The sequence below is a fragment of the Martes martes genome, assembly GCF_963455335.1.
Source record: "Martes martes genome assembly, chromosome: 3".
Lineage (NCBI taxonomy): Eukaryota > Metazoa > Chordata > Mammalia > Carnivora > Mustelidae > Martes > Martes martes.
In genome coordinates, this window is record NC_137890.1 from 147,173,816 (window position 1) to 147,317,994 (window position 144,179).

Consider the following 144,179-nt stretch of genomic DNA (forward strand, 5'->3'; position numbering starts at 1 on the left):
GTGGCGAGTCGGCCGCCTTCATATTCGCACACTGCCTTGGCTTCTGCGTAGGTGAGCTTGTATTTGCCAGCTCGCGCTTCTCTGTGGTACACACCTGCTGCTTGTTCTGTGAATTCACACAATGTGGTAAGTACGCTGTGATCCATTCTTGTGGAACAAGGGAAATTCTGTGGCCTCATCTAGAAGATTGCATCAGCTATTGTTCCTGCCAAAGAGTTTCCCGGGTCAGTGACCCAGGGTGGCTAAGTTTTCATTGTTAGAAAGCTTTGAAAAAAAATACGAATGAGGGGAATTTTAGGGGAATTTTAGGGGACACAGGAGAAACTTGAGGCTAAATTATGTTTCCTGAACTGATGGCCTGAAAGAAACCTGTAAGGCAACTTTGTATTTCCACACTATCAAAAGGTGACAAAGTTTTGACTTTTTTTGGCTTTCTTTTAAAGCAAATAAAAACTTGGAAAGGTAAACAATGGGGAGAGGGAATGGAAGTGAAGGCAAAAGAAACCAATGAAAATTGATCCATTATGTAGGCTCACAATGATGGAGAAAAATAATCCAAAATATCCATTTGAGGGAAATGACTAATGCAATGTGATTGAGAATTTAGTAAACAAATCAAAAACTGAGGAAAGGTTTAAAGAATCCAAAGAAAATAAAGACTGCATTAAGGGGGAAAAAAAAGATTCAAACACAGCAGAGAAAAAATTGGGTACACTGAACTACCAGCATGTTGTTCCCAGCATATTTTAGGGAATAAGTCATAAGCGAATTGTCTTCCAGTAGATCACTGTTTAAATTGTTTTGAGTTTGGAGTGCATTTTGCCATAGAAACAATGCGATAATTTTTCCAGGACAATAATCATAACATTAGCTCTCATCGTTCTGTGTAGACCTTCAGATTATGGTCAAGTCTTTGTACCCTAACCTGTACAATCAGCTACCATTAAGATCATTTCCAACGAGACCACATATGTCTTGGCATTCAGCAAGACGTGAATCCAGTAGTAGTGCTCGCTCTCCTCCCCAGGCTAACGCTGACACCCCCACAGTTCAATAGGAGATGCTGCTTGCCACCTGCTCTGTTTCTCTGGACTGCAAGGGATCCTGTTCTTACACGTTGTATGGTAACATCCCATCACTTATGCGCTGAAGACCTTAGTCAATCTGATGCTCATAGGTCAGGGAACACAAGGAACATCAACGTTATCTTCCTGTTTGAAAGTTGCCTACTGCCCAAATGTCCTTCATATTGGTAAAACCTCATTAACTAAACTTCCGCTGGTTTCCAATTTGGTTATTTTGAGAACATACCATGAGGTCTGCTAAGCGCTGTGGGTCAAGTCCACTTCTCAGGGCAACTTGGACACTAGTGGGCAATCGAAGTACTTTTATTTTGCAGTATAAGAGTACTAAGCCTTTTAGTAGAGAAGGGAGACATGTTGAACTTACTTATGGATCATATTAGAGATTACCAAAATTGTTTAAAATTGTACCTATTCCCTGACAACATAGACTATAAGATCTTTATTAGTAGGAATTATTTTAATGTGTGCAAATGTTTCTCAAGCTAAGATTTCCTTGTCTTTTACTCCCTAATCAAAATATGACATTCATAGGGAAAAAATTAATTAACAGAGCAGTTTTTGAACAATAATTTTAAGTTTTCCTCCCAGTAATTTTTCTTAAATTTTTGGTAACTAGAACTCATCTAGTAATGAGATGGTTGGTAATTTAAATGGTAAAAAAGTATATGTTATCATTTTAAATTCATTAAATAATGTTAATATTCTACATTTTTCCCAAAAGAGCGACAAACTTCTTATTATTTTGCCTTATGAGTGGTTGAGAACTCCGGTACCTATTTGACAATTTTAAGAACACATTTATTTGAAAACATTGCTCAATTCAGAATTTTAAACTACGAAGATGGTCCTTTGTACCTAATTTTAAAAGTTTTATTCAGAAGGAATAATAATTTATTCATTTTTAGAGTCCCTAGTCACTCATTAAAACTGAGTATTTAACCACCACTTTTTTTTCTGTTAGCATGGGACAACAGTAGCATGTTGGCTCCAATCTCTCCTCCTGGTTCTTCACTGGATGAGTTGTGTAACCTTGTACAAATTACTGCCCACACCTCAGTGTCTTCTTCTATCAGATGGGAATAATGTTGGCTATTCTGGGAATAAATACATCACTAAAACCCACAAGCGTAACTTCTGGATCCTAGTAGGAGCTCATGATAGTGTTACTTGTCCTTCTTTTTTAGATTCTTTTTTTTTTTTTAAAGATTTTATTTATTTATTTGACAGACAGAGATCATAAGTAGACAGAGAGGCAGGCAGAGGGGGAGGAAGGGAAGCAGGCTCCCCACTGAGCAGAGAGCCCGATGCGGGGCTCGATCCCAGGACCCTGGGATCATGACCTGAGCCGAAGGCAGAGGCTTTAACCCACTGAGCCACCCAGGTGCCCCCTTTTTTAGATTCTTTACAGTGGTTGAAAACAATCGCTTATCTGTGCAGTTTTGATTTTCATCATCTATGTAAATTAGTTGATGCGTCTTATCTTTATATTACAAAAATTACTATTTGAGGAATAGTAATTACTATTGGGGTCTGGAACTGAACTGGAAGATACCAGAGTTAAAAATGAAATTTAGAGGTCTCATACTTTGACCTTCTCATTTTACTACTAGTGGAACTGAGACCAAGTTTGAAGCGCCTTGTTCGTGATAGCTGCTAATAGATTCCTGCCTTCCTATCCGGCTCTCTTCCTTCTCTAAATAGCTTTTAATACCATATTGACCTAACCAACTGTAAACAATTTGTGTTAGGCTGACTGGTCAATAATTTGTCCCAGATTGAAGCAATGTGCAATTACCCCGAGCCTCAGATTTGCAGCATACTATTAACATTTGGGTGTGCTTCTCTCTACCTCTAGGACAGAACTTCTATTGTCCATGTTCACATTTTTGTAATATACAGCATCACTTAAAAAACAACAAAAACAACAACAGTGACAAATGGCTTGATCATTAGAGAGTTTGATAGCGTTTCAAGGTTTATGTATATGGATTTAACTCTTCCTAGCTTTACGGCAGTTTTTTCCATTTCTAACAAAAGTGTGTATATTTTCTAAGGTTGCTGATGTGCTAGGAAAATTAACAAAGAGCCTTGTTCACTCCTCAAGAAAGTCCCAGACCCCGTTTTGGCCAAATGGATTGCCCTGTTCGGCTTGAAACTAGTTCACTGGCTCAAGCTGAAAAAAGAGGGGGCAAGGCTGTGCATTGCAAATCAAGCTTTTTAATGAAATCCGCATGGCTGCAGTTATTACCAGAGAGAAACACGCTGAAAGGAAAAATATTCCACAACCATGTGCTGCTTACCAAGCATTAGAAAAAGATCTAGGTTAATTTTGCTTTCTCTGTATTTCTTTATTTTATACAAGAATTTGTCAGTTTTCTTCTTGAGTAAACATTTTTTCACTATCAAACACAGTCATGAGCATAAAGCAATATTAATTTTTGTCACGAGAAAACATTGTTTAGAGTACTATACAGGGTATTTTGGGTTTTCCCTATATAGTCTTTCCTGGTTTATTGTTTATATTCACGTTAAGCGCATGTCATTCTTTACATTTAACAAAAGAAAACAGCAAAAGAAACTTTCCTGTTCTAACAAAAGGGGTAGAAAAGTATTTATATGGATAGCTCTCAAACAAAAGGAGTCAAAGTGGTGAGACTCCACTCAGAAATACAAGGTTTTATCATTTGTTTTGTATTACAAGCTGGCTTTGCATCAAACTAGTCAAAAGATGTTTGGAAAAAGCAAGATATACATTACAGGTCAGAGTACACAGTCAAATGATTATAAAATCATTGTATATTCCAACTTACCTTTTACATTTCTGTTATAATTACCTGCTACAAAATCTGAATGCAAACGCATTGAAATAGAAACAAAATACGGTGTTTTTATTTTGCTAAACCTTCCCTACCAAATACCATCACATCTGCTTTGAAAATATATTTTCTCATACGGAATATAAACATTAACTTCCATTTTCTACTGAATAGTTTGCTTTATTTAAAAAAAACCTATTTTTTTTTAATTTTAGAAGGCAAGAACAGTTTTTTTTTTAAAAGCACATGCATTCCAATAGCTGTTTTTCCTCAACATTCTTTGAAAACATCAGCCTTAAAACAGAACAAAAAACTTTCCTGCTTCAATTTACCATCAATTCAAAGAAGTAACGTCCCCAAGAAGCAGCTCATGAATGAAGTTTCTTACCAAGCCATATGGAGTTATGAAAAATTCCGTTCTTGAATCCCCATCCGTGAACCTCTTCCCAGAGCAGGACAAATAAGTAAGTTAAGATGATCATATCTCAGCTGTAGAGACGTAATAGCCTGTTAGGACTGCTCAGGGTAAGTTCTCAGAGCAGAGGCTGAAATGTGACTGAAACATCTGGTTTCCACATCTTTTAAATGGTTTTTTTGGACTGTGAGGTCAGCAAGTATTCTCCAATGGCATTTTTCACTGTAGAGTTACACAATTAACTCAGTGTCTGAAGCAAATCCCCTGACTCATTTGCATTGGCAACCCAAACTAAGGATATAGAACCATCATCTACATTTTAAAATTCATCTACTCGGAAAGTGGTTTATTAATTCTGTCTGTCACAGACATTTCTCTATTAGGAAGTTTGTGTAACTTGGTGTAGATTCAGCAATGATTAAAACAAAAATAAAAAACTTCAGTAGGGGTTTTAAGGGAAATCCTGAGTGTCTTATTTGCAGGAAGTCAATTATGGAGTGTGGGGTTTAGGCTTAAACATTAATCTTGAACTTGATGCTGGTAATATTACTGTAATTTTCCCCAAACATTGCCAAGCTTGTATAGAAAATTTTAAACAAAGGCATGCGTAGTTTGGCAAACTCTAAACTGTATCCGGTGATGTAGGATATCTTTGCCTTCTGTCTCTGTTTGGCCTGGGGTTGGATCTGTTGTAGTCCTTGGTTTATTGTGGTCAGCAGGTAAATACATCAGCTTCCAGAAAAGGAGCTCCATTTCAGAGCTTTAGGACATTCCAGCAGCTTTGGGGTACCACAAATTCTTGAAGTTGGAGGAGAAAGATGGATGGGTAGCTAGTCAGAGTTGATAAGAATATGGCCCTAGGTTTCTCCAAACCACTCTAACTTTGAAGATGATCAAAACAAAAGGTAATCATTAGTAGTAGTGAAGTCACCATGCCTTAAAATAGCCCAGGCTTTCCACTCCTTTTGTGTAGGGTCCCTGGGTCTCAGTGATAGCCCCCCTGCTCTGAGGCCAGTGGCATTTCCTGTTGATTGACAGCCATCTTGGGCAACGTTTGCCTCTCTTTCTTAGACGCCATTCTTTGCTCTTTAGTTTTGCTACTCTTGCTGCCAAATTGCTTTCCATTTGCTCTCATATTCATTTCTCTCATGCTTTCTCAGTCCCTCCAGTGATATTGGAATCCTTTGAAAATGCCAACTTTCTGGACTCACCCCGTCTGAAGTTAGCCTAGAATCCCCAAGGCATCTTGACACTGGACACTGAAGGCTTGTTCTCATCTCTCCTGGAAAGAACAATTGTGGGGATGTAGTCTGAGGGTACAAAATTCCCTGGATGCTCATTGAGATATGCATGAAATTATTAGGGTTCAAAATCTCTATTTTGGCCCCACAGCAACAGAGAAATAAGGGAATTGTATCCCAGCTCACTGACAGGGTTAGAGAGCATTAGTTTGGTGCAAAAGAGGATATAGTCTAGACCACGTGGGTGTGACTGTGTAGAACACAGACGTGGTCAGAGAGAAACAGGGTGAATAGATAGTTGGAAGGAGCAAACCATGATATTGCTCTGGAAAGTAGAATTATATGAGTATTTTAAGTTTGTGGTTTAGGAAGTAAATATAACCAAACTTGAGCAAGGCTGCTGCAAAACCATCACGGCTTCCCCATTCTTTGCCTGGTCACGTTTCTCTGGCTGTGCCTTCTGCATTTCTTTGAAGTACCTAATTTCCTCTGACTCTCATTTATCAAAAATTACTCTCAGGAAAGGGTTGGAAATTAATCTTTACTTAGGTCAGTTAACTAATAACAGATAACCATCTTTGTTTATTTGCATTTTGATGAAGCTCCAAGTATAGGAAGGTATGAATATTCACTTTGTTTTAACATGAGCATTTAATGATTGCTTTGATGGATCAACCCACTCCAGGTGGAGAACTTCTTTTCCTCTCTCCCAACTTCCAAATGTGCAAATACTTCCCCTTATCTCTATACAGTGTTTGGAAACCCTGTTCTCCCTTTCATCAAGCAAATAGAAAACAGTGCCTAATAGATGTGGTCTCTTGTTTTGAGGGGGGGTGTTCGTTTCTATTGTGGAAGAAAAGAGGAGGATGAGTCTTTTATATGGAAAAGATGCAAGGCATATGGGTGGGAATCAAGAGGAAGATAAGAGGGAGAAGAGTAGCAAAGGGAATGGTCTATGAACTTACCTTGGAAGTTGACTGAGATAAGTAGGTACCCCCTGCCCAACTCTCAGTGCACACTATCCAGGATGTGTCTGGGGAGCAGAGAGAAGATACACTTCAGAAGTTCCTTTCAAGGGCTCGGGGGACTACCAGTCACAGGCTCTACCTTCTGAGATGAATGCCGTGCCAGACCTGCCCCCAATCTCTTGATCTGCCCATCCCAAGGTGTGCCGTGGTTCCTTTTGCACCTGTCAGTTACTGGCAGAAAACTCAGCAGCACTTTTTTTTTTTTTTTTTTTTGCAGAAATGTCTCCCCTTTTACAGTGTTCCAGTACCTATACATCTAAGCAGCTACTAGATACCTAAAAACATGATGGAGAGAACTCCAGATCTGATTTGAGCCAAGACTGTGCTGAACAAGCTTGAGATCTTCTAAGCCCACACAGTGGTTTAGTGATGTCACTATTACACAAACTTAAAAAAATAAGACTTTAAAGTAGAATTTCAGATATCTGTCAGAGGATGAGAGGAGCATATTAAATTTTTTTGGATAATCGTAGTCTCAGCTGATAGGAAGAAGGTATGGAGAAATGTCAGGTGGATGTGGACTGGGGGAGAAAAGGAAGAGAGAGAAGAGAAATTCGAAGAGATCACATACATATCTGATTATACTTTAAAAAGACTGGATTTGATTAGCAAGACATTGTAGGAAAATGTGATTCTTTGGCCATAGTATGAAAACTAAAACATAAATTATATAATTTTAGGGGTGCCCGAGTGGCTCAGTTGGTTATACATCTGTCTTCGGCTCAGGTCATGATCTCAGGGTCCTGGCATCGAGCCCCACGTTGGGTTCTATGCTCAGTGGGGAGCCTGCTTTTCCCTTGCCCTCTCCCTTGGTGCCCTCCCTCTCTCTCTCAGATACATAAATGAAATCTTTTAAAAAATTATATCATTTAATTGATTATGTTTTGTAATCTTGGAAAGAGAAAGAAAAAGCAGAGGGAGAGAAAAGGGTGGAGCTCAGTGAATTACCAAATATGTTAGTAGAGGACATCTTTAAGAACACTTCCAGGAAGGCTGTGAAATTACCTTACGGGAATGCCTTACCCACCCTAAGATCTCCATACGGTCTAGCATGGGAATAAGGGCAATAATGGAGACTAAGGTCGTTCCCCTTAGCCTCATTTAAAAGAATTGGAGAGAAATTCTGATGCAAGGCATAGAACAAGGTTAACAAAATAAAACATGGGGGTGTCTGGATGTCTCATTTGGCTAAGCAACTGACTCTTGATTTTGGCTCAAGGTTATGAGATCAAGCCCCGTGTCAGGCGTGGGTGTGGAGCCTGCTTAAGATTCTCTCTCTTCGTCTCCCTCTGCCCTTCCCTCTCCGACTCACACACATACTCTCTCTCTCTCTCAAAAAAAAAAAAAAAGAAATAAAATAAAATATGTGGCATTCCAGTCATTCATACAGTAAATATTTAAGAATCCTCAAGTGAAAGGCTACCAACTTTTACAGAGCCAGTGAGCAGGACAGGGCTTATGTAGAACAAAGAGAAATATATGAAAAAGTGAAAGATTTCATTATTTTGTATCAAAAAGCTTTTAGAAAATAAGTATGACACTGAAAGAGACCTGACATTAGATTTCCTTTAGGTGCATGGTGTGATAGTCATTAGTAATGCCCACTAAGTATTTCTGGCTCTCCACCTTCTGGCAGTGTGTACTGTATGGCTTTCTGGGGTTTGGTGAGGTCATGTGATTATTTCTGGGCCAAAACGATGTGAACAGAAATGATATATGTTATCTCAGAGCCAAACATTTGATTGCTGCTCCAGAACTCTTTCCCTCCGCATATGAGATGGTGGCTGCTTCGTCACCTGGATCACTGATCGGTTCCTGATATTAAGTAGCATGAACAAAACATAAACCTTTATTATTTTAAGTCATTGAGATTTTAGGGTTGTTCATTGCTGTTAGCATAACTTGATCTTTCCTGATTTATAGGAAGAAGTGAGCATATATGGGTATTAAAGCTAAGGATGATTTAAGAAGGCTGTAAGTCTAAGGACATTTGGATGCAAAGATTAAGACAAGGAGGAGAAAGAGGAAGAGGAGGAGAGAAGAACAAGAAGATGGAAGTAGGGGCACCTGGGTGACTCAGTGGGTTAAAGCCTCTGCCTTTGGCTCAGGTCATGATCCCAGGGTCCTGGGATCGAGCCCTGCATGGGGCTCTCTTCTCAGCAGGAGCCTGCTTCCTCCTCTCTCTGCCTGCCTCTCTGCCTACTTGTGATCTCTGTCTGTCAAATAAATAAATAAAATCTTTAAAAAAAAAAGAGGGAAGTAATAGTTAATATATTTAATATCCTTCTCCACCATCCCAGCTCCTTACAAAACACAGTTCCCCAAATCTGCCTATGATCTGCCTTCCAAGGTTATTTACCAGGACTCCCTCTATGCATTTATTCCTATCAAACTGTTCCCTATACCTCTCATAAGTCTTGGAAATGCTGCCTCCTTCTCCCTACCTCATTGTCTCCTTTGGCTCTTAGTAAGACAGTCACAGAATTCAGTGTTGTAAACTTAGAGATTACCTGGTTTGAATTTTACCTATGTTGTGAATCCTTGCTATGCTGCCCTTCTTGTGTTGACCGAAATCTTTGTTGACCTGAAAGTTGAACTTTGACTCATTTTTGTTATTGAGGTGCAAAGAATAAGTCTTAGCTACATCTGCTTTCAGGAAGAATGACCATCATCTATAAAGCTGGAACAAAGAAAGAAGCGCACGTATTTGGAAACAAGTTTAAAATTTGCTCACCTAAAAATGTGCTTTTTAGATATATATTTTTTTTAAATTTTTAAAAAAATTTTATTTACTTATTTGACAGATAGAGAGAGATCACAAGTAGGCAGAGAGGCAGGCAGAGAGAGAGGGGGAAGCAGGCTCCCCGCTGAGCAGAGAGCCCGATGTGGAGCTCAATCCCAGGACCCTGGGATCATGACCTGAGCCGAAGTCAGAGGCTTAACCCACTGAGCCACCCAGGCACCCCAGATATATATTTTTAAATAGGTTCAGAAATAATAAGTTCAGGGATGCCTGGGTGGCTCAGTGGGTTAAGCCTCTGACTTTGGCTCAGGTCACCATCTCAGGATCCTGAGATGGAGCCCTGAGTCAGGCTCTGCGCTCAGTGGGAGTCTATTTGTCCCTCTCGCTCTCCTTTTGCTCCTCCCCACCATTCATGCTCTCTCTTTCTCTCAAATAAATAAATAAAATCTTAAAAAAAAAAAATTAAGTTCATAGTGATCCTATCTTGATACAGGAGGGTTATGTTATAAATGTATATGAACGGAAAGTCCAGAAGGATATACACGCAAATGCCAAGTATCTGTGCATGATTGGGTTATGGGTACTTTCTAATTTCTTCTTTTTGTTTTGTATTTTATACATTTTTGTTCAATATAAATGTATTATTTTTGGGATGAATAAAAAAATTATGATTCATGTACATATATCTAAAGGCATTAATTTGATTGACATGACAATGAGACAACTAAAGAATAAAAAAAAAAATCATGACCAGAACAGAACATGAAAATTTTATAAGTACCCAAGAAAAGTGAGTATTGTGCATCTTACCAGGTAAATGGGGCATAGGATTAATAGTCTTCCCAAGAAAAATGAGATTAGTAATAATGGGATCAAAGTTAAAGCCAAACAATACTTCATAGGTTCATGCTGAGGTTACCTGGCGTATGTGGTTGCTTTTGGGTAACTCTCCAGGGCACTTGCTATGTATACAATCAATCTTGACTTTAACCTCCACATAAATATTTAATTTTTCACAGATGTTTGTGGAGGTCGTTATTGATTTATGTTAAGCACTATGCTGTATACTAGGTGGAGATATAAAGATTAATAAAACATGATCTCAAAGAGTTAATAATTTCCTGTTTGGAAAGTTATCAAATGGGCTTGATTCTTCACCTGGAAGTTTTTGAAAGGGGTTGAGTTAAAGGTTCACCACCCCCGTTGTCTTTCCACATCCTCTGACACACTGTTGGGAAGATCCCCCAGGAAGATGAGTGGTCTTAGCATCTTTGGTACTGGTCACACTGGCAAGAGTAGCTGCTGCCTGCTGTCACCAAGACTGGTGGCTCTGCTCATTAAGTATTGGGTATAACTAGTCAGGTGAGTGTATCCTTCTTCAAAAAGGGACTCTATATCATCAGGGACAAATTCATTTTTTTAAAAAAAGATTTTATTTTTATTTATTTGACAGAGAAAGACATAGCAAGAGAGGGAACACAAGCTGGGAGAGTGGGAGAGTGAGAAGTAGGCTCCCCGCTGAGCAAGGAGTCCGTTGTGGGGCTCAATCCCAGGACCCTGGGATCATGACCTGAGCCGAATGCAGACGCTTAACCACTGAGCCACCCAGGCACCCCCGGCAAATTCACTTCTGAAGGAGGAAATAATTTCCTCCTTTTCTGCCCTTATGGTCTGCTCACTTGCTATGGGCAAGCTCTCTGTGTCTCCTTCCACTCATCATCCCTTATTTTAATACAACAGGTGGGGCTAAAGGAGGGAGAGGAATCAAGCAGATGTCCCCAATGTTCTTTTGCCACAGTTAGTAAACACCACTGGTGAGAGAGAGAAGTCCAAGTCTTCCTCCTTGATTCCTCTCTTTCTCTCACCAATCCAGTCCACTTCCATGTGGCAGAGACTGTTGGATGATTACCAAACCAGGTTCCCTGTCTTCCTGGGCACAATCATAGACTACATTTCTCTGCCCCCTGACAGGTGATTGCAGGATGGACTAAGTTCTAGTTAACAGAGTGTGGGTTAATTTTATGTATTCCGGTTTCAGACCAAACCCATAGAAATCTCCAGCAAGTAGTCACTCGTTGGCATCTAATGACTAAATGAGGACTTTGGTGGCCGTAGGTGGCAGTATAGTTGGAAGGTAAAAGGAACCTCATTCTCTATGTGACAAGATAGAATTACTCCAGTCAGGAATACCAAACAAAATTCTACTGTGGTAAGCCACAGAGATTGGGATTTACTTGTTATCCTAACTAATATAATATCATGATATTGTATTAGATGTGCCTCCTTCTATCTGTAATGCTTCCACCCTATCCCATGACCTCATAGTCTCTTGCATGGACTATTACAAAAACTCCTTCCACTCTTGCTCCCTTACCCGTCATTCTCTGCTTTGTAGCCTGAGTGATCATTAAAAAGCATACATCAGAACTTGTAATTCCCCTGCTTACAAGCCCGTTTCCTGTGGCACTGAAAATAACATCAGTCTCCTGTTTTTGGTTTCTAACCCCACCCTGCTCTGGTTCTCATCCACATCTGCAACCTCCCCCACCCTGCTGGGACTTGAACATGCCAAGCTCATTCCCACCGTGGGGATTTTGCAGTTACTCTTTCCTTTTTCTGGAATGACCTTTCCCTTCATCTTCTTTCTTGTACTAAATCTCGATTTAATTACTACCCTCTTAGTGAGGCTTTTGTTGTTCAATCCTGCCAGTTCTTTTGGGTAGGATCCTATTTTTTAAAGGTCAAGTTTTTTGAGATATAATTCACACATGGCGAGTCACCCTTTATCACATATGGCGAGTCACCCTTTATAATGAATTCATTCTATGAATTCTGACAAATGCATACAACCATGTAACTACCACAATCAAGAAATAGAGCATTTTCATAACCCGAAAAAGTGCCCTCCAACTCTCCTATTTTAAGTCTCTGCATCAGATTTATTGCAATCTAACATTCCTTCTTGTTTATGTATTAATTTATAATTTTACTCATTTGTTTTGTTATTTGTCATATTCTACTAGAATATAGGCCCACACAAGCAGGGACCTTACCTCCTGGTTTACCTCCAGATCCACAGTGCCAGGAGTAGCACCTGGTATGTCATAGACTGAACGAATATTTGTGGAAGGAAAGAAGGAAGGAAAGACCTCTTTGAGTCATTATATTTTCACACGTCCCATGAGATGTGGTAATACCATCCCCTTAAAAGGACTCATGAGGACAAACCATAAGAGACTCTTTTTTTTTTCCTTGTATATACTTCTTTTTTTTTTTAAATTTTTTTATTCCATAAGAGACTCTTAATCTCACAAAACAAACTGAGGGTTGCCGGGGGAGGGGGTAAGGGAGAGGGTGGTTAGGTTATGGACACTGGGAAGGTATGTGCTATGGTGAGTGCTGTGAAGTGTGTAAACCTGGTGATTCACAGACCTGTACCCCTGGGGTTAATAATACATTATATGTTAATAAAAAAATAAAAAAATTTTTAAAAAGTACACATGAGGACCCCAGGAGATGTGGACTACAGTAACCCCTAGCATCATGCTGGCATTTAGTAGTGCTCAGTACATAGATTTCCTGCTGCATTTAAAGTCAGTTCATCAGTCTTCCTTGGCCTACTTGACATTTTCAATAGGACTGGTCTTCTTCTTTTTCCTTTTGCTATTTTCTTCTGTGGTGCCATCCTCCCCTGGTCCAGGGCTTCTCTCTCACTTGTGTCAACTCTTCCGGTCAGAGGGGTCCCTGACTTCCCTCAGCAGCTTCCATACTAACAGGGGGGAGAAGCTTCCAGGTTTTCTTTTTGTTCTGGTCCCTGATTGGTATTTCTTTCACAAGACCTGTCTTATATACAGAGCAAAATAAGGGATTGTCTGTTGTCCCCTGTTTTTCCAGTGACTCAACAAACCAAGTGGCTCCGCTTGCTATGAGGTTCTGGGGTTCTTGAAAGGATTTATTCCCCTCTCTAAGACCCCTTCAGTGCTTCACATTGGCCCAGACCTCAAGGGAGTCAGCCCCCGACGTGTCCTGGCATCCTTTTCTGAAGGACCACTGGCCACAATGATGTTCATTTAGCTTTAGGTTGTAGTTGTCAGATTTCTTATGACATTCAAGTGAAAACACTTTGACACTATTGTCTAGATCACTTCTCAAGTGGACTTTTATCTGCATACACTGGAGACCTTTGTTTTAACTCTTCTTAGCCAATTAATGTTGGGGACAGAGTCCAGAGCACAGACCTTTGCTGTAAGTAAAGCAGAGAGATCTTAGAAAATGTACAGAATCTTACCATGATGCTCACTCTAGCATTGCATATAAGAAGACAAATTGGAAGTAACCATGATGTCAATAGAGAAAGGAATGATTAAACAACCAGTAGTTTGGCCATATCATGGAATACTGGGAAGCACTGTAAAGGATGAGAAGGAAGAATTCCAAGATTCATGAGGGACATTTTTTTTTTAATCAGTGCTATTCAAGTATTTACATGACAATGTAGTTATTGAGTAATTAAAACTAAACCAATCTAGAAATAAAAAAAAACCCAAATTTATTGAATTTGTTATCTAATGTGAAACCTAGCAGAGAGCCCAGGGAGCCTCTTTCTAACACCCTTATATAGAGGGTATATTCTCAATGTAAAAACATAGGCCCAGGGATATTAAACTGTTTTGACTCGTCAAGGTCATATTTATCAGAATCTGGACTAAGACCCAAGTCTGTTGATTCTTGCTCACACATCATTAATATAGTCAATGTATTATCTTCTGGGGAGGGGAAATTTTTTTTTTCTGAAAGCTTTTATACCTATCTAATACCCTGTCACTGCACAGCCACTGCTTTGAGATATTGATGGCCATAGGAGCTAGGGGAGGCTGGCACATATATCATGCTTGAAAAGGAAGATAATATTGCATATAATAAGATGAGACATGGTAGCTAATCACAATAAATGCACTACTAATCTGATTCTTTAAAGAAAGAATTATCTTTAGACAGTATTTGGATGAGAGAATGTTGTTAGGGTCGAAACGTTCCAAGCAAAGAGAAGCATACACATGGAAGTTCAGAAACTGAAACAACTGATTCCTTTGGAGAACAGCAAGTTCTTTAGTATAGCTGGGGAAGGAAGTCTAGGAGGATGGAGAAGTGGTCAAGAAGAGGTTTGGAATGTTATTCTGGAAGCTAGAGGACAATTTTAAGGGCCAAGAAACCATCTACATCATTTCTTAATTACCTCAATCTCCAAGACTCTTCAGTATTCCCCTTGTTTGTAAACTTCTGTGACTCCTTAGATCAGTTAAGTGCATTTATTTGAGAGGTTTAAGAACTACAGTCTGTTTTAAAGAGAGAGACTTTTTAATTCAATGGCAAACTGTGTGTGTGTGTGTGTGTGTGTGTGTGTATTATCATATATTAGGTATATCTGCCATCAGGTGTTATTGGGAGAATAAACAAATTAAAATAAATACACACAAGCACACAAACATATACATAGTTTTGAAATAATTGTTTACCCATGCCTCAATAGCACGTGGGTATCCAACGCATATCATTAGATTTAAAAGTCTCCCCGGTAGAAACAGATTATAGCCCTTAAATTTCTTCTATGTAGAAATTCCACAGCTGCAAAAAGAAAAAATCCAGGAAGAATATATTCATAGAAGGACTAAAACCAGGAAAAATGCCATCATCAAACAGAAATTTTGAAAAATTCCAAGGAGAAACAGATGTGGTTAGCTGAGTAGAGAAAAATGCATAAGCAGGAAAGTATTTCAATTAAAGGTGGGATTAGTTCCAGGATTGCTCTGAATGCATAGCAATGGCTGTAACAAATAGAAAGGATCCCTCCAGCAATCATTAGTGTGATTGGGGAAGCATCCAGAATTCTCAACCAAGTCAGCCCTGTCCTGGCAAGAAGAAGACAGCAGAACTGTTCCCACCAAGCTAGAGCAGTGAGAGTGGGCACTTGGCCAGAGGAAGGGCAATCCCCTGGGTGATTTTTACTCTCAGAAGGGGAACCGGTATTTACAGAAGATAAGCTACTGTGATATCTCAGTATGCATCAGTTTCTGTCCCTTCCCAGTAACAGCTGGTGCAGACTTGTTGAACAGAAGCAGAATTCTCAGATAGACAAAAATGAGATCTCAGAGACACAGGTGAGCTGAAAACCAAAGATCATCAACCATTAAGGTAAAAATCACAACCATGAAATAGAAGCACCAAACTCAACTAACAAAACCAACATCTGAGAAAACCAAATTTATAGAGATAAAGTGGATTATAATCTTCAAACAAGAACAGAATCTTTTTTTTTAAAAGATTTTATTTATTTATTTGATAGAGAGAGAGATCACAAGTAGGCAGAGGGAGAGGGGGGAAGCAGGCTCTCTGCCGAGCAGAAAGACCAATGTGGGGCTCGATCCCAGGACCCTGGGATCATGACCTGAGCTGAAGGCAGAGCCTTAACCCACTGAGCCACCCAGGCGCCCACAAGAACAGAATCTTACAGAAGAGAACCAGTGAAGGATGATGGTAATGATCACTGAAATAAAACTCGGTCGATGAGCTGAGTAGCAGAATGGACACAAGTGAAGACTATTCAGACTCATTCATCGGCTGGAAGGTTGAAAAGAGAAATTATCTCAGTGTCCAATGTAAAAGCACAGAAATATGAAAAGTATGAGAAATGTTGAAGCATGATTTATAGCCCTAATGTTTTCACATCTCCTTAGATAGATCCTAAAACAATGAGGTTGAATATATTCTCATGTGTCTATTAATCATGTGTATTTCTAGTTCTGGAACTTCTTTGTTTTTGCAAGGCTGAACCACTAGAGCTGGTCAAGTTTTAACCATTGACAAGAAGAGACTAAGACTTGGCTGAGGTTACCTTCGCACAAGGTCAAGGACACAACATTTCAGGCATGCTTCTTTCCAGTGCTCCTCATGGTTATGGAAGCATGTGGAAGGTTTATTCATCTGGGCTACCTCTAAGAATGTGGCATTCCTCAGATCAGGATATCCCAGTTTGTAGGCTTTTTATCCCTTTTTTGTTTTGGGAGGAGGAAATAAAGATCAGAAATGTCAGCACTCATGAATTCATCTAAGATCATAAAAGGGATTTCAAATATCACAATGATATAGGTTTCATTTTTGCTGTGTCATTGGACCCACTAAGAGTTTCAGTGCTAGAGAACTGCACATCGCTTTTCATATAACCTTTGTCGTTTTTCATTTGGTGTTAATATTTGCCATTTCTTTTTTTTTTTTTTAAAGATTTTATTTATTTATCTGAGAGAGAGAGAGTGAGAAAGCATGAGAGGGGAGAAGGTCAGAGGGAGAAGCAGACTCCCCATGGAGCTGGGAGCCTGATGCAGGACTCAATCCCCGGACTCAAAGATCATGACCTGAGCCAAAGGCAGTTGCTCAACCAACTGAGCCACCCAGGCACCCCAATGTTTGCCATTTCTAAACATACCACATATGTCTATACTTCCCTTCCCTCCACCAGAAAAAACCTATTTATTATTCAAAATTTTGATTCCTCTCTCATCATGAAACTTCCCTTTATCCTGCCCAGGTAGAATTAATTTCTCCCAGACTTACTTACTTTCTTTCTTTCTTTTTTAATAAGACTTTATTTATTTGTCAGAGAGAGAGAGAGAGAGCACAGCAGGGGGAGCAGAGGCAGAGGGAAAAGCAGGTTCCCTGCTGAGCAAGGAGCCCAATGTGGAACTTGATCCCAGGATCCTGGAACCATGACCTGAGCCGAAGGCAGACAGTTAACCGACTGAGCCACCCAGGCATCCCTCTTTTTTTTTTTTTTCCCTAAGTTCATTTATTTTTTTAGTAATCCTTACCCCTAGCATGGGGCTCGAACTCACAACCCCAAGACCAAGGGTCACATGCTCTTCTGACGGAGCCAGCCAGGCACCCCTCTCAGACTTTCTTTTACAAGAGTTCATTCTTATGGTAACATTTTCTGAATCAAAAATAATCCAGGGCATATCATAGACACATTAAGGTTTGATGAGTGAATGAGCACACATATTCTTTGAAAACAACCCTGTTTTGGAAAACTTCTGCCACAAACATAACAGTTATTCCACTGAATTCATAGGTGTGGCTTGAAAAATAGCACCTTCAACCTGAGAAAAATACCAATCATAATAATAATGACAATTTGTAAGAGAGAGATAGTATGGTACTGGGATGAAAATAGATTTGAAGTCAGATAAGTTAGCTTTGTGACCCTGAGCATGTTGCTTTATCTCACTGAACTTCAATTCACTTGTCTGTGGAATGTGGGTAAATATGCTCTTTGCAGGATTCTTGTGAGATTTAAGTACGCTAACATATGAGAATGGCTTCCAGTGCCAGGTACGCAACCCACACCCAGTGATGCCAATTCCCTTAGTGCTTTATAGCACATTTCTCAAAGAAGTTCTCAAGTGTTACATTGGACTATCATAATCCAGGTAGCATTCTTAATTTGGAAAATTAGTTATAGTCCAGCATAACCAGTCTCTGAATATTTTATTTACAAAGTAGAATAAAACATGAACCCATATTTTATTTTATTATTATTTTTTAAAGGTTTTATTTATTTAGGGTGACTGGGTGGCTCAGTCAGTTAAGCATCTGCCTTTGGCTCAGGTCATCATCCCAGGGTCCTGAGACTGAGTCCTGCATCAGGCTCCCCACTCAGTGGGGAGTCTGCTTCTCCCTCCCCCTCTGCCCTTCCCCCCTGCTCATGCTCTCTCTTGCTTGCTCGCTTGCTCTCTTTCTCTTATTTTATTTATTTGAGAGAGAGAGTGCGTGGGAGGGGTGGGGGCAGGGAGGCGGCACACGGAGAGGGAGGGGAGAAATAGACTCATAGCGCAGAGCACCACTGGCTTTGATCTTACACCCACAGAGACCATGACCTAAGTTGAAATCAAGGCAGATGCCCAATGGACTGAGCCACCCAGGGGCCCCTGAATCCGTATTTTGAAAGAGGTCTTCCATTTAAATTGTCATTATGCTTACCTCTCTCCCCCGCACCAAGAGAGTGGGGTTTTGTGGCAGCAGGATTGCAAACCAAATGGCAACTGAATAACTTCAAATTCTTTTTCCCTCCCTCTCTCCCACGGTCCCACCGTCCCTGCTTCCTTCCTTTTCTTCTTCCTCAGCCTCCCCTTCTTCTCTTCTCCTTGTTCTCTTCTCTTTCTCTCTCTATCTCGGTCTCTCCCTGGCTGTCTCTCTCTCTCTCTCTCTCTCTCTCTCTCTCTCTCTCTCACACACACACACACACACACTGCTTGAGGAAATAGAGAAAGAAACCATTCCAAGAGACAGTAATGCATTTAGGGACTCTCCACGTGGACTTTCCTCTCTTTCTCTCCCTTCCCGGTTTTTTGTCCTTCCCAGTAAGACAGAGAAATGTGCATGGCAGGATGTGAGGAGTGGGAGTGTCTCGTAGGGCACTCTACTCTAACCACTAGCAGGCCCCCTTCTCCATCAGAGATTCCCCAAATGAGAAGAGATGGGGGGATGGAAAAAGAGGCTTTTGGAGAGGGAAAATCACAGCAACCAGGGAGGGAGGAAAGGAGGCTCAGAATGCCAGTAGACATCTGCTGCTCCTCTTCCTTACTTAATACCGCTTTCTGCCAACTGCTACCTGCTGCATTCACACCTTGCTGGGATTTTGTTTGTTTGTTTGTTTTGTTTTTTATCCCAAATTCTCATTTCCGTCACTCTTCTGGTGTGCTTGTGGATGAATGGTTACAGAACTGCATTTGTAAAAGTGGCAAACGTTACTCCTCTCTTAAAATTGATTTTTTCTCAAAATAGTCAACATACTTATTTTAAAGGAAATATAATTATTTTATTCTTCAATACTTACTATTAGCGGTGGTATGACATCCTAGGCTACTTGCCACTGTCAGCTCATACCCATTCTCCCACTCCTTGCTAACTTGGCTGTCTTTTTCATGGAATGAATTCCACTTTGTTTTCTTAAATATTTGTTTCTATGTCAGCATTGTTGTTTTTTCTTCTTTTTCTCCTTTTTTTTTTTTTTTTTCTTGGCCAGTCTGGGATTTTTTTGGTGGCTGAGGGGAGGAAGGGCTGTAGGTGGGCAATAGCTTAACTTCTCTCTACATTATGGTTTTCAAAGCAATATTCATCTACCTACCTAACAAGCAGATAATTTTCTCTTCTTATTGTCCATCGGTTTTCGAATGATAAGACTTTGTCTTCCAGACACTATTTCCCACTTCTCTAGCTACATTGGAAGTTTCATTATTAATGAAAGTGCTTTGCCTTAACATGTCCCTGTTTTTGTGTAACGATTCAGAAGAAGTGTGACTATTACTGGAATTGTTCGTGCTGCCATGTGAAGTTTTATTACTTCAAGATCTTATCCAAGTGCTGTCTCTTTTGTGAAGTGATTTTTGCTTCTCTTGAACAATTAATTGCTTGAATTATTTCTGCTTTTGTGTTGCCATAGCACACGTGGGACGTATCTCTGCTATACACAGCATGATATCCTTATACTTATACTTATCTGTGTCTTCCATGTAGACTCTGATAGGTATGAATGTTTTAAGAACTTTTAATCCATACTGCCAGAAAAGGTTTGCACTAATGTACACACCATCTTCCTTATGAGTTCCATTTCCCCTCTATTCCAACAAATACTGGATAGCATAATTTTTTAAATCTTTGTTAATTGAGTAGACCAAAATTGGCATCTCATTATTATTTAAACTTACATCACGTTGATTACGTTAGAGATGAAACATTGAACAATATATTTTGTATGTTAGTGGCTATTTGTGTTTTGAACTAAATTATATTTTACAGTTGATCCAATTCTTTTATTTTATTATGATGTGCCTCACCCACCCCAACCTCTTACCCCATCCTATTCAGCACTGAATAGGGGATTATGGTGCTCACTTTGCAGAACATTGAGCTATGGCAATCTGATTAAATTACGTCGTGGGAAGATACTATCAATGCCATGTTTTCCTGGAAAATGGTAGCGCTGAATCAGTTCTTCATAGTTATTTCTGCCCAATCATAGCACTTCTGAATTACACATCACTACAAGTAAGTCCAATAAAAATTTATTCCAGATGACTTGTCACTAATAAATCTGGAGAGAATTTGGAAATCAGTGGAAAATTATTTTTTCTGCTAGTAAAATTTTACAATATGCTTTGTATATTTATGTTGAAGAGTCTTATCAAGGAAGGAGGAAAGGGATTTAGAAAATGGTTAGGCTGGGAGTGTCTGGGTGGCTGAGTCAGTTGGACATCTGCCTTCACCTCGGGTCATGATCCCAGAATCCTGGGATCGAGCCCCACATCGGGCTTCCTGCTCAGCGGAGAGCCTGCTTCTCCTTCTCCCTCTCGTTGCTCATGCTTTCTCTCTCTCTCTCTCAAATAAATAAATGAATAAATTAGATCTTAAAAAAAAAGAAAGAAAGAAGAAGAAATGGTTGTGCTGTTTGTCAATGTTTGATTTTATGTGAATTTTAATAGTTTCCTGTTAATGACAATGATGATGATGAAACTAACAACAATATAGCTAAGTTACATTGAGTGTTTAAAAGGTGATGGGCATTGTTCTAAAGGCTTTATACATTTTCACAAATTCAGTCTTTATGAGTGCTCCACCCTCTCTACCCTACCCAGTGTTCTGGGAGCCTGAGGCTTATAGACAGCATTGTTGTAGTCACTTGCCATCTGGCCTTTAGGGTGTCTGGCCAGTGGGAAACATGAGCAGGAGACGAGGGAGGCAGGAGGAAAGAGCTTGGGGTATGTATGTCCTGGTCTCTTTTCTGCCAGTTGGCGGCAAATGCCTATATCCTGTGCGAAAAGATACACTGTTGTCCTGTGGCCTTCTGTATGCAGTTACTCTCTGGGTGCTGGTAACTGGTTCCTCCCTTTGTGCCCCTGTGATAAAGGTGTTCTGCCTAAACCTTTACAGCCAGTCCCTTTATTAAACCTCCACCATTACCCTCCGGGGTTCACCATCTCTTTCCTTCCAGGATCCTGATTGATATACTTGATTGATAATTTATAGAATTCTCAGTTCGAAAGAATTCTCCTTGGAATTTTAATGACATCTCTTTATTACTTCCAGCTTCCAGTGTTGCTGTTGAGAAGTTGGATAATATTTCAATTCCTGAATTTCTATCTTCCCAACTCCAGAATTTTGTTAAATCTTCTCTTTGTTCCTAGTGTTGAGAAAACGCACAAGGTTATCTTTCCTTTTTTAAAGAAATTTTTTATTGAAGATTTTTTATTTTTTTATTTTATGTAATTTATTTTACTTATTATTTTAAGCAGGCTCCACACCCAGTGTGGGGCTTGAACCGATGACCCTGAAATCAAGAGCTGTACGTTCTACCGGCTGAACTGGCCAGGCGCCACTGGTCTTTAAAGAGAGACTTTTCCACCACTATGTTGGACAATGGGTTCTTAGAATCCGCAAGTTTATGATATTGTGTACTGGGAATTTTTCTTGATTATTTCACTGCTGATTTTCTCCCCTCTGTTTCCCAAGTTCTCTCTTTCTAGTGTTCATATTACCGTAGGTTACATGTGGAACTTCTTGTTTTACCCTTTAGTTTTCCTGATCTTTTCTCCTGTCTTTTACATTCCTTTGTCTTTTTTGTTTACTTTCTGAGAGATCTACCTCACTTTATCTTTCAACACTTCCACTGAGTTTTTCATTTCTATTAACTTTTTTAAATTTTCATTTTTTTTCTTCTCTTGGAATAAACCATTTTAAAAGTAGGAGTTTGTATTTCATGGATTTGGTAATAACTCCTTTGAACTGTATGAGGATATTGGTTATGTTGCATTTTGAAGTTTTCTTTTCCTTGCTTGGCCTCTGTTTCTTCCAAGTTCCTTTTTGTTCATTTGTTTTCATCATTGTTTTTCATATCAAATGCTTCCCACTTTCTGGTAACCCTTGAGTGTTTGCTCATATTTAAGGATTGGAAGTAAAAAACATGAATGGCAGCCCTGAGTACGTGTGTGAGTCTTGGAGGTCATGATCTTCATTGTAGGTGGATCTGGCTGAGCTGTGTTGGGAAACCTCTTCAGTGTCAGTGTCTTCGGGTCTGAGCTCTTAGACTAGTCCTGTTTTCCAGATAAAGCTTTTCCAGAGACTTTTCTGGAAGGTATAGCCTGGCTGCCATATCTGAGAACTAAGGAAAGAAGACTGAGAGGTGGGGGTGGGGTGAGAAGACCAAGGCCTCATCATTCATTATGAAAATCTTCACTTAATCCCCCTCTCTTTAAGTACAGTGCCTCCACTCTCCATTATAACTGAATTTGTCCCATCCGGAGATCCTCTATTCTGCCCCCTTCAAAGAAAACAAACAAAAAAACCCATGTTCCAGTCCTCTGAAGGGGGAACAGAGGAGCAGTGGCCAAGTTGATCAGGGTAAGGCCATGGATCCGGAAGTTATGATGATTCCTCAGCACACTTATAATCAATCCTGACATTTTTACCGCATTTACAAGTATATGGTGCTATCAATTCCTGAGCTCTTTCCCCTTTTTCTCTGCAATGTAATGATTACTTCTCCAATTCCCTCATTTCTAGGTAGTATCTAGCTTTCTTGGTCTGCTAAGGTAGTTGCCACTTTCACATCTGCTTTCTAGCTTCCAAAAATCTTCATATTAGATAAAGATCTTTTAAAATACATCCACATAGTAGGCTTTTAGAGAAATTTCAGGAGAGAGAAAACATTAAAGCATTGTTAAATCCACCATGTTTACCCATATCTAAAGGTGATTATGACTTCTTATGGCTGAAAAGAAGAGATCTTATTAGCTTTGTTTCGTTGCCTGTATACTTTATTTATTTATTTGTCAACAATTTTTTCTAAAATTTTAGTTGAAGTTGGGATGCCTGGGTGGCTCAGTGGGTTAAAGCCTCTGCCTTCAGCTCGGGTCGTGGTCCTGGGGTCCTGGGCTCGAGCCCTGAGTCGGGCTCTCTGCTCAGTGGGGAGCCTGCTTCCCTTCCTCTCTCTGCCTACTTGTGATCTCTGTCTGTCAAATAAATAAATAAAATCTTTTAAAAAAATAAATTAAAATTTTAGTTGAAGTAGAGTTGACATATAAGATTCTCTTAGTTTCAGGTGTACAGAAAAGTGATTCGACAATTACATACATAATGAAATGTTCCCCATGATGTGTCCTGTCTGTCACCATACAGTTACTACAATATTTTTATTGACAGGATTCCCTATGTTGTATTTTTCAGGCCTGTGACTGGCTCACTTTGTTTTATTTTGTTTTGTTTTATTTTTGTGGGCTTGTAACTGACTTATTTTATAACCAGTAGTTTGTATGTCTTAATTCCTTTCACCTATTTCACCCACCCTCTTCCCAGCAACCACTACTTCGTTTTCTACATTTATGAGTCTGTTTTGGTTTTTGTTTGTTTGTTCATTCATCCGTTTTGCCCTTCTCTATACTTTAAAGCCCTCCCTTCTCCAAGACCACTTTAAAATGGTTGAGATTGGTAAGGTATATTATTCTTGCAAGGAAATGAATAGTCTTGTGAAAAAGCAGGAGAGACTCAAGAATTCTTCTCTAATATTGCTGTGAAAGCACCATGTTAGCCAGTTAATAATGAGTCCATAATTGGGCTGGATAATCTTGCCCCTGACCATGGCCACCGAGCAAACTGGCATTTGGTTGAGCACTCTTCCGTTTGAGTAATCTCCCAAGACATGTATCTCCAGTGAGGGGGTAGTAGCCGCCTTGGTCTTGACAGATTCAGAGGACATATGACTGTGGACCCTCCCATTGGATACTCTGTCCTGCATGCAAGGTTACAGAAAGAGCTGTAGGCCAGATTTATCATAGAGACAGAGGACTTGTTGTCCTGTTGAATGACCGTTGCCAGGGTTTCTGTTGCTCATCCTGGTCATACAGTCCTCTCTGAGATTATTCCCATTTCTCAAGCCTGGCCATCTGGCCTCCCATCAATTCAGTCAGCCCTGATGACCTTCTTAATAAATTGTTCTTTTGCTTTAGATAGCCAGTGATATTTCAGTTGCTTGCAAACAAAAGCCTTGACTGCACACAGCAACCATAGGGAGGCAGCTTGCAAGTGCCACAGGAGGCTGGGCAGCTAGAATGGATAGACACAAATTCAACAAGTCTTCAGAAAATAAATTTAAAAGCCTTGCCCCATTAGGAATGGATTACCGGTATTTTCTGCCTATGAAAGCAATAGTGGACTTTTTACAATCTCTGCTGCTTACAGTCTGGGAGTAGAGCAATGCTTACTTCTGCGCCTCTGAAATCCCATGTTAGTTTAATCAGAGCCAAGGAGAATGACTCACTAATGAGCACCAGATTTGCCTTTGTCTCAAATGCTAAAGGAGTTGTTTAGTAATATCTGGAGCAATCCCTGAGAACAACAGCACAAATCTAAAAGAGTCTGATAAATTAGGTGGGAAATGAAATTGATTTTCAGGCTGTCAGTATTCTATCATTTCTATATACTCAGTTAAATCTATAGGTTCGATTTCACTTATGGTAGGTGTTATATGATTTTGGCAGCAATCTAACATGCACACATAAAACATATCCTAAAATATCATAAGTACTACAGAACATGATGAAAATGCTTATTGAAAAATAATTTCAAACAGTACAGAAATATAAAGTAGAACCTGAAAGTCTTCTTTTCTAAAACTCACCCTCTTCCATCCTCAATCCCATTCTTTCCCCTTAATTTGTGTTAACAGATGTATGTGTTTTTCCAGACCTAGCAATAACTTTGTTCCTACATATCTCAACATACACTTATAGATCTGCATTTTTACATATTTGTAGCCTAATTATACATTTTCCTCTGTGACATCTCTTTTTCCATTTATCCGATGTATCTTAAAGATATTTTCATGTTAATACATACAGATTCTCCATTCTTTTTAAAGGCTACATGGTATTATATGATATGGTGTTAAACACAATTACCTTGGGGTGTCCCACATTTATAAACTTAAGTTGTTTGGATTTTTCTCTATTATAAACAATGCTAACATTGATATCCTGTGTTACATATTTCTACATGCATCTAAGTATTCTATATGATAAATTATTCCCAGAAATAGAATTGTTGGTGAATGGCTGCAACTTTAACATGAATGATCCTGCCCCCCCAAAAGTTTCGTGTGACTTTAATTTATATTTCTATGCTTACTCAAGCATTTGAACATCTTTCCTCATGCCTTTGTTGTGAGATTGCCTACTTATGCTATCTGTCCACTTAACTGTTGGGTTGGTTATCTCTTTCTTATTGATTTGCTTGAATAGCATATTCATAGTAAACCACTTTCATGCTGTGCAGTAGAAGTCTATAAAGAAATGGCAATTTCACCTCCTTACTCTCACTTTCTTCAATTGAAGCACTATAGAAGCCTAATGGCTTATTCAGCTTTTAAAATTGCAATGCCAAGGAGTCAATAAATGCCAGCCGTATGCTTTGTTCTATATATCTCAAAATAATTTAAAAAGACAAATAAATGGCTAAACTAATTGAACATTTTCTAGATATCTCTTTTAAATTAAATACATTGAATTAATTTAAAAGAAGGTATTTGTAGACCTAGACAAATTTATTCTAAAAGTTATACGGAAATACACAGGTCCTGAAGTATCTAAAACTATCTCAAGAAAGACAAATGAAGAGGGATGAATCACTCTACCTGATATGAAGACCTACTGTAGAGCTATCCTGATCAAGACAAGATGGCCCTGTCTGAGAGACAGACAGAGCAATAGAACAGATAAAGAAGCCAGAAGTAGACCCACACAAATATGTCAAGTAATTTTTTTTTGGTCCAACTAATTTTTGACAAACATGAAACAGTAATTCAGTTGAGGAAAAATGGGCATAGACTTCCAACAAATGGTGCTGGAGAAATGTGACATCCCTAGGCCAAAAAATGAACAAAAACTTAAACCTCATATCTAATTAAAAAATAACTCAAAATGGGTAGTGTACTCAAGGTAAAATGTAACAATAAAACTTTTAGAAAGAAGTAAAAGAGAAAATCTTCAAAATCTAGGACTAGGCAAAATGAAAGACTGGGTCTTTGACTGGGACCCCAAAACACTACTCACAAAAGGAAAATTTCGTAAATTGGACATCACCCAAATGAAAACAAAAAAAACCTTAGCTCTGTGAAAGATTCTGTTCACAGGATGAGAAACTGGGAGAAAACTTTGAAATCCATAGATCTGACAAAGGACTAATATCTAGAATATATAAAGAACTCTCAAAACTCAACAATAAAAAAATAATAACTCCACTAGAAAATGGGGTGAACTACATAAACAGAATGTATAGCTCACTGAAGAAAATATACAGTTGACAAATAAGCATATGAGAAAGATGTTTGACATCCTTAGCCATTAGAGAATGCAAAATTAAAACTGTACAATGAGATATCACTATACAACTATCAGAATGGCTGAAATTAAAAATAATGACAACACCAGGTGCTGATGAGAATGGAGAAAAACTCGAACACTTATACATTACTGGCAGGCATATAAAATGATAAGCTCATTCAGACAAATAGATTTCTTATAAAACTACCTATGTAAAAGACAATCCTTACACTACGAGAAGATATTTGCAAGTCGTGTATTTTTAAGATTTTATTTATTTATTTGAGAGAGAGAGCACATGAACTGGGGGGAGGAGCAAGGCAGAGAGACGAGCAGGCTCCCCGCCTGAGCAGGGACCCCAACACGGGGCTCCATCCCAGGACCTTCTGGGATCATGGCCTGAGCTGAATGCAGATGCTCAACTGACTGAGCCACCCAGATGCCCCTAAAAAAGAATGAACGTTTGATATACACAACAACTCGGGTGAATCTCTAGGGGATTGCACTGAGTGAATAAAGTCAATCCCCCAAATTCACATACTATGTGATTTCATTTCTTAAGTATTCTATAACAAAAATATTATAGAAATGGAAAGCAGATTAGTGGTTGTCAGGGTTCAGAGTTGGAGGAGTGGGAAGCAGAAGGAGGTGAGTGAAGCTGTACAAGGGCAGTGTTAGGAAACGTTCTGGTAGGGAACTCTCTGTATTATGACTGTATCAATGTCAGTATCCTGGTTGTGCTATTATACAATAGTTTTGCAAGATGTTATCATTGAGGGAAACTGGGTGTAGAACACATCCAATCTTCCTGTACTATTTCTTATAACTTGCATTATGGATCTATAATTTTCTCAAAATTAAAAGTATATCTAGGGGCGCCTGGGTGGCTCAGTGGGTTAAAACTTCTGCCTTCGGCTCAGGTCATGATCCCAGTGACCTGGGATCGAGCCCCGCATCGCATCTCGCATCGGGCTCTCTGCTCTGCAGGGAGCCTGCTTCCTTCTCTCTCTCTGCCTGCCTCTGTGCCTAGTTGTGATTTCTGTCTGTCAAATGGATTAAAAAAAAAAAAAGAAGAAAAGAAGTATATCTAAAGGGGGGGGGAAAAAAACCCAGCACAACGAGGGCAGGAGTTTTGTTGAATATTTAACAGAAAAATCAATTAGTGAAAAAATTATGGTAGGTATCTTCAAGTCAGCTTTATATTCAGAAAAGTTCCTTCTTGGAAAGGAAGCACTCTTTCTTTTTTAAATTTAAATTTTTGTCAGAGTCACCGGGCTGTTAGGGGCGCTGAGATCTGGAACCTTTTGTTTTCAGCCTCATCTGCTTCCTGCATTCAGAGACAGCTTGTGACTCTCCTGTCTGGGTTTTGCAGGGTTTGGCAACCGAATGGGCTGGCTTCTTGCAGTCCCCCACCCTCATCCTGCTGTACAGACTTCAGCTCTCCTTTCTCTGGTCTGCTAGGTCAGTTGTCCTGTCAGTTGGGTTCACGTCCCTCCCCTGCTATTATCTCCTCTCCCTTTGCTTGTCGATTTTTTAGGTTTTCTTTAAAATAAAGTTTTTGGTTTTTTTTTTAACCAACATTTCAGTGAAGTTTTGGGTAACAGCAATGAGGGTAAACAGATGTTTTACATTTTCATACTTGAATGGCAGTCCAAACTTTTTGTATTCTAGTATAAATATAAATGGTGCTGGCTTCCAGATGATCAAGCATCTGTATTTTTAGGATGTCCAAAGAAATGTGTAGCGCTGTTGGCTAATTGTTCTCCACTAAGTACTAGCCAATGGAATATATAGAATTGATCAATACTAATTCTGCTACTTGGAACATAGTCATGGATCATGCGGGTGAAGGATGTTCCCTAGAGATGGCAGAGCAACAAGGTCAGAAATTCGAATCCTTGGGGTGCCTGGGTGGCTCAGTGGGTTAAGTCTCTGCCTTCCGCTCAGGTCATGATCCCAGGGTCCTGGGATTGAGCCCTGCATCGGGCTCTCTGCTCGGCGGGGAGTCTGCTTTCCCCTCTTTTTCTGCCTGCCTCTCTGCCTACTTGTGATCTCTGTCTTTCAAATAAGTAAATTAAAAAAAAAAAAAAAGAAATTCGAATCCTTGACACTGTGGGACTGTCACATCCTTATGCTTGGGAAATGGTGTGGGGGAGGAACTAACTTTCATATCAATTGTGTGCACTTTTCTCTTACTGCTATTTATTTGTTTAGTTTTTTGACACTAAACCAGTATCTTACATAATAAACAACAGTATTTTTGTTAAGAAAGTCAAGGATATGATATGACAACAGCCATATGAAAAAGAAAGGAAAGAGAACTCATGAAGAATTTTTTTTTCTTTGAGTGATTCTATATTTTGTTAAAACAAAACATTATTCCTTTAAGATTGAGAGTGGAAAATTTTTTGTTCTGCTTTTAGAACCCTTTCAAAAAAGATCTTCTTTGTATTATATAACTTCGATTTTTTAAATATGAAAATGTTGAAGAAAAATATCATTATGTTCTTCTGGGTAGCTGATTAATCTTAGGTTTATTTATTATTACTAGTGAAAAATGGAATGATTTCTTAACATCCTTACATTTTAGTCAGACATGATATCATGCAAGCTGATTGCATTTTAAAATATAGCTTTTCTCTGGTGACTCAACATCTTTCTCATTTATTACTCCAGGATGTCTAGGTTCTTGTGTTGGAAGATGATGTTAGACTAATATATTTTATTTAACCTTGGCTAAAAGAATTTAGGATGTTGATATAGATTTTATTTTTAAGAAATAAGACTGGATTACTTTTTAGGCATGAATTTTTATTTCTTCCTTTATTATTTTTTGTGCATGTATAATTTACATAAAATGCACAGACCTAACATGTTTTGTTCAGTGAGTTCTGGCAAAAGAAGACATAGAACACTCTTAGTACCTGAGAACTTTTCTTCAGGCTTCTTTCCAGGCAATACCCTTCAACCATCCAGACTTAAGTGTTGTTCTGATTTCTATCATCACAGGCGAGTTTTGCCTGTTTCAGACTTCATGTAAACAGAATCATATAGTGTGTGTTCTTCTGCATCTAAGATTCTTTTGGCCACCATTATTGAGTAAGATTTCATGAAATTCATCTATGCTTCTGTGTGTATTAGTGGTTTATTCTTTTTTAAAAATTACTGAGTGTGAGGGACCTGGATGGCTCAGCTGGTTAAGCCTCCAACTCTTGATTTCAGCTCAGGTCATGATCTCAGGGTCCTGAGATGGAGCTCTGCGTGGGGCCCACGTTCAGCTCAGAGTCTGCTTGTCCCTTTCTCTCCTCATCTGCCCCTCCCCCTGCTCACACTCTCTCTCTGTTTCTCTCTTTCAAATAAATAAAATCTTTTTTTTTTTAAGATTCTATTTATTTATTTGACAGAGATCACAGGTAGGCAGAGAGGCAGGCAGAGAGAGAGAGGGAAACAGGCTCCCTGCTGAGCAAAGAGCCCGATGCGGGACTCGATCCCAGGATCCTGAGATCATGACCTGAGCCGAAGGCAGAGGCTTAACCCACTGAGCCACCCAGGCGCCCCTCAAATAAATAAAATCTTAAAGAAAATAAAATTAGTGAGTAGTATTCCATTGTATGAAAATATTACAATTTTTCAATCCATTATCCTGTGGATAGACGTGATTGGCAGCTGCTGTTGTACATTCCCAGTGATCCTCACCTCTTGCTAATCATACTCCTGAGGAATCCCTTTCCTCTGAGCATGGGTTGGATCTCATGATGTTCTTTTAATGAATAAAATGTAGCAAATGTGATGGAATGTTGCTTCCAAGATTTGGATGTAGAAGACTTGACTTCCATCTCTCTCTCTTTCTCTTGTTCTTCTTGCTTGCTTGCTTCCTCTAATAAAGTAAGCTGCCATGTTGTGAGCTACCCTATGGAGAGGTCTACATGGCAAAGAACTGAGGGAGACCTCCAACCTACAGCCAGTGAGGAACTCAGACCATCATTCCAACGACCTGTGAGGAACTGAATCTTGCCAACAACCATGGAAGTAAGCTTACAAAGAGATCCTTTCCCAGGCTGAGCCTTGAGATGACCATAGCCCAAATCAACAGCTTCATTGAAGTCTCATGAAAGAAGAGACTGCTTCTTTTTGCTGAGATTCTTGACCCACAGAAACTATGAGATAAGAAATGTTGTTTTAATCCATTGAGGTTTTGGATAGTTTTTTTAATGCAGCAATGGGTAACTATTGCAATAGACATTTGGGTTGCTTCTAGTTTTTTGGCTATTATAAATAAGACTGCTGGGAACATTCTTGTAGTCTTTTTTTTTAACTTGTTTTATTCAAAATGTGTTTCCTGAAAATAGCACATAGTTGGATCTTTCTTCCTTCCCACCCCCAGTCTGACAATCTTTATCTCTCTTTTTTTTTTAAATCTTTACCTTTTAATTGGAGTGTCCAGTCTATTTCAACTTAATGTAATTATTGATATGGTTGGATTTAAGTTTACCATTTCATCATCTGTTTTCTATTTATTCCACTTGTTCTTTTATGTTTCCTTTTTTTTGCCTTCTTTTGGACAATATCAATCACTATTTAGTATTTCATTCTATTTCCTCTATTAACATTTTTAGCTGTATCTCTTTAGTGTCATTGCTTAGCAGTCGCTCTAAAGATGATAATATCCATCTTTAATTTATCACTAACTTCAAATAATATTATGCGATTTGACAACCAATGTGAGACTCTACAACTGTGTACTTTTATTTACTACCCCTGTCTTTTTTGGTGTTGTTGTCATACATTATTTCTACAATATTCTGCTCTACTTTTTTGTTTTAAATATATTTAAAAACACAAAGTATGTTTAAAGCAAAAAGAATAGTAATGTGTCATGGGCTATAGATTGATATAGCAAGCATGATAGCAATATATATAATTTAAAATGACATCTCATATTTACCTAAATATTTACTAGCTTTGGTGCTCTGTATTCTCTCCTGGAGGTCCAGGATTTCATCTGATAACATTTTCCTCAGCTTTTACCTTGAAGAGTTTCTCTTAGCATTTCTTGTAATGCAGATCTGTTGCAGAGAAATTCTCTTCATCTTGTGTCTGCCTGAAGATGTCTTCTTTTTTACTTCATTTTTGAAGGTTGCTTTTTATATATTTTGAGTTCTGGGTTGAAAGTCTTCTTTCTCATGGCATTTTAAAGATGTCATTCCTGGTCTTCTAGCCTTTATTGGTTTGGCTTTTTTAAAGATTTTATTTATTTATTTATTTTGGGCGGGGGAGGAGATTGCAAGCAGGGGGAGGGGCAAAGGGAAAGGGCTCTATCTCATGTCCCTGAGATCATGACCTGAGCTGAAACCAAAAGTCAGACGCTTAACAGACTGAGCCAAGAGAAAGGTCCCTGACCTTTATTCTTTTTGATAAGCAGTCAGTCATAATTCACATTTTCGTTTCCTGTATATATATCTCTTTTATTTTAAGATTTTCTTGTTTTTGGTTTTTAACAATCAGACTATGATCTTAGGTGTGTTTTCTTTGTGTTTATCCTGTTAAATTTTACTGAGCTTCTTGGATCTGTGGGTTTTTTTTTTTTTTAAAGATTTTATTGATTTGAGAGAGAGAGAATGAGTGAGAGAGAGAGCACAAGAAGGATGAAGGGCAGAGGGAGAAGCAGACTCCCCGCCGATCAGGGAGCCCAATATGGGACTTGATCCTGGGACTCTGGGATCATGACCTCAGATGAAGGCAGACGCTTAACCGACTGAGCCATCCAGGTGCCCAGGATCTGTGGTTTTTTTTTTTTTAATTTAATTTTAGGGATGCCTGGGTGGTTCAGTTGGTTAAGCATCTGCTTTCAGCACAGGTCATGATCCCAGGATCCTGGGATAGAGCCGCGCATTGCATTGGGCTCCCTGCTCAGTGTGGAACCTGCCTCTCCCTCTGCCAACCACTCCCCTGTTTGTGCTCTCTATATCAAATAAATAAATCAAATTTTTAAAAAAGTTTAATTTTACAGGGGCACCTGAGTAGTTCAGTCGGTTAAGCATCTGACTCTTGATTTCAGCTCAGGTCTTGGTCTCAGGGTCGTGAGTTCAAGCCTTGTGATGGGCTCTACACTGGGCTTGGAGCCTACTTTAAAAAAAAAAATTAAAACTTTTTTTTAAAGGATTTTAAATAAATTTGAGCTTTATTCATGACAACAGTATCTCCAGTGTCTCCTGAGAGCGAGTAGTCTAGATGCGTGTAAGTATTATTGGTTCCCTGTGTAGACAGGACTTGGTGCCTGAATGAAAACAAGATGTCTGTGGAATAACTTCTGCATTCACAGGTTGGAAAACAGTTCTGAATAAGGCTGGCAGCGGGGTTTCTTCTCTGTTCCAGGTTTTATGGAGGTGCTGTTCTTGTACTTTAAAGCAATACCTGAGCCAAGAACACTTGCAGAAAGCACAAAGAAAGAAATGCCAAGGAGTGCAAAGCCTGCAGAAAACAGTCTTTCCAACCAAGTTAGTTTTGTCTCCATGGCCAATCATTGTCAATGTAATTAGATTACTGGTTTATTATAAATGGATATAACTCAGGAACAGCCGGATGGAAGAGCTGCAGAGGGCAATATGTAGAAAGGTGTGTGGAGCTTCCTTTCCCTCTCCAGGAGAGGTGCTCTCCCTGCATTTCCATGTGTTCACCAAATTGGAAACTCCTTTGTCAATTCTTGACCACTAACCCCTCACATACTTATTTCTTTCTCTCCCTTCTTTATGGGGACCTAATGACTTTTATGTTACCCTATTTGTTGTCCTACGGCTCTTGGATCCTCTCTTCCATATTTTTGATGCTTTTTTCCTTTGTGTTTTCACCTGTGGTCAAGTTGATCCTTGCCTCTGCTATGTCCAGACCGCCGTCGAACCCATCAAATTAATATTTCATATTTTTAAATTTCAAACTTTTCTAAGTTCTTTTTTTTTTTAAAGATTTTATTTATTTATTTGAGAGAGAGAAGATTCGAGAGAGAGAGCACGAGAAGAGGGAGGGTCAGAGGGAGAAGCAGATTCCCCACTGAGCAGGGAGACCAATGTGGGACTCGATTCCAGGACTCCAAGATCATGACCTGAGCCAAAGGCGGTCCCAGTTCTTTTTTTAAAAATAGATTTCATCTCTCCGAAGACATTCTCCATCTATTCATGCATATTCTCTAATTTTTCCACTAAATTATTGAATATATTTAACATAATTACTTTAAAGTTCCAATCATTGGTGTGTAATTTCATATTTGGGCCCGTTCTCTTGACTGTATTCTGTCTTGATCTTGGGTCACATTTTCTTGCTTATCTGTTTTGTAATTTTTTATCATACACCAAACATTTTGTGCAAAAGAATGGTAAAGACTAAAGTAAGTAATATTGCTTCCTCTATCACACTGCTTGTCTGGCGGGTGGAGTCAATCTGGATTTCACTTTTCCTCTCTGCTCTGCTAGTAATGAAAGCAGCTGAGGGTCTCATCTTCTAGGATGGACTTATCAGTTAGTTAACTTAGGGTTTTTGCAGGGGAGTTGTCCTTGGTTCTCTGATTTTTTTTAATTGGGGTATATTTGACATACAGAATTATATTGGTTTCAGGTGTTCTACTATTTTTGTTGTTGTCGTTGTTGTTTTCTATTTTTTTTTCTACTATGTTTTTTAAGGCTATGACTCTCTGGCTAATATCTGGTTCTCACCAGTAGATTTGGAGCTAGTTTCTCTTCAGACTTTCTAAATTTTAATTTGAAATAGAATTCCTCTTTTTTTCTTAATATATTTCACTGTGCCCATGATAGGCAAATGTGGACTTATGTAGCTCAAAAGTCAGTTTTTCTCTCCCTTTAGAAAGTCAGGAAAAATTGTGAAGGATGTTAAACTGGGCAAAAGTTTCCTGGTGGCATTGTCAATGGAATATTGGGTATTGTCTAGTGTATCTTCTGAGTTAATCTGACTATAGAGCTATCTTTGCTATTTATTGTCTTTGAGCTATTTCACAACTTTGTAAATTAAATAAAATTGTCAATAATGCAAATTATTCTTGTCAATGGAGACATAAATTAGTTTTGTCCAATGGCGATACAATTGGTTATTGTCCTGTAGATACCGGTCAGTTTCGTGTGTGTGAATTACTTTTTTTCTGCATTCCTAATTGCCTATATCTGTGTCTGCACTTTGGATTAGCCTCTGAACTGTTGTTAGCTCCCCCTACCCCTTTTTAAAAAATTTCACTGGATTCCTGATTAATTCATAAGTTAAATAAAAGCCTTTGCTATCTGTTCATTTTATATATATTTGAGAGTTGCAACTGTATCCATTATAAAAATTCTTTTTTAACCTGGGCCACCTTCCTCTAGGATGTTGTTAGTCTGAAATCTTGTGCTCGGTCTTCTTCTTTAAGTTGCACACGGACCACTTTCTTTGCTGCAGTTTCTGGGCTTCCTGGGCACAGGCTTTCAACAGTATGTTATTCCTTCTGCTTGAGAATCAGGTATAAGTGTGCGTTAAGCCTCACTTCCACACACCACTCTTCTCCTTTATTCTCTGTAGCGCTACTGCTTAAGGTTATAAAAGGGTTTTAGACTTTATTGAAGGATATGGTAGGTAGCCAACAGCGGTCATTTGTGACTAATCAGGATTTTTAAAGAAGATTTTATTTATTTATTTGAGAGACAGAGATCACAAGCAGGCAGAGAGGCAGGCAGAGAGAGGAAGGGAAGCAGGTTCCCTGCTGAGCAGAGAGCCCAATGTGGGGCTCGATCCCAGGACCCTGAGATCATGATCTGAGCTGAAGGCAGAGGCTTTAACCCACTGAGCCACTCAGGCGCCCCTGATCAGGATTTTTTTGAATGCCTTCCTTATATTTTGATAGTTTCCCACAGTAGATATCTTTCCATATTAGTGGAAAATTCAAAAACATGATTTCCAGCTTCCTTGCTGCTGGATGCAGGTATGTCCTCTGTATGATGCCAGTCAGATGCATCCCATCAGATGGGCACACAAATAGGCTACTTGGTAAAAGAGGCAGGACACAGAGCATCCATTTTACTGCCACAAAGATGAGCAGAAGCAGTGTTGTTTGGGGGTTGGCTGCTGTGACCAACTTCTCAATCATAACAGGTGTTGCAATGGTCTCTTTTAATAGGGCTGAAGGGGTGCAAGAGATCAGTATAATAATGGCCTTCAGTGAATCACGCCCCTGTGCTTCTGTCCCTATGTCATGTGACCTTGCACTCACTTCATCAAGAAATGAGTCTTTTTCTCCACCCTCTGGAACCAGGGTTGGCCTTGATCATCATATTGTGAAGGCACCTAGTTTAACCTATTGAAGAGTGTGGAACTCCGTGGAGGAGAAACAGCACTTTCTAGCCAACAGTCAGCACTGTGGACTCAGAAATGCTGTGAAGGTGACTCTTAACTATGGAGAACAAACTGCTCCGGGAAGATCTCTCTGAAGAGGTGATATTTGAGCTTTGATCTGAAGGATGTGAAGGAACCAGCTTAGTAAAGATCAGTGGCCAAGTGTGCCACACAGATGAGAGGACTGGAATAAAAGTTATGGGGCGAGAATGGACTTGGTCTGTTCTTCAGGACCAGAAACAAGACCAAGAAGATGGAGCGAATGAGAAGGAAAAGCAGGCCACGGCCAGTGCTGTGTGGTTCTAAAAGGTATTTCAGGAGTATGGCCTTTAGTCTTTGTGCAGGGGGAAGCCAGCAGTTTTTAAACAGGAGATATCATGATCAAACTAGGTTTTTAAAAAATCCCTTTGGAGTGTATTCAGAGAATAACTTGTGGTGGGTTAAGAGGGACAACAGGGAGTCATGCAAGGAGGCCATCACAGTTGTCCAGGGAGAGGAGATGGGATGGTGGCATGGACTGTGCTGGTAGCAGTGGAGAAGAAGCAATATTTTGGAGGTTTGCTCTTGAGTTTGATAAGCAGAAGGAAGAGCTAGGAGCTTTCAAGGTTAACTGAAAGAGTCCCAAGTCCTTTATTCACCTTCGTTGTCAAGAAAGAAGAGTGCCTTTGTCAAGAAAGAAGAGTGTGTAGAAACAGATTCAAAGGTCTTGTTGCTAGCTGTTGAGTAGAATGTGAAGGTGGAGAATGCTGTGTGCTTGGACAGAGATTGTCCATGGAAACATTGAGTATTTCCTTGAGGAAGGGAGTGCTCTGTTTACTAATACTTGCTATGTCCACGGCAGATACTAAAACTGACCAGCAGAAGCTACACAGAATCTACCCATGCCAGCAATACCAGAAGTTGAAGATACCAACACAAAAAGAACTTCTGGGCTTTATTTTAGGTGCAACAGTGACTAAGATGTGGAGACATCATGGGACATGACTAATGAAAGTAGTTTTGAAAACACTCTCTAAGAGAAGCATGAAGTTGTCTACCAGAGCACTTTTCTAGCCAAGTAGGAAAAGCGTGAGTGCCTTAAGGGCAAGGATCATGTCTCAGTCATCTTTGAATTCCTACTCAAACTTTGGCACTGTACTTGACATACAGTAAACCCTAAGGTTCAACATGTATTGAATGAATAGCTTAAGCAGAGACAAAAGCAGCCATAGTCTTGGATGGTACCCAGCCTTTTGTGCTCTGTATCTTCAACATCAAATTTGCGTTTTGTGGTTTGGCTTTGATCCTATAAATAAATCTCTCTTTCCTTGGAAACATGAGCTCATGGTCAATTTCTTCACTCCATTTGCTTGATTAAGCCCAATTCTCTGAAGTATATTTCAATATTAATTCATGTTCTTTGTTCTGTTGCAAATTTTGTATCATTTGATAATTCATCTCCACCTCAAGTCTGTTTGCATATGTAAATAAACATACTTTATAAATACTTTCTTCATTTGTTGAAGAAATCATAAACCTTAATTGAATAAAAATGAGAAAATACAAATAAACAAAGGTAGAAAATAAAGAGATGACTTTATGTGCAAAGGAACTTTATCTATTTATGTAGAAGCTTTTCTTCTTGTCCACACACACACACACACACATTGGGACAAAAATGCGATAGACTTAATAAATAGACTTAATAAATAGACTTAATATTCTGCAATTGGATTTAGATACTATTTTAAAATATAATTAATAAATGAGAAGAACTTTAACTTTTATTTTGAATGATCATCTGCTTATTTCCTTTTTTCCCTTTTCCCTGAGAGTAGCTTATTTATTTATTTATTTATTATTTTCTTTGTAAAACTACTCTGTGGACCCAACTGGAAAACCTGAGTGAAAAAAATCAGCTAAATAAGATGTCAGCCCCATGTATGGAGCAACTACGTAGAGAGGACTCAAGCATCTGGCCAGCAGTTGAACTAGGTGACCTCTGAATTCTCCAGCTCTGAGATTCTGTGGCTGACAGCAGGTGGTAGGAATTTGTAGGTGGAAGGGACTGACAGGACTAATGTAATGGAATTGTGGGAAATTAGATTGGAAAGTCAGACTCAACCCAGTTGTATCTTTATCTTGGATCCAAGACTGGATGTGTAGGTGTGTGTTGGGAGAAACTTGTATGTATCTGCATAAAAGAAGAGTGCCAGGCCAGAAACCTTCCTTTTCATCTCCCTTCTTCCTCTTCTCTCTTTCCTCTTCCTCTTTTCTTTACTTTTACACAAAATGAACAAGTTCTCTCACCATGAAACGACTGGAACTCACTTCCTAAATAAGAAGGGGAAGCTCAATGTGAGATACACAAATCTGTCTTCTCTTTTCCTATCAATCTGAAAACAGTAACTCTTTGTAAAAGCAATCACTGATTTTACCTACATCATTCTACAATATAATACAAAGATTCACATGCAAATATGACTAAATTTCTTTTAATACATTTTATTTTTTATTTATTTTATTTTATTTTTTTAAGATTTTATTTATTTATTTGACAGACAGAAATCACAAGTTGGCAGAGAGGGAAGCAGAGAGAGGGGGTGGGAAGCAGGCTCCCCGCTGAGCAGAGAGCCTGATGCGGGGCTCGATCCCAGGACCCTGGGATCGTGACCTGAGCTGGAGGCAGAGGCTTTAACCCACTGAGCCACCCAGGTGCCCCTTGACTAAAAATTTTAATTGCGGTGAAATACACATAAGTAGAATTTACTATTAACCATTTCTAAGTGTACAGTTTACACTTACTTTACAGTTTAGTTGTATTAAGTACATTCTTATTGTTGTATATCCATCATCACCATCCAGCCTGAGAACTCATGTCATCTTCTCAAGGTGAAACTCTGTACCCATCAAACAATAGCTCTTTATTCTCCCTACCTCCCACCCCTGACAAACATGATTTTACTTTCTGTCTCTAAGAATTTGATGACACTAGTTACCTCACATAAGTGGAATCATACAATATTTATTCATTTCTGATGAGCTCCTTTCTTTTTTTTTTTTTAAAGATTTGAAATAATATCTACACCTAATGTGGGGCTCGAACTCATAACCCCAAGATCAAGAGTCGTATGCTCTACTGACTGAGCCAGGAAAACACTCCTTGACCAGCTTATTTCATTTAGCATGTTCTCAAGGCTTATCCATGTTATAGCCTATGTCAGTATTTACTTCCTTTTTAGAGTTAAATAATATTCAATTTGTGCTTATTCATTCATCTCACTAAAAGTTTTTTTTTTTTTAAAGATTTTATTTATTTATTTGACAAACAGAGATCACAAGCAGGCAGAGAGGCAGGCAGAGAGATAGGAAGGGAAGCAGGCTCCCCGCCGAGCAGAAATCCCGATGCGGGGCTCAATCCCAGCACCGGGGATCATGACCTGAGCTGAAGGCAGAGGCTTTAACCCACTGAGCCACCCAGACGCCCCTCACTAAAAGTTTTAAATGATAATCCTGTAATCCTCAGAATTCCATCATCCTGCTTCTGGAGCCTGGAAAAGTTACCACCATTCCACCTGAAAGTTTCCCAACACTTCCAGATTTTATTTCATAACCTAGAATTCTTCTTCTTCTTCTTCTTTTTTTTTTTTAATATCTCAGATATAGCTGCTGTTGTCCCAGGAAGTAAGGCACCTTAGGGCCAGAGCTGTGGTGTAAGTAGGAAAAGAGTGAGGTCAGGCCCATAAACTGGTTCATATTACCTTGTTCCATGAATATTCTCAGGCCACGCCTCTATGAAATGTACTGCTTCAGCCACTCTGGTGGTCACTCTTCCCACAATGGCCAGATGCCCTCTTAGTGGAGACAGTGGGCATATGTGCTGAAACTGTAGACTTAATACTACTGAGGCTCTGGGCCACATAGCCAAGTAGATGTTGAAGAGAAGTTGTGCATTTCAGTCACACACAAGTATTACCATAAATCAAGAAACAGCAGAAGATGGTCAAGTAACTCTTTTGACACCCCTCCCCCCCAGCCCTGCTTCTGATAGCTTGGTTTTGCAAGCATGTCATCAATTAGCTGCAGAAGAGGACCAGGGAGATTGCTTCTTCTGATGCTCTTTCCCCGCGCCCCGTGAATTCCCCTGAGTCTCATGTTACCATCAATTTTTGGTAAGGATCTATCCATATGTTGGGCAGGGCGCTGCACCACACAGAATGACGCAGTGAGAATTAATTTTCTCCCTTCAGACACTTCCACATGTTATCATGGTTGTCAAAGCAGATGAAAAATTGGGCTGCTGGTGAGTCATGCCGTCCACCCTCTCCTACATGAGTCCAGAGAACTGATGTCATTTCTCCAATGATTTTTTGGGAAACAGTGACTTTTTTGGTGTTTCCCAGTAGTATTACTTTTGGTTTGTGGCTATAAAAGCATAAGTTGGCTCTAATTTTAATCAGTATTTATGGAACTATTTTTTCCTTATTATTTTTTAAAAGATTTTATTTATTTATTTATTTGACAGAGATCACAAGTAGGCAGAGAGGCAGGCAGAGAGATAGTAGGAAGCAGGTTCCCTGCTGAGCAAAGAGCGCAACTTGGGGCTCGATCCCAGAACCCTGGGATCATGACCTGAGCCGAAGGCAGAGGCTTTAATCCACTGAGCCACCCAGGCGCCCCTCCTTATTATTTTCTTCCAGAGTTCTCCTCGCTATCCATATGTAACATTTCTGTAGTAGTAGTGCACGCCAAGATGTTTCAGACAATAAAAGATTAGTAGTATATAAAAGATTTTATACTTTTTCCCAAGAAATGAAACACAAAAGTTTGAAATATGAGAAAGTGTAATTTCTCTAGACCTTCATGTTTCTACCATAGCCAGGAGCTCCCCTTGTAAATAAGTTCTTTTTTTTTTTTAAATTCCAGAGAGAAGTTTATTACAAGGAAGCTAGTTTGACTGCCTTGGGGAGTTGATGGAAGTCCCTCTCTTTGAGTCATGGTGCGTAACTCAGTGGGAGTCCATTCCACACAGGGTTTCAGTGACGATGATCTCACTATTTTATGCCTCATGTCTACACTTTAATTTATGTACCAAGGTTGCTTTCCCTGATGAATGAAGTCCTGTCTACGGCACAATTGATCTTGCATTTTCCTATGTCCCCTTTCCCTTCCAGTTAGACATGAATCACACTCTTCACACTTTGGCATGTGGTACTTGTTAATTAGTTCAACCAGTCAAAGACAGATTGTTACAGCACTTGTTACTTGACCTCTACAAGTGTAACCAGTAATAAGTGCGCGTTAGCTGAAACCCTCAGGCAGCAGTGTAACATATCTGGACGAGACTGGCCCCCTACAGCAAGCATGTGGGTGCTGCTGTTCTTCTGCCTTCCAGGTAGAGGTAAGGAAATAAACCCTTAGATACTATGAGACCAGGATGGAAAAGGGATGAGCTCTCCTGAAGTCTCTTCCTTACAGGAATACCTAAGATAACACCTAAGTTAAGTCTTTAGTAGTTGGCTGTGGGGCTTTGGTGTGGTCTAAGCCATTTATCCTGTGCCAAGATGCTTATTAAAAATGTTTGGATCCTCCACGAAGTCCTGCTGTACTCAAGTTTACCTGGAGATCTGGCTAAGAATGGGGTTGATGGTCTTCATAATTGATAAAATTAGGAGTATGACAAAAGAAGTAGAGCTTTGAAAACTTCGAGTCCTGGGACTGCTCATGGTCATCATGAACAGCTTTACTTGGAGCGCCAGTCAGATGAAATGTCAGTCTGGCTATACTTTTAAGCAGGCTCTGTTGAGTGGGAACATGGAACATTGCTCTACATTTGTGTGTACAAGTGCTATTTCCTTCATGAAATGAGTAGGTGAACCTGTAAGATGCACACACACACACACACACACACACACACACACACAGTTAATTCCTTCAGTTAGTGCTCTAGTTTCATTTAAAATTTAATTTAAACCATGCATCTTAAACTAGGTTCCATGGACTCCCAGGAATCTATGAATGGCTGAGGGGATAAGTCAGATAACTGAATTTGAATGCACAATTTTGTGAATTAGGGACTCTCTCTGAGAAGAGAGTTCCTAGCTCTTATCAGAGTCTCAAAGGTGTCTGTCACTCCCTCACCCTCCAAGTGGTTTGAAATGTCTGAGTTATGAAGTATATAACTCAGTTCTCTTGTTCTTGATTATTCTCAATTATTCAGCCAACCAGTTTTCATTAATAAACATAGGATAAGTGACTGTTTACGAGAGGCACTGTATTTGACATTTAGGGAGAGACAAAGATATAGTACAACTCTTGATTTCCAACTTCTTGGGACAAATTGCACAATAGTCCCTAAAAACCAATTAACGGTGGAGGGCTGTGAATGTGCCTAGTAAGTGGAATGGGCAAAACATGCTAAAATAATTTAGAGGGGAGGCATCACTGTCTCTTGGTTTGTTGGACAGGAGCTTAAGTTAAGCCTGGAGATGAATGAGCAAAGCTCAACTCTGGTGCTCAGCCAGTATACTCTGGGTGTTCAGATGTTAAATAACAAAATATGTTTTTGTGCCAATTGATTGCCATCTTCCTCCATGCCCACCCCAGTGTCTCCACTGCCCTGGCCATACCTGTCCCTCTATCAGGAATTTCTAACACTTTCTCCTCTCCTCTCACCTTCCTAGGATTCAGCAACTGTAGGACTTATGCCCAGCTCAGAAAGAATTCTCTAGGACACTATTCCAGCTCTTTGGCTAGAGCCTTTCTGATGGCTCAGTGTCCACACTGATCAGTTGTTAATATTTTGGATATCGCCACTGCATATGTGTTTGTTGGAAGTTCACTTGTATACTGTGTGACTGAAATAATAAGAAGGAGCGGGAAAACATCTCAGGAAGGGGAAATGGTGGGAGGGGAAAGGAGCCCAGTTTGTTGATAAGAGCATTCTGGAGCTGGATAGCTGAGTAATTTGTTGGATACAGAGAAGGGAAGTAATAAATACTAAAGTTAAAAAGAAAGCTATAGCCAGCTTGTTGTGCAAACAGTTTGGGGTGGGGAGCATGGAAGAAGGGTAGGTCTTGCCCTCTGGAGCTTGGGCTGTGTATGCTAGGTGTCATCGGCAAGGGCTAAGGTGTGGAATGACGTGATGAAAGTAACACTTATAAGAGAATAATTTGGCAGGAGTGTTCAGGATGAAAGGACAAAGGGAATTGTTAGCAGGGTAAATTCCAAATGTAAATTAGCCATCATGAAAAGTCTTAGGGGAACTGAAACAACCCACTGTGAATTTTAATGCAAGAATGTGTGGAGGAAAGGAGACACTGGCTATGGCACAAGAATAAAGAACATTTGAAGTGGGGTTTTAAGAGAGCTGGGCCATCTCATCACATTGCCCCTTGGTGGAGAGCAGATCAGGGTGGTGGCCACAGAAGGGAGCTCTGTGAAGAGCAGAGAAGATTGCATTGTTGCTTGGGGTACCTTCAGGGTAGAAGGAGGAGGAGACTACATCACAAAAATGCCAGTTAGCAATTATGTCTTTCCTATGTAAAGTTCATAAGATAATATGACAAAAATAGTTGAGACAGAGAGAGAATGAATGGATCTTAGGCTTATTTTTTGCTTGACTTGATCTTACTTGTTCTGTCCAATTCTAGACCAGCAACGTAGCAAGTCCTGAATCCCTCTCCAGCACACACTGAGCAATCCTGGGGAACACCTGCAGGCCTTGTACAGTATACAACCCATGTGGTTCAGTGTAATTGCTTTTGTGACCCCATGAGATCTTAAATTTTATTTAACTTGTTTAGGTATTTTCTCCTACCCCACAATCATCCCTGAAAATCAATTCTTCTAATTGGAGCTTAAGACCAGTAGCTAATATTGATAATATTCTTTTACTTTGCATTTACTGTTCAAAAAGCATTTTTATGAATATTAGTTCATTCATCCGCACAAAACACCCTATATAATTGTCAGGTAAATATTATTATCTTCATTTTGCATCTGAGGAAAATGAGAAACTGAGTTTCAGAAAGTTAAAGGGGGATATGGTCAGAACTCACATTTTTTTGAGCAACTATTATATGCCAGACCCATTACATATGTCCGAGTTTACAGAGCTAGGAAGGGTCAGAGCAGAGACTCAGCCTGGTTCTCCTGGTGGTTTTAAGGTAGTGACAAGCAATGTACCAGCCATTGTTCACCCACCTGAGAAAACTTTGCTTTGAGTATTGGCACCAAAACTATACTTCTTATTCTCCAAAGGGTTGGAAAACAGCTAAGGTCAGCCTCCCAAAAGGCATCAATATTTCCATTCCAATTCATAAGCAATAAGGGACCAACCAAGCAATAAGATCCAAAGGACAATTTTTTGTTTTATTTTTATTAGAGATAAAGCCCGTTTTTATTTGTAATTTTTTCTGGAGGAGTTTAAGGGCTGAAGGGATGATTACCTCTGGTTTTATTTTCCAACATCACCAAAATGCCCCAGTAGATATTATGTTATTAAAATGAATGCTGTGTGTGAGATCATTCTATCTTGGACAAAATATTTAGAATAAATTGAAATGAATAATTAATGAAGGGGAAAGAATGTTTCTTCCAAGTTTCTCAGATACACGAGTCTTATTCTTACCTCCCTGCTGACTTCTCCTTGCTTCCTCTTTCCATTTTTTGCGTTATCTTGACCTGTTCACCCCCATGGTTTATTCCTTCCTTTCCATTTTAGAATAGCTGTGGTGGCAGCCTCATTGCTGATAAGGAGCCCTTGTTCTCTCAAGGAGGTAGCATGGAAGACAGGAACAGCTGTTGCTCTTTCTACCATGAGCCCCTGGAAATGCCTTGCCTTCCATGCATGGATCCACCCACCAGGCTGGCAAACAGGAAAAGGGCCCTATGTTCACTGGCTAAGCCAGTACAAGGAGAGCCCCACAGTAGACAGTACCCTTCCACTGGAATGACCATTTCTGGTCACTCTCTTCTTTCAGTGAACTGATTAGTCTACAGCCTCACTACTCAGAGTACAGTCCAAGAACCAGAATCACCAGTATCGCCTACCAATGTCTGAAATACAGAACCTTTACCCTAAACCTGTGGAATCAGGATCTGCATGTTAGCAAGATCCTCAGATCCATATGGACATTAAAGTTTGAGAAGTACTAGTCTACGGGATGTCCTTTTGCCCACAACCATGTTTTCTCTTTCTTATAACTTTGGTACACGCTGCAAGAAAATCTACAAATATCGTACACTATACTGAGATATATCTTAGTGGAAATTATATTCTTATATCTAACTAGGTTCGCTAATACCAAAGAAAGAAACTTAACTTAGAACAAGATGTTGAACTCCTTTGCCTGTTATGTTATTTATATGCTGATTCCATCAGTGACCTTCCTTGTTGCAATGATTTGACACCTCTTGTGGGTTACTATTTAAACCAAAGAAATAATCAAAAACAACTTACTCAAGCACCACCCAAAATCTTGCTTCTTGGCAATTTCTAGAACTCCCCAAATAACCCCTCAGACAAAAATAAACTAGAAATTCCCAAATCAAAAAACAAAAATAATAAGCAAAATAAATTTCTTCTAACATTTTTAAAGCTGTTTTTAGGCTGTTATGTTTATGTTTATTCATGTTCTCTTAACAGCTGACCTCCCTGATAAGCTACATTAATTTATTCGGAAGCTTTGCCTGATTCTTTCTCATTTGGGAATTTTGGTGATAACACAATCAGAATTTAATATTTTGATTTTCCCAACATTCTGAGGCTATTTTCTTTTTAAACACCCTGAGAATCTCAATATTCTTTGAGTTTTTTTCTCTCTTGTGATTTTTAAGTTCAAGCCTAACAGTTTGGTTAATCCTTTCATCAGTTCAGCCTAAGAGAGTTCTGTCAGAAGCAGTATTCAGTTTGCAACTAGACAAGCAAAGCAAGAAAACACCAGCAATATTCTTAGATTTCTTTAATTTCCTTAATATATGATTGAGGTTTATTGTTTGCTGTCCTCCAGGTTCGGATATTAAGAGTTGATGCTTATTTTTGAGCCTCTAGTTCATGAGTGAAGCACTTAATTTTTCCCCTTTCCAGTGTTGTCAAAGTCAGTAGCTTCATTTTCTAAATATTTAACAAAACAAAATTTTCTAACTGATCAATTATGTTTACATGATAAATGAGTGGCCCAGGGAAGATTCAAGAAGTTAATGTCCCTTTTTATTTATTATTTTTTTAAAAGATTTTATTTATTTATTTGACAGATAGAGATCACAAGTAGGCAGAGAGACAGACAGAAAGAGAGGGGGAAGCAGGCTCCCTGCTGAGTGGAGAGCCTGATGCGGGGCTTGATCCCAGGACCCTGAGATCATGACCTGAGTCAAAGGCAGAGGCTTTAACCCACTGAGCTACCCAGACGCCCCTATTATTATTATTATTATTATTATTATTTTCCTTGGATTAACTTTTGTTTTGTTTTAAGATTTTATTTATTTATTTGACACAGACGGGGAGAGAGAGAAAGAACACAAGCAGGGGGAGCTAGAGAGAGAGAGAAGCAGGCTCCCTACTGAGCAGGGAGCTGAATTTGGGGCTCCATCCCAGGGCCCTGGCATCATGACCTGAGGTGAAGGCAGACAGACGTTTAATGGACTGAGCCACCCAGCCACTGCTTAACTTTTTTTTTTTTTAATGTTTGATCTATCTCACAGTATTTTATGTACTTATGCAAATTTATTCATACACACTAATATGAAAACTCAGACAAAGGGGTTATAACATTGAGTCCAGATATTTGACTTCTCCTCTTGCATCTAACCACTAGTTAGAAATAAGTAGCTGTATAGCATGTACTAGGTGTAATTATTGGACTAGTGACTGTAGGCCACACACACACACACACAAGATCTTTGATCTTTGTCTTAAAAGTAGTTCCTTTTTTTTTTTTTTAACTTTATTTACTTATTTGACAGAGGGAGAGAGATCACAAGTAGGCAGAGAGGCAGGCAGAGAGAAAGGGGGAAGCAGGCTCCCTGCTGAGCAGAGAGCCCAATGCAGGGCTCAATTGCAGGACCCTGAGATCATGAACTGAGCCCAAGGCAGAGGCTTAACCCACTGAGCCACCCAGGTGCTCCTTAAAAGTAATTCTATAGGTGGGAAGACAAAGGAGAAGAAATGTGTAAGAAAAAAAATGGAAAAGAAAATCTCTTCAGTGTATAAAATGGTAACAGACACTATTTACCGAGCTGACCGTGGGTCAGGCTCTGTGCTTAGCCCTTGACATGTACCATGTATCTCATTCACAACAGCTCCATTTTACAGATGAGGAAACTGAGGTGGGGGGGGGAATCCTCAGTAACTTGAAATTGGTACTTAAACCCCCATCTGATATCAAAATCATACTCCAGCTGTGTAGTATTGCTTGCTTGATAGAGAGTAAGGAATGGGATACTTATTTTGCTTTACTTTTTAAAAAATCAGCTGCTTTGTATTTTATCTTTACCAGTTTTATTGAGATAAAATTGGCATATAAAACTGTGTTTTAGGTGTACATCTTGTTGATTTGATATCTTTGTATATTGCAAAATGATTACTACCACGGTGTTTCCCTTAACACCTTCGTCCCATCACGTAATGACCATCTCTATTTGGTGGTGAGAACATTTAAGATGAGCTTCCTTAGCAGCATTCATTTACTTTTATATATTTCAGTTGCAAACCTCTTGAATCCCTCAGGATCTTGCACAATGCTGGGAGTGTTGTAAGTATTCTAACTTCCCCAAAGAGGAACTGCAAACCAGGTCACCAGAATTTTGGCAACAGCAATATAAGCTTGAGGTCCAAGACCTTTTCTAAAATGCAGGGCATAATATAATGGATTTCAGGTAGTTTCCTCATTTGCATGCCCACAAAAGTCTTGGTGCCTCCCTAAATTGTTTCATGCCTCTGGTTTTCACCTGACCCTTGATTTCAGTCGGCCTCCTATAACTGTAAGAGTTAACTCAATCTCCACTTCTTCTTTTTTTTTTTTTTTTTTAAAGATTTATTTATTTGACAGAGATCACAAGTAGGAAGAGAGGCAGGCAGAGAGAGAGGAGGAAGCAGGCTCCCCGCGGAGCAGAGAGCCCGATATGGGGCTCGATCCCAGGATCCCAGGACCCTGGGATCATGACCCGAGCCGAAGGCAGAGGCTTTAACCCACTGAGCCACCCAGGCGCCCCGTCAATCTCCACTTCTTCTATAGAAGAAACTGACTTCCCAAAATGGGGGGCGGGGGACACCACTCCCTCTTTGGTGTTTCGCTAGTTCCTGTCTGTTACATCTTCACAGCACACATTATACTGTACTACATAAGTGGTGTGTGTGTGTGCTTGTGTGCTTGTGTGAATTTATAGAAAAGCCTGGGAGGAGTTCCTTGCCATCTGGTGGGGGAGGTAAATACGTAACGTAATAAACATCTCATATCATGCAGTGCAGATTTACATGAGATGTCCAGGGCATCTCATGTGTGGCATAATATTCACTGACTACGTTAGAGACATTCAATAATTTTTATATTAGGAGATGGTATAATTTAATGTAGGGAAGGAAAAAGTTTCCCTGTATGTTCTTAGGGTCCCTGGCTCAGTCTGAAATTTAAACCGACAAAGAGATTAGCAGGAGAAAAGCCTACAAATCTGTCTTTAATGTAAGTTTTATATGACGTGGGAACATTCAAAAAGAAATGAAGACCCAAGGAAACAGGTTTAATGAGGACTGAACAGTCATGTAGAAATAATGTTGGATCAGATAGCCTGAGGCAATCATAGTGAACTGGGGGAAACTTAGCAAGTCCCGATTGTTAGGATTCTTCTCAGTGCCCCTTTGTCGCAGAGATAAGAATGTTCCCTTCCTCCAGGATAAGGGAAGGCACCTCTCACAGAAGAGTTCCAGGACCTGTTTCAGAGGAGAAGGGTGGTGGTGGGAGGAAAGGTCAGAATGATCTTGCTTCTACTGTTTTCTCAAACTCCTTCAGTTTAAAATATTCAATATGCCATATTTTGATGTAGCATGTCCTGAACCCCATCATTAGTAAAGCATCAACTCAAATTGCCCTACTAGAAACTGAGATATGGGGCACCTGTGCGGCTCAGTCCTTAAGTGTCTGCCTTTGGCTTGGGTCGTGGTCCCGGGGATGGAGCCCTGCATCAGGCTCCTTGCTCAGCGGGGAGCCTGGTTCTCCCTCTCCCACTCCCCCTGCTTGTGTTCCCTCTCTCACTGTGTCTCTGTCTCTGTCAAATAAATAAATAAAACCTTAAAAAAAAAAAAAAAAGAAACTCTGAGATATTAATAGCTGCTCCACGAGAAAAAGAATTTGGTGGTCAAATTAGTTTGGTAAATTCAAGGTTGAATAAAGTTAAACTGTTTAATGTGTGCTTTAATTTTTTCCTGCAGTATCTTTCTGAACTCTTACTGTGCTGATGTGCATTGTGAATCATCCAGTATGCAACATTTCCCCATCATATTTGGCCATGGAATTCTTTCTTCTCCAGGCACCATAGAACACAGTGTGGAGATACTGGATTTCATGGTTGAGAGTAAAATATGGTATCAGTGTTGTCATAGATTAGTTGCTTGATTTTCATCACTTCGTTAAGCCTTCGTGTACTCATCTACACATGCAGGTAATTCCTATATTTCATATCGTTGGCAAAATACAAGAAGATTATAAAATGTCCAGGAGTCCTCTGTAGATGAACAATTATGATTGTTAATAATAATATGTCCAGCAGCTGATTACTCATTGTTAGAACCCCCATCAGTTTGCAGAGTTCTGAATCTGAACACATGACCCAGCTTTAGCATGTAGGTGGCTCAAAAAAGGCTTCCCTACTATCTGTTATCTTTTGCACTTTAACAGGATCTGAGTCAATATTAGATCAGTCCTCCTCCAGTCTGGTCCTAGTGCTTATCATCTTCTTATGAAAAACAAAAATAAGGTAAAGAAGAAATAATGTTGAACTAGATAACCTCTAGAGTTCATGCTCTCTAAAATTCTAAGGTGGAACAGAACTCATTCTCATGTTGCAACAGATGGGAGTTTTTTTTATACTTTCTAACTGGGCGGATGAGAACAAAAGTCCTTGTCATGCACTACTTTTTTTTTTTTTCACTTAGAAAAGCAACTTTATTCCCATCAGTATTCTTTTTTTTTTTTTTTAAGATTTTATTTATTTATTTGAGAGAGAGAGAGAGAGAAAGCACAGAGGGAGAGGGAGAAGCAAGCTCCCTGCTGAGCAGAGAGCCAGAGGGGAGGTGGGGCTCAGTTCCAGGACCCTGGAATCATGACCTGAGCTGAAGGCAGCCGCTTAACCCACTGAGCCACCCAGGTGCCCCTCCCGTCAGTATTCTTGATATAAATGAATTTGACTTTTGTAAATCTGTTTTTTTAGACCACTGTATTGATTATTTTATATAACTCTTTAGCACTATATCCTAGAATGTATCATTTTGACACATTCCCTCCTTGACCTCTGTTTATGAGCAAGTGCAGCTGTGAGGTGGTTCTTTGTGTAGGATTAAGAAACACTGAAGTTCTTGAAATAAGCCAGATGTTTTTATTTTCAAAGGAAAAGATGACACTTAGTGAAGTATTTATTTACAACTTCACAACAGAACAGAAGATTATAAGAAAACTTTCAAGGGACATGGGTCATAGAAACCAAGTGAACACGACAGCTTTCCCAACTTCACAGCCCAGAAAATGTTGCAAAAGACAAAAATTGACCTTGTGCTGGCTGTAAATATTTGTAGTTTGAGGTTAAAATGACCAATAAAGTACAGTGAGAGTTACTATCTTGAAGAGGGACTTCCACTTTGACCTTATTTTGTTCCTATCCACTTTGTCAACTGTAAGTCGAGTAATATACACATAAAAAGAGTGATTTTTAAAAACACGCCCTGAAATTAGTGTTTATGCAAACTTCATGAATATGTTTTGGATAGACTCTCTCAAAACAAAAAACCACTTTTAAGTATAGTTGACTTACTATAGCCTATTCATTTCGGGTGTACATCATAGTGATGGCCCCCATGATAAGCCTAGTTACCATCTGTCACCATACAGAGTTACTACAACATTTACTGTATTCCCTATGCTGTACATTGTATCTGTTACTAATTTGTTTTGTAACTGCAAGTTTGTACCTGTTTAATCCCCTTCACTTACGTTGCCCAAACCCCTTCCGGCTTCGCTACCTAACAGTTTATCTTCTCTATCAAAAGAGCCGTGTTTTAAAAATCGAAACTGAAAATACTCGTTAACTCGTTAGTAATTATTCACTGCCGACACCGTATTTGGTATTCCAAACGGTGGTTAGTTTGGTTTTTTTTTTTTTTTTTTTAAGATTTTATTTATTTACTTGACAGACAGAGATCACAAGTAGGCAGAGAGGCAGGCAGAGAGAGAGGGGGAAGCAGGCTCCCCGCCGAGCAGAGAGCCCGATATGGGGCTCGATCCCAGGACCCTGGGATCATGACCCGAGCCGAAGGCAGAGGCTTTAACCCACTGAGCCACCCAGGTGCCCCCGGTGGTTAGTTTTAAAGAAAATCCCCAGTGGAGCGGAGCTTTCTTTTCCTTCCCTTCCTTTTGCCCTCTTTCTTCTTTTTTGTTTTAGGAACCCAGCTGTTCCTCTGAGTGACGGGCACACGGGGGAATCCGGCCGCGCCAGCCTCGGGGACCCTGGCGGCCCGCCCAGCCCGCGGGGCTCCTGGCCACTCCCGCGGCCGCCCGCTCCGCGCACCGCCCAGCTGGCTTTCCCGGAAGGGCGGGCGCGCTGGGCTGCGGACGCTGTCTTCCACCGGCGAGGCGGGTGAGTGGGCGCCCTGCCCGGTTCCCTGGCTGCCATCCCTGCTCCTAGAGAGGCCCGCGTCGGGGGGAGGCATGGTCCGCGGGGCCCTGCCCACCGCAACGCCCGCAGGGCCCCGCGGGGAGCTCGCCGCTAGCTGTCGGACGGGGTTGCTGGGCTGGGGGTGGAGGCGGGGGCGAGACGGGCTGCGTCAGTCCCCCCCCTCCCCCGCCCACCCCGTCCCCACCCGCCGCCTCTGACCTCGTCTTCTTGGAGCGGTTTGCTCAATTTCGGAAATTGAAATGTAAAATGGTCTGTGTTGCCGCACTGTTTCAGTAGTGTCTCTCTAGAGAGTTCAGGGAAACTTGATTCCTTAAGAAGATTTCCTCTCCCAGGCCCTTGCAGGGTTTGGCAGTTGTGCCTCACTTTTCAGAATACCCAGGGATTTTCTCGAAAGAGATATCTAAAGGAGAATGCGATGTTTTTCTGTCTATAGAACATGCATACTTTTAAAAAAAACTATATTTGTGTATAACCATTTTATTAATCACCCCCTCCTTTGTTCCATCCCCTCATTTCCTTTCTTTTTGCTGCCAGGCCGGCATGTGGAAAGATTCCGTTCTGTCTCACCTGGGACAAAGGGATATGAATACAGGAAAATAGGTGATGGTGGGTGGTGGTGATAACAATGACCACCGACTTAGTGGCTTAAAACCCGCAAGTTTTTGGACACCCGGGTGGCTCAGTCGGTTGGGCGTCTGCCTTTGGCTGGGGTCGTGGTGCTGGGGTCCTGGGAGCAAGTCCCACATCCGGCTCCTTGCTCAGTGGGGAGCCTGCTTCTCCGTCTGCCGGACACTCCCCCTGTTAGTGCTCTCTCTCTGATAAATAAATAAATAAAATCTAAAATAACAACAACAATAATAATAAACCAAACAACAACAAACCACAGATTTATTATTTTAACAGTCTGTAGGTTAGAAGTCCAACCTGGATCCCACTGGCCTAAAATTAAGGTGTCTGCAGGGTTGCCTTCCTTTCTGGAGGCTACTGGGGGGAATCTATTTTCTGGGGTTTTTTTCCCCCCCATTTTCTTTATGTTGCCCACCTTCCGGGACTTAGTGATGCCCTTTCTCCGAATAAAAAGGCAGCAACACTGCATCTCTCTTGACCGTTATTCTGTTGTCACACCTCACTCTGACTTTGCTCTTCTGCTTTCCTCCTTTACTTTTAAGGGCCCTAGTGATTATATTGGCCCTACGGATAATTCAGAATGATTTTCATATTGAAGTCAGCTTTAATTCAATCTTAATTCAATCTACAACCTTAATTGTAATTTGACATATTCATAGATTCTGGGGATTAGGTTTAGGTATCTTTGAGAGGGTCATTGTTTTGCCTACCATATAATGGCATAAAAGGAAGCCTATTACCGTACAGTCCACTCATGCAAAGAAGGAAAGTATCCAGACCTTAAATATACCAGAAAAAGTTCTGGGAATATTTTGTAGTAGTAGACTATTTATATGAGTTAAATATATTGAGAATCTTCATTACAAGCACTTAAGAATATTGTTTTTTTTTTTTAAGATTTTATTTATTTGACAGAGAGAGACAGAGAGAGAGAGAGAGAGGGAACACAGCAGAGGGAGTAGGAAGTGAGAGAGGGAGAAGCAGGCTTCCCACTGAGCAGGGAGCCCAATGCAGGCCTCCATCCCAGGACTCTGGGATCATGACCCGAGCCAAAGACAAATGCTTAATGACTGAGCCACCCAGGTGCCCCAAGAATATTGATTTTTTTTTAAAGCAATAAAAAAATGTTGCTATTTCTGCTTTCTGGAAATGTAATCACAAAACTTCATATGCATGGTATGTCCTGAACAGAACAAGATAGCACACAATTCAGTAAATAATGAGAGTTTTCAGTGTGTTTGCTTATATTAGGCTCTGAATAGATGCAAGGAGGAGTGGGCATGGTCCTTGGCCTCAAGGTCATGACCATCCAGTCATGGAAAATGACATGGGTACACAAATAATTGAAGCTCTCTAAAAGAGCTAAAAGTGGAAGAAGTAATGTTCTGTAGGGGAATCAGAAAAGGCTTTAAAAACTTGGGGGAAACTTGGGTTTAGACCTTAAGAAGAGTAGAATTTCATTGAGGTTGGGAGGAAAGGAAGAATATGACATATTAAGGGACAAGAAGGAGAAGAAGGACCCTGTGAGTGTTTAGTGTGGTTAGGGTACTTAGTCTAGAAGTTGTCTAAATAAGACTAGAAAGTTTTAGTTAGATTGTGTAAGACCTTGGATGACTATTGGGTGTCATTGTAAGGACTAGGTAGGTGGTTGGTGCAATAGGGAGGTACTGATACATTTTGAAATCATCGCAAACTTACAGAAAAGTTGCAAGTACAATACAAACAGCTTCTCTTTTTCTGGAATTATTTGAGAATAAGATTCTAACTTCACGACCCATTACCCTGGAATTTCTTGAATATATATTTCCTACAAAAAAGGCATTTTTTTTTAAAGATTTTATTTATTTATTTGACAGATCACAAGTAGTCAGAGAGGCAGGCGGGGGGCGGGGGGTGGGGGGAGAAGGCTCCCTGCTGAGCAGAAAGCCCCATGCGGGGCTTGATTCCAGGACCCTGGGATAATGACCTGAGCCGAAGACAGAGGCTTTAGCCCACTGAGCCACCCAGGCGCCCCCCAAAAAGGTACTCTTTATGTAACTAAAATTCAGTAACCAGAATCAGGAAATTAATATTGATACTTTACTGCCATCTAATCCTTGGATCCAGTTCACATTCTGACAGTTGTGCCAATAATATCCTGTATAGCAAAAGGACCCAATTCAGAGTCATGCATTGCATTTAGTTGTGATGACCCCATAGTCTCCTGCCTGGAAGAGTTTCTCAGCATTTCCTTGGCTTTCATGAACTTAACACTTTTGAAGAGAACAAGCCGGTTTGTCTAATGTTTTCTCCTGCTGAGATTCAGATTATGTATCTTCAGCAGGAATATCATAGAAGTCATGCTGTATTCTAAGTGCACTCTATCAGATGGCAGATGATTTTGACATATTTCATTATTTACTTTGATTATTTTAGTATAGTGCTGTCTGCCTGGCTTCTTCAATATAAAGCTACTTTCCCCCCTTTGAAATCTTTTTTTTCTTTTCTTTTTTAAAGATTTTATTTATTTGAGGGGCGCCTGGGTGGCTCAGTGGGTTAAGCCTCTGCCTTCTGCTCAGGTCATGATCTCAGGGTCCTGAGATGGAACCCTGCATCGGGATCTCTGCTCAGCGGGAAGCCTGCTCCCCCCCTCTCTCTGCCTGCCTCTCTGCCTACTTGTGCTCTCTATCCATCAAATAAATAAATAAAATCTTTAAAAAGTTTTTTATTTATTTGACAGAGAGAGAGCACAAGCAGGAGGAGTGGCAGGCAGAGGGAGAGGGACGGAGAGAGCCGGATTCGGGGCCCTATCCCAGGACTCTGGGATCATGACCTGAGCTGAAGGCAGCCGCTTACCCCACTGAGCCACCCAGGTGCCCCCCGCCTCCCTTTGAAATTAATAAGTACTTTATGGGGAAGTATTTTGAAACGAACTAGATGGACCTTTTCTCACCAAAATTTCAGTTTGTGTATGTGTATATGCATGTCAGTGTGGACTCGTAGTTTTTCTTCTTTTTTTTTTAAGATTTTATTTATTCATTTGACAGACAGAGATCACAAGCAGGCAGAGAGGCAGGCAGACAGAGAGGAAGGGAAGCAGGCTTCCCGATGAGCAGAGGGCCGACGCAGGGCTCGATCCCAGGACCCTGAGATCATGACCTGAGCTGAAGGCAGAGGCTTTAACCCACTGAGCCACCCAGGCGCCCCCCCGCTTTTTTTTAAAGACTCGTAGTTTTTCTTTTACTCAGTGGATTTAATCATTACTGTCATTATTTTTTTTATGTTTATTTTATTCTTAGACTTGGCTAGTGAGAACTTCCTCCAGCTGGATTCTGTGTTTTTTGTTTTTTGTTTTTTTAAATGCCCTTATCATTCTTTGAGCACTTTCTTGCTTTCTGGCACTGTAAGGTGCTTATTTTGTATTTTTCCTGTCCCAGTCCTGTAATCAAACATTTCTCTGAAAACCCTTGGTGCCTTGTAAGGGAAAATGGTATTAGAAACCAAATTCTTGGGTGTCTGGGTGGCTCATTCATTAAGCGGCTGCCTTCAGCTCAGGTCATGATCTCAGGGTTCTGGGATGGAGGCCCACATCGGGCTCCCTGCTCAGCGGGAAGCCTACTTCTCCCTCTCCCACTCTCCCTGCTTCTGTTCCCTCTCTCTCTGTCTCTCTCTGTCAAATAAATAAATAAAATCTTAAAAAAAAAAAAAAGAAACCAAATTCTTGGTGCTAGGTGTATTCATTGCTTCCAGGCCCTCTGAGCAGACAGAGCTAGGGAATATATACATAGACAGATCCGTACAGTGTGTATATGTGTGAACACACACACATATCTCCATCTCTGTATCTTTCTCTCATTCTGTCTCATTGGAAATCATGAGTTTACACTGATAGTTCCGTTTCCCATCCACAGCATTCATTCTAGTTTTCTGTCTTTTTATATTTATGATTAACTTCTCTTGCAATGAAGAACCTGACTCCTTTTATCCTCTGTATATTTACTTACTTGAAAATCCTCTTTCTGTACCTTTGGCCACTGGAAGCTCTAGGCTTATCTTGTATATTTCTTGCCCCATAGGTAGAATCAGCCATTGTTCCAGGGAACCCTGGTTCCCTTTACTGGAGAATAGATTAGAAACCAAGTTCTAGGTGCTATCTGATCCCCTCTGTTTTTGGACACTGCTTGTGTTCACAGTAATTTTTTGCCAGTCTTCTGTTTTCTTTTTTTTAAGGAGGAATAAATATTTTTCCTGTTTTTTTTTTATAGGAATAGTGAGAATTTAGCTACTTGAAATTTTAGAGGATTATATCACAAACTGCTTATTAATGTGCCTTTAATGCAATAAAAACAGTTTTGATATTCCTTGTTTCATTTTTGATCTGGGACCTTTCCATCTCAGCAAATTCATATGCGGGCAAATGTTCTTTACTTTTTTGTGCCATGGATTCCTTCCCAGTCTGATAAAGCTCATGGGCCTTTAAAAAAAAAAAGTTTTAAAATGTATAAAATAAAATAAAATATATAGAATTACAAAGGAAATTAATTATATTGAAATATGATTATCAGAATATTAAGCAAATTTTTAATATAGTAATATATATCAATATATTACATTATATTATAAGACCTAGTAGTGAGTTTAATAACTGCCATAATTTTGAAGGAAAATTTTACACAAACTATATTTCAGGATATCTGCAATAGTTACGACACTTTATGAAAATATTTGTGCCGTCTTGGCGACTTTTGTTGCAGGTGCTGCAAATGCAATGTGGCTTGTTGCCTATATTCTTATTTGAAGGGAATGCTAAATTTCAACCAGAGAGTATTAGAAGTAAAGATGTAATTTTTTTCCTGTTCCGGTGTATGGACTAGGGAGGATCCAGATAAGAACTTCTGTACATGTAGGGACTCTTGGATGCCTCAGTCAGTTAAACATCAGACTCTTGATTTCAGCCTGGGTCTTGATCTCAGAGTCGTGGGCTTGAGCCCGGCATTGGGCTCCATGCTGGGTGTGGAGCCTATTTAAAAAAAAAAACTTAAAAAGGGGCACCTGGGTGGCTCCGTTGGTTAAGTGTCTGCCTTTGGCTCAGGTGAGGATCCCAGGATCCTGGGATTGAACCCCACATCAGGCTCCCTGCTCAGCAGGAAGCCTGCTTCCCCCTCTCCTGCTTCCCCCCACCTTGTGTTCCTTCTCTCGCTGCCTCTCTCTCTCTCTGTCAAAGAAATAAAATCTTTAAAAAAATTTTTTTAGAAAGAACTACTGTACGTGTAGAGGAGTTTGGCAGGGGTGCTTTTTAGTCCATTTACATCTGGGAAATACAATAGGAAGAATTGGATGTTTAAACTTTTTTTTTTTTTTAAGATTTTATTTATTTATTTGACAGAGAGAGACAACAGCGAGAGAGGGAACACAAGCAGGGGGAGTGAGAGAGGCAGAAGCAGGCTTCCACTGAGCAGGGAGCCTGATGAGGGGCTCCATCCCAGGACTCTGGGATCATGACCCGAGCCGAAGGCAGAAGCTTAACAACTGAGCCACCCAGGCGCCCGAGAATTGGATGTTTAAATCAAAACCTTTGAAAAGACCAAAATAGTCTTTTAAAATGGGGTACCATATATGATTAAGATGTGAACTTCAAAGGAATATTAATACCTGTCATTTTCTATTATTGTGTTGAAAAGCAAATGATTTTTAGAATGCTTTTATATATTTATAGGTGTGAAAGTTATTTGAAATATAGACTTTGTTCAAATATAAGCCATATGGTAGTAAAGACTTTGATGATAGGAAAAAAGATACAGCAAAGAAGAGATGTTTCTTCTTCTGTAAAATAGTACAAGTAGTAAAACTTATTTCTTTCTTATTGAATTTGTGTATATGTACTATTTTTAAAAATACTTACTTTTTGAAATAATTAGGTAATCATGGCAGCCGATGAGGATAACAAAAAACAAGTTCTTAAGGAGCCTTTGTCAGATAAAGAATTTATGAAAGATGAACAAAGAGAGGTAAATATTACTATTAAAATTAATTTTTATCTATTACTTTTGCAGTGAGGCATGTTTTATATGTTTTTGCCCAACATTACTTTAAATTTGGGAAGATTTTAAAGTTTTCAAAATTTTTTTCTTCCGTTATTCAAGCCTTGAGAAAACAATCATACTTCTGTTCTTTTTCTTACAACATTAGCTGTTTTTTCTTTCCCTCCATCCTTTCTTTGATTTGCACCCAGATGTTAAGAGCTTAGTTAGCAATTATCTGATCAGACCCAAGAGGAGACAAAGGCTCAGGTGGGTTAAGCCACTTACCCAGGGCCCTATGTCTGGCATGTAAAGGCAGTTGTACTTGTGGGAATCCAGCAAAAACATTTTTTAATTGCCCCCAAGTAACATATGTCCACAATTACACTGCAATTTACTTCTTCATGTTTTAAAGATTTATTTATTTACTTTAGAGAAAGCGCATGAACAAGCCTGAGCTTGTGGCGAGGAGGGGCGGAGGGAGAGGGAGAGGGAGTCATAAGCTGGCTCCACACTGAGCACAGAGTCCAACACAGAGGGCTCAGTCTCATGACCCTGAGACAATGACCTGGGCGGAAACCAAGTCGGATGCTTCCCTGACTGTATCACCCATATGCCCCTCTAGTGCAACTTGAAAGTTACATTGTTGTCACATAGCCAAGAAAGGAGTTGATAAAATTCAGGTCTGGCTCTCAATCCTTGCTCTACTAGAAAAATGTCTATGACTTTGGTCTAGTGTGAAAGGTAGTTTTCCTGCTTGTATAAAGGAGATAATAATACTTGTCAGAGGTAGGAGAATCTGCAGGTGATAGTGTGTTTCTTTGGCTTTTATCAGGGTGATAGAAAGTTAGCTTCTTTAATTCATTTAGAAAAATGAGGTCAGGGACTGTTGAATTTTTTGATGTTGTTTGATTTTTTTTAGAGATTAATTGATGAAATTGTGAAGGAAAATACTCAGTTAAAGGAGGAGATCCAAAGACTTGAAACTGAGTTACAAGAGGCCACCAGAAACTTCCAGGTACCTCTTTTTTTTACGGGGAGACCTTTTTCAAATTTTATTTTTATTTTTTTTAAACTTTTTTTTTCAATTATTATTAACATATATTTTTTGTTTCAGGGGTACGGGTCTCTGATTCATCAGTCTTACACAATACATAGCGCTCACCATAGCACACATCCTCCCAATGTCTATCACCCAGCCACCTCATCCCTCCCCACTCCCTCCACTCCAGCAACGCTCAGTTAGTTTCCTGAGATTAAGAGTCTCTTATGGTTTGTCTCCCTTTCTGGTTTCTTCTTGCTTCATTTTTCCTCTCTTTCCCTGTGATCCTCTGCCTTGTTTCTCAAATTTCTTACATTAGTGAAATCATATGATAACTGTCTTTCTCTGATTGACTTATTTCGCTTAGCATAATACCCTCTGGTTCCATCCACGTCATTGCCAAATGGCAAGATTTCATTTTTCTGAAGGCTGAGTATTATTTCATTGTATATATATACACATCTTCTCTATCCATTTATCTGTTGATGAACATCTGGGCTCTTTCCATAGTTTGGCTGTTGTGGACATTGCTGCTATGAACATTAGGGTGCATGTCCCCCCTTCGGATCACTACATTTATATCTTTAGGGTAAATACCCAGTAGTGCAATTGTTGGGTCATAGGGTAGCTCTATTTTCAACTTTTTGAGGGACCTCCACACTGTTTTCCAGAGTGGCTACACCCGGTTGCATTCCCACCAACAGTGTAGGAGGGTTCCCCTTTCTCCGCATCCTCGCCAACATCTGTTGTTTCCTGACTTGTTAATTTTAGCCATTCTGACTGGTGTGAGGTGGTATCTCATTGTGGTTTTGATTTGTATTTCCCTGATGCCAAGTGATGTTGAGGACTTTTTCACGTGTCTGTTGGCCTTTGGGTGTCGTCTTTGCAGAAATGTCTGTTTATGTCTTCTGACCATTTTTGATTAGATTATTTGTTTTTTGGGTGTTGAGTTTGGTAAGTTCTTTTTTTTTTTTTTTAAAGATTTTATTTATCCATTTGACAGACAGAGATCACAAGCAGGCAGAGAGGCAGGCAGAGAGAGAGGAAGGGAAGCAGGCTCCCCGCTGAGCAGAGAGCCCGATGTGGGGCTCGATTCCAGGACCCTAGGACCACGACCGAAGCCGAAGGCAGAGGCTTTAACCCACTGAGCCACCCAGGCACCCCGAGTTTGGTAAGTTCTTTATAGCTTTTGGATACTAGCCCTTTATCTGATATGTCATTTGCAAATGTCTTCTCCCATTCTGTTGGTTGTCTTTTGGTTTTGTTGACTGTTTCCTTTGCTTTTTATCTTGATGAAGTCCCAGTAGTTCATTTTTGCCCTTGCTTCCCTTGCCTTTGGCGATGTTTCTAGGAAGAAATTGTTGCAGCTGAGGTCAAAGAGGTTGCTGCCTGTGTTCTCCTCAAGGAATTTGATGGACTCCTATCTCACATTTAGGTCTTTCATCTATTTTTGAGTCTATTTTTGTGTGTGATATAAGAAAATGGTCCAGTTTCACTCTTCTGTATGTGCTGCCCAGTTTTCCCAACACCATTTGTTGAAGACACTGTCTTTTTCCCTTTGGACCTTCCTTCCTGTTTTGTTGAAAAGTGGTTGACCATAGAGTTGAGGATCCATTTCTGAGTTCTCTATTCTCCTCCATTGATCTATGTGCCTGTTTTTGTGCCATCCCAGGTACCTCTTTAATGATTAGCATTGTTGGTATAGTGGTGAGCATAGCTGCCTTCCAGATACCTCTTTAATGATTTTATGTATCACATTTTTAACTGACACCATCTTTCAGAAAAACCAATTTAGTTATACAAAATTCACTTTTAAAACATTGTGGTCATTGATGGCACCATTGTTTGTAATAGCCCCAAACTGAAAACAACTCAACTGTCCCTCCATAGTAGAATGAATTATTAATTTGGGGTGTATGCACACAGTGGAATCCTGCACAGCAATGAGAATGAATGGACCACAACTACGTGCAGCCACATGGACGAATTTTATAAATACAATGTTGAGCCAGAAAAGATAAAAGAGGGCATACCATATACTTGCATTTAAATAAAGCACAAAAGGAGGATGTTAGCGGTTAGTGTCCTGGTTACCTTTGGAGATACCAGGGAGCCCAAGGAGGCTTCTGGGGTGTTGGTCATATTCTGCTTATTGATCAGGGTTCTGGTCACATATGTGTGTGAGCACTTCGTAAAATTTCATCTGGCTGTGCATTTCTGATAATACACTTTTAAAATTTATGTACATATTTTTGTTTTTCTATGTATGTATATGTTCGCTCAAAAACAAAACAAAAGATGATGGTCATGATCAGTCACTTTTGGATCAAATTCTTGTCTTCTCACTAAGTTCCTTTACTGTTCTTCTCATCCAAGTAATTTAAATGAATTTCACAGTTAAAAAAAAATTGGATGTATATCTTCACCGTTTAAATTCTCTCCTAAATTTTCCCTGTACTTGAATTAGGCATTCACCCTTTTTTTCTTCATAACAACTCGTGTTTTAAAAAAAAAGATTTTATTTATTTATTCATGAGAGATAGAGAGAGCGACAGAAAGACAGAGGCAGAGGGAGAAGCAGACTCCCCCAGGAGCAGGGAGCCTGATGCAGGACTCGGTCCCAGGACCCTGGGATGATGAACTGAGCTGAAGCCAGGCGCTTAACCGATTGAGCCACCCAGGCGCCCAAGAACTCACACTGTTAAAAAAAAAAAATCCTGTCTTTAGTTTTAATGCTTAGAACATTGTCACTTTTTGTTTCCGAAATGGGGGATAAGATACTGAATATCAGGAAGTGGAGTTCGCCATGTTTATGGGATTTAGCGAACACTGTTACAGTTCTGGTTACTTCTCAGACTGGAGAGGAATCACTTAATCCTACAACTCAAAGGGCCTTGGGAACCGAGCCAGCTCAGCTGATCCAATTTACAGAGGACTGAAACTGTGGTCTAGGGAGCATAGGTGAGTGGCTCCTGGCCAAGTGTGCCCAAGACCAGAATCAGGCACTCTAATTCCAGAAAGCTCTTGACTTTTCAGCATTATATTGAGTACTTCCACAGTGTTGGGAAAACCTCTGCCTTTTCTCAGACACTGCCAATTATTTTGAAATTGGATTTATGCAGATCAGAAATTCTATGTAAGTTATCAGTGAAGATATAGAACAAATGTGAGATTAGGTCAAATAACACTGAATATTTCTAACCCCTTTGTGATAACACAAACATTCTCTTTCAGCATATAAAATATGGGAAATAGAAATGGAAACAACAGATTCATTTGTACATTTATGTATAATTGTATATGCCTGTTATTCCCAATGACTTTAAACAGTTAACTACAGCCATGTAAATTTATCCTCAGATTACAAATTTTGCTGATAGTCTCCCTTCACATTTTTATAAATCTAAGTTTGATAATGGTTAAAAAGTTGATGGACAGGTGTTGGGTAAGGGGGAATTTAAATTTGATAAATGTTAAATCCTATAATTCAGGAGTCTTTGTTTTTGGATAAAATTATCTGGGTTTGCTATCAAAATAAACATGGTATATACTCAACTCTAGTTTATACTGCTTTGTAGTGAGAGTAAACGTACTGTCTAATGATTCCCTGGTAAGATAGCCTGTTATTGGTACAGTTGTTTAAAAGGTGCTTATCTACAGGAATGATGTAGGCTTTAGAATTGAACACTATACAATATTGGCTAGTTTAAACATTGATTAGAAAAAGTGAGAGATTATGTATTTATAATTTAATCTGGGGAATAATATTAAAGGATCAGCATCTGATTACATTACTGAGTACTTACCTAGGAAGAAGTCATTACTAAGGTTATTAAATAAGACCACACTGTATTTTGTGGGATTCTGAAATCAGTAGAGAATGAATTATTGGATGTTCAAATCACATTATCACAAGAAGGGCTTAAGTTATTTCTTGCCTTGATTTTAATCAAACATTTCTGTTTAAATTAGATTAAAGAGGATATTCCTGAAACAAAGGTGAAATTCACATCTTTAGAGAATCCTGAGAATGACAGCCAGTTTTTAAATATCTCCTGTTCATTTCAAGTGACCTCACAAGTTCTTTATGAGCTGCAGAAAGGACAAGCCCTTATCACCTTTGAAAAAGAAGAAGGTATGAGTAACGCTAAAAAATTTGACCATGTTACTTTTTGGAAAGCACGGAGACTTTCAAAGAGCTTTCTTCGATATTTGATCTATTGTTTTACAGTTTTTATATCTATCATTTCTTCTCATCTCATTGTGACATCTTGGGGCAGATAGGATTATCCCATTTTATGATGAGAAAACTGAGACATTAAGTGCCTTGAATGTGATCACTTGTTCAGAACATGACGCCTCTGGGACTCAAGCCCAGGTATTGTCATGTCCAATGCCAGCGTCTTTGTACACCTGCTATCTCCAAAGTGATGCTAGTAATAATGTTTTAAGCTGGCAGAGCTCTACTCAAGACTCAGAGGGTTCTCACAGACATCTCATTTTATATTCTCATGACTCTGTGAAAGCGATATGATAGGAGAATTATTATTTACATCTTGTCACTAAGAAAACAAATTCTTGGGTGTTTAAGTGACTTACCTAAGAGCACATTACTGGTGAATGGAAAAAGCCCAAGAGTCAGAGATTTGGGAAAGGGACCTGATGTTAGCTGAATCTGCCATGGTGTAGGACCCTGTTCAGAGCTGGGGGCACATGAGGACAGTCTGGCCTTCAGTGCCAACTTAGTCCATTTCTAGATGTGTGATTTGGGTTGGGTTCTTTCTGAATCTCAGATTTGTATGACAGCCTTTGTGGTATCACCTACCTCATGGGTTGGGTTGAGTATTAAATGAGAAATGCTGACATAATATTTAGCATAGTGTCTGACACTTAATAAACACCTAGTAAATGAGAGCTGTCGTTGCTACTCATTAGGAATTTTCCAGATAAAGAAACTGAAACTTAAAGAAGACAAAGAACTTGCTCAAGGTCTACAGTTAAAAATTGCAAAACTGAAAGTCAAACCCATGAGTATCCATGTGCCTTGTACTAGACCAACAGTGGCTGGAGCAGGCCACTCTTCCAGGCCTTTGGTCTTCTATTTGTCCAGTTATAGGGTGGGGTCAGATGGTCTTAAGCCTTTCCAGTGCTCAGATTCTGATAATCTAGGATTATGACTTGTATCTCCTTATATCTGGTCTGTCACTAGAGCCTGCAAATAAATATTAAAAAGAAAGGCATTCTAGCAGGTCAGCATGTCAACATACAGTTGGTTCACCATGGGTCCACCTGGATCTACCCTTGAGCTGAGGGCAGAGGAGGAGGCCAAGGGCGCTGTGTTGTCAGTTGGCAATGGTAATGGGGATATAACCAAAAGACAGAAGCGAGGATTTGAGAGGCAGGGATTCTGTGCAGGAATTACCCGGGAATGCTGGAACTAGGGTTGTCTTCAGAAACAGCTGCATCGCTGCTTCCATTCTGGGCATGGCTCTGAGGTCTTGCTCTCCTGGGAGAACTTTGGGCTTATACACAATTAAACAGGAGTTGGCCTTTGATAGAGTTACAAAAGTTGAAACGCAAGTGGTCCTCTCAGCTGCGTCAGATAACCAGATGTTGGAGGTTTGGGTGGGGGGTGTGGGAGGGAAAGGGCATCATCTGAGTATTACTTCATTGACATTTTCTGTTATTGTTGCCTGTTGTCATTAACAAAAAAAAGTTGTAATTCAAGTTATCAAGTCATATCATGGTACAATGAGTGCGAATTCCCACATGACAACGCCCTGCCTTTTAGCCTATTTCTCTCTTCCTTCAGCTGTGATGTGTGTGCTGTCTGGTTCTCATAAACACATGTGAGATTTATAAGACCAGGAGTGGGCATCTCTTATCTTTATGACAAATTAGAGTAAGCAGCTCTGTATTAACAACTGAAGTGTTATAAACTCTCATGTCACACAATTTAAAAAAAATGCACACCCACATGCATTTTAAACTGAAATATAGTTGCTATCTGGAGTTCTAATGATTTTTGGCATAATTACATTACTGAGCCTCTCCCATTTGCACAAATAAATTAGATTTGATAGTTTCGTGATTGGTATAGGCTATCATTTTAGTAAAGTGATTTCAAGAGCATTTTAGCAAAAGTAGAATTCCTCATTAAATATAGCAAAAACATAGAAAAGACTCACGCTTTGAGAAGTTGACAAATGATAAATAAGATTGTCAGAATGCCACTGACCACACAACTTTTTCCTACTTACTCAACATGGAAGAAGTTTCTGGCTCTGCTTTAATTAATGTACTAAGGGAATTCTCTCATCATTCTGTCAACAGGGGAATTCTAAAGGGTGTGTACTGTGCTGAAATAATATATGAATTTCTGAAGGCTCACCAGGCTTATCTCTTAGGAGATGAGTCTAGAATTTGATGATGCTTTCTCATTATAGCTTTTTTTCCAGTTTTCCTGAGAAATAATTGATGCATATCACTAAGTTTAAGGTGTATGACATGATGGTTTGATTAATGTATATTGTGAAACAGTGACCCAGCAGGTGCAGCCAGCATTCATCTTCTCATATAGGTGCAATAAACAGAATTCCCATAAATTCAACAAAAAAGGGAAAAAAAGGAAAAAACTTTTTTTTGCTTGTAATGAGAACACTTAGGATCTACTCTCTTAACAGTTTTCCTGTATACCACATGGCATATTGTATGTTACATCCCTGGTACTTTTTCATCTTATAACTAGAAGTTTGTACCTTTTGACTACTTTGTAATTACTAATATATTTTGACATTCCGACATTAATATATTTATTTGCCACTTTGGCAGCAAGACCAATAACACTTGGAAGTCCTAGGAAAATTTTTAAAATTAGATCCTTTAAAATGAAAGGAAAGTTAAAAATTTTTAGGATAATTTGTTCTTAAACTGAAAATGAAATGTTTATTCAAGTATTGGCAGTTCATACTCCCAAATAATTTTTCAGTTGCCCAGAACATCATCAGGATGGGGAAGCATCATGTGAAGATAGAAGATGTAGATGTGGAGGTTTTGGCCAAGCCAGTTCCATTAAATTCAGGAGTCAGATTCCAGGTAACATGGTGATTATCGCCTTCTAGATTTCTATCAGGTGTGAACACTCTTCTCACCCCTGTTGCTGAGTGTGGAATGATTTCCCAGGTTCATGAAGCGTACTCTAAGGTGAAGATCAACGTTACTAAAATTCCTGACGGATTGCCCGAAGATCAGATGAGAGACAAGCTAGAACTAAGCTTTTCTAAGTCCAGACACGGAGGCGGGGAAGTGCTTCGCGTGCAGTACGATAAGCCGTCCTGCAGTGCTGTGATCACGTTCATGGAACCTGGAGGTATTCGCCCAGTTAGGCAGTTACAGAGTGCTTTACCGTTCAAATTATGTTCTGTGTTTCTTTTCTTTTTTTTTTTTAGATTTTTAAAATTTACTTGACAGAGAGAGAACAAGAGTGTGCACAAGCAGGGGGAGTGGGAGAGGGAGAAGCGGGTTTCCCATGAGCAGGGAGCCTAACTCAGGGCTCAATTGCAGGACCCCGAGATCATGACCTGAGCCGAAGGCAGATGCTTAACCCACTGAGCCACCCAGGCTCCCCTCTTTCTTTTCTTTTTTTTTTTTTTAAGATTTATTTATTTTCAAGAGTGAGAGTGAGTGAGCTGGAGAGGGGCAGGGGAAGAGGGATAGATACTCTTTTTTTTTTTTTTTAGGGTTTTATTTATTTGTTTGACAGAGAGATCACAAGTAGGCAGAGTAGCAGGCAGAGAGAGAGAGGGAAGCAGGCTCCCCACCAAGCAGAGAGCCCGATGCGGGGCTCGATCCCAGGACCCTGAGATCATGACCTGAGCCAAAGGCAGAGGCTTAACCCACTGAGCCACCCAGGCACCCCAGGGATAGACTCTTAAGCAGACTCCATGCTGAGCCAGTTGTGGGCCTCAATCTTAGGATCCTGAGCTCAGGACCTGAGCAGAAGCCAGGAATGGGACGCTTAACCAAGTGCATCACCCAGGCACCCTTATGAACTGCCATTCCTAAAAGTGTTCCTTTTCTACTTCTTTTATTTGGAACTTATTAGATAGCATAATGAGAGGGGATTTTTTTTAACCTTGTAAAATGGAAGAGTACTGAAAATGATTTCAGGGAACGCTCTTGAGAAATATTACGTATAACGTGTACATCAGTCTTCCTGCATCCTCATCACAGGCCAGCCAAGGAGCCAGGTGTTCGGAAGTGTATCTCCTCTGATCTGCAGCACGATTCTGGAGATAGACGTTATACTCATTCTATTGAGGTGGAAACTGAGTCCTTGGGAGGGCAAATGACTTACCCCAAGTTACAGTGGGTATGTGGCAGAGAAATCTAAAAATACATATGTATAAAACTGTCACTTCCATCCCACCTGTTTTGACAGATGAGGGTCTCTTAGGTGGAGGGAATAGATTTCAGGGAAGACAAAGGGTGATTGGAAAGAACAGTTAGACATCTGTTCCCTTTATAGATAGAAATGGATCTTTACCAAATCATCAGAGGAGGGTTTACATTCTTATGATTAAAAATATAGAATTCTACAGCTGCTTTTGTTAATATGTTCAAGTGATTCTCCATGTAAAAATATCTTGCTCGGGGCACCTGGGTGGCTCAGTGGGTTAAGCCTCTGCCTTTGGCTCAGGTCATGATCTCAGGGTCCTGGGATCGGGCCATGCATCGGGCTCTCTGCTTGGCGGGGAGCCTGCTTCCCCCCAGCCCTGCCTGCCTCTCTGCTTACTTGTGATCCCTGTCTGTCAAATAAAATAAATAAAATCTTTAAAAAAAAATCCTGCTCTAGTTAATTCAGTTTGTAGGGTTTCCCCTGGGTTTGCACATATAATAGAAATCCAGTTATACAACTGAAAAGCATTGACTGTTTTTTCATAACAGAGTAATACATTCTTTTCAAAGAAAATTGAAATAAAAAAGAAGAGCATTAATTTAGCAGAAGTGGAGACATTTCATTAAACTTCCCTTTCTTCTACTATGTAGTTAGGTATGGTTAGTTGAATGTCTTTCTAGATTTTTCTGGAATTGCTGGATCATGTGGTGATTCTGTGTTTAGTGTTTTGAGGAATGGCCATACCGTTTTGCACAGAGGCTGTACCATTTTATACTCCCACCAGCAATGTCCCAGGGTTTCAGTTTCTCCACATCCTCACCGATAGGGACCTGCCCTCTTAATCACTGCACCATATTGCTCCTTCCAGGTGGACTGGTGAGAGAGGAAAAAAAAGTGATAGGATATTGCTAAGAACTGTTTCTGTCAACTTTATGCAATCAGATACATTATTATCTTTTTCCCCTCTAGGAGAAAAATGCTGCTAAAAAGAAATCTGATTATTCTTCGTGTTAGAGGAACCTGATGAATTTCTGTTATTTGCCTTCATTTCTAGATGACATTCAGATCCCTCCTCTCCTTGGTTAACATCATTATGTCAGTTTACTGAATAATATCATGTATTAGTTACAGGATAACTAAGTGATTTTATGTATGAAATATATATTATAGTAATACAGTAATTTATTATATAAGTCTATATTATAAAAATGTATATGTATAGTATTTTTTTTTAAGATTTTGTTTATTTATTTGTCAGTGAGACAGAGTGAGCACAGGAGCAGGGGGAGTGGTTAGAGGTAGTGGTTAGGGGAGTGGTTAGAGGTAGAAGCAGGCTCTCCGCTGAGCAAGGAGCCCATTGCCTGATGTGGGACTCGATCCCAGGACCCTGGGATCATGACCTGAGCCAAAGACAGACACTTAACTGACTGAGCCACCCAGGTGTACCTATGTGTATAGAATTCTAATCATAACTTCAGTTATACTTCTTGAGAAACTGGGAAACTCGCTGTCTTGTTAGGATGGGCAGGTTACTTTTTGCAGATGGTTATTGCATTTTATGTAGCTCAAGACAGATCTGTCTGAGGTCATACAGCTCTCTGCATTGACTGCAGTGGATAGTTCAAGACAGAAGGATCTATTAAGCCCCATTCTTATCTGGTCTTGTATTTTTCAAAATTATATACTGTGAAGTAGATAGCAGAATTTTCAAAAACATAACCATTCAGTTCACTGTTTACTGTAATGTTCTGTTTGAAGAAAGTTTTAACTTTGATTAAAAATGTCTATGATATAAAGAAGAAAATAATTTTTTAAAAATTTACTTCTAGTTGCTGACAAGATTTTGAAAAAGAAAGACTATCCGCTTTATATAAATCAAAACTGCTATAGAGTTACTGTTTCTCCATACACAGAAACACACTTGAAAAATTTTCAGGTAAAGTCATCTCTTTTCTTTCATTTTGGGGATTTATGACTCAACCCTACCTCACAAAAAATAAGGGAAAAGGTGTGAATCTGTTACTGTTTCATCTTTAGTGAGCAATGTCAAAATAGTTTCTTCATATCCGCTTGGTGCAAAATAAGTTTGTCTTTAAAAAAACATTTTAATGCAAAACTGTACCTCATTTTATTTCTTACACACTTTTAAAAACTTGGAATTACTCAGATAATGGTAAAATATTTTTGTTTGTGGAGACATAACTGTATTTCTCTCATGCGCCCACTATCCTTAAGAATAATTCTTCCAGGAAACCTGTTTCTCCCTCTCCCTCTCCATTCTCTCCCTGCTCATGTTCCCTCTCTCTCTGTCTCTCTGTCAAATAAATAAATAAAATCTTTAAAAAATATAAAAATAATTCTTCCTACTCATTTTCTCTGAACTCATTGTCTTTACCCCCAACCTATTCCTTTTTTCTGTTCCTACTTAGGTATTAAATGACACCCCCATCTACCTAGTTCACCGTCCTGAAAGCTACAACTCATGCTGAATTCTTCATTTTGCTTTATCTCTCGCATTCGTTTGGTCACTGGCATCTCTGACTACCTCTTTCATGGTCTTTCCGTCCATAGAGATGCCCGTCTTTCCTCTATTCATCATAATGCCACCAGCGTTATCTTTCTGAAATTCAGATCTGACTTGGATATTCTCTTGCATGAATCAGCTTACTGAGGCTCCTGGTCTCTTCTAAGATAAGGTCCAAAATATGCAGCAGAGCTCTATAAATCCAAAGTTCTGCAATTCGAAGCTCTCAGAAAATTTTCTCTTTATCTTTTTAATTTTCCTTTTCAGGTGTTTTCGGGAATATCGGAGAGGACAGTGCTTCTGACTGGGCTGGAAGAACTTCAGATGACAGATAGAGAACTTTTAGAGGATTTGGTTAACATTCATTTTCAACGGGAGATGAACGGAGGTGGAGAGGTGGAAGTGGTCAAATGTTCTCTAGGTCAACCTTGCATCGCATACTTTGAGGAAGAGAGGAATGGAGTGATCTGAATATTAGAGCCTGTGAGCCCAAATCACTGTCAGTATGTGACAAAAATGAATATCCCTTTTCCTTTAAAGAATGAAGTCTTTTAATTCTTTAGTGGCCATTTATTCTTAGATACAAAATATCCATGTTTCTGAATTCTTCTTTGTTTCAAACTCTGTTGCATGCTTACCAATGCAGTAAGTGCACTATATTAAAAAGTTTTGTTTGTTCATAAATTATGTGGATTGGTGCCATGTCCGTTGAAATCAACCATAAGTGATGCAATTGTCCCCCTGCTGTGTTGGCTCATTTTGTAATGAGCATGTGGGCCAATTGTCTTTTGGCCCCAAGTCCACCAGTATGCAGACTTGACTCTTAACATTTCCTGAAAGAAACGTTACATTCAGCTGTTTGTGTTTTCCATAGACTTGGACTTTCAAGGGACTTCAAGAGTAATGATTTCCCACTTTCCCGATATATAGCATCTTCCCCCACAGGCCCAGATGTATTTTTCAGAGCTGGGTGTGGTCTTTCTTTCTTTCTTTCTTTCTTTTTTTAAAAGATTTTATTTATTTATTTGACAGAGAAGGATTACAAGTAAGCAGAGAGGCAGGCAGAGAGAGAGAGAGAGAGAAGCAGGCTCCCTGCAGAGCAAAGAGCCCGATGCGGGGCTCGATCCCAGGACCCTGAGACCACAACCCGAGCCAAAGGCAGCGGCTTAACACATTGAGCCACCCAAGCTCCCTGAGTGTGGTCTTTCTCCTTAAAATTTTCTTCGCCCAGAGTGTCAAGTGTCCCCTGATTCTTTCCAAAACATCTTCTCCAAATAGAACTTGTAAAGACCATAATTTTCGTTCATTTACACTTAAGATGGAAAAAGTAAGTTTAATGGGATGACGTGCTTGGAATAAAGGGAGAAGTAAATGCAAAGCTAGAAGTTCATCACTTATCGGCCTAGATTTCAATCTGAAGATGAAAGCAGAGGCCATGTACTGTAGGGACTTACGTTTTAGTTTGAGAGCCTCCCAGTTCATTAACATCCCACTGTTTGTAAGTTGTAGAAATTAAACTGTGTGATGCAAGGTTCCTGTTCAGAGAAGGTGAAATTCTCTTTGGTAAAGAACATTGGAATAGCTTTTATCCTAATACGGTGTGTTCCATAAAGAGCCAAGAGCAGAAGGAAATTCATATTAAAGTGCTGGCAGAAATGAAATGCTTTAGAAAAGATTCTAAACCTAAATGTACCCAATGCTGCCTGCCATCTAAAATAAAGGGAACATTAAAAAAAAAAAAAAAAGCTTGGTTTGCTTTTGATATTTTATTTTTAGGTTTTAAAGTTGTTATGCTACCATTAGAAGTACTCATTGCTTTCACATGTCTCTTTAGAATGAGACATGGTACCTGGAAATTGGACAGCATGCACTCTTCATAGTCACTGTTTTGGGGGAAAAAATCTCTCATGTGTCAGTTGTTCTTTGGAAATGGTAAAATTATTTCAGAATATTAAGAAATATTAAGGAAAATTGAACTTATTTAATTTTGATTGATACAGTCTCATTGGCACAAAAGGTGTCATTTTTAGTCTGTGGCAGGCTGCCAGTCAGAAAGAATTTTTTCCCGATATTTAGGATGAGGTTTGAAATAGTCACTTTTGTTGCCTTTGGGGGCCTTCTTCAGGCAGTAGAACAGATAATTTAATTCAATTCCAAATATTCACAATGGTTTTTTGGGGTTTTTTTTAGATTTTTAAAATATTTATTTATTTATTTATTAAAGATTTTATTTATTTATTTGACAGACAGAGATCATAGGAGGCAGAGAAGCAGGCAGAGAGAGAGGAGGAAGCAGACTCCCCGCTGAGCAGAGAGCCCGATGCGGGGCTCGATCCCAGGACCCTGGGATCATGACCTGAGCCGAAGGCAGAGGCTTAAACCCACTGAGCCACCCAGGCGCCCCTAAAAAATTTATTTATTTGACAGAGATCACAAGTAGGCAGAGAGGCAGGCAGAGAGAGAGAGGAGAAAGCAGGTTTGCCGCTGAGCAGAGAGCCCGAAGTGGGGCTCGATCCCAGGACGCTGGGATCATGACCTGAGCCGGTGGCAGAAGCTTAACCCACTGAGCCACCCAGGTGCCTCTTCACAATGGTTTTTAATAAATATTTCTTCTTGTAGATAATTAGACTTTCCCTTAGGCTCCTTTCACCATTCTACCCTTGTGTAATCTGGCTAGATTTCAGAAATCAAGCATTGGCTTTCCTGCTTATTTCTAGAGTTTTAGAGACTTTATAGAAGTAAAGTTTGTCTTTGAAAATTTACCAAAAGAGGGGCAGCTGGGTGGCTCAGTGGGTTAAAACCTCTCCCTTCAGCTCAGATCATGGTCTCAGGGTCCTGGGATCGAGCCCCACATCGAGCCCCGCATCGAGCTCTCTGCTCAGCAGGGAGCCTGCTTCCCCCTCTCTCTCTCTGCCTGCCTCTTTGCCTACTTGTGATCTGTCTGTCAAATAAATTTTAAAAAAAAAGAAAAAAGAAAATTTACCAAAAGATACTATGTTGACTATTGATTGGATATTAAGTCAGGAAACCTTAAATTGTGTGTCCTGAATGAGATAGCTCCACTTACTTTGTGAAAAGACACTGTCAACATCAACATATAAGTCAGGAAAGAAGATTATGTGGAATCGCGAGTCCCTGTAACCCCTGGTGGATTTGTAAGTGAAGATGGCCTAGGTTATGCTGGAATGACAACCTCCCGAAGCTCAGGGGCCTCACAAAACCGAAGTTTAATTCTCATTCATGTTGAATGTGCAACACAGGTTGGTAGGGGAGTCTTTTTGTCCTCATCACTTAAGGCCCCATCTTGACACAAACTTCCAGAACCACGGAGGTGGGGAAAAATGAAGTCTGCAGAATCTTGCACCAGGAATTAAATGTGTAATTTAGAAGTGACCATGTCTTCTGTCTCACATCTCATTGGCCAGAAATAGTCATCCGACCTCACTGGAAAAAAAGGGACTGAAAGATTCCTTCTTGTGAAAATGAGAACCAGATATAGTTGAGCCAGAATTTTAAGGAATGCAGTCTTTCCTGTCCTACTGATTGTTAGTATCTGGATCACTCTTCTTCATACATAAGCACACTCCCACTCACCCATACCCTAGTGAGGAAAACCAAAAGTTCCATTAAGTCATGATATCAAACTCAAAGTGCATGAACCCTAGGTAGCATGTGGTTGTTTCTATATTGAGTCTGAACATTACTCCTCTTTATCCAGAGACCCCACCCTGTGGTAGAGACTAGTGGAAATGCAAAAAGAGAACTGCAATAAACTCTCAAATTTGGAAAAGGGGACGATTACGGGAACCTGTAGTGGTCTCTGGGCCAAAGCCATCTTGAAATCTCGCTGAGTAGATATATGCTTCATATACCTTGAGTATATTTTGATCAGGCCATGATTCTACTCTGGAAATTCTCCTTTTGCTTATTGACCTTATAACTTCTGGGCATTCTTCTTTTTCCATTGTTTTCCTTTTCCATATCTGGAACATATCTTTCTTGGAAGCTGAAAAGCTTATTCATTCAGTACATTATGACCAATGTTTGGGACCAGAATTTTTAAAGTTTCAAACCATCACAGTCTCTTTACTTTGGCTGGTAGCTAGTTAGGCGTTACACTTCAAAAACTTGATAGGCTTTGGGCTGCCTGGGTGGCTCAGGTGGTAAAGCGTCTGCCTTTGGCTCAGGTCATGATCTCAGGGCCCTGGGATTAAGCCCCGAGGTGGACTTCCTGCTCCTCGGGGAGCCTGCTTCTCCTTCTGCCTGTCAGTCCCCCTGCTTGGGCTCTCTCTGTATCAAATAAATAAGTAAAATCTTAAAAAAAAAAAACCCCAAAATGTAATAGGTTTCTAATCTATTTTATTTTTAATTTTTTAAAAAAGATTTTATTTATTTATTTGACGAAGCGAGAGAGAGACCACAAGTAGGCAGAGAGGCAGGCAGAGAGAGAGGGAAAAGCAGGCTCCCCGCCAAGTAGAGAGGCCGATGTGGGGCTTGATTTCAGGACCCTGAGATCATGACCTGAGCTGAAGGCAGAGACTTAACCCACTGAGCCACCCAGGCACCCCAGGTTTCTAATCTATTTTATTTTGGTCAGCTTATATGTGCTAATAGCCACACTGACAGTTTTTTCTAGACTCACGTTTTATTATTTTTTTTTAGATTATTATTATTTTTTTATTGTGTTATGTTAGTTACCCTACTAGACTCACTTTCTAGAGTTGCTATAATTCTCTGCTTTCTTGGTCCTATTCTTCTCTCTGTCTGTTTACTTAATTGTAGGTACTTTGGTCTATCAGACCACTTACAGTTTCTGTTGCCTGAGCCAGTTTGTCTAGCTGAAAGGGTTTATTAAGTTCAGTAGCCTTCAATTGTTTTTGTTGTTGTTGTTGTTGTTGTTGTTCTGAGGGACTTTAATCTGTTCAGAGAGCCAAAGCTTGATTATTGATTTGATCTTTGCAATAAAGTGGAGTTCTAATCAGCCTTTGTTACTCAGAGGTTTTATCATTTGAGAATAGAAGTATTGTTTCTTCCATCCTACATGTTCCCGTATTTCCAGATTTCTCTATTCCCTTTCCTTCTGGCCTATTCTTTTCTAAGCTCATTTCTTTTTTATATTACGTTGTCAAATGCACTCAATAGTAACAGACATATGCTACTAATTTTGCTTTTTCACACCCTTTAAAAAAAAACTACAAGCTAATTAGGTACATAATCTGCCTTCCAAGCTATCACATGTGACAGCTTTACCAAATGTTTTTCTACTACATAATATGAATCGCCAACCTTCTAATCTCTGATAATTATTTTCTAATTACCTGCCCCTCAACCAAAGCCATGTGTTGTAGATTGTCTTTTTTTTTTCTTTTGAGTATAGCAATGCTCCAGAATGCCAATTGTATATCAATCAGGATAAATTATATGATACCGATGTGGCAAATTATGTCTTAATTTCGGAGACCAGAACAAAATTTTATGCCTTGGTCCATGATGGGTCAACAAAAAGAATGCTCAGGGTAGACATTCATAGGGACATAACAGTAACCACAAACTTTTTTTTTTTTTTAAGGCTTATTTATTTATTTCAGAGAGAGAGAGAGAGAGACAGCAGGAGTGGGAGGGGCAGAGGGAGAGAGAGTCCCAAGTAGACTCCCCGCTCAGCAGAGAGTCCGATTCAAGACTCCATCTCATGACCATGAGATCACAACCTGAGCGGAAATGTGGAATCAGACACTTAACCGACTGCACCACCCAAGCATCCTGGCAGCCATCAATTTACTGCTGGATGTCATGCCAGAAGAAAAGAGCTTTGAAGGGTCTTGAAATAGCAATTAAATTCTTGGTCCGCAAATGTCCCTTTCATTTGCAACTCAGCCAGAACTAAGTATATGGCCCCACCCAACCATAAAGGAGCTTGGATGTTTAATTCTACAGTATGCTTGGAAGGTAGGAAGCCAAAACTGTACAATGAATAGCGTTAATGATATCTGGTTGGTATTGATAAAAAAAGAGATGCTCATTCTTGAAAGATACACAAAGTATAATCACACCCAGATAATGGTAACATTTTTATGTCCTTCTTTCCAATTCTTTTTCCCCAACCATAATCACATTTCATTTTGTGACTATACCCTATTTCTAGGGCGACTATTTCTCATTGCAGGACATTTAAGATTGCTTCCAATTTTCCACACTTATAAGTGCTATGATGTAAATAAACCCTTTTATATCCTGGAATACAAATGTTTTTCTGCAATTCTAATCTTATCTCAAGGTGATAATTAGTAGGTTGATAGGGTGAAGGATATCAGTTCTTTCAAGGATCTTGATATATATGGCTGCAAATGCTTCCCAGAAAGGTAGGCATCAGTGTGTACTTCTTTCTTTTTTGAAGATATATCTATTTATTTGACAGAGAGACAGCGAGAGAGGGAGGAGAGGCAGGCAGAGAGAGAATCGGCTCCCTGCTGAGCAAGGAGCCCAGTGAGGGGTGGGGGTGGGGGGTGGCCCACCATCCCAGGCCCCTGGGATCATGACCCAAGCAGAAACCAGACGCTTAATGACTGAGCCACCCAGGTGCCCCTCAGTGTGTACTTTTATTTTAAGTACAATAAGGACAATTTCATTGCTCCCTTTCAGCATTGAGTACTACTCCTTTAAAAATGATTTTCTTATTATGCTATTTTTAGAAGTCTTCACAATATATACCACGTCTTATGAAATTAAATAATTAACAAGATACAGATGAAATATCAAGTAATGGGTTTCATTTTTGGTTTTTTGGTATCACAAATTAAAAACATCCAGGAAAATGTCATTTTCATTTTACTTAAACTATGATTCAGAGCAAAGTGCAGTGAGATGGGAGGCCTCATAACTGGGGCTGTAAGAGATTAAAATATTTTTTTGGATGCCGTTTCAGTAATAAGCTGCTAGAATTATTTTGACCACATTTGGAGTCATGCTTGCTCAAGGATTTTTTGGCACATTAGGGGGAGAAAAAGTTTTCCCTGACCCTCCTAGAGTCCCTGACTGGACCTGAAAATTAAACCAATAAAACCAAATTAACAGGAGAATAGCATAGACATGTATTTAATATAAATTTTCTGTGATATGGGAGCCTTCGTAAGGAGCTGAAGACCCAAAGAAATTATTAAACCTGAGTGTTTTTATGCTAAAGCTGATGATGAGTGTGAAGTCATAAAAAGTCGAAGACAATGGGACGAAGAGTGTTCACTAAGTGTAATAAACAAAGGGAAACAGCAAAGTCTGTTCATTTAGATTCCTTTCTGTGTCCTTTTGTCTTTGGAGGTAAAGCTGTTCCTTTCTTCTGGATACAGGGAAGAATGAGGGTTGCATAAAACACCGGAGAGTTTTATGACCTGCTTCAGGGGAATGTCAGAAAGTCCTTCTTGCACACGTCCTTTCTTTTATTCCCTCAGTTTGAAATATTCAGTATGCCAAGCTGTCATATTTTGGGGGTAGCATTTTCCTGCATCCCGTCAGCACGTACAAGCTGGAATAATTGGAACATACAAGGTTAAGGGTCATTCTAAGATTCCATGGCACACATGGGTAGCCTTCCTGACTCTAATCCTGGATCTCTTGTTATTCCCTGGAGAGGGTCCCAGCTTGAATTATGGTGCTCATGTCCATTTACAGTTAATCTTTGTTCCCACCTCCAGCCCAAAGCACATCTTTTCTGCTTCCTCTCTTCATATGTTTGTCTTTTCTGGTTAAACAGAAGTATACAACATACGACCTTTTGTGTCAGACTTTTTCACTTCGTCGATGTTTTTGAGCTTCATCTTTGTTTCATGTATTAGTAGTTCATCCCTTTTTATTGCTGAGTAGTATTACATTGTAAATATATATATATATATACATATATATATATATATGGTGCATTTTGTTTATCCTTCAAGCAATTGATGGTCATTTGGGTTATTTCTACTTCTTGGCTATTATATATAATGTTGTTATGAACACTGGCAATGTTAGTTTGGACATTATGTTTTCATTTCTCTTGGGTAGTTCTCAATGAGTAAAATTTCCTGGTCACGTGGTAAATTTATGCTTAAATTTTTGAGAACTGCTAAACTGTTTTAAAAGGTGGCTGTAACATTTTACTTTCCCACCAGCGACGTATGAGAGTTCTCCTTTCTCCACATTCTTGACAACATGTTATTATCTGTCTTTTTGATTACAGCCATTTTAGTCAGTGTGGAGTGGTATGTCATTGTGGTTTTAATTTGCATTTCTTTAATGACTAATGATGCTGAGTATATTTTCATGTGCATATTATCCATTCATGTATCATTGAAAAAAAAAGTCTATTATTCAATTTTTTGTCCATTTTTAAGTTGGATTGTCTTTTTATTTTTGTGTTGTAATAGTTCTTTGTATATTGTAGATACGGATCTTTTATTAGATGTTGTAATTTGCAAATATTTTCATGGTGTTCTTTAATTCTAGTGGACTATCTTAGAGTATGCTAGGTGATATTGCTGAAAAAAATTCAGTAGCTTAAAACATCAGAACTTTATTTTTCATTCATATATATTTTGTTATGGGTCCAGGCAGCTGTCTAGTGCAAATGTGTTCTGCATATTGGCTCAGTGGTGCATGTTCCCTTCAATGCATTCTTTGAGCACCAAGGACAAGAAGAGAGCATTGGAGACTCTTGTGCTGCCAATGAAACACCTTCACCCAAATAGGAGATGTGTCAGTTCTCCTCACTTTCACTGGCTGAATGAATGATATGGCCTTGACGAAATCAAAGGCTGAGGAAGGGCAATGCCTCCAGGTGCCTGAATTGAGAAGATCAAACACTGGTGAGCAGTACCAATGTATACCATGTGGGGGGAGACAAGTGAGAAAAAAAAAATAAATATATGAGGATATTTTTAGAAAAGGGTGATGCTATTAAGACAGAATGACAGGGTGATAGTATAACAATTAACTGGGGAGGGGGGAACAAATTCAGAGGGGTAATTAGAAGCAGTCTCTTTGAAGAGGGGTCATTTGAGCTCAGACTTTAGTCACAGCAAGGAGTCAGAAAAGTGAAGATCAGGGAGGAGCTATCCAGCCTGGACAAAGAACCAAGGGCAAGGGGTGCCTGGGTGGCTCAGTCAGTTAAGTGTCTGTCTTCGGCTCAGGTCATGATCCCAGGGTCCTGGGATCAAGCCAAGCCCCCACATCAGGTGCCCTGCTCAGCGGGGATCCTGCTTCTCCCTTTCCCTCTGCCACTCCCCCTGCTTATGCTCTCTCTTTCTGTCAAATAAATTAAAAAGACAACACAAAACAAACAATAACCAAGGGCAAGAAAAGTCTCCAGTTAGATGGCTTCTTGTGTGGTCAGAACAGAGGGAGTGAGGGCAGTTTAGGGGGTCTAGCCATAGAAAGCAAATCAAGGCCATTTTTCTTTCCTGGTAGAAATGTAAATTTTATTTACGGTGCAACGGGAATTTAAAGTAAAAAAATAAAAATAAAAAAAAAAATAAAACCAATGTGCAGTATTCAAGTGCAATGGGAAGACATCAAAGTGTTTAAATAGGGAACAAACCTGACTTACATTAAAAAAGAATTGTTCGGTGTGTGGTATCCAGAATGAATTGAAGGGGAGCACGGCTGGATGCGGACTTGATCTGGCTGGTGAAGGTGGGGTTGGAGAGAGTGTGTTCATGGAATGTACTAAACAGAGCTAAGGAAAAGAGGAATCACAGAAGACAAGTGAGTCATGAGCTTGGGCTCCCGGGTGGGTAGTGTTGTTATTTACTGAGAGGGAAGGAAGGGTGGAAGGAGAGTTTGGCTTGGTCTTGTTAAATTTCACATGCTTATTACACACACCAAGGGGGCCCTTAGGTACTGGAATCTGAAGATAAAGTCTGAGTTGGGGAATTACATATAAATTTACCTCAAACTGTTTAAAACTTTTATAGTCTTAGGCCATATATATATGTGCCATCAGCCATATGATAAGTAGCTCTATTCACGGACTGAGTGAAAAACTTAACCAAAATTACACATATTAAAGCAACGCACAGTTGGAATTTGTGTACAGTATCTTGGACTTGGGCGCTGTAACTTCAGTTCGGAGAGTGGAACTGCTCAGTCTATGCATTTTCACACTTCTTTCTCACTTTAAATTTTGAAAGGGGCCCAAATCCTTAGAAATGGTTGCAGCTATCTACGCTTGCAGCAACACGGACGCTTCCTCACACGCTGGCTAACACTGGGTATCACTATACTTTTTAATTTCTATCATGCTCATCGTGGAGAAAAGGGATCTCGCTGTGATTTCAGTCTGTATTTCTTAGGAGTGGAGCCAAGCTTCTTCACGTTTGCCAGCCATTTGCCTTTCCTCTTCGCGCTCTCTTTGACTGCGAAGCCCTGTAGGTAGATTACTCGGTGCGTGACCCCCTAGGTGCCAGACTGGAGTCAGACCAGCGTGGACAAACCGGGGAGGTGTCTGTTGACAGGTGCCCTACGCTTTTCAGCCGGTGCCCTGTGCCCCTGGCCGCCGCGTGACTGGCCCTGGGCTGGCAGGTGAGGAAGAGGAGAAACAGGTGTGGGGTGGTGGGAAGTCCCGCGACAGGGAAGCCGAGGGCGCGAAAAGGGGGTCCGGATTTCTGTCTCCAGAGACAACACCCGGAGAGTCCCCGAATTACTGCTGGGATTCCTGCCGGCCCCCCTCTGGCGCGAGTTTCAAACGCTGTGAAACTAGCCAGGCGGCAGGCGGCCCGGGTCGGGGCTTCCGCTCGGAGGCCGCGAGGCGCAGAGCAGCGGGAGGTCGTGGAGGGGCCGTCCTTTTCTCACATTGTCTCCGAGCTAGCCGCAGCCGAAACTGAAAGCAAAACCTGCCTGCGGGGCCCTCCCTGCGACCCGCGCTGTGCTAGAGTTGGGCCCTGCCGGCAGCCGAAGGCGCGTCTCTCCTCCGCCATGGCAAGTTGCTTTTGTTTTACATTTTGCGGGGCAGGGTCGTTCCCGCCCGTGGTCCCGGTCCCCCAGAAGGGCGCGGAGCGGGGCCAGCGCGGGTGCGGAGCTGTCCCGGGCGGCGCGCGGAGAAGCCGGGTGCGGGCGGAGAGTCCCCCTGGCCCGGAGGCACACCCGCCCGCAGACGCGGCCCCGACCTCTCTGCACCTGCTCCTGCGGCGGTTCTGCGCGCGCTGGAAATTCACAGCAGGCGGCGAGGGAGAGGCTCAAGTCCAGGGAACGCCTTGCCACCGCCCGCACCCGCACTCTCCTGCTCAGGGACACAGCTGTCTCGTCGAGAAGTCGCTTCCCAGGCTGGTTGGGCTTAACTGTGGCCTCCCACTTCATGGGGGAACCAGAGCGGAGAGAATTACCCAGAAATGGAGGCCGCTGCTTCCTTTTGAAAAGGGCCGGCAAGAAGGATTCGAGCCAAGGATTCAAGTTGGGAAGGCATCCCGATGTCTTGTCTGCATTAGTAGGAATTCTCTTGTGGCCTTAGTTCTGTCTCCAAGGACAAAGGGCTCTGTGTTTTCACCATCTGTGCTGGCTAGCAAGAACCGTTAGCAAGTTCAAGATTGAGCCTTCCGTGTTCTTGCCATCAAGCGCTTGGAAACAGTGGCAGGGCCTTTAACGGCTAGGGTCCCGGAGATGCCAAAGCCTTCGTGAGGTTTCAGTACAATTTTGTTTACTGGCAGCAGTAAAGGCAACGTCAATGAAAATAAACAACTAATTTTTTAAAAAGGAAGTATATACGAATGCAGGGCAGGAATCTAATTATTTCTCTCCAGTGCCTTACTTAAAAACTCAGTTTTTCTTTATAGCTTCTAGCTTTCTGACATTATGGTCAACAGTGTCTTAAGTATATCACTGATACTGGGAAAATGTCATCACCTAATAACTCTTGGCCAAATGCTGCTCTTGTTTCAAAATCCTATATCTCTGTGGTAGTTCTTGGAGGGGTTATATCCAAGAACCCCTTTTCTTAATGCTGGATAGAAGAGATTGGTAGTCGTCAGGGAGAGTTCCTTTGATTTCAAAGATAAATTAAATGCAGACACTTAAATAAAGAAATATGGAATTAGTATCATTGAGGGCAGAGGTGGAGTAAGATTTTTCTGAATTTAAATTGATGGAAAGTTTTTCTTTGGCATTGATGAAAGGTCAAACAGAAAGCTCATTGACAAGCCATGTAACCATTGAGATTGGTGTGGAACAGCCAGTGTTGTATAGAGACAAATCAGTGAAGTAGAATTCCTGAAAAATCTAAAAAATCTCTTGTCATTTCTTTTCCTCTGCTAGGAAGAACTATTTTGGGATTATTACATTATACCAATTGGGACCAGGGTGGAGGAAAACATATATTTTTACTGTTTCCTATGCGATCTAGTTGTGAATATTTTAAGAAACTCTGTTTTCCTCCATTAAAAGTATCTTCTGTTACAAATATTTAATAGATTTCATTTTCATTTTCAGGTTTCATTTTCAGGAGGTACTCCCTTTGTTTTATATGTCTCAACATGAGCCATTTTCATCCCCTGTCCCTCTGTCCCTTTGCTGTTGTTGTGAACTCTTTTGCATTTTTAATTAAATTTGGCCATTAATTAAAATTTGACCTCAGCCTTTTTTATTCTTTTGCTTTCATTTCAAGGTGCCATTCGGATGGACAGGATGTTATGTACCTAGACTGTTTTCTTGACCTTGAACATCAAAAGTAGCTTGCTTGTCCTCTGTGAAGTCCTGTTCTGAGTACAGAGTCCTCTGAGCTGAGAGCCGAAAACATCTTTGTGATCTGTTAACCCTTACTTGGGCCCATGAGATATCCTGTCCTCCCTGGGGGTAATTTAGGATAGATTAAGTCTGAGCTTTGGTATAATCGGGTTGGACTACCTACGTAAGCACTGGGAGCAGCTTATGGGTCTTCTTTCCTAAATGGGCTGGGGAACAAATCAAAACATTGAAATAGAAGCCCCTTACCTGGGTAATATAAGAAGTTCAAAGAGAGTGAGCTCAGGGAGGTATCTACTGGGAGCTGGTACTCTGTGCTGAGTATGATGGCAGGGTCTGCAATAACATATACTCTCAGTAGTTGAATTCCAGCTCAAATATGTACAGGAGGGCAGGGTTTACTCTACTGCAGCCTCAGTATGTTTGCTGGAGTTTATATTTTTTTATGGTATCTTTTTTCTAATTCTGGCAAAAAAAGTAGAGATGTGTTTATTATTGGCTTATGTACTGTGGGACTATACAATCAACAAAACATACAGCCATCTCCAAACTACCATATTTGGTGGTTAGCTTGATTTGCTTTTAAACTTAATTTTTAAAATTTTGTATCTCTGATTTCTTCCTTTGGGACTGCCATTAATTTGGGGCCTTCCTAAAATCAGACAAATATTAACAAATGCTTTCCATTTATAAAACAAATGAAGAGTTCACTTTTTACATTTAGTTCTCAAATTCATGTGGCATATGATGTGAGGCAAAGATCTATCCTTAAATCTTTTTTTCAAGTATCTGATCAACTGTACTAACACCTTTATTGAATAAAATAGCCTCTCCCTCACTGATGTGTGATAATGCCTGTATTAAGTTGAATCTTATTTTTATATTTAAAAACTATCCTACTCTCTCTCTTATAGGCATCCGTTTTGGAAGGTAAGGAATCCAAAACTTCTGGAAGAACAGCTGCAGTTGCTGGCCATTTGGTTGGCCTTTTTAATGATCAATTACGGACCACAGTAATGAAGACTCACTTCCAAGATACTAAGAATGAAAGTGGGGTTGTTGGAAATGTGATAAATCCAACAAAAACCAGGGGAGTTGCAAATGTGAGCTTCAAAGGAAAAAAAGGTATTTCCAAATCAAATTTTATAAACTTAGAAATACTTCTGCAATGAAATTAAAAACTGAATTTCATTAAAATGATTCATGGGATTGGTAAAGTTTAAAGTAGCTTTTTGAAAATATTATTCAATTCTGAATATGAAAGTGGTACAATATTGCATTAACAAGAATATATGTAAAATGGTTCATGATAAAGTTGGTAGTAACTGCCAAATTCTTGAAGACTTCTTTCCTCCTATATTTGGAATCTGTCTAGATCTTGGGGAAAAAAGTGATATATTTTGTTGTAGAAAACTTGTAAAATACAGAAAAGAAATCCCCACAAAAATAATCTATAATCTCACACATAAAATGACCGCTTTGGGAATTTTCAAGTGACTCCAGCAATATCATCATACCATTTGCTTCTCTCTGTTCAAACCAACAAAAGGATATTTTAACATAGTGTTGGCTTTATCACGGGAATGGACTGGAGAAATATGGCTTGGATCTGAGATCAGATGGAGCCATTCTGTTCCTCACCTCCAGCCCTGACATAGGTGAGGACGTTGGGTCTGCAGAACATATTCATCCTTTCAGGCCCATGGAGGGGGCAGCCTTCTCAACAGTTCAGTGACTGGCAAAATAAATTGCCAGAGAAAGATGAGCCTCCATGCCAGCATCCTGGAGGTAAAATACCACATGGTAGTGAGAGCAGAAGAAAAGATCTTGCTTTGCTTGAGGGAAGATAGGATCTAGAGAGAGACCTAAGAGACTGTGGATTATCAGGGTACCTTTATCTGTCACCATTAATTCCTTCCTTCCTTCCCATTGGCAATGTTCAGGGAAGGATGGTAGGAAGGGTTCCTTCTTATGGCTCTTACGGGATTATAGTGTTTTTAGAAGCTAATTTTTCAAATGTTGAATTGATAACTCAGAGAGAGAGAAAGAGAAGGCTCATTCATTCATTTATTCACAAATATTTGTGAGTGCTTATTATTTGCCAGGCCCCATTCTAGGCCTTCTGGATACAGCAGTGAGTGAAATAGGCAAAATGTTTTCTTTCCTGAAGCATATATCCATGCTGGATAGATAATAAAAAGGCAATAAATGAATATATATTACATTGGGTGTTTTATTAATTTCCACATGTATATATTATTTATATTTATTTGTGTTTATATATTTATTTATTATGTTTATATATTAATTTGTGTATATTAACATATAATGTGAATACTATGAAAAAAATATAAGACAGAATAAAGGGATGGGATGTAATGGAGAGGGCTATTTTATTAGATAGAATGGGTAGGGAAATATTCCCTTTAGGTGACATTTGAGCAGACACGTGCATGAGGTAAGGGAATGTGCAGATAAGGGTCAAGAACATTCTAAGGCAAGGGGAGGGCTGGGAAAACCTCTGAGAGGGTAGCATGCTGGGCATTTTGAAGATAGCAAGGTGGCCCGAGTGGCTGGAGCAGAGCCAGTAAGGAGAGAGTAAAAGGAGATGGGTCAGATGGGCAGCTAGGGGCCAGTACATATTAAGCAGCCTATAAGTCAAGGCAAGGTGTCTGGATTTTATCCTGGGGGAGAGGGAGGGTTTTGAGCAGATGACTGACAAAGTGTGACTACCTTTTCTTGGGTGATCCCTCTGGCAGTGGTGTGGAGAACAGGAGCTAGTAGTCATTGCTGGTTTTGACTAGGGTGTTAACAGAGCTGGTGATTGAGACCAAGTGGCCATTCACGATTTGCTGACAGATTAGATGTCATTTTCTTAGATGTGGAACACTGGAGGAAGAGTACTTTTGGGATGGGGATGGTTACCAAGAGTTGAACTCTGGTCATTGCGACATTTATTTGCATAATGAAGTAGAGATTTCCAAAAGCAAAGGAAAGTCAAGGCCAAAGATAGAATTTGCAAGTGATACATCTAGAAATAGTATCTAAAGCTGTGGGATTGTCAAGATCAACCCTTGGCTGGGTGTATGTTTGCTAAGAGATACAAGGCCTGAGGCCTAAGGCATGCCAACATCTAGAAAATGGGAAGAGAAAAAGAATTAGCAAAGGGCACAGTGAATTTTGAAGAAAGCCAGGATAGTATGGTATCCAGATTCAAGAAGGTGGTCTCCTCGTGGCCATAATTAACAAAGGGAGAATTTCCTCTTAGGTTTTTGTGTTCTATTCATATATATGTATACATATATACATATGTATACACACTACACACTTGCGTGTTTTAAAAAATATGATTAGGATCATAGGTACACATAAAATGAATTTTAAAGTAAAAGGGAAAACTATTTAAATGTTGAATTTAAAGGAAAAATGTAGAAAAAAATAAGGTATGTGAAATAATAGAGTTGAAGATTTTTATTATTAATAATTAAAGTAATTATTAGTGTGTCATCCCACAAACACTTCTTTTTTTTTTTTTTCCCCACAAACACTTCTGATGGCAATGTTTCTGCTTATGTGTAGAGAATGTCAACAGAAAACAGGAACACTGTCAGGTAGAAAAGTCTGGATCTACTCAGTTCACAGACCCTCATTTCAATGAAAAGGTAAGGTATGATACTGGCAGTCCTGGATCCCCTCCCTCCCTTCCCTCGTTCCTCCCTTCTCCCCCGCCTCCTCCTCCCTCCCTCCCTTCCTTCCTGATCTTAATTAATTAATTAATTAATTATCTGAAAGAGAGAGAGAGTGAGTGAGAGAGAGAGCATGAGCAGGGGAAGGTGCAGAGAGACAAGCAAACTCCCCACTGAGCAGAGAGCCTGACATGGGATTCATGGGGTTTGGGACTCTGGGATCAAAACCTGAGCTGAAGGCAGCCACTTTACCAACTGAGCCACTGAGGTGTCCCCTGGATCATGTTTCTTCTCTGTGTTCCTTACACGGGAGACACAAAGCACTCTCATCTCATGATTTCTACCAAAGAAAATGCACACTTGCTAACCTGGGTCATTGTTAAATGCCAAACGTGTGTCTTGAAATTTTTTGCTTATTGACTGGCCTATTTTATGTTTCTGTGTATTCCTCTTGATGCTTTCAAGCAAGTGCTTTTACGCTCATATGGAGGATGTCAGTTATTTACCTAAAGACTTATTTGAGGACAAAAACCCAATTAAGATGAACATTAAAAAGATTTTAAAGAGGCAGGAGAGGTAAATATAAGAGGAAAGAGTTAAAATTCATTGGTATAAAACCATTCACTAAGAAACTCAGCGTTCTGGGCAGCTTCTGATGAACTTCACTAGAAGGGCTTTCTAAGGGGACCCGGTCCACAGAGAAGAACTAGAACAGAGTGCTATCTGTACTTATAACAGTGTATGGGTTTTGCTTAAGGCTTTGTTTCAAATAACATTCTGTCTCTAAAAAATATTTGACTATCTCTGTTTTTGGAAATGCAATGAGGGACTATGAATCCCAAATTGAACATTATGAACTTGATGGGGTTGTGGGATCCCTTTGATGGGCTGCTATGGCACAAGAAACCAGTCTATGCTCGGCAGTTGGGGCTTGGTTTGGGGTAACTGCTGTGGAGACAGAGAAATTGGCAGAAAAAGAATGTGTTTATGTAGTCTGCTTGAACTGACAGCGCTGTTTTAATTTCTCTGTGTTTAATTTTAGGTCTTCAGCTCTGTGGAAGCTATCCTCGATCTTTCTGTTTTTCGGAGTCAAGTCCCTCTAGAAAGTCTGGTAATGGAGCTGAAAAGGAAAATCCCAACTTTATGCTTCAGTCCTTTGGAACCTAATGGAAGAATCTCCGTCCAAGGATCATTTCTGGCTATCCAGAAGCTCAAAGAATCTTTGCTATTAAAAGCAAGTTTTCTTTTAGAAAAAAACAGGAATTTTATCAGTGAGGGGAAAAGGCCGAATAGGCAGAACCCCAGAAGGCATCTCCAGAGAAGTAGCTCCTCAGAGTCGCTCAGGTCTTCAGTGACCAAGGCCACCAGGAGAGGAGAAACGCTTGTTCTCAACACAGATATTTTCCTCTACCTCAAAAAGAGCAGATTTTACAAAAACACATTGAAAACCTGTCATGTTTTCTGTGAGGAAAGAGTGGATGGTGAAATAACCACAATTTGTATAAAAAATGCTCAAGAATGTTCTCAGCCAAACAATGAAAAGGTTGTAAAAGCACTTTTTGAGGAATATTCACTTGCTCTTCACTTCGAGCTGAGAAAGGAGACACTCACTTTGAAAGGAAAGGGAAGTAAAGACAAAAGAAATATTAAGCTGGCATGTGAACAACTTAGTTCAAGGTTCCCTCAGGTTCTGATTAATTTTTATGAGACACACATTGACATTATAGGATCATCTTCTGACACAAACTTGTTTAAAAAAGAGATCATGGAATTAATAAGGTTAGAAAGCTAGACAATGAGATCATGGCAGTAGTCATGACAATGGCAGTGGCTTTCCCTCACTGAGTAGTGAGTGGTGTCTGACTAGCTTTACACACATTATCTCATTTAATCCTTGCAACCATCCTTCAGTGTAGACAGTGCTATCCTCATGCTGTAGGGGAAGAACCTAGGATTTGGAGAAGTTAAAACTTTTGTCTGGAGTTATCCAGTGGGCAAGGAATGGGGCTGGGGTTAAACTCGGCCTATCTGACTGCAAAAATAATATTTAAGGCTTAAAACTTTGAAAAAAAATCTCTTTAAGTTTGGAGAAATCTCATTTTCTCTGTACCCCCAAATTCTCAGAAAGAGAAATAGCCTTAAATCTAACATAGAAGATGTTTGGATGATTGTTATGCCTTTGGCCATTTCATAGCATTTACTACGAATAGTTTGTTTACTCCAAATAGAATTAGAACGCTGGCAAAACTCACTGGAGGAGCTACTTTGATTGAAAGTACTTCTGAAGCAGGTAATCATTACTTGACTAAATCTGATTGGTACGAGGCTGTTGGACCATGTGGGACATTTTTATTGTTGCTTATTTAGCCTAAGTACATACATAAAATGCTGGTTCTCTTAGAATTGTGGGGAATTACAAAGTATAGTGTCTTTTTTCTTTATTCCCCCCCTTTATTTTATAATTACATGGCTAAAGTAATAGCATTTGAGGAACAAAATCATAGGTGTTTCCTTAAATATGACAGAAGGATTTGAAAATTCATTACTGGGAAAGGGAAAACAAGAGCTTTTAAGTTATTTGGTTGTCTATGACTCCCCTGAATTTAACTTTGGGATAGTTTCAAGTGCCTGGGGCACATTATCCTAGGATAATAAAATGTATACATCTTGCTCATCTCAAAATAATAAAAGTGGGGACGCCTGGGTGGCTCAGTGGGTTAAGCCTCTGCCTTCAGCTCAGGTCATGGTCTCAGGGTCCTGGGATCAGACTCTGCTCAGCAGGGAGCCTGCTTCCGCCCCCTCTCTGCCTGTCTCTCTGCCTACTTGTGATCTCTCTCTCTTTGTCAAATAAATAAATAAAAAATATTTTTAAAAAAGTAAATAAATGTGATCATGATGATGTGGACTGTTAAATCAAAAGAAAAGCATAAGACAAATTTCTCTATATGCTTTCATTTTTCTTAGCCATCTAAATCCCAAATGTTTCCATCTTTTAAGATATGATATTTCATTGTTGTTTGAGTAAACTTTTTTTTGTCATGGCAAGCTGCTGTTTATATCAAATACTCAAAAAGATGCTTCATTTCTATTTTGTTCCTAAGAGTTTGTCTCAGTCTGGGTCCAATCAAGAGGGAGAAGGCCCACGGCAATTTGAATAGGGAGAGTTTAATATAAAGAATTGTTAACTATAATAGGGGATCGGAATAATGAGGGCTTGGCTAGTAAGAAATAAAGAAACTTAAAAAATACAGGAACAGCTGATCTAAGAAGCAGTTTAGATACCTGTGGAAGAGTCCCCTACCTCCCATCCCAGGACTGAGAATTTGCTGGAAGGTTTGTGCCAGGGGATCTTGCTGGAAATCCACCCTCTAGCTTGCTGGAGGAAACTGTTCAGAGGAAGTGTTTTACCAGAGACATTCTATTACACAATGCACTGGGGAGTTGCTGGGGGAAGCCATTAGTGGCTGGATGTAGCTGGCCATTATGTTCTCATAGGCCCTGAGTGTTGGGGAGGCCTTGTGTGCTGGGGGCTGAACACGTGAGCAACTGCTCCTGCTGCATGAGCCTAATGCTGGAGAAGCTGCCCATGTTGCAGAAGCTGGGCACTAGGAGAAGCTTTCTCTGCGGAAAAACGGATCCCTAATTGACTGCCAATTGAACAATTTGAGGTAGGAATGACTTTCCTCTTGCAGTGTCTCTCTATCGCCCTCTACTGAGAAAACTTAACATCCTATCAACTATAGAGGAAAAATTTTAAGAATCCCAGATTCCTTTTCACAGAGTAGGCACATAGGATGAATTTAAAGCAGAGTCAATAAATTGATGACTGAAAAAGTTTAATTTGATACCTACTAAGGTTTTCATTATTATCACAAATTTAACACCAACAGGATAGTCTTTAAACAAAGAGCTGGATCAGAAAAATGATGCTCATTCCATGTTCTGTAAGACATTGATTTACAAGTATGGATATAGCATCTTCTGCTTGACATTATGTATTTCAGATGTTTTTACATGTTGCTGTGCATTTTAGGGTTTGTTTAACAGCACTTTCTTTATAATATGCTAGTTGTGTAATCAATTTCTATCTTTAATAAAAACCGGTATTTTTTTCCAAAGTAGCAGTAGTGACTTTCATTTAAATTTATTTTTGAGGCTTACTGATGCTCAGGTAGATGACGAGAATTCCATCCTCTTGCCAAGTACAAACCCTATTGTATGTCTGCCACTGGGAGAAAAAACCTATCATTTAATTAGATAATATGTTGATACTTTTTCAGAGAGGCTGCAGGTAGTGAAGAGGGCCATTATCCACTAAAAAAAGAAGATGTAGGAGCTTCAGATCAAGACAGACAAAGGAGTAGAGTGGGAGAAAGGGTTCCAAGGCATTTAGGTAAGAAATGCATTCAGAAATTCTTGTTGAGCTCATCCTCTGGGACAACGGTTCTGCAGGGTTCTAGAGACAATGATGGGACATAAGAAGTCACTGCTTAGTCTGGCAGAGAAGGCAAATAAGCCATTACCTTAGTGCTTGCTACAGAAATAGTTGGTGTAAGGTGGAAGGGACTGTCAATTCTTATTGAGGATATGTTAACCATTTTCAAATTACTTGCATAATTTTCACAGAAAAAGATAGTGAGCATGGGTCAAAATTTTATTTGCCTTAATGAGGAGTAAACTAACAGAATGACAATACTGGATGAAAAAGAACAGGAGAAATGGAATTTAAAAATCAATAAGGAAAAGCCTGTTTGTAAAGATTGCTAAACTAGAAACAAAGCTGATCAATGTCCAATGAGGCTATAAAACTGTGATCTGGGGGTTGTTTTCTCTGCTAGACAGAAAAAAAAAGATCATACTTTATCATGTTTTTTAGAAGTTAGAGTTCTAACTGTACTGAGTTGTAAAATGTTAGTGCCCCGATCAATTGTGATATTAAGTTAAACGAAGTTAGATTCCCCAGAAGAGATGACCCACTAGTGGGCTTATTGGAGCATGTCCAGCAAGGCATTAAAAGGTCACATAATTATTTTTTGCCTTATTTCTGTGTTTTGAGTAATTTTCTTTAACAAGGGTCAGAAGAAGCCTCCCAAAGGGTAAGAGCTGATGGGTGGTTGTTAGCCCAGGTAAGAGATGAGGAGGGAGGGCAAAACAGCCCTTGGTTTGGTAGATGAACACCAAGTTTAGGGATAGCTGAATTTTGACAGCCTTGTTTTTACAAATTTTATTTGATGGACAAGATTCCTTGATGCCCCAACAGAAGAGCCACACATACAAAAGTGTGGAGGGAATGAAATGTCTAATTTCTTTTTTTATTAAGATTTTATTTATTTATTTGACAGATAGAGATCACAAGTAGGCAGAGAGAGAGAGAGAGAGAGAGAGAGCAGAGAGCAGACAGCCCGATGTGGGGCTTGATCCCAGGATCCCGGAATCATGACCCGAGCTGAAGGCAAGGCTTTAACCCACTGAGCCACCCAGGCGCCCCGAAATTTCTAATTTCTGATGTGAATCTCTCCATATAAACCATGTTGGTGGCAAGGTATGGATTTTCCCAAAGACAGTAATTTAAGAAACTTACCTATCAGTGCCTAGATTTCATTTCTCTAGGATCATTTCCTGGTGTAAATATTGGTTGAGGAAAATAAAAATTCTATCAACTTCAGTGGACTCTCTTCCATATTCTCTGTCCACTCCTTCTCTTTCATCTCTCACTTCTTCCAAACTGATTCTGGGAGAGTTCTTTACCATTCTAGCTTCAGTGTGCTTAGCTGTAACCTGAAAATTATACCTATTTTCACAGTGTTATTGTGAGTTTTAGAAATAATGGTAGGTAATAAATGCTCAAAAATAGTAGTTATTATTCTTAAGAACTTATTTATACCAACACCCCAAGAAAAGCTCTACTTGGAATGCCTCATCTCAGGTGGGTACCAACAAGTTACTCCAATTAAAAAACTGAGCATTGTTTTGGACTTCTTCCTCTTCATTTTATTACTTTAGATTAGGCCTCTGTCGTTTCTTACCTGGGTTAGTGGGTTGACTAGTATCCCCTCAAAATTCAGAATGTAACCTTATTTGAAAATAGAGTCTTTGCAGATGTAATTCGTTAAGATGACATCATCTAGATTGGAGTGAGGCCTTAACACAGGGACTGGTGTCCTTATAAGAGAGGGAGAGGACACTGAGACTCAGAGGAGAGAGGGGTAAAGCTCATGTGACAATGGAGGCAGAGGGTGGACTGATGAGTTATAAGGCAAGGAATGCCAGGGATGACTGGGAACCACCAGGAACTGAAAAAGGCAAGGAAGAATTCTTCCCAAGAGTCTTCAGATGGAGCTTGATCTTGCCAATCCCCTTGGTTTTAGACTTCTGGCCTCCAGAACTGTGAAAGAATAAATTTCTGTTGTTTTAAGCCACCAACTTTGTGGTTATTTGTTATGGCAGCTCTAGGAAACCAATACACATGGCTTTCTTTTAAAAAAGTTCCTGGGAGGGGCGCCTGGGTGGCTCAGTGGGTTAAAGCCTCTGCCTTCGGCTCAGGTCATGATCCCAGGGTCCTGGGATCAAGCCCTGAGTTGGCATCTCTGCTCAGCAGGGAGCCTGCTTCCTGCCCCCCCCCCCCCCCGCCTCTCTACCTACTTGTGATCTCTCTCTGTGTGTCAAATAAATAAAATCTTTAAAAAAGTTCCTGGGAGCCTCTGATCTTTGCAGTTGGTTTTGTGTGTGCGTCCCTCTTGTATACTCTATACCCCCCTCCCTTGTGACAGCATTTCACAGTACATTTTGTTTGTTGGTTTCTCGTTTTCCTTTCTGCCTATGTGGTCTCCTTGAGGCCAGGAATGTTGTCTATTTCTACTTTATTCTGTTTATAACACTATGTGCCTGGCACATAATAGACATTCCACGAATACCTATGAAAATATATGAACAATTTTTGTGCTCCCCACAGAGTTTATACAGGATTTCGTACTGAAATAAGCATCTCATAAATGTGTGTTCATTGGTCCAGGAATTTTCTTTTTATAGTCTTCCCACTTGCCAACATCTAAATGCTGATATTAATCTCTTACCCCTTTAGAATGTGTCCTCAGTTCATACTTGTATTGTTTCCTTCAATGTAAGAAATTCTGCCAAGAGAAAGTCAAGCAGCAAGATATCCCTCTCTTTTATATTCTCATGCAGGTTGGTCAGTAATTGCTCCTGGCAGGAAGGCACTAAACATATTCCCTTAAAGTGCCTGGGATGGTTCTTTCCATTTGCCTAGTTCCTAACTTGGGTTTCACCAGTGAGACGAAAAGTCCCTTGTGACTTAATTAGATAGTTATGAAGATTTGTTGGGTCTGTCTACTCTTGTATCTCGTTATTGTCAGCACTAAGAAGTCAATGGGGGGAATTCTCAATGTTCATAAGCAGTTTACCCATTAATGCTTGAGATAATAAAACACTTAACCAGTAGAAAATACTATGTAATAACATATGTATGTGTGTTAAGACTGTCCAGCAGTTAACATATTTCTAGCAATACTGAGAAAAACAATAGGAGTAGACTATGCCTCCTTTTGATTTTCTATAAAATTTAATATTGGAGGAAATTAATCTAACAAATATTTTATGTATTCAGATACAACAAGAGTACTAACTTAAAGAACCTGATCTTTCGGGGGTGGTGGGAAGAGGGATATAGAATATAAAAAAGGCTTTTTTTTTTGTTATGGGAGAAATCTGTTTAAGTTAATAAGTGATTTCATGAAAGGAATAAAAAGATAAAATGTAAAAAGGGTAGCACAATTTCCTTCTCTCGTTCTATAAATGACAAAGCATTTTGGATTCTATCTCCATACCATTCCTTGTATTTGTTTCCTCTTCTCCATTCTTTGTGCCAGTATCTTTGCTTTTGCTTCAGGCCTTTTTTAATAATAGGAAGAGCATGGTAAGGAAGATACTGCCTCATGTTACCAAACAGCTCTTGTAAAAGAGAATGGCTGCTAAAGTGGTCTCCCCATTTGTACAGAGGTAGAACTAAAATAGGGTTCATTATTTCACTGCCTCATTTTGGGATGGGATATCAGAATTTTGTCTTGATGTTTTTCATCTCTGGGGGAAGAGAGAGTCATTTTTGTTCAGTGACTTTTGTGACTATAGGTGACTCTACCTCTTAATCCCCATAGGGCTGAGCTCTGCCTTTATGTTAAGAACACACTTGACTCTGTAGCTTTCAGCTTCCAGGATGACTTGAACCAGGTTAGATTAGATTCTTGTAGTTTTCAACTTCGATCCTTCATTTTTTTTTTGCTGGGGCAGCATGGCAAGGTGGGGGTGGGGCGTACTTCTATAGTTAGCTGTTTGTGTAAACAATGCCACACAGGAAATTGCTCTGAACCCTTTTAAGTACTCTGTTATGTTTTATCATCTTGGAGTATAAGGTAAGATTGCATTTTATTTAAATATTTAAAAGAATGACTCCTATCCTTATTTTTATCCATTGTGAGAAGGCCTTTCTTTTCTTTTCTTTTTTTTTTTTTTAACTAATTCCTAAAGCCCCAGGGATACTCACTCAGCAGGAAGGTCAGGGCCGAAGGAAAGAAACCTGGGAAGTCTGCTCAGTTTGCCTTCAGAACCCATCCTGGTTAACAAGTTGCCTCTAGTGTTGTCATTTCCGTGCGTCACCTTAAAGAGGTAAACTGAGGCAAGCTCAAATTTCCAGGGATTCACTTTACTTGGGAATAGTGGAGGAACCGCAGTTTGGGAAAAGCATCCTGAAGGAAGCTGCAGGACAGTCCCTTGTGGGTTTGGGGTGGGCTGTATTTAGGAGCAGGGAGGGCAAAGAGGAGAAAAGTCCAGCCGGAGTCCGAACAGCCCAGGAACTGGCTTGAAGATGGGGAGAGATTTTTCGTGGCTGTTCATTGGGTAGGGGATAAGCGTCGGTGGCGGGAAATCAGTTTCAGGTCTGTTCTGTTTTCCCGAGGGCGCATGCGTGGGACTCTTCCGCGTTCTCGGTTCCATTTTAGATGGAAACCCTTTCACCAACCCGGTGGTCAGGGGCCCGGGGCTCAAGCCCTTTGACTCTCTCAGGTCTGGTAGTAGTTTCTGCGGGTGAAGAAAGAAGACTGTGCCCGGTGTTGTACTTATGCCAAGGTAGGTCAGCCCCCGGGATGCGCCTCCGAGGGACAGAGCTCTCTCCTCACAAACACAGTCGCGTGCCAGTATTCTTTGGGTTCTGCGTTTGTGAATTCACCTACTTGATAACATTTATTTATAACCCCATTTCCGGACCTCAGCCAAAGGTCAAAAAACTTGAGTTGCGTGACAAGCCTGCTCTCAGCATGTCCTGGAACAAGGTGAGGCATCTTATTTCAGCGCTTTTGCTGTAAATGAGTGTCCTTTTCGCGGTGTTCAGTGCCATGTTTTTCACATTTCTCTTCATTTTGGGGGGGATGTTGCTGTTGAAAGTGGCCCCGAGTGCAGTGCTTGAGTCCTGTCTAATGTGCATAAGTGGGAGAAGGCAGCGGCCTGCTTTCCCGAGAAAATACCGCGGTGGTAAACTTCACTGCGGAGTGACTTACGGTGCTGCTGGACATGAATTCCATGTTCATGAATCAACAGGAGACATGAAATAAAGCATTTTTAAGCGGAAACACGCATAAAACAAGGTTATGTATTGATGGGTTGAGGAAAATAGGGGGACCAGAGGCTTGCGGGAATCCAACCCTGCATTTCCCCTTCCTGTGACTGAGAAGCGGTGTTCGCAACGACTTTGTAAGACCTGACTAACCACCCCGAGTAAGGAGCACTCACTGTCTCTACAGCCGTTTCCTTCGGATATGCCCAGAATGCCAGGAAGGATGAGTCAGAAATTGTCCTTCTGTGAGACCTGGAAGGACCATTCTTCCCCGTTTCCAAAGCCCTGCCCCTCCTGCTATTCCTCAGGGGGCTGGCACCGATGGGAGGGGGGTCGTCTCTGGCTTCCTTGTCTCTGCCACTAGCGGGCGTGGGGCGGTGGGGTGCGGCACGCGGGGGAGAATTCGGGGATGTGATGGTGCGACTCATCCTTGCCTCTCTCAGGCAGCCTTCCACCAGCCCCACCTCTGTGGGGTCTCCTTTGGCCCCAGATATGCAGAACATTCCTCATTCTGGCTTCAGCGTGATTTGTACTGGGAATATCTACTGTCTGGGTCTCATCCCTCCAACATATAATTGCAAAAATAAAACAACCTGACACTGGTACATTTCCTAAGATCTGAGCTGTCCGGTTGTAGCCAAGGTCACCCTGATAGAGAGTGATATAAACACTGAAAACGGTTCTCTCTGGGTCCTGTTTATATCATTCCTGGAATAAAACCTGAGGCTTCACTGGGGAGTAAGGAGTAAATCAACACCACCCGCAGTCAAGTCAGGTTTGAGCTGGCCTGGAGATTGAATTCGTGTTTAATCAAAAGTGTATTGGATTTTGTTGTTGAACCTTAGTTTTTAGTGAAGAATTCAAAGGTGGCAGTGTTTTCCTAAATTTGGTATTCTTTTGACCAGTTGAGATTTCTCACATGTGTAAGAGACCAGTCTTGAATGACTAAGTTACCACCACGCTGGGAATTTCTGTATGAGGGACTTTGGGGGTATTCACTCTGTATTTAAGAGATACGGTTCAGTTTATACCCTGCCTCCTTTTCACTTGAATTCAGGATGGCTTCCCATGTCAGGAATGCATTTTTAAAAATGGTCTGTGATATAACAATAAGAATTTTTGAACATAAGTAACAAAAATATCTTTAAAGCATTTTCGTAGGAAATGCATGCATATTCGTATAGTCATAGATATGAAAATTATTCGAGGCAAACAAGTCTTGCTTAATTAGGTATGTCTTTACTTGCCTTTGCTTTCTTTTTTAAAATACCAGTCATAACATTTATTTTAAAATATATTAATATATGTAGATTACACATAATAGTGTCTATGCCCCCTTTTCTTGCTACCTGCTGCTATATCCTAGTCTTAAGAATTTTTGTTTGTTATCTGTGTATATGTTTTTCATTTTATCTCTTCCATTCCATTGTTCATCATCCTATGCAATGACAAAAACAACTATAAGACATCAAATTGTTTTTAGATAAACCCCTGGTTACTCTCAAATACAGTAATGAATGTGATATAACTGTAGCAGTTTGAAATAAAGGAGCTATTAAAACAGTAGGGGTATCTTGGAAGCAACATCGAGATATTCTGGAATAAATGATGGTAATGCTACTTTGCATGATGGCCTATGACATATTCCATGATAGAAAATATCATGAGGAACTGACTTTCTCCTTGGCATTCAATAAGTGTTATCTTTCATTATTAAAAGGAAGAAAACAATTCCCCCTTTACTGTTGAGAAGTATGATATAAGAAATACACAGCTACAAGCTTATGACATGGAACTTTACATCAGGATTGTCTTTCTGTTGTTGGTTTGAGTTCAGAGACAGCCACTATTTGAATAAGCACTAGAGGGAGCCACACTCCTGTCTGATGAATTCTTCTTTGTCCTGGAGCTCGGAGCACAGCCCTCGCCCACATTTAGATTAGCTTATAAACTTTGTGAATTTAGTGCTCATCTCAGCCCACAGACGTGATTACCTGAGTACCTGAGATTTAAAAACCACAGATTTTAGAGAGGTAACTGTTAAACATTAAAAGGGACTTAAGAGACCTATTATCTAAATACAATCTATGGACCTCCTTTGGATCCTGATTCAATCAAACCAGCTTTAAAAAGATGTTTCTGGAACAACTAAGGAAATCTGAACAGGCACTAAATATTATATCATGAAACTGCTGTTAATTTTATTAGATGTGATAATGGTATCTTGGTAATGCTAAAAAACTCTTTAAATGCGTATGGAAGAATTTTGCATGAAATTATATGATACCTGTAATTTGATATAAAATATTCTACAATAAAGAAAATACGTATATATGTGTGTGTTAGTAGATGAAACAAGATTGATAACATCTTGATAATTGCTGGAACTGGGGTTTGTTATACTATTTGTTCTAATTTTGTGAGTGTTTGAAATTACTCATAAAAAGTAAAAAAAAAAGCATGGACAGTATTTACTTACAATTTTATACTTATGACTTAGTTTATGATCATCTACTGTTAATGTGTATTTCTTAGATTACAAAGTCAAGTATACAAGAAAATACCATCTTTCCCCCTGAAGGTTAACAAATTATGCCACTCCGAAATGTGACTGTTGGAGTTCAGGACATTCCACCCCAAATATGCTGCTATGGTATATTGATTATTTTGAGCTGAAGGCACTTGAAAAGCACCAAATGCAGGGAGAGGATTTCTCTTGACTCCCCTAGCTGCCTAAAGACGCATTCTCCAAAAGGAACTCAGTCATAAATCCCCTCCCTGGGAATTTCATCAGCCAGGAAGATTGACTCTTGTCACAGGAGAGGGGACTAGAAATTGTCACCATATCCAGACATTGTCATAAACTATCATCATACCTCCTGTCTTTTCTTCTAAGGACTCATTTATCTCTCCTAAAAATAATTTATTTTCCCCTAAAGGTTCTCCATGCCTCCTCCCCATTCCCTATTAATATGGTATTTAATCCTGGTTTCTAAGCCACCTTGAGGAATTACTTATTTTTCCTGGTATGGGCATGGATCCCATGTTAATAAACTTCTGTTTGTTTTTCCCTTGTTAATTTGTCTTTTATTACAGGGATCTCAGCTAAGAAATCAGAAGGGTAGATGGAAAATTAATTTTCCTCTCCTATGCCCCCTACCCATAATTTAATTAATTAATTAATTAATTAATTTTTTTTTAAAGATTTTATTTATTTATTTGACAGACAGAGATCACAAGTAGGCAGAGAGGCAGGCAGAGAGAGAGGAGGAAGCAGGCTCCCTGCTGAGCAGAGAGCCCGATGCGGGGCTCGATCCCAGGACCCTGGGATCATGACCTGAGCTGAAGGCAGAGGCTTAACCCACTAAGCCACCCAGGTGCCCCCATAATTTAATTTATATTTTGAGTTTCAATTCTACTAGATATCTGAAATTAAATATCATTTAATTTAGAGTAATCTCACTTTGCACTAAGGCAAAAACTTAAGTCAGGATAATCTCAGTCAGTTCTGGGTTTTACCATCCCCATTGGCACAGCAGGGTCTAAACCTAGTAGTGAAAGCCAGTGAGTGAGAAGTGTGGTGGTGAGGTGGGAACTGGTCCATGGTTGTCATCTCTGTAGTCAGACATCTAAAAGTCTAGAAAGACAGCTTTGATCTTCTTTCCTGTCAGTTTGTCCTGCAAATGACGGCCATGTTGCCCAACACCCATCTGCAAGGCTTCTGTTCAGTATTGTGAAACCTCTCGGAATAGGGGAAACATCCAGACGTTTTCCTATCCCACTCTGGCTTTTTCAGCCCTGCCTATTTAGCTATTTCTGCTCTATTCCCATGCCACATTTGTTATGGAAAGCCCTGGAGCACTTCTCTAGGACACTTCCCACTTCACACTGTATTTGGTGACAAAAACATAAGTACCTTCTGCTTTCAAGTTCCTTTACAAATCTGGGGGCTTTGGGATATACTCAGAAGAGAGGGACATACATAGGCCACCTTCTTAAGGAAATATCACAATATCCAGCATCTCTTCCTGAAGCCTATTCTGTCTCTGTCTGAACTGGTGGGTAGGCCCAGTAGGTAATCTTCTCTAATGATTGCTTATGGCATGAATATGCCCAAAGTCCTTTTGAACTCTGGTTGCAGAGAAGGGTCAGGGTTAATAGGAATTTTGAAGAAACATTTTCATCAATTAATATAATAAAATGTTATCAAATAATTTATTTTTAATTTTAATTTTTTAAAAAAGATTTTATTTATTTATTTGATAGACAGAGATCACAAATAGGCAGAGAAGCAGGCAGAGAGAGCGGAGGAAGCAGGCTCCCTGCTGAGCAGACAACCTGATGCGGGGCTCGATCCCAGGACCCTGGGATCATGACCTGAGCCAAAGACAGAGGCTTTAACCCACTGAGCCACCCAGGGGCCCCTAATTTTAATTTTTTTTAAAGATTTATTTAGGGCACCTGGGTGGCTCAGTTGGTTAAGTAACTGCCTTCGACTCAGGTCATGATCCTGGAGTCCTGGGATTGAGTCCTGCATCTGGCTCCCTGCTCAGTGGGAAGTCAGCTTCTCCCTCTGGCCCTCCCTCTTCCCATGCTCACTTCTCTCTCTCTCAAATAAATAGATAAAATCTTAAAAAAATAGATTTATTTATTTACTTGAGAGAGAGAGTGAGTGTGAGCTGAGAGAGGGGCAGAGGGAGAGGGTGAGGGGGAGAGAGAGAGAGAGAATCTTATGCAGACTCCCTGCTGAGCTCAAAGCTTGATCCCAGGACCCTGAGATCATGACCTTAGCCAAAATCAAGAATCAGAGGCTTAACCACCTGAGCTATCCAGGTGCCCCCCTTCCCCTAACCCCATCCCGGTTGAATAATTTAAATTCAGAGTTTACCTCTGTGTTCTTTAAGTGGGGGATCAAGTACAAATTTGTTTAGGTTCTGAAACCTCAGTTTTCTTATGTATAAAGCAGAGGCAGTAATATCTAAAATGTATCTATGTATGTGAAAGTGCACAAAGAGAGTTGGGCCTTTTGTATAGAAAAAATAAATGGCAACCATTTTTAGTAAGAATAACAAAAGCAGAAAAAAGGGCCATTTGCAATTTTTTCATCTGTTTATTAGATCCTTCCTCTAGGACTTCCCAAGTTATTGTATCAGGTCTCACAGGACCTCATGGGCATTTGGGTGCAGCTCCAGGAAACTGAAACTACTACCACCTAGAACAGATTCTTTCTCTGGTATTCACTCTTAGCTATATAGAGTCTTGTGGTATTTTAAGAAACAACTGCTTAGCTTTCATTCCCAGTGTGACCCATCCTTTATGAACTGTCAGTGGAAAGGAAGCAGACGAAAGGAGGAATTCCAAGAGTATAATATCACCATGGCCTCATGAAACGGGGAGAGAAACCAAACAATTTATAGTGGACAAGCTTCCAGATGTTTATTGCCAAGACCTTCTGCTTAGAGTAAAAAGAAAATGCAAACAAATGCCATGTCTCTCTCCTTCAGTGTAAGAAGAAGCAAAGTTACTATACTCAGGTTTTAAAAAATTTTTTTCTTTTTCTACCCTCCATTATGGCTTTGGTATTCTGGATAGGAGAGGAAGACAAATTGCTGCTCTGTTTTCCTGGGAGGGCTTGACAGTGATTCCATGTTGAATTGGCTTCTAATTCCTCTTTGCTCTTAGACATTGGATTTCAACCCCTTTGGTAGAGATGTTCAGCTTTGTAATTAACCTCCTTCTAGAGGTAATATGGTGCTTGCTGGTGAGGTGGCAAGATTTGACTTGGAGTAAGAAACTGCAGTCTCAGATATACACAGGGTCTCCATCTAGATATGATCTATTAATTAATCTTATGCACCCATTAAGTTTTAATCCTTTACTGTGTAAAGTCAGTTCAGTGAAAAAATGTGACTCATATTCCAGAAATCAGTTAATCTTACAGTACTATTTAACACAAGGCTCTCAGGGTTTTTAAAAAAAATATCCTTGGTGGGCACTTCTATTCATTTTTGTTGTGGCTGTAAGCCTTATGATAGGTCCACCCAAATAATCCACATAAGCCCTCCATCTGAAGATCTTAAACACAGTCATATCTGTAAAATCATTTTTGCCACATAAGAAAGCATATTCACATTTATATTATGAGGAAATGGATATCTTTGGGGTCCATTATTCTATGTAACATAGTCTACCCTCTGTTTCATGATTTACTTCTGTCAAGATGTAAAATACATTCATCCACACTCCAACATCTCAAAAAGTGCCAACTGATTATAGCATTAACTGAAAGTCCCAAATCTCATCAACTCAAAAGTCCTACATTTCATCAGGTATGGGTGAGGGTCTGGATAATTCTGAGACACCATTCATTTCTATCTGCGAACCTGTGGAACTCAAGAAACAAGTTATCAGCACCCCAACTACAGTGGTAGGATAACCCTAAGATAACAGACGTAGATATTCTAATTCAAAAGGGGAGAAGATGGAAAGAGTGAGGAAGTCAAAAGTCCCAAGCAACTTCAAGGCCTAGCAGGACAAACATTAGGTTTTAAGACCTGGGTACAAACCTCTGTGGTTCATAGCTTCACCCCCTGGGCTGGAGGCTATGGCCTTGGTCATCCTTCCTTCTTTATGAAGGAGAGTGAGTGTTATCAGTCTCTTTCTTCCTTGTAGAATTTTGGGGAGCTGACAACTTTATTTCATCATCTTCTCTCCATCCCATTTAGTCCAAGCTGGCAGTGTTTCCGCCTGAGCTCTCATTAGCAGTATCTTTTTTTTTTTTTTAAATTTTATTTATTTATTTGAGAGAGAATGAGTGAGAGAGAGCATGAGAGAGGAGAAGATCAGAGGGAGAAGCAGACTCCCCAAAGAGCTGGGAGCCTGATGCTGGACTCGATCCTGGAAGTCTGGGATCATGACCTGAGCTGAAGGCAGTTGCTCAAACACCTGAGCCACCCAGACGCCCTCATTAGCAGTTATCTTTAACATCCATATTTCTACCGAAAGTCTCTTTGTAATGACTTAGGTTTTCTGTACATGGCTGCCCTCCTCCTTTTGAGACTTCACTAGCAGCATTATTAACATCCATATTTCCATAAACAGTCTGTAGGCAACCTAGGCTTTTCTACCATGCTCCTCAAAAGTCTTCTAGCTTTTGTCCATTGCCCTGTTCCAAAGCTACTTGCACATTTGTAGTTTGTTTGTTTGTTTGTTTGTTTTTTACAGCTGCACCTTACTTCTAGGTACCAAAGTTTTCATCCCTTTCCTATTGTAACAAATTGCCAAAAACCTAGTGACTTGAAGCAACACTAATTTATTATAGTTCTGGAGGTAAGTATGAAATCTATCTCATGGGGCTAAAATGAAGAATCAGCAGGGCTGCATTTCTTCTCTGCTCTTGGAGATAATTTATTCCTTAATTTTTCCAGCTCCTACAGATTTCCCATATTCCTTAGCTTTTACCTCCCTTCCAGCAACCACATTGCTTTAACTTCAGCTTCCATTGTCACATCACCTTCTGTGACTGACTCTCTTGTCTCCTTTCACTTATGAAGGATCCTTATGATCACAGTGGTCTTAGCTGTATAATCCAGGATAATCTCACCACCTTAAATCCTTAACTTAATCACATCCGCAAAGTCCCTTTTGCCATGTAAGGTAACATATTCACAAGTTGTGAGGACTAGAATGTGGACATCTCTGGGGGACTATTATTTTGCTTATCAAAGCATCTTAACTGTCTCAGGTTGGGTTCTTTGGAATCAAGCACTGGGAATCAGGTTGAGATGCAAAGATTGTAGGGATTAACACCTGAGGAAAGAAGCAAGAATGGGCAAAGAAAAAAGGTGAACTTTGATGCAGGTCTGATAAAACCTTGGCCAACTCAAGGCCAGTTGCCATCAAAGTTATCTTGTGTTGAGCCAGAATGGTCAAGGTTTTATACCCCAAACTTGTTCATTCACTGAATAGACATTGCCTACAGTGAAGTAGCTTTCTGCAGCTGAGGCAGTCTCTGAAAGAGCCAACACTTGGAGGCTGTCTGCTGATCACAAGGGGAAGTTCTTCTTTGAAGGGTAATCTGGGTCATGCATCTTGGTGTTTATTACCCCTAATGGGTCATGGTGAATGGGAAAGGAATTAGATGGTGGGTCTATAGTTCTTGCAACCTTTGAGTATGGAGTTGAAAGCTTCTCCTGGATTAGCTCTCAAGTCCTGGGATAGTAGTGGTACAACTATCATAGTATTTAGGGCAGCCATTTACTTTAGGAAAGAGCGCAACTGGACTCCAGGGATCAATGACTATCATGGAAGTTTCCCTCTATACTTAGATCATTCCTCCTGGAGGTGGGTTGTTGGGGAAAGTCTAGTTTATTGAAGACCCAGGCATAGCCTTTGTCTCCATGCCGGTGATTATTGTCATCACCTAATTTCATATTGCTATTATTTATTGAACACTTGCTCTGTACCAAGCACTGTGATAAGTATTTTGCATGTGACATCTCACTTAATCATTTCAATTTGGCTGGGAGCAATTAAGGAAGTAGATGTGGATTAAAGGGGCATGAAAGATTTCAGTTCTAGGCCCTATGATCCTTCCTGGAATGTTCTATCATAGCTCAGCAACAATAGACCTCTGGTCACCATCTTCTTTTGCCCAAGTCTTGACATGAAACGACAATATATTACAACATGGAGGTGGGGGTCAGTGAGATCAGTTGTTTGAGTTCTGGAACACTGAACTTTTCCCTTCAGCTGACTCTGTCCTAAAAAGTTCCACTGTTTTCTAGAAGGTGCTAAATGGTCTCTCTTTTTTTTTATTTTTTAAAAAGATTTTATTTATTTATTTGACAGAGAGATCACAAGTAGGCAGAGAAGCAGGCAGAGAGAGAGAGAGAGAGAAAAGCAGGCTCCCCGCTGAGCAGAGAGCGCAATGCGGGGCTCGATCCCAAGACCCTGAGATCATGACCTAGGCCGAAGGCAGAGGCTTAACCCACTGAGCCACTCAGGGGCCCGGTCTCATTCTTTTTAAAAATAGATTAGGGCCTCATTTTTGGTGGGGTTGAGGCCAAATTGTAGGAGAGATTTGTCATGCTGTTTGTATCATTAAATTCTCATTACCCACTGAAAGTGAAAGGTAAGACCATTAGTATAGAATCTATAGCCAAAGCAATCCTCATAATTTTCTCTGACACTATGAATTTTTTGGTGTGTTTTTTCCTACGCTCAGTATTTATGGTGATCAGAAAAACAAGTCATATTACATGTCACATCATATATAAAGATATTTACAAACATGCTCACATTTTATGTGTGATATGGTGTCTTTTTGAAGTTCTGGGCTCAGCTATGAAAATCTGTTCCACTCTTGTAGATTTGTATAACTAAAATTTAGACTCTTTTTAGACCATGGGAGAGATCTGTGAAAGACAAATTAAATCCTCTCATTTGTAATTTTGTACTTAAATTTTAAGGTCACATGTTTGAAGTCTTTTGCATGATTATAGACTGCATGCATAATTTCTCTTCAGTGCTAGACACTTTTGATTCTCTGAAATAATCTGTAACTTCCTAAAGCATACTCATGTGGACAAGATTTTGAATTCTAAATGTGTATGGATTTTTTGTTGGTTTTTATGATGATTTTGAATTTTCTGGCAACAAGTAACTTGAGAAACTAGCTTTCTTACAGAAATAGAATTCTCTTGATAAATCGTGAATGCAGTCCTTGAGAGAGAAGGTGGGCACAAATAGTTACACATGTGTTTAATGGGACAGGACCTTGACAATTTTCAATTAGTGGGTCTATTCTACATTACATAGGAAAAGCATTGCAACTAGCCTTCCCAGGTTCAGGCTTTCACTGTGTTTACCCTGTATTAGTTTTATATTGCTGGTTTAACAAATTACAAGCAATTTAGTGGCTTAAAACAACACAGATGTATTATAGCTCTGGAGGTAAGAAGAAGCCCAAAATGTGTTTAGGCTAAAACCAAGGTCTTGGCAGAGCTAGTTCTTTCTGGAGATCTAGGGGAGAATCCACTCCTTGCCATTTCCAGCTTCTAGGGATTGCCTGCATCACTTGGCCAATGGGGTCATATCACTCTGACAGTTATTACTTGGTTAATGCAGATAAACAGTTATCTGGCTCAGACCCCCTTACCTCTCTCTTAAAAGGACCCCTCTGATTACATTAGGTGCGGCTAGATAATGCAGGGTAATGTTCCCACTTCAGTTTCCCTAACGTAATCACATATGCAAAGTTCCCTTTGCAGTGTGTGGTATCATATTCACAGGTTCCAGGGATTGGGACATGAACTTCTTAGGTGGGCAATTATTAACCTACCATATGCTCATTCATATTGAGCCTTCCAATTAAAGTGGCTCTAGCTAGCCATCTTCAGTGGCTTCCTACATATTCCAACATCAAACCCATATTTATTATAATGTTGTTTAAAGACTTTTATATTTGGAATCATCCCTTCATTCCAATTTTAACTTCTTCCTTGCATTTAAACTCTCTTGTGAGCAGGCTATACTTTGCTGTATTTAGTTAAACCAGCGTGCCCTTGTTTGTGTTCTCTTACTGAGAATGTCGGCTCTTCAAACCATCTAAATCCTACTAATTATTCAAGGTTGATGCTCACATTTTCCTTCTTATACAAGACTAACTTCAATGACCCTGCCTTTTTGTTTTTGCTTTTTTTCTTCATGACCTTCTAAAGCATTTGTGGATTTTTTACACAGTCTTTTGCTGTTACTTCACTTATGTTTTCTGTGCATCATTTTGATTATAAACTATTTGAGAGTAGGAAAAAATATTTTTCTCATATTAAGTAACTCATAGTGTGGTGCTAAGCACGTGGTAATGTCAAATGCTCTCTCACTGCCTTATTTGGAGTTTTGTTAGTCCATGACTTTTAAAAAGTTCCACTTAGAATGTAATAAAATAGATAACGACTGAACAAACAATGGAGGAGTCTGTATGGATCCATTCCATAATCCACCGTAAAACCATCTTTCCTCATTTGTGTTTTAGGACCTGTGACTTAAAATATTTTTTTAAATCATTAACACAATGTATTATTTGTTTCAGGGGTACAGGTCTGTGATTCATCAGTCTTTCGCAATTCACAGATCTCACCACAGCACATACCCTCCCCAATGTCCCTCACCCAGCCACCCCATCCCTCCCACCCCCATGTAGTCCAGCAACCCTCAGCTGATTTATAATCTTTTTTTTTTTTTAAAGATTTATTTATTTATTTATTTGACAGAGAGAGAGATACAAGTAGGCAGAGAGGCAGGCAGAGAGAGAGAGGAGGAAGCAGGCTCCCGCCGAGCAAAGAGCCCGACGAGGGGCTTGATCCCAGAACCCTGGGATCACGACCCGAGCCGAAGGCAGAGGCTTTAACCCACTGAGCCACCCAGGTGCCCCTGATTTATAATCTTTATAACCAGAGTTTCTCAACATTGTGATAAAAGCTAGCTGGCATGCAGTGCATATTTTGTCCTAGAGTGGCTTCGTTTCGTGCAATATTGCGGCATCCCTCTGGTTTATGGAAGGCGCTGTTGTCTATTCTGAGCAGTTGGTTGGCATCCTACCATTAGAAATTGTTGCATTGACCTCAGAGTGAGCCTTTCATGCAAGGTGGTTTTTGAAGGGCTTGAACACAGATAGTGGGCCTTTCTCGACTTAAAACATTAGACCATGTGGCCTTTTCGTATTTGCTTGCTAGTAATTGTTGATACATTTGGTGGAATTTAGCCTAAGACTTTTTCATTATAACACTCCACCAAGAAGGAAATTGTGGATAAAGGGAAAATGGTCCCCTTTACTTTTAATTGTGGAGTTTATCAAAGAGGCTTTTGTTATTTACCAAAAGAAACTGATGATTGTTGAATGGCCAATTTGGCTTAGGTCAGTCTGCAATAATGAATTTAGGAGAAAAACATTATTATTAATTATTATTATTGTCTTCATTATAGATGGGTATACTAAGGAATATAAAATCAAGTGACTGGGGCGGCTGGGTGGCTTAGTGGGTTAAAGCCTCTGCTTCCGGGACACCTGGGTGGCTCAGTGGGTTAAGCCTCTGCCTTTGGCTCTGGTCATGATCCCAGGGTCCTGGGATCGAGCCCTGCGTCGGGCTCTCTGCCCAGCGAGGAGCCTGCTTCCTCCTCTCTCTCTCTCTCTGCCTGCCTCTCTGCCTATTTGTGATCTCTGTCAAATAAATAAATAAAAAATCTAAAAAAAAAAAAAAGCCTCTGCTTTCAGCTCAGGTCATGATCCCAGGGTCCTGGAATTGAGTCCCTCATCGGGCTCTTTGCTCGGCAGGGAGCCTCCCCTCCCCCTCCCCCCCCCCACCCGCCTGCCTCTCTGCCTACTTGTGATCTCTGTCTGTCAAATAAATAAATAAAATCTTTAAAAAAAAATCAAGTGGCTAAACATTGATGAAGCTAGGATTTAAATCTAGTATGACTTGAAGATATTTGCTTTTATCTTTATGCAAAACAATTGGTATATGTTTGTGTTCACTTGGGGTAATTGGCAGACATGAAATAGGAAGACTAGACTACCGTATAGAGTAGTGAAAGGAATTGTTTTTTTTTTTTAAAGATTTATTTATTTGAGAGAGAGAGCAAGCGGGCGAGCAAGCAAGTGTGATCAGGGGAAGGGGCAGAAGGAGAGGAAGAGAATCTCAAGCAGACTCCTTGCTGAGCACAGAGCCCCACACAAGGCTCCATCTCAGGACTCTGAGATCATGACCTGAGCTTAAATCGAGAGTCAGAAGCTTAACTGGCAGAGCCATCCTGGCCCCCCAAGAAAATGTTTAAAGACTTGAAAGTACTGAAATAAAAATGGCTTCGTTTCTCAACTAGTAACATTTAAAAGCAAGGTACATCTTTTGTATATTAAGTAGGCCTATTTTGTTTCTTGCTTCTGTTGCTATGGAAGAGAAGTAGGAAGGAACTTACTGATTTGCTTCAGGGTAAACTTACTAGTAGCACCTTGCCTGGAAGGAATTTATTGCCCAGATCCCAAGATGATGTAAAGGGCTGTTGGACTGCATAGACAGTATAATTATTTACATAATAATTAATTCCTAAATATACAAACCATATATATAGAGTATTGTATAGGGATGTGTGTGTGTGTGTGTGTGTGTGTGTATTTTATATATCTGTGTGTGTGTGTGTGTGTGTGTGTTCCATACAGGTGTTTTGATTCATTTCAAGTAATTCATTTTCCTCTATCTTGAAGTCTCAATTTATGGAACTGTTCCACATATTTTTTAGCCAGAAATATTCAAACCTTCAAAGAATGTAAATATTGGCTATAATGAAATGCCAGTATGTTGCTTTTACAGTATTGTGGATATTAAGTGATTATTAATTTTAACCAAATCCATTTACATCGGGGTATCCTTTTCAGTAAAGTTTATGAAACACTTAAGGTGGCAAATTAAGAATTGACTCTTAGGGGTAAGTACTGATGTCTGATTTATGCACTGTGAGCAAAATACAATACAGTGAACTGTACCACTATAGATTATGGAAAACTAAAATAATAAGAACTACATTTTACAAAAACTACAACAATGTGAAATGTCTGTTAAATTTTTCTTATTAGCTGGTAAACTCATCTCAGCCAGAGAACATCTTTAATCATCATCAAATGAATAAATCCCTGCTGTTACTCATCTTGGAGCACCATTCATAGGATTTGCCCCCATGACAAGCAGCCCCATCACAAACCAGTGCCTGTATTATTTATACTGTTTGCCTTTATGACTTTTAATTTATAGTTCATGTTTGAAACTACAGTTTATTTTCTCTGTTCAAAGAATTTTAATATGTATGAGATGTTTTTTTCAGACCATTAGGCAACTTAGTGTCTTATGCTTCAGTTTCAGCTGTTTTTAAGAATTATAGTCTGTATTTCTGCTGTGCTCTCCAGGTTCTCCCCAAACACATTTAATGAACACTATCATATATCTTATTTTTTTATGTCCAGGTGATTCCAAGCAGAAGTCCAAATTTGGTAACAGTCTGATTAGGTATTTTTTGCTTGACATAGTAATAGGCAACAGAAGGAAATTTAATTATTTATACAAATGGAATATGAGAAATAGAGACTTAACATAAAAAGACAAAGCAATAGTAATAGTAATGGTAATAATTAATCCCCAAGTTTGCTGGTCTTTTCACTTTCTTAATGGTTCCTTTTAATTAACAGAAACTGTGAAGTTAAATGAAGTCTAGTTTATTCATCTTTTCCTTTATATTTAGTGCTTTTTGTGTTCCTTTGAAAAAAATCTTTCCCTGAACTAAGATCAGGAACACATTTTCCTATGTAATCTTTTTTGTTTTTTAGATTTATTTATTTATTTTAGGGAGAGAAAGTGGGATGGGGGGAAAGGGAGAGAGAGAATCTCAAGCAGACTCCCCACTGAGCAGAGTCCCAAACGGGGGCTTAATCTCAACCCCAAGATCATGACCCGAGCCAAAATCAAGAGGCGGAGTCTTAACCTATTGAACGATCCAGGCACCTCTTCTTATGTAATCTTATGGGAGGTTTAGGGTGTTGCCTTTCACATTTAGGTCTGTGATTCATTTGGAATGGATGTTTATATATATGTGATATGAGGTAGAGATCAACATTTCCCCCACAGTTGATCTAGAACCATTTATTCATAAGATCACTCTCTCTACCATATTATGGTTGATACCTTATTATAAATTGGGTTACTGTAAGTGTCTGGGTTTATTTCTAGACTGAATTTTCCCACTGATCTGTCTATTCTTGTACCAATAATACATTTTAATTTCTGTAGCTTTGTAATATGCATTGATATCTGGTAATGAAGTCCTTCTACTTTGTTCCTTTTCTTGAAGATCTTGGCTATTTTATGATCAGGTTGTTAATTTCTCCCTATCTTATCCCTAATTGCTACCATTTTGATGGTGTTACCTTAAATCTGTGGATCAATTTAGAGAACTGATGTCTTTATAATATCACATCTTCTAAACCATGCACATGATATTTTCTGCATGGAGGACTTGCCCTTCTTTTGTTAGATTTATTTTTAGGCATTTGATATTTTTGCAATATAAATTATATTTTTCTAAAGTTTGTTGCTCATATAGAAATACAATTGATTTTAAAATACTGATCTGTATCTTGTGACTTTGCTAAATTCTTTTGTTATTCATATTTAACTTTAGATACCCATGTATTTTGATATTCTATGTAGTAGATTTATTTATAATTATTCTGTTCATGACATTGTTATATATTTTTAAATCTAAGAAAACATGCCTTTTATCAGTTCTCGAAATATTTCTGCCTTTGTTTTAGTTGAATGAAGCTCTTTCATTTTTTTAATTTTTAAATTTTTTCCTTTCATTAGAGATATTATTGTAAAACTGCACATCATCAAAGACAAAAAAAACTTTCTTTTTTTCTTTTCAGCAACCTGAAAGAAAAAGATTACTCACAAAGGAACAATAGGTAGATTGACAACAGATTTCACATTACCAGAAAAAGAAGCGAAAAGACAGTGAACCAATATATTTAGAGTGTTAAGGGAAGCTAACAACCTAAAATTCTATGTCAGGCTAAACTTTCATTCAAGAGAGTGTTAAGAAAGACATTTTCAGAGAAAGACTCAGGTAATTTAATTCTCCAGTAACATTATTAAGAAATACTAAATGATACACGTATGTCACTAAGAAGAGAGAATGCAAAATAAAACAATATTAGGGGGATAGGGAGAAGATGTAACTACATGATAGAGAGACTTAAACAAGTGTTTAGAGATTATCATGAACAATTTTCTACCAATACATTTTACAACTTATGCTAAAGGAACGATTTTCTAAAAAAAAGTTTTCAAATTGGATTAAGGGAGAAATAGAATACTGAAATAGACCATGATTCATTAACAACATTGAGTAAAATAAAATCATTCCATATTATGGAGGGCATGTATTATATGGAGCACCGGGTCTGGTGCATAAACAATGAATTTAAAAAAAAAAAAAGAAAGAAAAAGAAAGTACAGAATAAAGGCCCACATGGTATAAATGTGAATTCTAACAACCCTCCAGAAAGAGATTACCTGTGTACAAATTATTATAATAAATAAAAAGGAATTTTCCATTCTGAAACTTATTTTATGATACTTATATAACTTTGATTATAAAATAAAATGTAGGGGCACCTGGGTGGCTTAGTTGGATAAGTGTCTGCCTTTGACTTAGGTCATTATCCCCAGGTCCTGAAATTGAGACCCGCATTGAGCTCCCTGCTCAGCGGGGAATTTGCTTCTCCCTCTCCCCACCCTATCCCCTGCTCATGCTTTCTCTTCCTAACTTTCTCTCTCAAATAAATAAAATCTTAACAAAAAATGTATAAGGACAATACAAAGAAGAAAATTATGAACATAGATATAAAAATACTAAAAATACCAGCAAACAAAACTTGCGAGGGCTTATCATGCTGACATGTATCCCATCTAACTTGGTTTTACTCCAGGAAGAAAAGATATTAACGTTAAATAAAATGTAATTTTAAACCAGAAACTCTGCCTAAACTGAAAAAAATATCTGTCAAACTCACAGCAAATATCATGCTTAGTGGTGATACATCTGAAAAGAAAACAGACTGCACTCCACTTGGCAAACATGTTGCCTGTCTGGGGTCTATTTAGGATGATTGAAGAATGTTCTCTTTTGTATCTCAACTATATATTTGAAAACTTTTACACTAAGTGATAAACTGCAGTTCTTGTCAGAAGAGCTGCGATCTACAGATAGTTTATTCCTTGGTGTCAAACAGTTCATTCAATCACTTCCAGGATCAGTTTGTTTGGTTTTGACATTTAGACAAAGACGGACTGCTTATATTTTAGAGTATTCCAACTTAAATTCATCCTTTAATCTGGTTATATACACGTTTCATACAAGATCTTATCCATACAAGACATTGGGAAAACTCCTAGCAGAGGTATTGCTATGAACTCATCCAACAAGGTAATGATTGCTGTATGTCCGTTATACTGAGTCTTTTGCTATTGCATGCCTCCAGAAAGAGATATAAGAGCTTTAAAGATTGAAAAGGAAGGACAAGTGGTTGGCATTCATAGGTTAGATGATTGTCTGTGTAGACAATCCAAGAGAATTAGAACCAATAAGAAAATTCAAGAAGTTTTACTAGATACAATAAAATTATGAAACAGCTAATGGTACTTTATTCAGAGACAAAAAGTAATTAGAAAATGTAATTAGAATAAAGAGCCCATATACAATGGCAACAAAAATGAAGGAATCTAGGAGTAAATTTAACAAATGGTACTCAAGATCTTATTTCTAAAATGATAAAACTTTATTGAAAAATATGAAAGAAGATCTAAGTAAAGGAAAAGCACTCTCTGTGGATGGATGAGATTCCACAATATCATATGACAACTTCTCCTAAATTATTAACAATGGAATTTGAATGAAAATACCCAAAGTGGTTTTGTTTTTAGATTTATTCATTTGAGAGAGAGAGGGAGAGGGAGAGAGCATGAAAGGAGGGGCAGAGGGAGAGTGTCTTTCATGCAGACTCCCTGCTGAGGCCCAAGCCTGATACGAGGATTGATCTCATGACCCTGAGATCACAACCTGAGCTAAAGCCAAGAATTGGACACTCAACCAACTGAGCCACCCAGAAGCACCCCCCCCTTTTTTAAAAATCTATCTATCCACCTACCTATCTAATGAGACTTGGGATCGTGAGCCAAGAAAAATTAAAGAATATGGTTGATAGTCTTGATACTACATATCAAGAGTTAATTACTTTTAGTATATTATTAAGTATAGTAATTAAAACAAGTTGTTGATGCAGATAGACCTTTGGAACAAGATTAAAAGCCCAGAAATATATTCATATAAATACAGAAACTTGGTGCATCTATTCATTTAATACTTACTAAGCACTCTCCTTTTTGCTAGTGGAGGCTTCTTCAAGTTGTCTTCCAGGTTCTTTTGACATGATCCTAGTGGTCATTGATAGCTTCCTTACTACTGACAACATTTTCTGGGCTCACCTGGTACATTGCCAGATCCTAACTTGGAATCATCCATTTCTCCAAGAAGTCCTGATTTCTTTTATGGGAAGTAGAATTGCAAGACCACATCCAGGTGTTAGAGATACTCATTGCTATTGGGTTGGTACATGCTCCCAGTCCTTTTCAGTTAACAGCTAAAAATTTAAATGTTTATTTTATATACACGTATATGTATATACACTTATATGTATATACACACATATGAGAAATATATATGCATGTATTTAACATATTACTATATTTTATGTTACATAATACTATATATATTTAAAGATTAAAAACCTCAGTGTGAGTTCATACTGATACTTTATAAAAAAGGATGTATTTATTTTAGAGAGAGCACATGAATGCACTGGGGCGGTAGAGAGGGGCAGAGGGAGAGGGAGAGAGAATCCCAAATGGACTCTGCTCTGAGTGCAGAGCCTGACTTGGGGTTCAGTCTCATGACCCTAAGATCATGACCTGACCTGAAACCAAGAGTTGGTCACTTAAACAAATGCACTATCCAGGTACTCCTATACTGATACTTTCTTTTGAAAAATTTTTTAAAAAGATTATTTGAGAAAGAGAGTGAGAGTACATGAACTGAGAGGCATGGCAGAGGTAAAAGAGAGAGTCCTAAGCTGGCTCCATGCTGAGCGGAGAGCCTGACTCGATGGCTCGATCTCACAACCCTGAGATCATGAACTGAGCCGAAAACCAAGAGTTGGGATACTTAAACAACTGCATTGTCCAGCTGCCCCCCTATACTGATACTTTCTTTTGTTTTCTTTTTTTAAAAAGATTTTATTTATTTATTTGACAGAGAGAGTGACACAGTGAGAGAGGGAACACAAACAGGGGAATGGGAGAGGGATAAGCAGGTTTCCCACTGCTGAGCAGGGAGCCTGATGCGGGGCTCGATCCCAGGACCCTGGGATCATGACCTGAGCTGAAGGCGGTTGCTTAACCAACTGAGCCACCCAGGCACCCTATACTGATGTTTTCAGTTGAAATTCAGGGATACAAGACTTTTGTTATGTTTTCATATTAAATCTGTATCTCCTTTGACATTGGGAATCATGGTTGTCAAGGACACAGGGATGAGGAAATTACAATATCCTTATCATTATATGTACAATATCCTATCATTACTTGTTTGCTTTATCCCCCATTACATACAAAATCATTGCAAAATAATAATTCTAATACAACTACAGTCGGCATGATTGCAGAAAACACTTTGTTTTCTTGTAAATATTGTCTTTTCTTTTTGGGTTTTGTTATGTAGTTGTATTATCTGCTTTCATGTGGGGATTTGGGGAGATTCTTATCTATGTTGCTGCTTATATAGTGGTATATACTAGCTCAGAATTCCCTTTTGAAAGTTCTGAAGTTTCCTTGACTAATTAAACTTATGTAAAGAGTAATCCTGTTGGCTGATTATTGTTTAGTGGAGGATGTACTTTATGGTTTATTTAAAAAGGCCATTATAGTACCATGAGTCCATGTGGTGGGCCTCTCCAGACTAATCCTACTGGGGATTCCGGAATAAGGTCAAGCAAACTATAATAGCAACTGGGGGGTGTCTTTGGAGTTGTGATCAGTAGAGGGACCAGCATGTGGCCTGGAAAGGTTTAACTTAGTCCGTAATTTTCAGTGAACCTTCAAAACTTCCCAAATAAAGGTTCAATTAAAATCAAAGCAGTGTGATTGCTATCTAAATGCAGCCTTAAGAAAAATACCCTATTGCTTCCTCTCAACCAGATTACTACTTGTATGCAGAAATTCTGGAGTGGCACTGGGGTTAGTGGATGTGTATTGTGTTTTGGTTGCCTGTCACTCATTTCCCCTACTTTAGCATGCACACTAACTTCTTTTATTGTTGTTGTTTAATTCATTTTTTAAAAAAACATTTTATTTATTTATTTGACAGATGGAGATCACAAGTAGGCAGAGCAGCAGGCAGAGAGAGAGAGGAGGAAGCAGGGTCCCAGCTGAGCAGAGAGCCCGATGCAGAGCTCGATCCCAGGACCCCGGGATCATGACCTGAGCTGAAGGCAGAGGCTTTAACCCACTGAGCCACCCAGGTGTCCCTGTTTAATTCATTTTTTAAAAAAAATTATGTCAAGTTTTTAGACCAGTTTTAGATTCACAGCAGAACTGAGGAGAAGGTGTAGACATTTCTTATTTATTGCATACACCTGCCTGCACACTTGCAGAGCCTCTCTCAACAACATCCCCTCCAGAGTGGTACAGTTGTTAGAATAGATGAACCTACATTGACATATTCTAGTCACCTAAAGTATGTAGTTTATGTTACAGTTCACTCTTGATGTTCTTTCTTTGGGTTTGGACATGTATCCATCATGTCATCATAAAGATGGAGTATTTTCATTGCCCTGAAGATCTGTGCTCCATCTGATCATTCCTCCCTACCTCCAACCCTGGGCAACCACTAGCTTTTTTATTGTTTCCATAGTTTGCCTTTTCCAGAATGTCATAGAGTTGGAATCTTACAGTATGTAGCTAATTTCCTTTTGAATAATTATCTCTCCCTCTAGAAATTTTCTACCTTTAGGGGATTATCTCCCCCTAGGAGTAGGCATGTGACTCCAGCTAAATAAATCAGACTCTTAGGAATTTCCGTTACTGGAGTGATGCAGAAAGGTTCAAGATGAGGGGTGTCTGGGTGGCACACAGTAGGTTAAGTGCCTGCCTACAGCTCAGGTCATGATCCTGGGGTCCTGGGATTGAACCCCACATTGGGCTCCCTGCTCTCCCCACCCTTTACTCCCCCTGCTTGTGCACATGTGTGTGCTCTCTCTCAAATAAATGTATAAAATCTTAAAAAAAAAGAAAGGTTCAAGATGGTGGGAGATTATTCATTCCAGTGATCATATTGTGATGAGAGTGTTTATTAATCCCCCTTGCCTTGGAGCTGCCCTGATTCTTGACCTTTTTCCAGCTTGTTTCTCCAGTCTTACTGCTGGAGAACACTTTTGTGTGTTCTCTGAAATACACTTAATGCATTTATCCTCTGTTTAGAGTTGGTTTCTCTTACTTACAACAAGTAATTGTAGCTAATTCAGTGGGGATCCCTAGAGTACATTAGAAGTGTTCAATCTATTTAAATTGCATTCCTTCTTCTAACAGTTCTCCCATCCTCCTTTCCCTGTTCTGTTGAAAAAAAAATTGGAAATATTAGTTTCATAAAAAGATAAAGGTATACTTGACCAAAGGACTAAAAAATAAAGGGCTCATTTTTATAAAAAAATATAAAAAATTAAAATTTGCACTTATTCCAACAAAATGATGTAGCACCTGAGACTAAATGTCATTACCAGGAGGAAGGCCTCTGGTTGAGGAGGACAGCTAGGAGAGGATGGCTAGTAAGTGATTTGATGCGTCATTATAGAAACTTAGCTCAGAATGAGGTTATCCGAATGTTACAGTTGCTAGTGGAGGGTAAATTCAACAACTTATCTTGGACAAGGAAGGGGAATTAATATTTATTAAGCAAGTCTTTTGTTTCACCTAAGTTTTGCATATGTTATTTTACATATGCCTTTCATATGTATTTTTCACATTATCCTCATTAAAATAAGTCCATGTCTTATCTATGTCTTAGCACCTTCATTTTATAAACAGAAAAACTGTGAATAAGAAAAGTTAGTTAACTTGTGCTCACACAACAAGAAAGTGCCAGACCCAAAGTCTAAATCTAAACTCAGGTTAACCTAATCTACTCTTCCTACTATGTCATCTCCAACACAGGAAATTGAATCTGAAACTATAGAAAAGAAACCATAGAGAACAAAGATGGTGGATTGAATATGTGCAACAGCTATCACTCTTTTGTCAAAACCCAAACCTTTCTAAAACAAGTTTTTTTTAAAGGCATAAGCATGAGGACAAGAGAGCAGGAGAGGAACAACAAAATTTGGGAAATTGATAAGCAGATGGAAAAGTGATAATTGACTAAGCAGACAGACTTCAGATATCCGAATCCTAGGCTGGCAGTGGAAAAAGGTGAGTAACAAATTGATTCACACTGTTGAATCAACACGGCTCAAGAATTAGAGGGAGCCTGGTTGGCTCAGTCAGTTAAGTGTCTGCCTTCAGCTCTGGTCATGATCCTGGGGTCTCTATTCAGTGGAGCGCCTGCTTCTTCCTCTCCCACTGCCCCTCCTTCTTCACTTGTGCTCTGCCTCTTGCTTTCTTTCTCTTTATAAATAAATGGAATCTTAAAAAAAAAAAAAAGAATCAGAGCAAGTGAAAGGAGAGAGGTCTAATTTTGAAGCAGTGGGCTCCCTAGATCTACATCCACCTCCACAGAACTGTCTGATGGCTTGCTCCTTTCACATCCTAGAGGATTGAAGATACATTCTCTCTGGAGAAGGTGATGCAGAAAGTCACTGGAGGATCCTATGTACATTTGAGGACAGGAGCCACAGTGAAAGCAGGGGAAAGTGTTAAAGTTTGCATACTCAGTAGTGAAGTCACTGTCTGTCCCTGCACATGTGACAGAAAACTGGCAGCCAGGCCCATAGCCTGTAGGTGAGGAATTCAGGTGATTATTCTCTGGGGATCTGAGCACCCATGGCTCTACAAGAGGAAAGATCTAACGATAGCATCAGGGATTCTTTACTGAAATAGCTTGCCTCATCAGAACTGAAGCCCATGCAAACTGGCCCTACTTTTGTGCTCAGAGCTTCTAATCATTTAAAATATTTCTAAAATTTTTAATTGTGGCAAAAAAATTCAGAATTTTCCAGCTTAACTATTTTTGAGTGTGTAGCTCAGCAGCCTTAAGTATATTCATATAAATGTTGTACAGTAGATCTCTAGAACTTTTTCATCTGGCAAAACTGAGTGTATCCTTTGAACCACAATTCCCCACATCCCCTTACCCCCACCCCTGGCAACGATCATTGTTCTGTCTCTATGGGTCTAACTACTTTAGACATTTCTTAAAAGTGGAATCATGGGGTGCCTTGGTGGCTCATTTGGTTAAGTGGCTGCCTTCTGCTTGGGTCATGATCTCAGGTCCTGGGACTCAGCCCTGTATCAGGCTCCCTGCTCACTGGGGAGTCTTCTTCTCCCTTTGTCTCTTCCCCCCATTTGTGCACTCTCTCTCCCTCTCTCAAATAAAATCTTTAAAAAAAAGTGGAACCAGGGGTGCCTGTGTGGCTCAGTGGGTTAAGCCTCTGCCTTCGGCTTGGGTCATGATCTCAGGGTCCTCAGGGTCCTGCTCAGCGGGGAACCTGCTTCCCCCTCTATCTCTGCCTGCCGCTCTGCCTACTTGTGACCTCTCTCTCTGTGTCAAATAAATAAATAAAATCTTGAAAAAAAAAGTGGAATCATATAGTATTGTCTTTTTGTGACTGGCTTATTTCACTTAACATGATGTCCTCAGGGTTCATCCATGTTGTAGCATGCGACAAGATTTCTTCCTTTTTAAATATTTATTTTATTTTTTATTAGAGAGAGAAGGGCAGAGAGAGAGAATCCCAAGCAGTCTCCACACCCAGCATGGAGCCCAGTGCAGGGCTTTGATTTCACAACCCTGAGATAGGACCTGAGCCAAAATCAAGAGTAGGACACTCAGCCGACTGAGCCACCCAGCTGCCCCAAGATTTACTCCTTTTTAAAGTCTGAATGATATTCCAACTTCTAATCAGCTTTTAATATTCCACCCATAAATGTGTGTAGATAATGCACAATTATCAGGCATCAGAGGAAAGCCTCTTACATGAAAGATTGACACAAATAAACATAAAACACTAGATTATTCAGAGAAAAGATTACATTTTAAAAGCTATCAATTAAAATGTCAGAGAATGGAAGATATCACACAGGAAGCAATAACGAAATAACCTTTTTTTTTTTTAAAGAACAGTAAAAACAAGAATAAAAACTCCAAAATGTTTTCAGGAAAACCTCAGTGGTAGAAATATCAAGCTGGGGAAAATTCTCTAAAGTAGAGAAAAAGGGAAAAAACATGGAAAATAAGAGAAATAAGATAAAATTAGGTCAATAGGTAAGAAAAATCTAAAGTCCAAAATAATAGGAGTTCTAGGTGAGAGAACAGGGGAAATGGAGGGGCAGTAGTCAAAAAATAATATGCAAAATTACCCAGAATGGAAGAGCATGAATTTTTCAGTTGAAGGACCCATATAGTTCCTTACAAAATGGTACACCATTGTGAAATCTCAGGACAGCAGGGACAGTAAAAGAACTTTGCAATGTATAAAGCATTAAAAAACCCAGAAATTAGAATGATATCAATATCACAAGAGCAGTGTTGGAAGCTAGAAGACAATGGAGAAACATCCTCAAAACTGTTATAGAAATGATCTCCAGGGGTACCTGGGTCACTCAGTGGGTTAAAGCCTCTGCCTTCGGCTCAGGTCATGATCTCTGGGTCCTGGGATCGACCCCTGCATCGGGTTCTCTGCTCAGCGGGGAGCCTGCTTCCCCTCTTTCTCAGCCTGCCTCTCTGCCTACTTGTGATCTCTGTCTGTCAAATAAATAAATAAAAAATCTTAAAAAAAAGAGAAAGAAAAAAAATGATCTCCAATTAAAAATTCTATACCCAGCTAATTTATTAATCATGTATCTAATGTATATTAAACTTCTGAGTGCGACGGCTCTACTTTATCATTTCGTATGCTGGGTGCGGTTAGAGAAAGATAATATATAAAAGAAGATAGGTCACTTCTATTTCATTTTTGTGTTTTAAAATAAACTTTTAATTTTAGAATATTTCAGATTTGCAGAAAAACTGTAAAGATAGTACAGAGTTCCCATAACCCCATACCCAGTTTGCCCTACTATTAACATCCTACATTAGTATGGTATATTTGTCATAATTTGGGAACCAGTGTTGATATATTTTCTTAGTTTTGTCACATTTCCTTCATTTTTACCTTATGTCCTTTTTCTATTCTAGGATCCTGCCCAGGATACTACATTACATTTAGATATCACATGTCCTTAGACTTCTCTTGGTTATGATAGTTTCACAGACTTTCCTTGTTTTTTGATTACTTTGATAGTTTTGGGGAGTAGTGGTCAGGTTTTTTTTGGGTTTCTCTCAGTTGGAATTTATGGGGTGTTTTCTTATTTTAGACTGGGGTTATAAGTTTTTGGAAGGAAGACTTCACAGGTAAAGTGCCATTCTCATCACACCCTATGAAGGGTACATAGCATCAACATGACTTAATCACTGTTAATGTTGACTGTGATCACCTGGCTAATGTAGTGTTTCTCAGGTTTCTCCATTGTAAAGTTACTCCTACTCCCCCTTTTTCTTACCGTACTCTTTGCAAGGAAGTCACTCTCTGTAGCCTACACATAGGGGTGGGAGTTAATCTCCACATCCCTGAGATTAGAATATCTATATAAATTACTTGAAATTCTTCTGCATGGTAGATTTGTCTTTTCTCTTCTTATTTATTTATTCAATAATTTATTTATATCACTACTGACCCCTGGATATTTATTTTATTCTTCAGATTATAATCCAATACTTACATTTCTTTTGTTGTGTATTTCTTTTTGTAGCACTTTTTTCAGAGATGCTGTGTCACAAAGATGCAGAACATTCCAGTTGTCTTTCTTCTAATCTATAGCCTTTAGTCTAGATCCCAAAGCAGATAAAATTGATGTACTGAAAAAAATGCTCTCCTACTTGTACACAAGTCATAGACTTTTATTAAAATAAATGAAGTCAGCATTCTCTGTTAGCAATGAAAACCGTTCCGTGGAAAGCACAGTGCCTGTGGAGCTTATGATCCATTCACTTACTGTAATGCCATTCCCCTGAATTAGGTCTGTTGAAATGAATTTATGTTGTAGTTAACCGAGCTGCTATAGAACTTGAGCCATTAAAATGCCTCTTACTGTACTGATTATCATTTGACTCATATCCCTGTCAAGCAATATATGTAGGGAAATGTGTTTTCTTTAATTTTGAGATGACTTTATAACAGAGAATTATATTTAGAGTACATAGACCTTCTTTAGCAGGTTTATAAAAAAATCTTCAAAAGATTTAGATACTAACTCTGAATATTTCTTTTGAAAATACATTTATTTTCATTCTTGAATGAATTTCTCTATCTATGGTCCTCATAGACTTAGACTGTATACCTTCAATCATACAAAGTACTATAATTGTTCAAAACAAAGACTCATGACAAGTCATTAACCTTAGGAAGGTTAAACAGAACAGTGTAGAGTAGCAGAAGAACAACTTTAATGTGAATGTTTCTTAAATTTCACGATTCAGTGTGAGGATTTATACAGGTCGATGGTATAAGTCATTTATCAAATTTAAGAGATTTCCTTCTAGTCCTTGCTTAGTATGATAACTTAAAAATTGAGAATTAATGTTAAATTAGTCAAACATTTTTAAAGAAACTGTCATTTTTTCCTCCTTTAATCTGTTAATTTAGTAATTTGCATTAGTAGATTTTCTGTCTAAATTTTCTATGTCAACCATTCTTGTATTCCTGGGGAAAATGTTAACTGGTTCATATGAAATATAAATTATTTATTCCTTGAAGACTTGGCAGTGCTTTCTTATAAAATCATCTTGGGCCAGCATCCTTATTATCTGACAGATCTTTTAATAATTAAAAAAATTTCTTCTATGTTTATTGATCTTTGTGGTTTAATAAGTCTTCTTGAGTTAATTTTGTTAATTTATATTTTCCTACATGATCACTTATTTTGTCTAGGTTTTCAAATTTATTGTATAATGTTGTACTATATTATCCTGAAATAAAAGATATTACTCTTTGCATACATCTTATATTATTTTCTTGATCCTGTCTCAATGTTGTTATTTGTGTTTTCTTTTTTCTTTTTTTTTTTTTAAAGATTTTATTTATTTATTTGACAGACAGAAATCACAAGTAGGCAGAGAGGCAGGCAGAGAGAGAGGAAGAAGCAGGCTCCCCGCTGAGCAGAGAGCCCGATGCGGGGCTCAATCCCAGGACCCTGGGATCATGACCTGAGCCGAAGGCAGAGGCTTTAACCCACTGAGCCACCCAGGTGCCCCTGTGTTTTCTTTTTATTTAACTTACCAAAGTTTGTCTATTTTATTGGTCTTCTCCAGTAACCAGTTTTTTTTTTTTTATTTTATTTGATACAGAAAGAGATCACGAGTAGGCAGAGAGGCAGGCAGAGAGAGAGGGGGAAGCAGTTTCCCTGCTGAGCAGAGAGCCCAATGTGGGGCTCGATCCCAGGACCCTGGGATCATGACCTGAGCTGAAGGCAGAGGCTTAACCCACTGAGCCACCCAGGTGCCCCTCCAGTAACCAGTTTTGAATTTACTTGATTTATTGATTTCTACTATTTTTTTTTTTAATAAATAAGGTAACACACCAAATAACCATTTAATTAACTTAAGCGTTTGTGGAAAAAATTTTGACTGGAAATGTGCTGGTGATGGAAAAAACATCCAAACAAGCCCTGCTTCCCCTCCCCCTGACAAAAATAAAAGTTTCAGTTTGCTTAAATTGCTCAGTTCTCTTTTTTTAGTAGAAGAGAAACTTTAGGGGCATCTGGGTGGCTCAGCAGGTTAAAGCCTCTGCCTTCGGCTCAGGTCATGATCCCAGAGTCCTGGGATGGAGCCCCACATCAGGCTCTCTGCTCACCAGGGAGCCTGCTTCCTCCTCTCTCTCTCTCTGCCCTCCTCTCTGCCTACTTGTGATCTCTGTCTGTCAAATAAATAAATAAAAAATCTTTAAAAAAAAAAAAAAGAAAAAGGAGAGAAATTTTATCCCATAGTGGTATTCACAGATTTGCAGACTTTCAAAGGTCTTAAGATATATCCCATGAGAGTGCCATTGGTGTTTTGTCTTTAATAAACTGGCTTTGATGGAAAAGCAAGAATCCTGTGAGCAAAAGATGACTGTTGCTTTAGTTATTACTGTCAACTTCTCCATAATGCATAAAATTATAAGGTGATAAAGAGAGTATATAATGCAGGGGAGAAGCCCTTGTGGGTAAACCAACTTATATACCAAAATAGGTAAATGATTTTGCACTTAAATTACGAATCCATTATTGAATCTGCACCTAAAATGCCCAGAAGACTGGCTTCTTAGTAATATTTGAAAATAGCTGTGTCAGTTCTTTCCTGCCTCTGGGGCCCCTTTATGATCATCCCTGCAGAAAAAGTTCAATAATGAGGGAGAAAATAAAATTATTTGCATTTGGAATTAAGTTTTGCCATCGCTTTCTGTTTCCCTTCTTTATTTTTACTGATATGCACGTGTGCAAACATGAAAGCTAGAATTGATTAGAACAATAATTTTGTGGCCCACAGAACACATGCTAAATCAGCACTCTTGTCTGGAAGCTGGACATTTATCTTTCCAAGCCAGGCTAACACCTAATTGTCTCCACATTGTGAGAAGTGTAAAGGCCATCACGACAATGGGGCAGAAAGTTTAGCCAATTCGATTTATTTAACACCTCATAATGCTCTGGAGTTTTTCTTCACTGCCCAGGCTTGTAAAATTTATTATGAACCTTTAATCCCTCCCCCTGCTTTCCTGAGAGTTTTAAAGTGAGTATAAAACAACAACAAACAGAGTCTATAAAAGCATTTCCACCGCAGCCGCACATGTTGCCTATGTGTGATTGGACTGCGGGCTTGTCAGTGCCTTTAAAAATGTGTTCCAAATGTGTTAGTCATTTTAGACAGTCTTGTCTAGATTCTGGCTTTCTTGTGTGAAAGAGATGTTAACAGCAAGTTGACATTTGTGTGGATTATATTCCTCATTCTGCCTTTGCTTTTTAATATTTCTGTTATAAGGATACTATAGTCACACAATTAAAAAACCCGAAATATTATTACTTTGACCAGAAAGACAGTACATTCATATGGAAAAAAGTTAAGACATTGCAGAAAAAACTAAACTAAAAGGTAAAATTCCCTTGTTTTCATGTCTGCGTTTACTCCAAGATACTTTTTTGTCTTTTTTAAAGTGTGAGACATGAATTTTGACTAACAGTGTCACTGATTACTTCAAAAGGTTGGACTGTAGTTATGAAACCAAAGTGATTAGTCATCAGTAACCAGATTCTAACAGCAGAACAACAACCAAAAATAAAATAAAATAAAAACCAGGAAAATTCCTTTAATGTCAAATTACTAGCTGTCATTTCCAAAGGCAAAAAACGATGGCTTACTTCACTTCTATCCTAGTAAAGAATTCACAATGCATATTATTGCTCTAAAGGGGGAAGATCCTTGCTCATGAATGACACTGGACCATATAATTTATTATACAAGGCAGACAACCAGAACAGTCCTGGATAAACCAGGGCATGTGGTCATCCCACATATGTTCAGTCTGTTCACTTTTAGCGTTGGTTATGTACTGCTTCATACTGTTATTTTGCTTCATATATGAAGTCTTATTTGACGTTTTAACTTATTATCAAGGAAGCTAATAAGCATCCAACTGAATTACTAGTAAGATTTGATATATATTGATAGGAATTGAATGATTAATAGGAAGTCCTAGTAAGAAATCATTGTGGTTTTTTTTTTTTCTTTCTTGATTGATTAACAAAAACCCTAATCACTTTTAAGATTTTTCTGCCTCTGCCTCCAGAACATCAGCCTCTTCCTTTGTAATTTTGTGGATTGTTGGGTTCTTTGATCTTCTTTTGAAGCTTCTGAACTTGCATTGAGACACGCACAGGAGGCCTCTCTACCTGATTCTGGCCTCTCTACTAGAGAGGAGGCCTCTCTACTAATTCTGAGACCCAGAGTGTCTGGCAGTCTGTACCAGTGAATTAATCAATGGTCTCACCATATTTTCAAAATGGATGGTCCTATTCCTGGGCTTCTATTCTATTTCTCTTGGGATAAGGTTATAGTATCTAATGCTTGTTTGCTTGGCATTCCATCCCAAACAGATGAACAAAAGACAGCTTTAAAGTGAGGCAGGATAAGAGGGAACAATGATGACTGCTGAAGGGAAAAACCTAAATAAAAGTTTTTTTTTTTTTCATGGCAGAACTCTTTTTTGTTGGAATTTCTTTACTTGCCTTGCTAAGTTTGAAAATGATTCTGCACTTACTTTCCCATTCCCTTCAGAGTTGTATAACAACAGTCTCAGTCTGCTAGAAAGACAAATGCTTGAGCAAATAAATTACCATACAGCATTGTAAGAACAATAATAGACAGACTTTTGATGATTCCTGGAGAGAGTGACAAGCTCTGTGAGGGTGGGAGTGGTGAATGGGGTGTGATGTTAGGGCAGGTGGCTCCTGATCTGGGTTCTGAGAGATGGATAAATCCATTACAAAGCATAGGAATAAAAGGATCATAAAGACTTGTATGAGTGTAAAAATCCTATAATTGAAGTGTCAGGTGTTGGAACTACTGTTAAAATTGATTTGTGTGGCTGGTTACGTTCTTTCACAGGAGGTAATGAAACTATGACTGATCTCTTTATATACCACATGTTTGTATAAAAACTGCTCCAAATGGTATTGGAGTGATTTTGCTATCTTAATAACTATAACATTGTTTAAAAAGACATAAAAATAGTTCAAGTAATTAAAAATACATATATACAAATATATGATATATACATTTTTTACATATACCCACAATTAGACTCTCTTTTTTCTAGGTATCTGTTTTTTAAAAACTGTTTAGATCTCCATGGAAGTACTATATTTTGCAACAACGTAAGTCTTTGAGGTGCCCCAAATTTATAAACCTGTGTCCAGAGATTATAACTTCCTTAGTGAACCATAAAACACATATGCTTAAGTAATTAAAAGTACTTATGGGGTTAAAGCATGCTTGAAACTCCCAAACAAGTTTGTAAGTACTTTTCCAGAGAACCACTTGTCTAAGAAAGACTATGCTAGTTCTCCACACAGCAGTGATTTGCACCATTGAACTCAGAATACCTGATGACTAGCTTTCCTCAGCATGGAGATTTGATCCTTCATTTGCCTGTGATGAGAATATATCATTGAACTGTGGCTTGGGGGTACTGTGAGTTAGTAAATGAGGGAAGTAAGAGTTTTAATTTTCCTGGTTAAGATTTATCACCATTCTTTGATATCGCTATAACTAAGTAGGATGTCTTCCTATAATGGTTGGATTTTGGTTGGTTCTCAATGATCTAGACCCACTGGTAGTTTGTGTAGAGGACTGACAGGTCACCACTTTGCTTGGTGCATATGTCATGGCTCTGGTCCGTGGCTGGAGGTGACGCTGGTCATCTTGGAGGGGGCTTATTCCCTTTGGTCAATTTTCCTAGCTTTACTGCCTATAATGACTTTTTCTCACAACTCTATAAGGCTCTTTCCATTCTTCAACCCTTTTCTTAGGGGAGAAAGAAGAGATGTAGTATAGCACCACCCTGTGGGAATTGGACTGGGGAGACCAGTGCAAGAACCTGCTGATAATTCTGTCTACTCCTACGTTGTCAGTAATAAAGTCCTTCATTTCTGACCTAGGAGTCTCATGTCTTCTGCTAGCACCCATGAAACTGGCAGGCTAAAATGTTACTTTGCAAGTTGGGTAAAATCTGACTCTCTACATTTCTTGACATTTCTTTTATAAGACTCCCTGTGGTCCAATTTCTTTGCCCACCCATTATATATGGGTGTTTCCCAAAGTTCTGCCTCTGGCTCATTCCTTTTCTCTTTGCTCATCCTTTCCCTGGGTGATCTTATTTAGTTTCGTGTGTGGTTCTAAATGATAGAGGATGCCTTCCAACTCTGCATTTCTTGCCTCAAACTCTCATTTGAGCTCTGAACTCATACATCCAACTCTGGGTATGGAGTTGGGGTATGGAGATGGGATGCTCAGGGTACCTCAAACTTAACATGTCTCATACTAACTACTTGTACTGCCTGTGTTCTTCCCTTCTTTAGGATCTTTACCTCAGTTGGTGGTCCAGTCACTTACCTGGACACTTAAGTGATGGTTCTTGATTTCTAGCCTCCTATGAAACCCCCCAATTTTAGTCCCTAGTACCACTGATTTCCTTCTTAAGTAATTTTCACTTCCAGCTTTATTATCACTATTCCAGTTTGAACCCCCACTATTTGGTTCTCAGTCACAAAAAGAGTGTATTAGCCAGCGTTCTCCAGAGAAATAGAATTTTACATACATGAAGTATATCTATATATCTCTAATAGAAGATAGCTACCTAGCTAGCTAGCTAGGTAGGTTTATTATGAAGAATTGGCTTATGTCTTTACAGAGGCTGGTAAGTTCAACATCTGGTGGTGTGGGAGACAGGAAGAGCCAGTATTTTATTTTATTTTATTTTTTTAAATTTTTTTTTTATTTATTTGACAGACAGAGATCACAAGTAGGCAGAGAGGCAGGAAAAGAGAGGGAGAAGCAGGCTCCCTGCTGAGCAGAGAGCCCAATGCGGGGCTCGATCCCAGGACCCTGGGATCATGACCTGAGCTAAAAGCAGAGGCTTTAACCCACTGAGCCACCCAGGCGCCCCAAGAGCCAGTATTTTAGTTCAAAGGCCATCAGGCAGGATGGAGCAATGTTACAGATGAAGTGCAAAGGCAGTGGGCTGGAGAGTTCTCTCCTGCTTGAGGAAGGATTGGCCTTTTTATTCTGTTCAGGCCTTCAGCTGACTGGATGAAGCCCACACACAATATGGAAGTAATCAGCTTTACTCAAGTCTACCCGTTTAAATGTTAATTTTATCCCCAAATACCCTCATAGAAATGCCCAGAATACTGTTTGACCAACTATCTGGGCACCTTATGGCACAGTCAAGTTGACATATAAAATCAACCATCATAAATAGCCTCCAAAATGGTCTCTGTGTTTTCACTTTTGTTCCTTTCAAATTTGTCCTCCAAAGGCATCTGTCCAAAAGACAAATCAGACCACATGGCTCTTCTACGTTAAACTGTTCAGTGATCCCATATTACCTCCCGAATAAAGTCCATACTGTTAAAGTCAGTTCACACGTAAAGAGCTATGCTCTTCCTTTGCCCATATTGCTGCAAATTAGTTTCTTGCCACCCCTCCCCTGACATACTGTGCTCTTTTGTGACACTTAGTGTTGTAATGCCTTGGACACATAAAGCCAAGACTCCTGCCCTCCTTCTAAGTGCAGTTCTTTCCTGGTCCCCTGGTATTTGCCTAATTCCCACTGCTGACTGATTCAAGGGTAACTCAAGGGTAAACCCGAGGAAGATTCCTGGCTTTCTTTGATTCCCCAGGGCCCTCTCTTCTGTGCATAATATGCTGTCCCTATTTTTACCATAGCTTTAGTACACCATGTTAGAAATAACTGTTTGTCAGTCTGAACATGGGACCGACAAACCAACCTCTTTTATAAGGGAAGAGACCATGTCTTACTTATCTTTGTAACCTCAGTGTCTGAATAGTGTCTGTCATAGTGTTGCTCAATAAACGTTGACTGATCCACTGACTGACTTGAAGCCTGTAAAAACTCCATTTTGGACCGGGATGGAGAAAATAAAGGAAGAGAAAACAGAGACCTGCTTAATGAAAACAAAAACTAAAACAAAACTTAAAGGCACCATAAAGTTTTAGATTTTTTGAGAAAGTAACTTTAAACAACTTTTAACAAGTCAAGAACTTCTTATGGAGCATTAAGAATACCTGTAAGGCTGCACCTCGCTGACTCGGTTGGTGGAGCATATGAGTCTTGATCTTGGGGTTGTGAGTTTGAGCCCCACATTGGGTGTGGAGATTACTTAAAAATAAAGTCTTAAAAAAAAAGAATACCTGTTGGAACAGAGGCTGTGTGTGACTCTCTTCATCATGATCACAAGGCCGTTTCTATCTCTGCTAGACATCCACAGAGGGTTGGGGTTGTAGTGTAGGGATAAGCCTGAGAACTCAGGATGGTGATAAGTGGATGTTGTCACACTAGCAAGTAAGATCAGCTGACAGTTCAAAAATTTATCATCAATCATTATTATTGTTATTTTTGAAAGATTTCAAATGCCTGAGAACACTATAATTAGTGGAGTGTGTGTGTGTGTGTGTGTGTGTGGCTTCCACTTAATACAGAGGCATTTTTGCTGCAAGGCACTATTTAGTCCGTACACCATATTCTGGACACCTGAAACCATGGCAACTATGATTTCTGATCATTTGTAGGCAATTTAATTTGGCTTGAACATTTAGAGGCATTATTTTGCCAGTTATTTCTGGAAATGATTTAAAAAACACTTCAAAAGGCATCAATTTTTATTTTATTTTCTTCTGAACCTTTAACATTATCTTTTTTTTTTTTTTTTTAAGATTCTAGAGGTAGAGAGTGATTTATAGCCATAAGGTTATCTGTTGTTTATGGACCATTTACTTTGTCTTTGAAATAGGGCTCAAGGAATTCAGTGTAGGCAGGTATTATCTTATTTTTAAAAAAGATTTATCTCTTTATTTTAGAGAGAGAGAGAGCATGTGTTGGAGGAGCAGAGGGAGAGGGAGAGAGAATCTCAAGCAGATATAGCACTGAGCTCAGAGCCCGATGCTGGACTCAGTCTCATGATCCTGAGATCATGATCTGAGCTGAAACCAAGAATCAGAAGCTTAATGGACTGCGCAATGCCCCTTTCTCATTTTCCTCTAAGTTAACACCATGGAGAGTACTTCTTAAAAAAAAAAGGTTTTATTTATTTATTTGAGAAAGAACGAGTGTGAGTGGGGGAAAGGGCAGAGGGAGAGGGAGAAGCAGGCTCCCTGTTGAGCAAGGAGCCTGGTGTAAGGCTCGATCCCAGGACCCTGGGATCATGACCTGAGCTGAAGACAGACACTTAACTTCCAGAGCCACCCAGGTACCCCTCAAGTACTTTTATTTATTTATTTTTTAAAAAGATTATTTATTTATTTATTTATTTATTTATTTATTTATTTGACAGACAGAGATCACAAGTAGGCAGAGAGAGGGAGAGGAGGAAGCAGGCTCCCTGCGGAGCAGAGAGCCCGATTTGGGGCTTGATCCCAGAATCCTGGGATCATGACCCGAGCTGAAGGCAGAGGCTTTAACCCACTGATCCACGCAGGCGCCCCCGCTCCCAAGTACTTTTAAATCCTGAAATGCAAACTGAGATAAAGAAAGACAGTTACTGATGGTTTACATGTGTGTTGGAAAGCAGGATGGTACCACTGTTTTTTAAAGCTTTTAACTACAGGAAAAAAGTATGTCCAGTTTCTAACAAACATTTTTTTTTTTTTAATCCATTATCACTGTAGCTTTTCCATATACATTAGGTGAATCATCTATAGGCTGTGAAGATTGGTGTCACAAACTAACAGGCTGGGTTTCAATCCTAAAAGCTCAAGAGGAACTAATGTCCTTCACAGGCTTCTCACATTTGGAATTTAGAAGCTTCCATTCAGAATGACTCAAGATAAATTCCCCACATTTGTCAAAACTTGTGGATATATAAAGAATTTTTTCTTCTGTCCAAAGACAGTTTTGTTCTCTCATAGTCAGTGGGTGGGGGAGTGCTAGTACTTCTTGTTGATAAAATATTTATAAGGCAATATTTTCAATGTTATACAATTGAGATGGTAAACACATTTATATGAAATTTAATGAGGCCAAGTGGGAATGTAGTTAAATATCTTCTTAGAAATCTTGGCAAGTTAAAATGGAGATTAAGATTCTAAGTCATTTTAAAACAGGATTCAATAATTTGTTATCTTTCAACCCTTTTGAAATTGTAGTGGGGAGTCATACAAAAAGTATAAATATTAAGATTCCTTCTGCTGTTATTTGTTTGGCTTGTCAGTGTATCTAGAGCTTCTTTTTCCTTTGTTCAGACCACACACTTGGCTAAATGTTATCATTTGCATTTTGATAATACACTGGGTTTGTTAGTGGCAGAAATATCTTTATAAATAAATTAGAAGAAATTTTAAGATGTTTCATTTCTGTATGTAAACATCTATTGGCACAAAGAGCCCCATGTCGTCAACAGAACTTTCATACACAGTAGAGTTTTGTAATATGCAGTAAGGAAGCGTTAGTAATTGCACAGACAGTCCAAGGAGTCTTGGTCTAAGAAGACAAACCTCCATGGGCTGATGCCCTTCTAAGCAAATTCTATTAAGAACGGAGGTTTATTTTTTTATTTCCAGATCATCCTCTACATTATAAGTGAAACCCATACCTTAAATATAAAATTGGCTGGTACAAGTTATTTTAAAAAGTTCACTTTGATTTTTGAAGCAAGATTGTATATTAGAGTTTTAGTCCTGCATTTAATTAATTAACTAATTAAAATATTTTATTCATTTATTTATTTTAGATGGGGGGTGCTGGGGACAGAATGCACACGTGAGCCAGGGGGGAGAGGGAGAGAGAATCCCGAGCAGACTCCGCACTGAGCATGGAGCCCCGTGTGGCGCTCAGTCACATGACCCCTAGATCATGACCCTAGCCAAAATCAAGAGTCAGATACCCAACTTACTGAGCCACCCAGGCACTCTAGTCCTGCATTTTATGAGTTCCACCCACTTCCCACCTCTTAAAAAACTTCAGCTTCTGTCTGCCTGACCATTCCCAACATGCTTAGGGGAGCTGGTTTCCCTGAGTGTGCCTAGGATGCTCCGTGCTTGCCTGGCCATCCTCATAATTCCCACAAAATCAGGTGCCTTATGGTAAAAGAAGCTTGATGTTTTCTCTCTGAGCAGCAATGGACAGTAGAATGTATACCTGACCAATGCTGCTGTTTAGCATTTCTTGGGTCCTGCTGATGGAAAGACTTCCTTTTGGCTGGACTGATGATAAAAAATTCAGTATCCTGAGGACCCGAGGCTGCCACACTACACCTCCTTCCCCATCTTGGCTTCTCAACCATCATTACATACTGCCTGAAGTGTTGAGAAAGATTTATCTTCCCTCTTTGGCTGGAGGCACTCCCTTCCATTCCCATTGGATTTGAGAAGTTGGAAATAGGCATCAAACCCCACTTGTCCTTTTATTGTGTTGTGTAAGTCTGTTTTCCTGTGTAAAGGTAAAAAAGAACCTGTTCTTGGTCTTACCTGGGACCTAGAAAATTCATCTTAAATCAGGCTCATTCCTTCCACCTAATATGGTCATTGTGATCTCATTCCATTCATTATCTTATTTCTCAGTCCTCTTCTTGATGGGTCAGCTCTCTTCCTTTTGATTTCTGTGGGTACATGACATCAGAAGTTACACAAATGATTACAAAGTAGGTGGGGAAAAAACCAAAGCTCTATTTCTTTAATAGAACTTCCTTTTTAAGCCATTATTCTCACTTGGCAGTGGAAAACGATCTTGTCACCTTTATGTATTCTAGTCAACTGCATTATAAATGTTTCTTTTGTGTAAATGTTCAGTCAGATTTGCATATTATTATCTTAGCTGTTCTGAGCTCTGTCTCCCAGTCTTCTCTTTTCCCTACTATTGGTCCTGCTTCTGTTTCACTGGGCTCAAGGTTCTGTTAGCTGGCAGTGGTAAGAAGAGAGGGAGTTTGCTTATGTGGAGAGCATATGGTGTGGCAGCATACAGGCTGGTCCCCTCCCTTAGTCTCATTTCTTGCCCAGGTGCCAATGCAGTCCAGCTGTTGGTGTCTATAGTTGAATTTCTAGACATGGAGGATGCCCAACATTGGCTCTTCTCTTTGTCATGGTAGATGATTTTCTGTGTCCAACTCATACCCTTTATAGCATAATGCAGGGGATCCTGTAGAGGCAGCATTGCCTCCCCTCCCCTCTTTTCAAGTTTTTGCTAGTGTGGTTCTCTTAATTCTTCTTTTTTTTTTTTTTCTTGTTTCACAAATAAAGTTGGCTGAATTGGTTGCTTTTTGGCGATTAGTCAGGGAGACCAAATCCCATATCCTTGTCCAACTCCTCCAGCTCTTCCCTTGTTTCAGTCTTGGCTGGGGCTGCGTCAGGAACAGGTGCAACAGTGGTGGCTGTGGCCACAGGGGCGTCAGCCACAAAGGCAGAAGGATCAGCCGAGAAGGGCTGAAACTTTGCAGTGAGTGGGAAGGGGTCATCGGCCTCTGCAGACAAGCCAGGACCCGCTTGTATCCATTAATGATAGAAAGGGGCACTGATGCAACAGCTGGGTAGCCTGTCTGCAGACATACACTGACAACATAGTGGACACCGTCCAGGAAGTGAGAATGCAGTTTCCTCAGTGTTGTCGGGCACTTCAGGGTGTTTGCCATTGTCAAACACGAGCTGGGTGAGCAGCTCAAAGGAGAAGGGGGAGATGTTCAGCATGTCCAACAGTGTGGTTCGCAGGCTCCCACTTTGTCTCCAGTCTTAATCACTTGCATATCAGTCAGGGTTTCACTGGTGCCCCTGAAGACTTTCGTGGTGATGCCTAGAGCCTGGAAGATGGGAGACTTCTTGGGCCCCACACCAATGTTCTGGGCTGGCATGGTGACTTCACATAGGGCTATGGCACCAGCTGGCATCTTGCTGGCCAGCAGCATGTCCCTGATCTCAGTGAGGTCCTCCTTGGTGGGCACAAAGCGCACATTCCCCCGGATGTGAGGCAACAGTTTCTCCAGAGCTGGTTGTTCTCTAGATGCCCTTGGAGGGGGCTTGTGCATCACGCTGTTCTTGCTCATCAGCACAACAGCCTTCCCTGGAGGGACATGAGAATATGCCACATCTGCTTGGAACCTGCATTGTGTGCTTCCACAGTGAAGCATTTTGGATAATCATCCAAAAGTTGGATGATCTTAAGGAATTAGTGGACTTCCAGCCTGCCTTGTCTTCCCTGAGCATCAAGGTTGTCACGTAGGGATGAAAGACAATGTTATTCTCACAAGGATGCCTGGGGAGATCTCCTCATTCTTTTGGCTGGCCTCTTTTAGGGCTAGCAAGCTGAATCGTCTTACCAGATACTTTCAAGTGCCTATTCTAAGTTCACAAAAGACCTGGAAATCCCCACTCCCTCAGACTTCCTGTTTAGGAAACCAGAGGTGGTGGTTACTTGTTCCTTCTCCTCTCTGCTGACCCTTTTCCCAGGCCTGCCCAGCATCCTACTAGGTCTGCTACTTACACAGAAGTGGTTGGCAATCCCCTCTATCCAAAATCACCTTCACACTTCTGGGGAAATGCTCTTAGGCACCCATCCTCCCCTTGGGAGTACAGTAGAAAGTGAGGCGTGGGGTGTCCCAAATATGTGTTTTTTTTTTTTTAAGTATGATTTTCCAACTTGTGTATTTTGTCCTCTGGAAGAGAAGGATAGGAACATAGAATAAATCTTCGTGTCCTCTCCTGACTGTTTTTACCTTACAACTAGCTAGATATGCACCGAACAGTTTGTATTCTGAGTCTGTGTGAGTGTGCATGGGTGTGTGTGTATGAGTGTGTGTGTGTGTGTGTGTGTGTGATGGGTGTTTGTTTTGAAAGTAGAGAGTTGTTAAGGGGAGGAGGGAAGCTGAAATCATCACTCTATGTTTCAAGTTGCAGGTTGATAGGGATGACCCATTAGGGAAAAAAGACTTGATATATGGAGAGGGGAGAGCATTGCTGGAATGATGAAGAGAGCATGGTAGCTTGTGCTCTGTCTGCCTACCTGCACCTTTTGTCTTTTGCTTTTCAGTTGGAAGTTTACTGTCTTGTACACTTTTGCCTGATTATTGCTTTGGGTGTTCTGAATAATGTAGCAGAGTCCTTAATTAAGGATCAGAGAAGATATCAAAACTTTTGAGAGGTCCATATTTTGGACTTCCTAGATTTTTCCCAACAGCTTTCTGTTGTGAATTTAAAGTAGCAATATTCAACCAGGAGAAAGCAATAAAAGCTTACAGATAATCATGGTTAGGTTTGTAGATTGATTGTTTTCCTGAACAAAAATGTGAACTTCTCCCATAATGGTAATTGTTAGTGCTGGAGTTGGGGCAAACAGTTGGGGCATGGACTCAGGATAAGTATAAAGGACCAGAGGGTCCACATCAGAACAAGTTAGAGAGTGTCTTATTGAAAATTATATTGTTTTTAAGTCCAGTGAGTTGTTGTAACATCACATTGAAGGATATTCTCACAACTGCCTTATACAGCAGTCTTTCCTGTCTGGGATGAACTTGTGCATCTGTGCTTTGCTTTCCAAGAATGAAAATTATGCTCGTTTTACAACTGCATAAAGCTTAGCGTAATTGTGCAGGTAACTGCTTTAAAATACTGTTCTACAAAAATGCTATCATTCTAAGCTCAGAAAGAAAGGGGCAGGAAATCTCCTTAGGCTTCAGCTGCTGAGTACCCAGAGTCCTTAATAGACTATTTAGGACATATCAAGAGTCAGAAGTGGGTTTCTTTTAGTGGAGGGATACGACAGACCAACAGGGCTGACATCAGAATGTTAGGAAGGCACATATGGGAACATCTAGTAAAGAAAATGGTAATGTTAGGAGATCTAGCAAGAGGCAAGATGTCCCAAGTGGAATGAAAGAGAAGGTAGGCAGGAAGCAGTGGTGGGGCTGGAAGTTGAAAACCAGAGGCGGAGGTGGAGTAGAGGTAGAGGGTAATACCAAAAAGGGGCCAGGTGTCCAGTGGGAAAGGTAAGCCGGACAGGTCTCACAGGTGGAAACAAAATGTTAGCTAGAATCCTGTAGAGAAGTTACAACTAAAGCGGTCAGTATCCAGGCAAGAAATTCACTAACACTTGTGGGGCATGAGAAGCAACAAATAACATGAGCTCAAAAGAGAATTCCAAGCTCAAAGCATTTTAAGACAGAGACCAGATACAGCTCTTGATGTGATGGAGATAAATAGGTTAATGTGGCAAAAGTGAATAATGTGGTCAAGTTATTCTAACACTCGGCTCTCTAGAATACTTCACACACACCACACACACACACACACACACTCATACATGCACACATGGAGGACTGAAAAATTAACAGAATGTTCACAAAATCTCTTAGAAGTAGAAGGAAAATATGAGTGATTTCATTTTCTTGTTGCTTCTGTATGCTTTCTAAATTGTCTTCAATGAATGTGTTATTTAAAAAAATAATAATATGAAAATTAAAAAAAATTGACCCAAATGAAATGCAGTGTATTTGCAGAGAGTTTGAGAATTTGGTATTTTGTTCAGTGATTGGTGATTGATCTGCCTAGAAGGGGCACAGAGGTAAAACTAAATTATTGCAGGGCACAATAAATTCTCTTGGAATTGTGTAAATTTCCATATTCAGTCTGCTTGCCTTTTATTATTTGCGGAAATTTCTTAACGGACTCGTAGAACAACCACTTTTTTCTGAAACAGTCATTTAGGTTGGGTCTATCTGGGACAAGATGAAATAAGAGTTGGAAATTATTGAACTGAGGTGATTAATTGGAAGGATTCAAACTGAATAAATTAAGATTGGACCCCAATCCCTGTACTCAGCTGGATACTTTTTATTGGCCAATGGAGCCCATAATGGGATAATGGAATAGGAGAATGTTGGGCTTTGTTTTTTTGTTCATTTTGCAAATGAGAAAAGCCTTAGGCAAAATTCCTTTTGTTCTTAATGCCAAAATATTTCACCATTAACCCAACATAAAATGTATTAGATAATAATTTTTTTAAAATGCTGGACCAATAAACCTCATAATTTTTTAAACCTTGTAAAATTTAAAAATGTTTCCTGTCCCAAATATTTTCATTAACCCCAATGATAGAAGTAGAGCCAAAGATATTAATAATGAAAAGATAAACAAATCCTTCTCAGTTAAAGCTTTTATTCATACCTCAGGAATTGGGTTATAAGAAAATAAATATTTGGTTACATGAATGAAATTGACTATTCAGATGTACTATACACACATATACGTGACTAATTTCAATTCTCTAGTCCAGTTGGAAAGTCAGTTTGAATAGCAGTCATGATTTTAACCTGTTCTCGTTCGTGTGCATCCTCTGAATTTTGGAAAGGCAGAGTTGTGTTAGGACAATAATTGGATGGTTTGACCATAGACTTGGATGTGAGAAAACTCACATGCTGTGTTTTTAATTAGTGCAAGGCCAGTTATGTTTAGCAAGGGCTAACAAATGGGCCATTGTCATGTTCAGTAGAGTCATACCACCCTTACCCATGGGTTGGGTGGATAAAGATCACAAAGGAGCCCCTAAGGAATATGATGATGATGCTAAAAAGACCTTAAATGTGCTATTCCCCACATAAGCACCGATTGAGGTTGTAATATAGAATTTATCAGGACTCTGCTAATTACAGATCCTTTCCACTCTGTGCTGGAGTGACATAACGAACCTCGTTTAATATTGTCATTAACGTGCCGTGAGCCCAGTGATTACTCCCATCCATAAATACTCTCTCTCATCCATAAATGTGACCCCTAGGTGGGCAGTGGACATGTGCTTTTTGATTCAGTTATTTGCTCTGTCATGAAGACTCTGGATGAACTTATTCAGGGTGAACGGAGTTTAGTTGTTAGGAGGACAGGTCTGGGATGGTTAGGCCAAAGTAGCAGCTTTCATTTATGTTTTCCCATATTTAATGTTCCACTTAACAGATGCAACTCCTGATGACCCCAGCCCAGGAGTATACATGTACTGTTTTTTCCTATTGCTCTCCCATATATTCCCACAGGCTTTCTTGCGTCTAGATGGTGGTTGTGAAACTGCCCTCATCACTCCTCTTTTATGGGTGTGTGTGGGGACACTGAACCCCAGCATCCCTGCCTACTGCGGCCTTGGCTCGCCTGTAGCTCCATCACTGCTGTGTTGGTACTGGTGCATTGACTGGGTATAGGTGCTGAGCCTGGCAGAGAACTTGAGTCATTAGAACAGCTTCCCTAAACTTCTGTTCCAGAGTGGGGTATCCTTTCATTTTCTTTCTCCTTGTGGAGGTTAAGCTGCTAAGGCCCAGGGTCCGGGCTACATGGAATCCCACAGAAGCCCTGGGCCCTTTCTGTGTGATCTTTTATTTTTTGTTCTAAGCAACTGGTAGAACCTAAACAAGTTTGTCTTCATGCCTTCCCCATGTCCTTCTGCATCTGTCCATTTAGGATCAACTCTCAGATTCCCTAACCAGTGAGTGCAGAGCTGGCAGAGATGCCTACAATAGCTTCTCATGAGCTGCTATGAGCTGACACCATCTCACCACTGTTCATGGGTATCTCACACTTTGTCTTGTGCTCCTACTTCCAATTAGAAAGGAAGTTAAAATTCAGGGGAGTCAACAGTACAAAGGCGTACCTTTCTTAATGCAATAGAAATGGCCCAGGAAGTTGCACCTGAATAGAATATTTATTAATCATAAGGGAGGTCATTATTTCAGAGAAAACTGTAGTGAAAAGCTTAGTAAAGCAAAGATTTAAAAAAAATAGATATTTTTCAAAATAAACTGTGTCTCCTGATTTATCTGATTTATACACTTGGAGTTTATGTTTCACATTTTCTTTAAAGTAATACATGCCTATAAAACTAAAAAAAAACCTTAACGGTTATATGGGGGTTGGGGCTTGAGCAGGGAGCTCTCAAGAGTCTTTCATTTTTTCAGTTGTCTCCTTCCCTTTAGATGGAAAGATGACTGGTTTCTTTGGCAGGTTTTGACAGGCGCCTAGGAGTCACCTGCAAGGACATGTTGTTTTCTGTGGGAGAATCTGCATTTCTGTTTCGTCATGCACATCCTCTGTTCCTTTGAACAGAGGCATAAGAAAGTAGGAAAGCTGGATTTGGGTGCTGGTTTTACTCTAGATTGGCTGCATGATTTGAACAAATCAGATGACCTCTCTGAGTCTCCTTTTTTAAATCAGTAAAGTGAGAAGAGTGCCTAAAGACTGCTAAATTTGGATCTGGTGGTGCAGTAAAAAAAAAACCCAAAAAACAAAAATAAATGTGAGTGTCCATCTTTGAAACCACCATCAAATCATGAATTTCTGTATTCACATTCAAATGCTAACTGCTAAGGACACGTGTGCATTTATGAGGGCAAAAAAATGGCACAGAACTTTTGGGAAACTTACATATTTAATAGAGCTAAACGATTCATGCCCAGTAGTGGCAAACTGCATTCTTGAGTAATGGTGGAATATATTTTCTCAGGTGATAGCTTAAATTCAGTTCAACTGGGACTTAATTAAGGAGTGCTGGCTGTAGTCATGAGCAATTCTGTGGAATAAAATCACTGAAGAAATAGAAATTCTCCAGAAAGCAATGCTAGTCTTTGGCATTGGAGGAAAAATCTGGTTTAGTTAGTTTGGGTTCTTAAATTTGAAGGAGATTCAAGGCTCTTTTGAATGGACCAGGGGTGAATCCCAGTGGTGTCTGCCTTTTGGAAAGAGCCAGGGAAGTTGATTTTGTGTCTGGGCTGTTGGGCAAGTTCCCGAAACCAATTTTCTGCTGGAAACAATGTGTATCCTTCTGGCTACAAGCTGCTTGAGCAATGAGCTGTCACATTTCAATGCAGAAACCTTTTGTTTGGCAACGAGATAATTTTAGTTCTTATTCTATCAGGAATCTATTTAGAAATTCAGCATAAATGCATTTGGAGTATACCAGCTTCTTCACAGGGGACCTAAGGTCCAGAGCAAATCATAGTGTGTGTGTGTGTGTGTGTGTGTGTGTGTGTGTGTGTGTGTATCTTTTTTTTCTCATCTGCCCCTCCTTCTCTATGCCATGTTTTGATACAGGAAAAAGAACCAAGGGCAACCTTGAAAGGTGGTTCCCAAAGCACAGTATGTGCCAAGTGCAGGGAAGCACATCCATTCCTCGCTTTACTGATGGAGGTCAGAGAATGATTTAGAAGCTGAATCTTTGTGTATCCTTGCTGAGGTTTTGTTGGCATCTACTGGCTTTTGCGTTAGATAAGCTTTATTAGCCTTCTCAGCTTTAAACATCTAAGATACTAAGACAAAACTGAAGTATTGTAAGAGATCTGCTTGGGTTAAAATTGCTCAGAGGTCTAAAAAGACAGACCTTCCAATCCTCTTTATTTTTATCTTTGGTTTTTATAGTATAAAATATTGCCCATTTGTTCTTACATGCAACTAGAATGGCATTCAAGCACATTTTCCAGTTTCATTTTGTGATACTCTATTGCTTATGCAAGGAAAAACAGACACGACAAAATTACATTGCTTTTAAGGTGGCTTACATGCATAGAGCATAGAGCATTGAACATAGAGCTTCATGTAGAATGTAATCTGAACAGAATCATGGTGTCTTCCTTTCCAAGAAATTCCTGTTCATTTACCTTTATTTATGTATCAATAGAGACCAAACTGCAGCTTTCCTTTACATTTCCTTATATTTTCTCGTTCACCTAACCTTTCAACAACCCTTTTGAATTCAACAGAGCGTGTAATTATTGCACCATATAGAAACAGTTGGGGGAAACAAATGGCATAGTGCAAAAGGTGTAATTTTTGGTGGTGAGTCATCCAGAAAAATGTGGAAAGAATGTTCAATTTATTTTAAATATCTTAATACCATTGCCTTTTTTTCTTTCAATTGTGCACATTAAATTCTTTGTGTGACACATGAAAAATTATTAAACACAAGCTTATATAAAAATCCCATAGAAGTTGATATAAAAATTAAAATGTTCTAATTTAAATGACAATAGGAAACCAACCAGCAGGGTTTTAGGCATTTATTTTCTTGGCTCAGGTATGTGACTATAACTAGAGCCAAGACATTTTCGTTTGTCAGCAGCTCAAATAACTTCTTATGTTCTTCAATCTTAGAAAGACACAAAGGTGAGATTCTGGCCTTATCGAGCTCCAGCATGAAGTAAGAAGGAGAGAGAGAGGGAATGTGTGTGTGTGTGTGTGTGCGCGCGCACGCACGCAGGTACATATGTTTGTATGGTGGTAGAGTGGAAGCATGCTGACACTTTGATATTAATTTTATCTGAAAGTCCGATGTCCAGAATATAGGACTGTAGCAATGTGAAAATAATGCATTCACAGTCGTGTTATCGCATGTATGTTTGTGTATGTGTATACGTATATGTATACCTTGTAAATTTATAAATAGCATGCTGACATTTAATTTGGGAGTTAAGACTTTCAAAATAAGCAGAAGTATAATAAATGGGGAAACATTATTTTGAAATGTCTACTTCATTTTTTAGTCTATTTGTCTTCTATTAAATCCCAGTGCTCAGCTATGGATTTCTCCCATGTTTTAGCTCAGGTGCTCCCAACACTGGATCCCGTAGAATCATTTGGGGAACTTTGAAAAAAATTCCAACGCCAAGACTCCACCTCTGGTGATTCTCATGTAATTGGTCTGGGAGTGGAGTTGGGCACTGCTAATTTTTAAAAGCTCCCTTGATGAATCTAATGTGCAGTCAGGGTTGACAGCTACTGCATTAGCCGTGTGTTGACAAGCAGTCACGGGCTATGTCTAACAACCACCACATGGTGATCTTGAGTTCCCAGGGATCTTTCCTGCCATGGTGACTGTGGAGACCTAGAAAAGCTGAGGTCTGCAAAAGGGTGCCATCTCTAGTTTTAGGCAAAAAGAACCAGGAAAGGCAATGCAATGGAAATGACTCAGGAGGGATTAGGCATTCGGTGATGAACACAAGGTTATAAGCCAAGGTGGAGTCGGGCCTTAAGCCCAGATCTTCTGGAGTGAGAGGGTTGAATGTGAGTCTTTGGAGTCAGACTGCCGGCATGGCTGTGTTGGCTCCTACATTAACTGGCTGGTTGAGTGATTATGGGGATGTCATTTATTTGTCAGTCTGGTAACGACTTTGGAACTCTTCACTTTTGAACCGAGTTATCTTTTTTTTTTTAAGATTTTATTTATTTATTTGACAGACAGAGATCACAAGTAGGCAGAGAGGCCAGCAGAGAGAGAGGGAGGGAAGCAGGCTCCCTGCCGAGCAGAGAACCCGATGCGGGGCTTGATCCCAGAACCCTGAGATCATGACCTGAGCCGAAGGCAGAGGCTTTACCCACTGAGCCACCCAGGCACCCTGAGCCAGTTAGCTTTGGGGAAGAAAAATATAGCACCACTCTCAGTCTTATGTGACGGGTCTTAGTTACTTAATCTCTTTAGGCCAAAGATTTTATCCCTATAACACGGAGATAATTATTATTATGTCTACTTTATAGGTTGTTGTTTGAAAGGATTCAATGATGTAATAAGTGTAAAATCTCTTGTGACAGTACCTCACACATAGTATCTCCTCAATACTATTGTTATTTTTATTATTACTGCTTTTGTTATTTGCACATTCTATTCTCTTTCTGTTTTACTATGCCATTTACTGAGATTTCATATATAAATCTCGATTTTTTTCTCATGACCTGGAATCTTTTGCTCCTAGGAGAGGACACTAAATCAGAGTCTTTTCCTTAACACTTAATCTGAATGATGGGTTAGTTTTCTGTTTTCCTTAATAACAATTCCTTGGATGGCTTCAGTTGCCTTTTCTCTTAAGTCAACTACAGATGTAGAAAATATGTTTCTTATTGCTTCCTTTTCCTTATGTTCTAGAAATAAAAGAGGTTAGATGTAAATAGAATTAATATAAGTACTTTGAAAATATAATC

The 144,179-nt window shown here is 39.6% G+C and overlaps 3 protein-coding genes and 1 pseudogene across 4 annotated transcripts in view; 2 read left to right on the forward strand and 2 right to left on the reverse strand.

Annotated features, from left to right (window-relative positions):
• TNFAIP6 (TNF alpha induced protein 6) overlaps positions 1–4,488 on the reverse strand; it is a 15,092-nt gene extending 10,604 nt beyond the window's left edge. The window contains exons 1-2 of the mRNA XM_080799683.1: positions 4,290–4,488; positions 1–106 (exon numbers count right to left, since the gene is read on the reverse strand). The exon at positions 1–106 is cut by the window's left edge and continues 32 nt beyond it. Of these exons, the coding sequence (XP_080655809.1) occupies positions 1–106; positions 4,290–4,383 (200 nt within the window). The 5' untranslated portion in view covers positions 4,384–4,488. The remainder of the gene's footprint in view (positions 107–4,289) is intronic.
• Positions 4,489–51,505: 47,017 nt separating this feature from the next.
• NMI (N-myc and STAT interactor) lies at positions 51,506–72,294 on the forward strand. The gene is made up of 9 exons (XM_080799143.1): positions 51,506–51,936; positions 58,500–58,589; positions 59,524–59,619; positions 60,647–60,814; positions 63,616–63,778; positions 66,632–66,738; positions 66,826–67,012; positions 69,871–69,977; positions 70,833–72,294. The coding sequence occupies exons 2-9, from the start codon at positions 58,506–58,508 to the stop codon at positions 71,034–71,036; spliced, it is 1,116 nt and encodes a 371-aa protein (XP_080655269.1). The 5' UTR covers positions 51,506–51,936; positions 58,500–58,505; the 3' UTR covers positions 71,037–72,294.
• A 9,055-nt stretch (positions 72,295–81,349) lies between these two features.
• On the forward strand, positions 81,350–89,820 carry RBM43 (RNA binding motif protein 43). Its single transcript, XM_080799183.1, has 4 exons — positions 81,350–81,509; positions 84,179–84,389; positions 86,844–86,926; positions 87,993–89,820. Exons 1-4 carry the CDS (start codon positions 81,507–81,509, stop codon positions 88,740–88,742), a joined length of 1,047 nt encoding a protein of 348 aa, XP_080655309.1. The 5' UTR covers positions 81,350–81,506; the 3' UTR covers positions 88,743–89,820.
• Positions 89,821–134,513: 44,693 nt separating this feature from the next.
• On the reverse strand, positions 134,514–135,443 carry LOC308340417 (large ribosomal subunit protein uL10-like; annotated as a pseudogene). Its single transcript has one exon. The product of its transcript is annotated as a large ribosomal subunit protein uL10-like (transcript).
• Positions 135,444–144,179: the final 8,736 nt, after the last annotated feature.

What these genes read in the sequence shown, in the direction of transcription:
- NMI (XM_080799143.1), top strand. Translation starts at nt 58,506, where the DNA reads ATGGCAGCCGATGAGGATAACAAAAAACAAGTTCTTAAGGAGCCTTTG. An exon ending in ATTCAGGAGTCAGATTCCAG is followed by an intron (nt 66,739 to 66,825) that starts GTAACATGGTGA and finishes ATGATTTCCCAG; the next exon opens with GTTCATGAAGCGTACTCTAA. An exon ending in CACGTTCATGGAACCTGGAG is followed by an intron (nt 67,013 to 69,870) that starts GTATTCGCCCAG and finishes ATTTACTTCTAG; the next exon opens with TTGCTGACAAGATTTTGAAA.
- RBM43 (XM_080799183.1), top strand. An exon ending in GAGCTTCAAAGGAAAAAAAG is followed by an intron (nt 84,390 to 86,843) that starts GTATTTCCAAAT and finishes GCTTATGTGTAG; the next exon opens with AGAATGTCAACAGAAAACAG. An exon ending in ACCCTCATTTCAATGAAAAG is followed by an intron (nt 86,927 to 87,992) that starts GTAAGGTATGAT and finishes GTTTAATTTTAG; the next exon opens with GTCTTCAGCTCTGTGGAAGC.